At 39.7% G+C, this 139,609-nt stretch overlaps 13 protein-coding genes, 2 long non-coding RNA genes and 1 pseudogene across 27 annotated transcripts in view; 9 read left to right on the top strand and 7 right to left on the bottom strand.

The window, feature by feature from the left end:
* The window catches only part of LOC110056129 (uncharacterized), a 13,313-nt gene extending 8,840 nt beyond the window's left edge, over positions 1-4,473 (bottom strand). Inside the window, exons 1-4 of the mRNA XM_089292434.1 lie at positions 4,369-4,473; positions 1,686-2,378; positions 630-804; positions 1-12 (exon numbers count right to left, since the gene is read on the bottom strand). The exon at positions 1-12 is cut by the window's left edge and continues 105 nt beyond it. Coding sequence (XP_089148560.1) covers positions 1-12; positions 630-804; positions 1,686-2,378; positions 4,369-4,473 — 985 coding nt within the window. The remainder of the gene's footprint in view (positions 13-629; positions 805-1,685; positions 2,379-4,368) is intronic.
* Positions 4,474-7,508: 3,035 nt separating this feature from the next.
* Positions 7,509-9,549, top strand: LOC110056240 (uncharacterized). Its single transcript, XM_020762697.2, has 5 exons — positions 7,509-7,656; positions 8,177-8,251; positions 8,381-8,434; positions 8,617-8,686; positions 9,049-9,549. Exons 1-5 carry the CDS (start codon positions 7,561-7,563, stop codon positions 9,396-9,398), a joined length of 645 nt encoding a protein of 214 aa, XP_020618356.2. The 5' UTR covers positions 7,509-7,560; the 3' UTR covers positions 9,399-9,549.
* A 3,957-nt stretch (positions 9,550-13,506) lies between these two features.
* On the top strand, positions 13,507-15,714 carry LOC110056262 (tumor necrosis factor-like; annotated as a pseudogene). Its single transcript, XR_016208132.1, has 5 exons — positions 13,507-13,716; positions 14,499-14,561; positions 14,685-14,776; positions 14,901-14,973; positions 15,209-15,714. The product of XR_016208132.1 is annotated as a tumor necrosis factor-like (transcript).
* Positions 15,715-19,795: 4,081 nt separating this feature from the next.
* On the top strand, positions 19,796-20,407 carry LOC149111353 (uncharacterized). Its single transcript, XM_089292433.1, has 2 exons — positions 19,796-19,900; positions 20,249-20,407. The coding sequence occupies exons 1-2, from the start codon at positions 19,796-19,798 to the stop codon at positions 20,405-20,407; spliced, it is 264 nt and encodes an 87-aa protein (XP_089148559.1).
* Positions 20,408-21,547: 1,140 nt separating this feature from the next.
* LOC149111352 (uncharacterized) lies at positions 21,548-25,352 on the bottom strand. Its single transcript, XR_016208138.1, has 2 exons — positions 24,575-25,352; positions 21,548-22,002 (listed from the first exon to the last, which is right to left on the bottom strand). It is a non-coding gene; the product is annotated as an uncharacterized LOC149111352 (long non-coding RNA).
* A 1,743-nt stretch (positions 25,353-27,095) lies between these two features.
* Positions 27,096-42,472, top strand: LOC110056040 (tumor necrosis factor-like). 2 transcript variants are annotated; one of them, XM_089292642.1, is made up of 5 exons: positions 27,096-27,297; positions 27,744-27,806; positions 27,929-27,982; positions 28,122-28,191; positions 41,958-42,472. In XM_089292642.1, exons 1-5 carry the CDS (start codon positions 27,211-27,213, stop codon positions 42,278-42,280), a joined length of 597 nt encoding a protein of 198 aa, XP_089148768.1. In that variant the 5' UTR covers positions 27,096-27,210; the 3' UTR covers positions 42,281-42,472. The 2 variants fall into 2 exon arrangements, with proteins under 2 accessions (XP_089148768.1, XP_020618134.2); XM_020762475.2 differs by lacking the exon at positions 41,958-42,472 and adding an exon at positions 28,408-28,962.
* A 1,182-nt stretch (positions 42,473-43,654) lies between these two features.
* LOC110056251 (uncharacterized) lies at positions 43,655-50,308 on the bottom strand. The gene is made up of 7 exons (XM_020762712.2): positions 50,088-50,308; positions 48,273-48,983; positions 47,603-47,777; positions 46,310-46,410; positions 45,729-45,810; positions 44,993-45,138; positions 43,655-44,433 (listed from the first exon to the last, which is right to left on the bottom strand). Exons 1-7 carry the CDS (start codon positions 50,190-50,192, stop codon positions 43,972-43,974), a joined length of 1,782 nt encoding a protein of 593 aa, XP_020618371.2. The 5' UTR covers positions 50,193-50,308; the 3' UTR covers positions 43,655-43,971.
* A 2,338-nt stretch (positions 50,309-52,646) lies between these two features.
* LOC110056064 (ral GTPase-activating protein subunit alpha-2-like) lies at positions 52,647-78,775 on the bottom strand. Its single transcript, XM_020762504.2, has 41 exons — positions 78,530-78,775; positions 78,310-78,420; positions 77,997-78,046; positions 77,715-77,772; positions 76,631-76,674; positions 76,243-76,498; positions 75,729-75,850; positions 75,007-75,145; positions 74,317-74,654; positions 73,756-73,827; positions 72,935-73,198; positions 72,402-72,475; positions 72,039-72,150; positions 71,253-71,375; positions 70,035-70,434; positions 69,176-69,757; positions 68,060-68,346; positions 67,570-67,668; positions 66,883-67,044; positions 66,168-66,293; positions 65,385-65,519; positions 64,599-64,657; positions 64,407-64,515; positions 64,044-64,154; positions 63,462-63,530; positions 63,091-63,207; positions 62,576-62,768; positions 61,768-61,835; positions 61,052-61,201; positions 60,556-60,609; positions 60,250-60,403; positions 59,443-59,579; positions 58,572-58,753; positions 58,044-58,151; positions 57,472-57,543; positions 56,966-57,089; positions 56,703-56,861; positions 56,110-56,268; positions 55,239-55,366; positions 54,502-54,773; positions 52,647-53,908 (listed from the first exon to the last, which is right to left on the bottom strand). Exons 1-41 carry the CDS (start codon positions 78,636-78,638, stop codon positions 53,730-53,732), a joined length of 6,267 nt encoding a protein of 2,088 aa, XP_020618163.2. The 5' UTR covers positions 78,639-78,775; the 3' UTR covers positions 52,647-53,729.
* A 149-nt stretch (positions 78,776-78,924) lies between these two features.
* On the top strand, positions 78,925-83,890 carry LOC110056173 (regulator of chromosome condensation-like). Of its 2 annotated transcripts, XR_016207724.1 has the most exons (5): positions 78,925-79,206; positions 79,793-79,989; positions 80,519-80,707; positions 81,422-83,240; positions 83,286-83,890. XR_016207724.1 is itself a non-coding variant. In XM_020762620.2 (4 exons), exons 1-4 carry the CDS (start codon positions 79,122-79,124, stop codon positions 82,253-82,255), a joined length of 1,305 nt encoding a protein of 434 aa, XP_020618279.2. In that variant the 5' UTR covers positions 78,925-79,121; the 3' UTR covers positions 82,256-83,890. The 2 variants fall into 2 exon arrangements, 1 of the variants encoding a protein (XP_020618279.2); XM_020762620.2 differs by having other exon boundaries at positions 81,422-83,890.
* Positions 82,867-89,360, bottom strand: LOC110056066 (DNA repair protein XRCC3-like). 2 transcript variants are annotated; one of them, XM_020762506.2, is made up of 7 exons: positions 88,634-89,356; positions 87,333-87,689; positions 86,985-87,109; positions 86,333-86,545; positions 85,883-85,914; positions 85,507-85,609; positions 82,867-84,534 (listed from the first exon to the last, which is right to left on the bottom strand). In XM_020762506.2, exons 1-7 carry the CDS (start codon positions 88,689-88,691, stop codon positions 84,403-84,405), a joined length of 1,020 nt encoding a protein of 339 aa, XP_020618165.1. In that variant the 5' UTR covers positions 88,692-89,356; the 3' UTR covers positions 82,867-84,402. The 2 variants fall into 2 exon arrangements, with proteins under 2 accessions (XP_020618165.1, XP_020618164.1); XM_020762505.2 differs by lacking the exon at positions 82,867-84,534 and having other exon boundaries at positions 85,206-85,609; positions 88,634-89,360.
* A 2,267-nt stretch (positions 89,361-91,627) lies between these two features.
* LOC110056174 (MAP/microtubule affinity-regulating kinase 3-like) lies at positions 91,628-122,740 on the top strand. Of its 7 annotated transcripts, none has more exons than XM_089292628.1 (22): positions 91,629-91,769; positions 91,899-91,946; positions 101,011-101,181; positions 101,343-101,396; positions 106,491-106,539; positions 107,141-107,206; positions 107,857-107,927; positions 108,023-108,079; positions 108,975-109,211; positions 109,346-109,403; positions 109,667-109,728; positions 110,234-110,333; positions 110,425-110,543; positions 110,865-111,007; positions 111,762-111,969; positions 112,381-112,502; positions 112,920-113,069; positions 114,027-114,221; positions 115,394-115,444; positions 116,465-116,539; positions 119,510-119,635; positions 120,373-122,740. In XM_089292628.1, the coding sequence occupies exons 1-22, from the start codon at positions 91,722-91,724 to the stop codon at positions 120,701-120,703; spliced, it is 2,541 nt and encodes an 846-aa protein (XP_089148754.1). In that variant the 5' UTR covers positions 91,629-91,721; the 3' UTR covers positions 120,704-122,740. The 7 variants fall into 7 exon arrangements, with proteins under 7 accessions (XP_089148758.1, XP_089148754.1, XP_089148753.1 ...); XM_089292627.1 differs by having other exon boundaries at positions 110,865-111,055; XM_089292632.1 differs by lacking the exon at positions 112,920-113,069 and having other exon boundaries at positions 91,628-91,769; positions 110,865-111,055.
* Positions 122,741-123,580: 840 nt separating this feature from the next.
* LOC149111351 (uncharacterized) lies at positions 123,581-126,261 on the bottom strand. 3 transcript variants are annotated; one of them, XM_089292638.1, is made up of 4 exons: positions 126,196-126,261; positions 125,477-125,540; positions 124,587-124,748; positions 123,581-124,059 (listed from the first exon to the last, which is right to left on the bottom strand). In XM_089292638.1, the coding sequence occupies exons 1-4, from the start codon at positions 126,202-126,204 to the stop codon at positions 123,776-123,778; spliced, it is 519 nt and encodes a 172-aa protein (XP_089148764.1). In that variant the 5' UTR covers positions 126,205-126,261; the 3' UTR covers positions 123,581-123,775. The 3 variants fall into 3 exon arrangements, with proteins under 3 accessions (XP_089148764.1, XP_089148763.1, XP_089148762.1); XM_089292637.1 differs by lacking the exon at positions 126,196-126,261 and adding an exon at positions 125,920-126,114; XM_089292636.1 differs by lacking the exon at positions 126,196-126,261 and having other exon boundaries at positions 125,477-125,801.
* Positions 126,151-128,573, top strand: LOC149111350 (uncharacterized). Its single transcript, XR_016208131.1, has 2 exons — positions 126,151-126,234; positions 126,395-128,573. It is a non-coding gene; the product is annotated as an uncharacterized LOC149111350 (long non-coding RNA).
* Positions 128,574-129,399: 826 nt separating this feature from the next.
* LOC149111349 (uncharacterized) lies at positions 129,400-132,206 on the bottom strand. The gene is made up of 4 exons (XM_089292635.1): positions 131,990-132,206; positions 131,151-131,214; positions 130,403-130,564; positions 129,400-129,877 (listed from the first exon to the last, which is right to left on the bottom strand). Exons 1-4 carry the CDS (start codon positions 132,095-132,097, stop codon positions 129,594-129,596), a joined length of 618 nt encoding a protein of 205 aa, XP_089148761.1. The 5' UTR covers positions 132,098-132,206; the 3' UTR covers positions 129,400-129,593.
* A 1,474-nt stretch (positions 132,207-133,680) lies between these two features.
* On the top strand, positions 133,681-138,825 carry LOC149111347 (uncharacterized). Its single transcript, XM_089292639.1, has 3 exons — positions 133,681-134,081; positions 137,116-137,230; positions 137,515-138,825. Exons 1-3 carry the CDS (start codon positions 133,725-133,727, stop codon positions 137,988-137,990), a joined length of 948 nt encoding a protein of 315 aa, XP_089148765.1. The 5' UTR covers positions 133,681-133,724; the 3' UTR covers positions 137,991-138,825.
* On the top strand, positions 134,410-136,171 carry LOC149111348 (zinc finger MYM-type protein 2-like). Its single transcript, XM_089292634.1, has 2 exons — positions 134,410-135,143; positions 135,229-136,171. Exons 1-2 carry the CDS (start codon positions 134,731-134,733, stop codon positions 136,070-136,072), a joined length of 1,257 nt encoding a protein of 418 aa, XP_089148760.1. The 5' UTR covers positions 134,410-134,730; the 3' UTR covers positions 136,073-136,171.
* Positions 138,826-139,609: the final 784 nt, after the last annotated feature.

Genomic DNA, 139,609 nt, shown 5'->3' with positions numbered 1-139,609 from the left:
GACCAAACTCACCTGATATGCCACCGAAACGTAGCAAAAAGGTACGATTAGGTACAAGAAGCAACGCAGCTAGCCTGGTCATGAATAGGGCTCCAGTTAGCCAAAATAGCGTCGAAGCGATAGTAATTTAGCTCTCAATTAATTGATATTTCTATCTTGAGTTTTTGTGACTCACCAGAACTAGCTAGGTGTAGCTAAGCGCATTGACCAATGTAAACAACAACGTTTGAACATTTTTTTTTTTTTTGAACAGTGCAATCTGAATGTAGTATCACAGTGGCTAGTTTGAGGTTTGAGTCAGACGTTGAAAATGGGTGGAAAAAATGACGGCACGAAAACTGCTTTCAATATGTTTTTTTTCTCCATGGACAAATCCAGCAATTTTAGCGCTGGCATAAAATGGTTAATCAGGCTTGGCAAAATTGATGGCAATACCGAAAGTTGCCAGGTCGCGCGATTTGTAAGGAACTATCACGGGCTCCTTAGATCCCAGTGTTGAGAGATCTGAGTTCATGCCCTCTCTCTCAAGGAATGGTCTAGCACCCCTAGACCGTCTCTTTGTGCTAAAGAAACCGGCGTTTTCCGCGCCAGCTCCGTGGAGCAGTTTGAACGGAATTTTCTTGACCCACCTTGCCTGAACCATTCGATGGATGGAAGACGTTCCTTCAGTAATTTTGACAACTCTTCACCAAGTGGGGCTGCCCCGGATGTAACATCTTTCAGACTTGACAAATCATATTTTTCGACCAGCGGACTCTTGGATAAAAATAGTACCGTCGAAGGCACGAGGGCCGCGTGGGAGACCTGGGAAATAACAAAAGTCTATTTTTAGCTTGGCATGGTTGCTAATGTTGTCACGCTACCGGACTGTTGCAACAGAGCAGCATGCAATATTGAGGCGTCTGGATACCCGAAGCTTTTCAACCAGAGGGGTGCAGTCGTGTTTTTGCTAGCCTGTCAGCAGGCCCTCGTCGTTGGTGGCACGAGCAAAGCCGTCGGTGAACGAAGCGAGCCGGTCAGAATGAGAGCTCTCATTTCTCGTTGACTCATCTCTCGCGACTTTGCCCTGCCGCAACACATCAGATAGCCTCCTCGCAGGCTATGTTTTTGATGGATAATCATATATCGGCTACGTCAGCTAAGAATTGTTCAAATTTGAAATTCATTATTTTTCTCGATATTGCAAAATTAAATCTCCGTATAAAGTGAAAAATGCTCTATTTAACCATTAGATTATCGCGTGATAGTTGACGAGGACGCAGCTCGTGTCAACTGTCACGCGAGGAAATCGAGAGCGAATAATCTAATTGTTTTAGTATAAATCTACCAGCTGCTCAAAACTTTATCATATTATCTTCGCAGACACTAGAAAATGCCGAGAAGCCGCCGTCATTTTTTTAACATTCGCACACTGCTAGGTTAGTCACTACCTACAACAGAATAGATAGTGTGTAGTGTAGCCAATGAGGGAACGGTATTCACGATAGATCGCTATGTTTAACATGTATATGCTACACTGTAAGTCCGAACTTAGATAAAGCTATGTGTATGTAACGCTTGCAGACTTAAAAAGTTTATCAGTGAAAAGAATGAAGCAGACAAGCGAGCAGGCAGGAAGGCTGCAAAAAAGCAAGGAAGCAAGAAAACAAGGAAGGAAGGAAACTAGGAAGGGAAAAGCTACCAACCTTGTGCTCCTGAATGATCTTAAGGAAAGACTCTGGCTCAAACTTTGGCACACAAACAACCTTGGCACCCTTATATAAAGCACACGACATTGATATGACCTGTCCAAAACTATGGAAGAACGGCAGGAGGCCAAGAACAGCAGCATCCTCTTCTTTATTCCACATGAAACTTTCATGAGTAACAATTAAGGCGCATGCGATCAGATTGTAATGAGTCAGCATTACTCCCTTGGGGACCCCTGTGGTGCCACTGGAATATGGCAAGCAGGCGACGTCTTCCTTCGGGTTTATTTCGACGTTTTTCGGAAAATCTTCGCCATCATCTTGGAGTAACGCCGAAAGAGATTCGCAACCTTCGGCTTCGCCGACAACATAAACCGTGTTAATTCCTACATTAGAAGTGCTTTCTTTGACTTTATCAGCAAACAGTGGTATGGTAATAATAGATGTAACGCCTGCATCTTGGAGCTGGTGTGTTATTTCTTCCACTGTGTACAACGGATTCATCGTTGTCACGACTCCACCGATGAAAATAACACCATAGTAGACTATGGGAAATTCTGGAATGTTTGGAAGAAGGATGGCGAAAACGTCGCCCTTTTTGAAGCCTTTCTTCGTCAGAGCTGAGGCGAATTTTTTGGTCAGCACAGCAAGCTGTTCAAAGGTGTAAGATCGACCGGAAGGTCCGTCCACCTAAAGAAAAAGACAGAAAGTTTGAAACTCAAAACAGCAACAACAAGAACGACATATTTATTTCCCAATGTAAGATAAATGTTATAACAGTTAAATTTATTTAATATATGTAGTATGTTAACTTTTAGATGAGGTAACTGTTATCATAACAGATACCTCATCTAAAACAAGATTGAATTAGTTATGTCTAATAGTTATGTCTAATTGTAGGACAGGAGAGATGAAGGAAGAATTTGCAGTTTGCGGTTTGGTTTAAAAGAGAACAAAAAACAAATTGGCTAATTCGGGTATTGGTCTGACACTAAATAATGTTTTATATATTGTGTTTGAAAAAAGCAAATACGCTAATTTCTTTTGAAATGGGTTTTAGGTCCTTTCCAAAGATCTATTGCCTGAAAAGAAACTTGTTCCTCTATTTGTCTTTATGCGTGGTTTGTGTAAATTTTGTACAGCTGCATATCTGCCATTGTATCATGAACAAAACATGAACAAACCATGAACAATTCAACAATGCCAACATACCAACTACAGCTGTAACCCCGGGCCTAATACAGTTATCCGCTTAAAGGTATTGGAGCTTGCATTATGTAGGAATGAGAGGCGAGGCAATGCTTTCATCCAATAACCTGGATTGCGTTCCTTATTTTTTGATGCCATGTTAAGATACACGCCTCTCTCCACTCCAGAGTAGTTGAAAAATTGAAATGTACTTCGTTGTTATCATTTGGCCGAAAAACAGCCAAAAAACATCAACAACAAACAAACAAAACAAAAACAAAATAAAACAGACTTTGAGTTTGAGAAAGTCCACAGATAAAATAAAGCTTTGTTCAAGTCAAATGATTCCGTGAACAACTGCAGTGGTAGACTGGGAGAAATAGGTGGGTTCTATTTGTAAACTGGTTGCCTGCAATGCTGTATTCAGTCTTACAAATGATTGATTCCAAACTGCCCCCGGAAAACGAATGGAACATAACTTCGAAGATCAGTGCAAGAAAGTTCTTTATGTAAATTTTGTCGATCGAGAGAAAATTTATAATTTCATAGGAAAGTGCAATTGTCATGTATTCATTGATATAAAATGGTTCCAATAACGAGCAGAAAAACAAGCAAACAAAACAAAACAAAGCAGAAGGAAAAGACCCTATCAAAACACAGCAGGGAAGGTTTTATCTCCATGGCAACCAAATGTAGCTAAATCGACACAAACAGCAGTGGACTCGTTGCTGTTTAACCGTGGGAAAAAGAACTCTTTGGTCTAACTTAAGAAAATCATGTTACAAAACTCTTTTACGTTTAGTATAGAGATAATATCACCCCAATAACTTACAAACATTTCATTTTTGAGTCGCGAAATTCTTTTACGAGTAAGATTGAATGAAAATGAAAAAAAATGTTTTGATTATTCACTAATCCATCTTGCATGACGTTTTTATTTTCTAAGTTGACGAACGTTGAATCAGGCTTGACATGCAATCATGGAAATGGAGAATGTTTTCCTTGAGTAAACATCATCAAGCAAGGAGAGGCTTCTAAGTATCTTAAAAGTTGTTTATTCCCAAGATCTTTCCTTGCTTCAGAGCAGACTGTGCTATGCAGGTTAACATAAAAAGAACAATTGATGCAACAACATGGTCGACTTCTTTAGTAGCTGCAATTAGAGAGATCAAGTGATTAACGGTTACAAAGCCGCTACCAAATGATATTGCTCCTTAACGCACACCTATACGAAAACACGATTTCCTTACTTTGACCGCGATCATTTGCTCTATTTAATTTAATTTAAGTTGCAAGCAACTTTACGTCGATTAAATCAGCGACCAATAGTTATTGATTTCTGACCTTTGTCAATTTTGCGTGTTCATTTGGCGTACTTCAACCCCCTTATCCAAGAGACCGTTTACAGTGAACGAGAGATCAAGTTTCGTATAGAGATACAATACACGATAGCAAACAAGCTAAGACTCAAGAATTTGAAGACCCCACTCACAATTGCCGTCTTGCTGCCGTTGGCTTCAAAGTTTTGAAACACGAACTGCGGCCATGAAAGGTCTTGCGGAATGTGAACGTCAGAAAACTTGCTTTTCAGTGCCATTGCTCAGATGTTTCAGACGCTGAGATTCATTCCAACAAAATAGCAAAACGAGTGATGTCTTTGGCAAACCACATCAACCATACGAGCGAAGAAATTTATTGAGGTATATTTCTGTTGGAGCGTGACGTGATGTCGCATGACCATTGAATTCTGTCTTATTTGTTCTGTTGCTCTTGACATAATTATGCAAAATGAGAAAGTAATCATTGCGTTCATTATCGATTCATTTTGACTCTTCAAGAACAGGAAAAATGGTCGCTAGGGACAACGCAGACAATAGCCTCATAATAGCGATACACAACAGGAAAAGGGCAATTATTACTTGGTATCACGCATCAACTCCTACCACTCAATATGATAAAGCGCTATTTCCACAAACAAATGATGTCATAATGTTTGCTTTGTTTCAGAGGCTGATTACACGAGCCGGGCTGGCTTGCTCGGTTTAAAGCCCGTGGGGAGGGGGGAGGGGGTACTCCCTTATATGGGCTATATAGGTATGTGCGGTCCCAAAGGGTATGGTTTTTCAGCTGTTTTGGTCATAAATAGGGTACCAATTTTAGCTGATTTTCGCCATTTTGGTCATAAATAGGATATGGGTTTTGCACTCTAGCCTTTACAGGGGTATGTTTTTAAGAAGAAACCACTTTTTCGTCATTGTCGAAAAGAAAATCAACAAAAGCCCTTCACAAATTATGTTTACGGTAATTTAACATTGGTCTGAACTGGGGAACTAATTGTAACGCAGGTCTGAAACAGGGTTTTGATTCAAGGGTCAGGTCATAAATAGGGTTTCGAATTTATGGTCAGGTCATAAATAGGGTGGGGAATATCGCAGATTTTGGTCATAAATAGGGTAAGAGTTTTGGGAAGTGGGCCGCACACCCCCGCCCAATTTTTCTAGGTGTACTCCCCCGGGGGTTTACAGAGATCTCGGCACGTTTATTAAACGCAAGAAAAATCAAGTTGATGTCTTACATGAGCCGGGATCCCGACCAACTGGGTTCGGCCTACCAATGCAAACCACTTCGCTCCAAAATTGAGCTCGTTCCGGTCTCTCGTGGCTCAGCTAATCTCGGCAAACCGTGCTAGCGGTGGCTCCGCGCGGGTTCGTTTCACGTTATACGTGTATTGGGATAAAAGTAGTCTCCAGCGGTAAACAAGGCCAGTCCGTGCAGCTCGACTTATGTAATTGACCCCTCACACATACAGATGACTGGTAGAGGAGGATGATGATGAGCAGCCGAGGGGGAGGGGTCTTTCCTCTCTATGTTTTATACGGTCTGTAATGCTGCAGAAGTTATGGTTTCTTTGCATGAATATGTCCGAAATCAGGCCATTAATTTCGTTATTTTAGTCCGAAATGGATTTGAAGCCAACCGACTAGATTCTCTCACTGTTCGCCAGATAAACATTTATTCTATCACACACGATCACACGAACCAAGCGTTAAAACGTTGCCTTGACAGTCGAAGTGTCCTCGATATTCGAAAATGTCCAAAAAGTTTCGATTCGTAGCGCACACGCCGAGGATTAAATATTTAACTTATTTAGTAAGCGAGCGTAAAAAGGCTAAGTTCTGAACTAATATACGCGAAAAACGTACGATTGCAAATCTAACACAAAAGGATTACGTAAAGCAGAAAAGTCTATGAACGCAATTGTCTCCTGTTCACTCACATGCACTTCGTTATATATAATAATATATGTTATACGAATATCGAAGCTGAAAGTTGCGAAATGTTAAGATTAATTAATTACACCAGAGGCTGAGATTTTGAAAAGAATTTAATTTTGTGCGTTTAAAATTTGTTAATACAATACAATTATATGTTTTTAATTAAACCCTATAAAATGTCTCCTTCTCTAACCGGCAAAACTAGCCAAAAATCAACAAAAACAGCACTAGCCGTATGCTGGATGCCAATAACATTTCCTTCCGCAAGAAATTATGTGGTCTAGACGCCATGCAAACACTTGGTACCCCAACACGTTCTAAATTGGAAATGTCATACGCAATGATCTAAGGATATTCACTAGAATATTTTCATCCTAAAATCGGCAGAAAAATAAGAATATTCAGGCTGACCCGGAAAAACAATATTCGCAAACGTGTTTTGTATAGTGTTTTTCAAGTTTCATCGCCCTATCAAAGAAAACTAAGTCAACCAAAAAATACTATTCGACACACTAAAATGCGATTGCCCTTATGCAGACAGTCAGGTCTGAGAAGGGTATGGAAAATTGCGTATGTTGGTCTAAGAGAGGGTTAACTTTCAGATGCGGGTGACACAATCAAGAACATCGAAAATTGTGTTGATTGTGGGTTAATTTAGAGGTATTGAGACTGGTACCGTGCTTCTTCCACCGAAAAGAAATGCCGGACAACTAAACATTTCCTAGCGTATCAACCGGTTATGAAATAAGGGGGACATCAAGTCTGTCGTTTACAGTTGAAGCAAAACTTGGTTTTTTAATACACGGCTAGAAAACAAACAAACAAAAAAATACTTTCAGCTGAAAGGAAAGTAAGTCTTGCTAATTATATGCACGGCTCATGTTTTGCAAAAAAGAATTGTCAAAATCTATCATACTCACAATAGCTTTCATTGCCTGTTCTCACCTTGTATTTCCGCGTGATTTATTTATTTTCATTCGTTTTTACAAGCTCGTTTCAAATTTAAGTTAATATTTATTTATCAGCACAATGCTTGAAGTGAAGAACTGTCGGCTTAATATGCATGCTAATGAACATGTTTGATTCTGGCTTCGCAACTTTAATGTCATAAATGAAAAAGCTATAGGAATCCGGTGAGCTTATCGACTTTTCCTGGCAGTGTCGTGTCGAACATCTGTCTAAAAATATTGAAAAATGTTAACCTTCTTCTTCAAAACGAAGGATATTCAAGTTTTCGAATACTACCGGTAAAGACGGAGAGCTGATTACGCCCATATAGCTTCATATGGTAGCAAACACTGTTCTTGTTTTTACCTGCGCTATGTAAACAATTAATTGAGCCATAGTCGAGCTGTAGTCGCTGCACTTAGTGTTCTAGTTCCATTATCACTGAAGTCAAAGACTGAGCCATGGCTAAAGTTGACATGAAGTTCATTTTGATTTTTTCTCTCTTGCTTTATACCAACTTTTGCATCTGTCGAGCGCAAAATACAACGGGGAAGAAGGTACGATAATGGTTTTATGTTGTTTCAAAAACTCCTTCCGGCACTTCAACCTTGCTCCGTACCACTGAGCACTGTGGAAACTTGTGACTCCGTTAGGCATTGAACTTACGGTAGATCGTAAAATAATTCAAAAGCCACTGTATTTTATGTCAGTCGAGCATTAAGCAACCCCGAATTACAATGAATTTTCAGAAAATAAGTTAATTTTGGTAAAAAGCGCTATTTTTTAAATATCTCTATTCGGTAACTTATAATAAAAGATGTTCGTTATTAAATGAAATTCTTCCACCTGTGTAATTCGTCATGCAGATTGTGTAGCTGTTTCGAAGAATGAAAACTACCATTAATAGGAGCACACTAAATTTAAAAATTCCTGATGTCGATCTTTGTTCCATGCAAGGAGCGCACTTTCTTTGTGTTCGCCGTAGTAACGTTTAGTTCGTGGTACTGTATTAGGATCAAATGGACCTTTGTCTGCCATCCCAGTGTTTGATTTTGAAAATTTGTCTATGTTTCGTAGAATGTTTGCGGCGGAACTCCGGGTATTCCCATCAACATCAACTTGAACGGTCTGAACGGAGGTACGGGACTGAAGGTAAGCCCAGAAAATGTCACTTTTCTCAGTGTTAGTTCGTTGGATCGGCAAAGAACACTCAGCGCCTCAGTGGTTATTATGACTGAGACTCTTTGATAATGCATTGGCTCTAAAATGGAGTATTTTTAGGGTGAAAAGGGCGAGAAAGGAGATTCAGGAACACCCTGCAAATGCAACATACAGGTAAATAGCTATAAACTTTCTACTTGTGAAATTAACTGTGATTTTCGAGTAATTGCGAGAACGCTGGCAAATTAACATTTCTGTCGACTTGCGGCTGGGACACGATAATCTTCGCCAATTTCGATCCATCGATTTATTGACAATACTAATGTTTTTCTTTTCCTTTTTTGTTCTTAAAATAGGATCCAAACAAACCGTCAGCTCACATCGAGGCGATCAATAAAGGAGATGTGACTTATCAAGCCAACCCAGGTATTTACACTTGATGGAAATTTTAACGGTATTTAGCACAGATCAAAACTCTAGCTAGATATCTTGCTTCTTCAGGTTTCTTCTTGAATTTGATTGCAGTTCCACTGGTGATCTGAATGAAACCTCAGAAAGATCCTTCAGGATCCTTTCTAAAAAATTAAAAAATGACCCTGGTAGCAATTTCTAACAGCATATTTGCGTAGAGGAGCTTAGAGGGTAAATAATTCTTGACTGTAAGCAGAGTACTGAAGATTTCCAATTTTAAGACACTTTACATCAGACTGGTAGAGGGTGGGGAATTTTTCTCATATAGAAGAACAATTCTAGTATTGAGGGAGAGGGTTTGCATAATTCCCTTGCAGTTATAAAGGACTGGTCTGTCAGTGCTCCACACAGTCACCTAGCAGGCGGCATGAAGTACCACGTCGGAAAACTGACTGTGCCCACCCCTGGACGGTACTACATCTACGCACAAATGTACTACAAAAACAATGGAAGAACCGTTATTCGTGTGAACAACAATGTCGTTAGTATGATTCAACCACCAGTGAAAGCTGCAGCAAAAACAGATGAAGGTACTTTGTACACAGGCGTGGTGTTCAACCTCAAGGCTGGTGACGTAATCACGTTGTTTGTATCGTCATGGCCGGTTAATTCCGCCAAAGTCTACATGTATTCTGTTAATAGTTTTTTTGGCGCGTTTTTGATTTGACCATGGCACGTCAGAAGAGTGCGCCATATGCTCCGTGATTACGCTGATATAAAGTGGGACACATTTTGTTATCAAAGTGTAACCTGAGTGGCTAGATGGTTCTAATTTTAAAAAATGTTGAATCAAAATAAAAAAAGAGGATGGTGCGAGATATCTTTGTGTTGTTTTAAAAATGCAGAATAACTTTGTAACTGACAAAGCGCAGCGAAAACTGTGAATAATATTCTCCTTTCTTTACTGTTAACTAGCGATTGAATCGTTTTAAATAGCCTATTCATAATTCAATCTCTTATTTTTGAAAACAATTCGTTTTCTGCCATCTTCGATATTTTTTTGACCTCTATATCCTCTCTCCTATAAGGAGCATAAAACTCTGAATTTTCTGCCTCCTGGCGTCCATTTCACGTCGATTATTTCATTTCCATTTCACGTCGATTTATAACATTTGGGTGTTATAACAAGCTTGATCTGATTGAAATCTTTTGCTGCGAACTTGCATTGCTCCTTTTCACAAATATATTGGAATTCGAATAGAGAGATTCTTTGGGAAATTTTGAGTATTTTCCAGTCATTTGTATGCATGCACTAGCTGGCTCAATCCAAGAAGAATTACTGTTTGAATGATGATTTAAAGCAAAACTCTCACTATCATCATGTTCTTTTCCCTACAATGGAAATAGGGCCTTGAAAGCAAAACCCTAGAAGAAAATCATATTTGAAGAAAAGTCAGTTATTTTACTTGAGTCATAACTCTCCAGAACAAATTCGAGTCATACTGAAGATCGCAATTGTGGTCGAGTTTCTGTCAGCTACTTTATTCACTCACAGAAGACAAAATGCCTGTGTAGCAACGAAGCGATTAAACTTTTTCCCTGTCCCACTTCCCACTTCCCACTTTTCTTTGCCTATTTTCCAGCCCATATCGTCATTTCTTTTCAGTCTAACTTACTGACACTCTCTCTTTTCAATATTCAGTTGCTGCAGTGGAAACTGATCGCTGCCGGAGAATTTTAGTACACTTTTCCAGTAAAATGCTGAAAATGTTTAACTCCAAGTTAAAAATGGCCTTGAAAACTTATTTTCATCTCCAAGTAACTTTGTGTCATTTATCTAATCATCTGAACATCTACAATCTTTCTTAAACAGAATAAACAGAGAGATGAATCAGTCCTCCTACCCACTGCTCTCGAAATCTGATCAATGATAAAACACAACGCGCCATTTTCCTTTGAAATTGCGGGACTGATAATGTAAATTGCTCACTATGACCGAGTGAAATCGAAGTACGTGGCACATGTTGAATAAATAAATGAAATAAATAATAAATAAATAATTACAATATTTAGAGAGGAAGTCACATAAGCTTTAGTCCTCTATCCTGGTCAAATCAAAATTCTTCGTCATAATAGAGAGTTTAAGAAAGCCACGACGGCAACGTCAACGGGAACGTCGCTCAGTAAACAAAAGGTTTAATGAGCAGAACAATGGCTGTGCACGTGCGTTATGATTCTTGGTACATTTCTTTGCCGTCCCCAGCAAAACAAGAACGTGAAATGGCCAAATTCCGCGTTGTCTGAACAACGTGAACCAAAACGGCTAATTTTTTAAATTTCTATTTCAAATTTACCTGTGTCCCAGATTCAGTTTCGTGATAGTTTTGACAGTCATAAACAAAGTAAATGACTGAAGAGTATCGCGAGATTCATGGGTAAAATATAAATTCATTTTTTAATCGACGCTTTCCTCGGCATCGCCGTCGTAGCTTCTTAAACTCCCTAATTTCTTCAGGGATAGCCCATGGTAGCCCTTTTTTTCGCTAACATAAATTAACCTACCAAAATATTTACAAACAGGTGTCCTGCAAAGCAAAGTCACAAAATAGTGACTTATACATTCTGAAACTTCGCTCTGTTCAATCTATGTCACACAATATCCTAGTTTGAGCCCAGAAATGCGCCGTTGAGAGGTTTAGAAGTATAATTATACTTCTGTGGATAAATTTTCAAGATCCTAGCGAGCGGATGAAAATCCCCCAAATCCGTTTCCTCAAAATTCCTTTCTCTGTACACTTTTTCAAGAGACATTTAAAACAGTGACTCATTCAAGATTTAGACCTTTCGAAAGGGGAAATGCCATTTTAAAACCTGGTATAAAAATTGCTTTCGGGCTATTCATGAGCTAGTGGTGAGCTCGAGCACTATATAACTCTCTCAAAGTCCTCAAAAACCATTAACCTGTCAATATTGATACATTCCCACATCGAAATGACCAAAATTTTAGGAATTCATTGTGGAGACTGTGTGTAATCAGCGCGGGTCGCGGGTCGGGAGTCGCGGGTCGCGGGTAAACGTCGCAGGTCTCGGGTAAACAGCGTGGGTCACGCAAAAAATAATTATAAGCCAAAAACCTGAAATAAAGTTTTTCATGAGGCAATCAAATTTTCTTTAAAAAATTGTAGTAAAATAAAAAAATAGAATAAAAGTAAAAACCTTAACATTGGTCGAAATTTCGTATGCAAGGTAAGTAGCCTGTTAATGGCCATAAGCTTAATCTTTTTGCGGCCCAAAGCAGCCTACTATACCGTATTCAGAGCTCAGTTTAAGTCAAGAGGCTTTACTGTTCGCTCAAGTGCATGAAAGCGCCAAGAAATTATATGTGCCAAAGCTATAGTCGTCCATTGATCGCAATGCTTGCGAGGCATTAAACTTGGCAGCTTGATCGTGTTGTTTAATTCAAGTTTGTATTCGCCCTTACACTCTTACCGGACTACCGTTAAGACATTCAAGCCATCCGCCTTGATAAGGTGGCTGAATCGTCGATAATTTTGAAATCGCGTCGACATGCACGATTTGCAAAGTCTCGCAATATTCAGCGGTTGAGAGAACCAAGAAACAAAGAATACAAACAAAGGACATGACTGAAAATACGATTCACAGAAACCCGAATTGAGCATATGCCATAAGCAGGCTTCTTATAATTATCTCGCATACTGTCTATTCCATTCCGCCATTCTATAGAATGGCGCCGCACATATTCCGCCACAATTTTAAAATCTCAATACTTCTAGGTCCACGGCGATAAAAACAAATTTGTTTTTTAACGTTATGTTCTTTAGACCCGAAAAGGAAATTTCGAACAGTATTAGGATTTTGGGAGTTTTATTTTTATCTATTTATTTATTTTTTTGTTTTATTCCTTTTTTGGCAAAAAAATGTAGGTTCCGCAGGTTCCGCAAGTTCCGCGGGTCTGCAATCCGTAGTTTAGTAACACCCACCCTTGTTGTGCAAGAGTAAAGATTTGTTCATGAGTAAGTAGTCTCGAAGTTTGAGTTAGAATTCTTTACTATTGAACGCTAGAAAATGGTTAAGCAGAAAGTCATATATTTAGCTACATTTGATCCCTCTATTCTCAGTTTGTACGGCTTGTGTATCTTTCAAAGCGTTTGTGCAACTTTCATTTCGTGTAATTACGTCAACATCAACGTGCGCATTTTGTTTAACGACGTTCCGTTTGCCGTTGCCGTCGTGGTTTTCTTAAACACGGCTCCTTACAACTAATTAACAACAGCTTCAAACGAGAAATAAGTAAAAACTAACAATTTGTATCATTGACACACATCAGAAACGGCATTTTCACCTTGGGTTCACTGGAAGAGACTGTGCAGCGATTGTCGTGTAAAATGAAAAAGCAAAAATTGTCAAACATCAAGACTGCGTCTCTATTATCTATGAAATGCCTTCAGGCATTGACTTCTTATTTCTTTGTTTCATCTTGCAATGTCTAAGTTTATGAATCCTATTTTATTTTTTACCTGATGATGCGTGACCAATTTCATGACTTATATTATATTGCCTAAAAAGATAGCACTGAATAAATAATAACCGATGAAAAAAAACTCAAGGAATGTTATGATTCATTGTTTCCAAAACGTTATTTTATATGTGGACATAGGTGGACTACAGATGACGGAAAAATAGCTGAACATTATCTATGACGAGAAGGAAATTCGAGTTGCGAAATGTGTATCAATTAAAGACACCGCAAGTTGTACGTCAAGGATGGAAACAAAAGCTATGAATCTTTTGTTTTGTTGTTTTTTTAAGAAAAGTTACTTCATGTTTTTACCAGCTTTTATATATACAATAAACGGTAAACAGCAATTTTATATGCGATTTAGTCCGATGTGTTATCATTTCAACTTCGATCGAAAGGACCGAATGCATGCATGGCCAAAGCTGTCGAGATGAAATTCGTTTTGCTTTTTGCTCTCTTGGCTTATACTAAGTTTTCCTTGGGTAATACAACCGGTGCTGGTCAGGTAAGTTGAGGATTTGATATCAACCAGAATAACATATTATGCAGCCTTAAAACCTCATGGGATAATCGAAGGAAACGATTTCTTACATAGTACGTTCAAAAAAGTGCTTAGGAGTTTATCGTCAGTTTAAAGCTATTTAATCTTTTACAGCCATCTGTTATTACAGTGGAATCCCGAGTTTTCGAACCTCGAAGGAAAACGGATAGCTTGAGAAATTGGTGGTATAAGAATTACAGTGTTCGACTGACCAGAGGGACACGACTTTTGGTTCACTCGAGTTAACGGGAGGTTCGAAAAACTGAGGGTTCGAGAAATTGGAATTCCACTGTAATTTTACAGCAAACTGTATATGTATATGTGAAATTCTTATTCTCACCGTCTGATATCCATCGAAGGTGGATCGTATGTATCGAGTTTTATCTTCGAGAAAAAGGGAATGAAATCTTTTCTACCAAGACACCAGAAATCTAACGGCTGCTTCATTTCTATTCAAGAAATTCAATGGACGCTCCTTGAAAACACTGATTTTTCGATTCCCCGTCAAACACTGTCGTCTGTGCGCGATGCAAAAATAGTGAAATTGTTCGGTCAGAATGCTATCGGGGTCTTGTTTGGCCTTGTTTAGCAAAAGTAAAGATTTGTTCATGAGTCGTCGCGAAGTTTGAGTTGGAATTCTTGAATATTGAACGCTAGATAATGGCACAGCAGTAACGCATATATTTACGTTAGCTACAGTTGGTCCCCCTATTCCAAGTTCATTTGTGAATCTGATCTATTTTCAGTCACAGTGTGCAACACCGTGTAATCCCGTCAACATCAATGTGTACGGTAAAGAAGGCATGAAGGTACAGTAACAGTGTCAGTTTTTCTTCTGTAGTTCCATCTACTTAGACCGCCTAAAACTTAGGCCATACTCAGCAACATTTCTGGCATAAAGAACCCTGATTTCAAAATATGTTACTTTTTAGTGCGAGAAGGGCGAGAAGGGCGAGAAGGGCGAGAAGGGCGAGAAGGGCGAGAAAGGAGAATTAGGAAAAATCAGTGTAAATGCCATTTACAGGTAACTTGTGCGTTCTCTCCGCTTGTGAATTTCAATTTCAAGGCGCTTTAGTTTCTGAATGCCTTTTAGTCTAAAGATTTACACAGCTATTCTGGCATTTCCTTTATCTTTTATGCTGACACAGGATCCAAACAAACCTTCTGCCCACATTGAAGCTGTCAATAAGAGAGGCATCATGACTTACCAAGCCAAAACAGGTATTCATGCTCAGTTAATTCTCCTCTTTGCAGAATGTGATATCAGGGATCTCAAATTCTCAGTTCAGGAGTTACCTCTGGTCTTTTTGAAATTGAATTTGACGTTTTAAATAACTAATTGCAAAAACAGACTTTAGTCAGTTGATAAATCAAAGCACAGCAAGGTAAAAAAGCACTAGTGTCTGCGAACGTATTTTCATTTTGAATAACGAGTTTTATTTTGATTTTCTTCTAGTGATAAAGGACTGGTCTGTCAGTGTCCCTCACAGCCACCTGGCAGGCGGCATGAAGTACCACGACGGAAAGCTGACTATGCCCACCCCTGGACGGTACTACATATACACACAACTTTACTATCACTCCGTCGGGAGAGTCCATGTTCGTGTGAACAACAAAGGCGTTACCATGATGCAACCACTGAATTCAGTAACCGGCGGAGGTGCTCTGTACGCTGGAGGGGTGTTTAACCTTAAGGCTGGTGACGCCATCTCGTTGGCTGTGAGTACTTCCATCAAACTATTCATGGGTACTGATCACAGCTATTTTGGGGCGTTTTTGATATGAGTTTCATTCATAGAGAGATCGGTGTAGTGCCAAACTAAGCTACGCCATTCATCGATAAGTTTTTGTTAGTTCGAGTTACCTTGATTACTTTGCTCTCAAAATAGTCTCAGTTGTTATAGATGGCTGTAATTTTTCATCAAAATAAACACATCAATAAATGAAAAGGATGGTCCTTGATGTTTGTGGATTACTGTTTTAACATGTTGAGAGCCAAGCGGATCAACCAGCGCATGAAAACACTGTAAAAGTAAATATTTGGAATCAGCTTTCTTCTCAAGTTGCTCTTCCATTAAAAGATTCTTAAACCCCAGATTATGTTCAAAAACATCCAGTGGGTTCGCGCATCTCCATATCCTGAAATTTCACTTCATTCTCATTTCACATCCCCCAATTTTTGTGTCCACAACGCAGTCAAAACAATTTAGGAATTAACAAAAAAGAAACTTTTGGTAAAAGTGCTAACGGTACTTCATCTACGCACAAATTTACTATCACTCCCGTGTGAGTCGATGTTCGTGTGAACAACAATGTCTTTATCATCATCATACAACCACTGAGTTCAGACCATGGTGCTCTGTACGCTGGAGGGGTGTTTAACCTCAAGGCTGTAGGTGACGTCATCTCATTGGATACAAATCGAATGTGGTTTAGCGTGGTCTCTACTCTTATCGACAACGATACGCGTCATCGCAGTGGTCAAAATGTTGTGGATTCACGAGGCGCAGCCGAGTGAGTCCAGAACAAATTTTGACCACTGTGATGACGCATATCGTCGATAAAAAGAGTACAGACCACACTAAACCACATTTCGATTTGTTTTTTACCACAACATCAACGTCAAAGGAAATGTGTTTTTTTTCAGAGCGCGAGCTGAAAAAGGCATTGCGCGACACATTGACGCGAGCAGCTTGGTCTGGTCTCATATCGACAATGGCAAATTATAGCCAATCAGATTGCGAGATTAGTAGCAGTTGTGGTAAAACTGTATTTCCATCACTTTCACTTCGGTGCGTTTGTGATTTGAGTTTCATCAGTCGTTGCATTCTTTGGAACTGCGCCATATCCTTAGGAACTGAGGGTAAGGGTTTCAAAGCTTGGTAACTTTTTAGACCACATTTTTGTCTGGTGTCGCTGATAGGCTCTTTGCAGCTGGGGTCACGTGACAGAATGTTTTGCTGAAAAATGTTTATATTATGGGCTATAACTTAAAGAATGCCAGAGATGGAATGAGCATATCAAAAATTATTTACCTATGATTTGTGATATGACGTTCTTTGGCTATGGCAAATAAACTGTATAAATTAATAGCCTCAAACTGTAAACTAATAGTTTTGGTAGGTTTGGTATGTTAAAAAAACAAAACATTCTAGGGACAGCATTTCGCGCCTTAGCTGTCAGGTAGGCGTGAAATTGGTCTCCCCTCAGCAGGGGCGAAAACAAATGAATTGATCGCAAAGCACCTGCATAAGAGAGGGGTTGTTCTCGTTAATACATGTATTGTGGAATTTTAGTTATGGCCGGTCAGTAAAAAACATGGACTGCAGTCGGGAGGCCGCATTTAGTCCGCGGCCCCCATTTTATACCCAAGTCCGCACGCGTTTTATGCCCAGTCCGCGTTTTATACATAAGTCTGTGTTTTACATCCAGTCCGTAGTCTGCAGTCCGCAATCCGCAGTCCGCAGTCCGCAGTCCGCAGTCCACAATGCATATTTTATACTGACCATGTAAATCGACACCAACTATGTTTGTTCCGTTAGTATGCGAGACGACGTGCTTTTAGTACCAAAACTAGGACAATTATTTTGCTTACGAACACGACTTTGAATCGCCTTGGCTTAGTGGTAACAGCTACAGGGCATTTTCACTTCCGAAACAATGAAACGTAGCACAGGTCGGTGTGCCCAAGCAACCCTGTAAGAGTTGAACCCCGGGAGGGGTACTGCCATATATGGGCTATATGTGCAGCTGTGAAAGGTATGGTTTTCAAGCAGTTTACTCTAGGATAGGGTATATAAATCAGAGCGTTCGCGTCTAGAATAGCGTATCATTTTTCACAAAACTGACTGGTTGGTTGGAGATTTTATCTAGACTAAGGAAACCAGGAATTGCCTCTCAAAAATATAAAAGAATCAAATCGGCAAGTTTAAATTTTTGCAAATCAGCCTCAACAGTCACGATAGATGGGGCATTTGGGGAGTTTACTCTAGTATAGGGTAGCAAAATTCAGCTGAACTAGCTCTGGGATAGGCCAAGGGTTCCAGAGTTCCAGCGGCACATCCCCACCCAGAAATTCCCAAAGTACCCCCCCCCGGGAGTTGAACTCATTTCCTATGTAAACACTTTCGTTGGGTTTACGTTTCATAGTTTGCGCACAGAAATCTAGGCCAGCGAAGTGAAACTCATTTCCTCCTTTGATTTATTCAGCAGAAAGCAGCATTGGTTTCGGTCGCAGAGAAGAGGGTACACAACACGCTGCCAAACTACAGCTTTCTGTGGGTTCGAAAAGTCGTACACATTTCGTTAAGACATGTCTGCAGGGTTTTTAAATGCCACACTGACTTCGAACTTTAAATAAACAACTTATCCGCTACAGTCTTCGATAAGCTGCCTCGAAAAGCCGTACACATTTCGTGAAGACATGTCTACAAGGTTTTTCAATGCCATTAACATTGACTTCGAACTTTAACTAAACAACTTCAGTATCCGCTAGAGTCCACAATAAGCTTCCTCGACACTCGAAAGTCCGCAATATTGTGCAACACTCGAAAGAAAGCACATGGACGAACATGGACATGACGTTATTCGCCCCTGAAGAATTTTTTTTTTTGGGGGGGGGGGCAATTTGGTGTCCCCCGATAGATACATACTGCGCTCTGATTGGTTTAGCGAGAGCATGCGCAGACAATTGTCCCTCGACCCTCTCTTCTCTGAGAGCGTAGTATTGCGTGACAGAGAGAGAGGGGTCAGAACTGGACTACTTAATACCCTGAAAGGTACCTCAAAAGTTTCCACTGTGGACCTTTTGAGGCTGAAAAAAAAGTACAATGAGCGTAATAATGAGAGTCCACTGCCATCTCCCACCCCCCCCCCCCCCGACCACTACTCATCGCCCGCAGGCTATTTATCAGCTTGGCCTCATCATAATTATGTACAAATGACCAAAGCCCATGTCGTGAAGACACAGTTACAATGAAGAAATATCAAGGAGTCGACAAAGTTCCATTCAAACTATGTATATTCAGAGAATAAATGTTTCACAAGGCGGCCATGAAAGCATACAGAAAACGACCATGTGTTTCTCGCGTGTGTTACATGAACCATATCAAGTAAACAGAAACCGCTGACCGCAACTCGCTTGATTACAAATAACAATAAAATAGCGTAAGAAAATGTATGTAGAATGTTCACTTATTATAGTCTCTAAGTCTCTATGACAGCCCACCTGAGCTATGAAAAGTTCATATATATATAATACTAGTAACAATAATAACAATTAACAAGTGCATGGTTAGTAGAGAGGACTAACTATAGTCAGTGTGGCAATTTTAATAAACACACCAAAAGATAAAACAACCATTCATGTAGTTATGATTCATTCAAACTATTTTTCCATTTGATTGAGGATAGTCCCTATGCCTGTTTCTTCATTAATGATTTCTGACATTCATCTTAAGCTAAATAATAATAATAATAAAAAAAAAACACTGGAAAAATTATTACAATATTACTGCAGCAGAAATGGTTAAAAGATTTTGACTAAATAGTAGGAATTAAGTTCTGCAAATTAAAATAAAAACATGTACTTTCACATTTAGGATTTAAAGCACTTGTGCAGTGGTCTTTGAAAACTTGTTGAATTCAGAAATTCTTTTTTTTTTTTTTCGTCGGCGATCGTGCATTACAAATTCAAAACAATTGTGGGAGAACTACCACACAGTCTTCAAAGCCTTGGCATCTCCCTTTCCAAGCCACTTTCTGCATCATACTAAAGAAAAATTGGCAGAGCTGCCTTTAAGGCCAAAAAAATACAGAAAGCACTTGTAAATCCAGCATGTATTAAATTGGATAAGGAATGCAGAAAGCTTACAAAACAAAAAATGTGTGTATTCAACATCACTGAAAGACCTAAAGGCCTTCAAGTGGACAAGACTTATTAAGGAGTGGTGAGCACAAGCAACTACTCTTTACAAATTTCTGAAAACTATTGACAGTGGACAATGCATTTAACAGCAAACTGGGCTCCAAACTAAAACCATTCATGGGAACTGCTGGTGCAATCCTCCTAAAAGGAAGGAACCAGAGGATGTCTACAGTCCAGCACCTGGTTGGCTTTTGCCTCTTTCTTGGCCGCACAAGAAAGAAGGTTCATTCTTTTTAAATTGATATATTTTCTGTTATCATTGTGTACACACACTCCAGCACAAGTAGGTTAGTCAAGTATCTGTATGACCACATGCATCACACACAACCCTGCTTAACCCACTAGGTTGTCTGTAATGTTGCAATTCAAGCATTTGCCATTATTGTTTCTTTGCCTCTCTTTCCAGAATTACATCCAGTACATACATGTGTACTTTTGTACATGTACAAGTTTCCTTGCTCTATTCTGTGTCTATAAGTATTATTTCAGTTGGGGATTAACAGATTGTGAACTGACAGATTCTTGTATGATTCATGTGGTACGTGTATTTGCATTTTATCATGACATCAGGACTTTTCCAGACTTCAAACACTTGGTTTGTGTGTTGGAAAGAGAGCAGTGAACATGAAAATTAAGGAGGCTTCATGCGACTATGACAAAAAGGTGAAGACCTGGAAGGCAGCCATAGAGCAAAAAAAGCAAGATATTGTTCAGCTGTACAACTGTTAATATGAAATTTATATAAACAGCAGTTTCCATACAGTAAGCACTTATTTCAATTAGATGGACTATTGAGAGGTAAACCCTTTGACACCTCACAATGGTCAATGTAAACATTTCAGAAAAATCCTTGATGTAACTTTCCTTTTGAAAAAATGTAGACAAAATGAATAGTACCATATATAAAGCACTGCTTGAGAGGTTTCATTTAGATGGTAAAATCTAACATCTCTGGCTCACAAAGTTGAAGTTGACAGCCATGGAAAAGGAGTAAAGCTTCAGAATTCATCCCATCCCTACCCACTCTACCAAATGCCTGTACATATGATTCAATATCATTTGGAGGACCGTAATTGATAACCCGATATAGACATTTAAAGTCAACTCCCATTCCGAGGGCAACTCGTTGCAATGACTATTCGCACACTCATAGACGTTCGGGCACCTTCCGACTTGGGGGGCGTGGTGACCTTATTGCCCGAAAAAAAATTACACAATGCCTGAAAGCGTGAGTGTTGTTCAAACACACTCAAATCGCAGTAACAACAAAAACGTTCACAATTCTCATGAGTAATGAAACTGTTATCATTCCAAAAGGAGTTATTTTGAAACCATGCATGCCCAATTTACCATGATGAACAGCCAGAAAACAAGAAACAGTTAATTCTTCCTCAAACGAAAAGTTCAAGAAAGATTTTTGAACTGCTTTTTGTGCCATTCAAAATGGCTCTTTTCAGAGCCACCACAAAACAAAAGTCTTGGTCTTCTTTTGCTTTGATTCTTTTGTCATTGTTTTGTTGATGGAAATAATTAATAATATCCATATCGTGGATTTTCACGATACACAATTAAACAATATGTGGCTTCTCCAAAACAGAATACCTGGATCCTTATATCATTTCACCTTAACTCCGTTTTGACAAGGCAAATATCAGAGAAAGTAGCCTACAAGCCTGGCGTGTATGCCTAGACTACCTTTAAGAATGTTTTCTCCCGAGTACTTTTGCCTGAATCATCAGCGTTTTGCCCGAAAATTTTCAAAAATTTCTCAAACTCCAGGGGCTGCAGCCCCCCTGCCCCTGCCTCCCCGGACCGTACGCCTATGCACACACTTCCATGGGGATCTGTCAATGATGACAACACATGCTACTGAATTTAATTTTAATGATGTTTCACTGTGGTACATTGCAATCATCTTACTTGTTGATTTCTTTGGTGAATTTGATGGCCAGTAGGCTTTATCTTGTAAGGAATTAATGAAAAAGTTATAAAGTTCCCCACATGTCTGGTAGTCTTTAATGTAGATCAAAGTCCTTGGACATTCAACCCCGTTTCTGCTAACCTCTTCAGCCTACCATAAAAAATTACAAATAATGTCATTTGTCACCTTTTTAATGACCAGTTTCACATTTTTTCTGTTTGGACTGATGATAACTTCGAAGTCTTGTTTAAAACTGAAGAGCTGCATGATTCTCTTTGTTGTGGCTGCAGTGGCAGTTGCTGTGAGGGCCAACAGTGGAACTCCTCATGGGAGAAGGGACCTTATTTCGCCAACACGTCCACACCACTTACGAAAAGGATGTTTCTTATCAGTGCTCTCACCCCTGACAAGTAAGAAAGGCTAAATATTAACCTGTAATTATATAAGAACAAATGGCTAAACCTGCTTATCCTTAAGGTTACACATTTGAAAATACAGGTTTTATATAGTTATGTACATGGGAATATATATGCAGTACCTTTAGCTAAGTACGCTTACATGTACATGTGTCTTTTTTCAACAGTGTTGGAAAAAAATTGACATGTTCTGTGTAGGTGTAATTATACTTATCCCAGTTACACATTTAGATAGTAAAATAGTCCTATGCAAAGGTTCTGCCAGTGCTCAGGTTTCACTGGAATGGATTTTAAGTAGGATTTCAACCACAAGTTTACCAGTCAGAGTGCAAATTTTTCTTGCAATAACTTCGTCGATGAATAAAGGCTTTATGACACATTTTCATGTCAAATCTTAAGTACCCAATTAAAGCTTACTTAATCAGTCTTGTTTTATATGAGCTTTAACTTAAAACAAACATAGGCACGCAAGGCGTGCAAGAGTTATTTTTTTGTGAACTTTAAGTCTCGGAGATAGGAGCATTCATGGAACTGTTTACAGTAATGATTTGGTTGATTTGACAAGTTTTTTTGGTTGCGATGTACAGCAAGAAAGAAACTGGGAGTTTATGATGTACATAAGTTGTTACATCGGTAATGGTAAGATAACTAAATAGTAAGCCATAAAATGTTTGACTGAACAAACTACAGTAATCTGACACGTCTCCAGATTAATGTAGATACCATCTTATTTTCTAACGGGCAATTTTATTCGTTCTTTGATAAAACCCACACTGTGATTGGTCTGACACGCGCACATGCATAACTCCCTCACACACCGATCACGTAACCCTTCCCCAGACGGGGACTCTCTTATATGGGCTATATACGTCTGTTCGGCCCCGAAGGGCATGGTTTTTCAGCCGTTTTGGTCATAAATAGGGTATCGATTTTAGCTGATTTTGGCCATTTTGGTCATAAATAGGGTACGGTTTTTGCACTCTAGCCTTGATATGGGTATGCTTTAAGAAGAAGCCACTTTTTCATGATTATCGAAAAGAAAATCAACAAAAGCCCTTCACAAATTTATATGTTTACGGTAATTTAACATTGGTTTGAACTAGGGAGCTAATTATAACGCAAGTCTGAAACAGGGTTTTGATTTGAGGGTCAGGTCGTAAATAGGGTTTCGAATTTTTGGTCAGGTCATAAATAGGGTAAGGAATAACGCAGATTTCGGTCATAAATAGGGTAAGGGTTTTGGGAAGAGGGCCGCACACCCCCAACCAATTTTTCTGGGAATACCCCCTCGGGAGCCCTTCCAGCCCCTAAGAGGAATTTTTGCTCAAAAATACTCAAGTTAAGAGACATTTCCGCATTTTATACGAGTCGTAAGTTTACCCTTTTTACACAACACAACGCAACAACACTACTTCACCGAAAATTGAGAGAAAGAGAAAAAAACCTCTCTGACACGTTGAAAGTCTGATTTAATTAAATTGCACTTTAAGTTGGTGCCACACAGTCTTCAAAGAACATTTGAACAGTTTTCATACTTTTTACCTTTAAAAATATCGGACTGAAAAGAATGTCATAAAATGCCCATCAAATAAAAATATTAAAATGCTACTGCAGAGACGTAAAAACACTCTAGAAATGAAAGCTTCTTTTTTGTTTAACCTGGGAACAATAGCCGATAACCTGTAAGCTCTAATTGAATTTACTACCATATGAAAAACAAAAGTGTCCAGTTACCATTTGTAACTAAAAATAGTAAACATCTCGTGGGAACAAGTGGTGACGATTCGTCAGCTCTAATTGAATTTACTACCTTGTGAAAAACAAGAGTGTCAAATTACCCATTGTAACTAAAAAATAAAAATATCTCGTTATATTTGCATGCAATAAGAACAAAACAATCGTTACCTGTACTTACTATTGTAAACGTTAGAACTGCTTCAAATCTAAATAGTCTCGTCTCCTCTAAAAACATGTCCTAAGAACTAGAACCGACGATTCGTGACCTCTAATTGAATTAATACCTTGTGAAAAACAAAAGTATCAAGTTACCCTTTGTAATTGAAAATAAAAATATCTCGTGCCATTTGCCTACTACTCATGAACTGCTTCAAAACTCAAGACTCATCTCGTTCATAACTAGCCACCATTACACTGAAAATTATGCACTCTAAAACAACGCAATGTCCGTATGTAACTGTCACACTCCCCTCCAAACCGGACTAAAAATCACAAACCGGCAACATACACGTCACTCTTTATTTTTCAATTACCAAAGTCCTTGTGTTTGTACATACCTTGTTTCTCACGTACCATTTACCTTTACAACAAGAAATTTGATTGGCTGTTCATAGTAGATCCAATCTGATTGGTGTGACATACATACATCTCTCACTCACTCACTCACTCACTCACTCACCCATTGACCCGTCCATAACATAGCCGACGCGCCGACTAAGAGGTATTTTTTTTACAAAAAAATAACTCAAAAAGGAATATAATTAACACTGTTGTAAATAGAATGGCCCCCTTCCTAGTAAACAAATCAAAGAATGTACTTACCAATGAACAGCTGTATGCACCTCATCACAAACAACAGCAAGTGCAACAGTATTTTTTTGGTAAGACTCCATGGAGAACATCTCCCTGAATTTTCCATCTTCAGTCAGTGACTCATGGGCTTCTATACAACAAGGCGTAATCCCCATTTCCATCTAATATTTCTCTATCACTTGTTTGGCTCACCTACATAACCAGCCTTGACTCCCAAGGAACCTGAGGTACATCACCTGATCCTCAACGATTGAAATTAGTGGCGAAATAACGACAACCAACGGGTTGGCAGGGAATTCATAGCCTTTAGCATTCAAGGAACTTGTTAAATACGCCAGGCAACAGTTGAAAGGTGAAACGTTTACCGTAACCTGTCGGCAATTGCCCGAAAACATCTCTTCTCGCTACAATTTTCTCGATGATAAGCCCCCGCTCCGCTTTCAAATCATCCACGGGAAACAAAGACAAGCTTTCTTTAAGGACCTGTTGGAGGTCATTCTCGAATTTACGCCCAACACTGTTGCCAGCCATATTGCTAAGGGACTTTTGGTTTGGCGCGATAGTAAGAAGGTGCGTGCACTGTAATTAGCCCGATCGTTCCCATGTTCGGTCAACATAGTTGCGTGGCCCGTGCAACGGCGATTTGCACATCATGGAAAGTTTCAGAAGTCGTTCAACGATCGAGGAGAAATAATAACTAAAGTAAGCTTGTGTACTCGACTAGCTTTCCCCGCAACAATCTCGTTCACAGAGTCTTCGTTCCCTTTGACCAGCGGTCGGAAAACGAGAGCTCTGAGAGCTGGGAGCAATCATTTCAGGCATGTGCCATAGATGCAGACTGCGCAGTGAAACCGGATAGAATCAGCGTGCATTTGTCCCTCGAGGAACTCTAAAACATTAAAAGAATACTTTCTCTAAGACATGAACTGTTCAGATAGCCAAGTTCCCCGAAATAAGTCACTTTTTTAACCATCACGACAGCTCTCTAGGCCGTCATGTAAATGTCGCGTCACGCAAAAGCTTAGAAATTCAAGCGTAGTGTATCACAAAACCAAGAACCCATTCGGAGCGAAAATCTGTATGAATATCAGTTTTCAGCTGCTCTTATACACCATTAAAGTAAAATCTCAGGAAGATCAATAGTTTTGTAGTTCGAATTTTAGTGACATCATGTGAAAACCAGCTATTGCCTCCTAGGCCCCATGCTACGGCCTGTGATTGTCTTGGCTTCGTTGAATCTTTTTGTTAAAAAACTCTCCAGGAGAATCTTCCCGTTGTATGGGACAAGCAACTGGGTCGATCGATCAAGAAAACAACTTCGTGTAAGAAGGCGACAGAGTTACCCGGCTAGACCTCCTCGCTGATTGGCCAGAAAATTATTTTTGGCCAATCAGTGGGACGGAATTCGACCACTTCCGGAACTGGTTCGGTAAGGATAAGTTCTCAGGGACTTGTCAGTTTTTGAAGGAAACTTTCGCCCAAAAATATCGCATCGTCCCGACTACCAGCCCCTCGGGGTCTCCGAGGATGAGTTTATTCCAGTATGGTCCTCGCACTTGTATACATCGCCCGCGCCTCCGTGAGTGCACAAGTTCTTTGACCGAAAGCTGTTCGTTAAAAGGTCTATTACTACCGCTACAAGGTCACTTCAGGCATTAACTTATTAGTATTTCTTTATTTTATCTTGTCATGTCTAAGTTTTTTTTTCTACCTTCTGATGCGTGACCAATTTCATAACTTATATTGTAGGCTTTTGTACATTATGCTAGCATTTTTTCGAGCATTTTAGGGAGGCAAAAGCATTAAGCATTATTCGAGCATTTTAGTGGCATTTTCCTGGAAAATTACTAATATTTTTTTCCACAGAAAATAGAAATAAAAACTATTTTTTACCAGAAAATGAAGACTTAACTTAGCCTCTTCATTTAAGTATCATTGACTGAAAGGGACAAAGGATTAACAGAACAACAGATCATTTAGAGAATTATATATCTTTTAGTGTATTTAAACTATTTCATACGTTGTTGTTAACTTGTTATACTAAGTATACGTTTTTGTTAAGCACGCTGAACTATTAATTGTGTTGAAACGTTAAAATTATGAAAAATTAAAAACCGTATGAGCATTAACCGGGCATTTTAGTGACTTTTTTTGGGGGAAACCGAACATTTTAGTGGAAAAAATGGAGCATTAAGGTGGAGCATTTTAGTGGGGAAATAAAAGCATAATGTACAAAAGCCTATCATATTGCCTAAAAGATAGCACTGAATTACTAATCGATAAGAAAGCTCGCGGAGTGTTATGATTTATTGCTTCCAAAAAAGCTATTTTGTATGTGGGCAATATGGACTACAGATGAAGGAAAAAATAACTGGACCTTATCTCTAACGAGAAGGAAATTCTAGTTGTTAAATATGAATCAACAAACCTTGGTATCAATATACGCTAAAGGTGCCGCTTGTCGTGAATCTTACGTCAAGGATACAAACAAAAGTTATGAATCTTTTGTTGTTTTTTGTTGTTGTTGTCTCTTAGGAACGGTAGTTCTTGTTTTTACCCGCTCTTATATATACAATAAATCAGTACACAGTAATTTTAATGCGATTTAGTCCGACGTGTCATCATTTCAACTTCGATCTAAAGTCATGGCTGTCGAGATGAAATTCGTTTTGCTTTTTGCTCTCTTGGCTTTTACCAAGTTTTCTTTTGGTAATGCAAGTGGAGCTGGTCAAGTAAGTCGAGGATTTGATATCAGCTAGAGTAATACCTTAATCTGATCACATATGATATTCATCCGGGTAAATCGAACTGACGTATCAATCTTTCGTTTGGAAAAAGACGCCAGCTTTCAATTCAAGAAATTCAATGGATGCTCCTTGAAAACACTGATTTTTCGATTCCCTGACTTAGAGGATTCTCGTAAACTGTCGTCTATGCGCGATGCCAAAATAATAAAAAATTGTTCAGTCAGGATGCTATCGGCTTTAGCGTTGGGGTCTTCTTTGGCCTTGTTTAGCAAAAGTAAAGATTTGTTCATGAGTCGTCTCGAAGTTTGAGTTGTAATTTTTTAATATTGAACGTTACATAATGGTTCAGCAGTAACTCATATATTTACAGTAACTACAGTTGGTCCCCCTATTATATTCTAAGTTCATTTGTGTATCTTACTTATTTTCAGTCACAGTGTGCAACTCCGTGTAATCCCATCAACATCACTGTGTGCTGTAAAGAAGGCATGAAGGTAACAGTGTCAGCTTTTGTTCCGTAGTTCCATCTACTTAGACCGCCTGAAACATGGGTCATGCTCAGCAACATTTCTGGCATAATTAAATGACCCTGAATTCAAAATATGTTACTTTTTAGGGTGAGAAGGGCGAGAAAGGAGAATCAGGAACAAATTGTAAATGCCCTTTACAGGTAAACATGAGTAAAAGTGTGCGTTCTCTCCGCTTGTGAATTTCAAATTCAAGGCACTTAAGTTTTTGGATGTCGTTTGGTCAAAAGATTTTAATTAACAGCTAGTCTGGCATCTCCTTTATCTTTTATACTAACACAGAATCCAAACAAACCTTCTGCTCACATTGAAGCTGCCGATATTAAGACCGTCACTTACCAAGCCAACACAGGTATTTTAATTATCCTCTTTGCGGAATGTGATATCAGGGATCTCAAATTCTGGTGTTACTTCTAGTCTTTTTGAAATTGAATTTGACGTTTTCAATAACTAATTGCAAAAACAGACTCTCGTTGATAAATCAAAGTACAGCAAGGTAAAAAACCACTAGGGTCTGCGAACGCATTTTCATTTTGAGTGACGCGTTTTATTTTTAATTTCCTTCTAGCGATACAGGACTGGTCTGTCAGTGCCCCTTATAGCCACCTAGCAGGCGGCATGACCTATAACAACGGAAAACTGACTGTGCCCACCCCTGGACGGTACTACATCTACGCACAGCTTTCCTATCATTCCAAGGGGAATGGTGGGAGAGTCCGTATTCGAGTGAACAACAAAGTCGTTACCATGATACAACCATTGGATTTAGGTACCGGCCAAGGTACTCTGTACGCTGGAGGAGTGTTTAATCTTAAGGCTGGTGACGTCATCTGGTTGGATGTGAGATACCCTATCACAGTCTTTATGTATTCCTTTCACAGTTATTTCGGTGCGTTTTTGATTTGAGTTTCAATCGTTGCGTGTCGTTAACGAAACTGCACAATATCGTCATTAACTAAGGGTTTTAAAGCTTGATACTTTTGTTGACCACACCGTTGTTCATTGATGTCGCTAATTTGTAAATTAAAGATATTTTGTTTTTGCATAATATCTCAAGTTAAGTTATCAGGGGATTGTGATTTTATCTGTTAAGAATTGAAATAAAAAAGGATGGTGCAAGATATATTTGGGAATTTCTGTATCAGTGTCAGCCGGATAAATGACCAACAACTGAAATCTTTTCCCCATTCATAACCTTCAAATTGTTATTTTTTAGTTTTCTCGGGTGGAAAAACACTATAAATTCAATTTCCCAAGTCCTAATTCATCCCTAGTTCCGCGCTTACCACTCTGAGGTAATGCGTGGAATGGAAATATTAAAACTGAACTTGGATTTTTAGTAAGAAGTTCAACATGCTGGTTCACTCATTACTCTGGCAGAATTTGACTGACTTTCAAACTTAACAGGGCAATGAACTTCTCAATAGCTTTTGACAAAGAATGCATCCCCTTTCTAAATGCTTACTCAGAAAAAAGGATAGGATTGACGTTTCCCCTATGATGAAACAAATAATGCAAAAGAAAATAACATGGTTAAAAATCCCAGCTGGCTGGAGGTAGACAAATTGGCTATTTACAAACGTGGCCAAGGAGTTGAACTAGAGTCTACTGAGAAACAACTCCAGCTGTTTGGTCAGAGCAGGACTTGAACCCACGACCGCCGGATTTCAAGTGCGGCGCCCTAACCACAACCACGCTACCTGCTTTAATATGGCCCAAACTTGCGGTTCTAGCAACCCCGAGCAAGTTCTGCCTTTCTGAACAACTTTGCTGTAAAATATAGGTTTAGTGCACATATCAAGCACGAAAAAGTCAGTATTTTGTGAGTACAATCAGGGGGGGCCCGTTTCTCGAAAGCCCCGGAAACTTTTCAGGCCGGCAAAGCCATTTTTAGTTAATCGGTATTAAAGACAGAGAGGTGTATACGCTTGAAACATCTTGTATGAAGGGAACCTCTGCTCATGTTAAGAATATGTGAATAAAACAGCTCTGTAGTCATAAGGTTTGACATTCGGGGCCTTCGAGAAACGGGCTCCAGGCCTACCTATTAACCTCCGTTTGAGTCAGTTGCAATAGATGGTAATTATTAGCCATTTGTTCTAGAATTGGAGTAAGTATATTACCAGCAAACTTCATAGTATCTTTGGATTGAAATTGGTTGCTTCGGTGAAAACTTTGTCTGTGCCACTGAACAAAAAACAAGAGTTATCGAATCAATCTAGTTTTTTCAAATGGTTGCCAAGGACAACGCGGACAATAGCCTGTAGCGATAAACGACTGGAAAGGGGCGATATATATATCAACCCTTTGAATACCAAACTTTCGCCAAAAAATACCGTTTTTAACCGTTTAGTCAGGGTTTTTAGCTGCCATGACGCTAAATAAGCCTAAGTTTTGCTAGGAAAGCTTTTTTTTTTACTAAAAGGAGAGATTTTTCGAGGATTAGTACAAAATTGAGCAAAATTTCAATTCCGGGCATGCGCATAAGCCAAAATTTGAACTTTTTTTTTTTTGCCATTAACCGTTCTCAATTTTGTTTGCTGCCCCTTTCCTTCCTATTTTTCTCGGCCCTTTTACACTGACTACCTTTTGCGTTGCATGTTTTTTCCGGCTGCCGTGAAAAGTTGGATGTTAATTACGGACGAAGCCTAGAAATGGACCTTGATCAATCATAGGCGTAGTGGACCATTTTACCACCATTTTTCACCAAAACTGATAACGTTGTTTTTTGATTTGTGACGTGGGAATGTCGTCGATATCTAAACCTGACCATTGGGCGGAAAGGCCTGGCCTAGTACTACCATCTGCTTATCAAGAATATCTGCTGACATTTAAATTGATGACGTCACAAGTGGTACAAAGAGCACGACCATAAATTACGCATTCAATTAGATTATGAGCTAACAATTAGATTATGAGCTCGAGATTTCTATGAGGTGATAGTTGATTCGGCCTTCGGCCTCATCAACTATCACCTCTTAGAAATCGAGAGCGAATAATTTAATTGTTTTAGTAGAATTCTTACTAAAATTTACTTCAAATAACGGTTTCCAATTGTTTCTTAAGGTGGCTCCCTATAGTTTTACGATTGCACGCGCGCTGAGGACGAAAGCTCAAGTAATCTGCGCGCGCTCGAACGAAAACGTCAGTGTTTTTCGATATTTCATTACGTCGACATATTAAGCACAACAAGCAAAACTGACAATGGATTTTCTCGCGTTTCCTTCGGCGGATTGGTACTAAATATTTTACTTTAGTCGGAACTCGTTTTTCAAGGAAATCTATAAGACCAGATTTTTCGCAGCGGTGAAAGACGTAAATTTGCAAAAATCGAAAAACCTGCCTTTACAAACTCCACTTTTTTCGTGTTTAAAATTCGTTTCCCACAGGAAGCGATATGCTGTGAAAATTTTGGAAGATTTCATCGAAGGAAATTCAAGCAAATCGCAAGTAAAGCCATAAAAAAGTAAAAAACATATTTGTTTGGGCATTAGCTAATTCAAGCCTAAAACCAATAATTTTAACAGAGACCTTGCGCCAAAAAATGATCGCAAGGATTGAAGTTGAAGTTGTGTGCGTGCACTCATCAGTTTTTTCAATAATTTTCAACTTTTCTAAAAGTCAAGAAACTGAAAATGTCCTTCGTTTAGACTTCTCAGGAATTTAATTAATTTGCATCAAAATTTTCCTTCAAAACCTTGGAAAAACGAAAAAAACGTCATTTCCAGACTACCTCCAGCCACCGCACACTAATGGCTGATAGTGTTCAATGGCTCAGCCAATCAAATTACAGCATTTACATTAGTACACTAGTAGAATTCTACTAGTATTTATCAGATGTTTTGGTGTGTACTATCGCTATATATTTTTACGAGTTGTGCCGTATTTTGACGAGCCCGTAGGACGAGTCAAAATACAAACAACGAGTAAAATCATAAATCTATACTACACACCAACACATCTAATAAGAGATTTATTATCCAACTGCTGTAGTCAATAAATTTATCAATGAAAGAGGAAGAGGCAGTGACAGTTTTGCGTGCGCGCGCCTACCTGTAAGGCAAACAGGTTTTCTACTGCACAAATAACTGTACAATATCGCTGTATATTTGTACTGTTATTTGGACGGTGTTCGCTGCAGTTGGATAATAATTCTTGATATCACGCTAGCCTGTGAACAGGCTCTGACTAGAAGGGTCTGATCAGGACCGCAGCTGGAAGGACCGAGAAGGAACTACCACTCAAACAAACAAATGATGACGCAAACAAATGATGTCATAATGTTTGCTTGGTCTTTGGCTGATTACTCGAGCCAGGCTGGCTGGCTCGGTTAATTTAATGATATCTCGACACGTTTATTGAACACAAGAAAATTAAACTTGGTGACTTTCATGAGCCGGGATCCCGACCAACTGGGCTCGAAATTTCCCATGTAATCATGTCCAACGGGTCAGCACGGCTTAACAATGTAAACCACTTCGCGTCAAAATTGAACTCGTTCCGGTCTCGCGCGGCTCATGTAACACCAGGATAAGAGTCATCTCGGCAAGCCGGGCCAGCCTGTTAAACTGGGGCAGCGCGGCTCATCGTCTCCTTACGCGCACAGATGACTGGAAGAGGAGGAGGGAGAAGTCTTCCTTCTCTTTACTTTACAGGTACTTGTATATCTGTAGTCCCAAAGGTTACTGATCAATACTTAGCTGATTTGGTCTGAAATTGAGCCATAGTAAAATATTATTTTTCTTACATTCTTTACTTTCCTTTGGAAACGAATCAGATGGGGGTGTGAAAAAACTCGGCTCTCATTGAGAATTGTGCGCTTGAAGTTTACTATGTCTTTTCCCGTCATGTAATAAATTTCTTATTAAACACCCTTGATCGGGATTGCGAGACAGTACTAGCCTGGTAGACTAATATCGGCCCTTTGTCTCATTTTGTAGGGACTGCTCGATGCGTTCGGTCCGTACTGTCAAGACCACGGGCATAGTTTATCCCAGTATGGCCCTCACACTTGTATATATCACCCGCGCCTCTGTGATTGCACAAGTTCTTTGACAGAAAACTCCTTGTACGTTAAAAGATCTATTACCACAGCTACAAGGTTAGTTCAGGCATTAACTTATTAGTACTTCTTTGTTTCATCTTATCATGTCTGTGTTTTTGTTTTACCTTATTATGCGTGACCAATTTCATGACTTCTATTGCCTAAAAAGATAGCACTGAATCACTAACCTATAAGAAAAACCACGAAATGATACGATTTATTGCTTCCAAAAAATAGTTTGTATGTGATGTGGACTACATGGTTTGCATTATTTTTTATGGAACCCCTCGGCCTGCTATCCATTGGTTAAACCTATCTGGCCTTTACATGACTGTGACCTATTTCTCTTCTGCTGGATAGCTGAGAATTGGGAGAATTGTACCACAAACAATTGTCTGTGGGGGGAGGTGGGAGGTGCTGATGAAATTATGAAAGACTGCATACTTACTTTCTCTGCTCTAAACTTCTCTATAACACCTTGCTCAACATTTCTCCTTCTCAGCAAACTCAGGACCTAAAAAAACGGGGGCTTTGTCAATCATGTGAACATTTTAATGTGCATTATTCAACGGACTCAAACAATGTTAAAGCCGGGTGAGTGAAGACTGAGCAAAAGGAAATACAGAATGATGTATTATCTCTCCCTGTCTGAACAGGGCCACCAGCCGTTATGTGTTGTGTACATATGTGTGAGTTCTATATGTATGAGACAACTTTATTGCTAGACAAAAAAGGCACTGAAATGTTGATTCTTTGTTCAGTCAACTGGGTAGCATTCAGTAGCGGATCCAGACCTTGAGCTAAGAGGGGGGTGGGGGCGGTTTTGTTACGCTTATCCTGGCGGCTTCCAGTCCAGGTCTATAGTCATGTTCCCAACGATAGTCGGAAAATAAATAAGCTCAAAAAAACAACAAACAGACAACGCTTTCCTCCTCCACATCGTCGTCCGCCATTTTCACGAACATTCACGCATGCGCAAAAGGCGCTCACCGCACATGGACCGCAGTTAGCAAGTAAGTTGCGATCGCAGGTTACTAAGTTACGATCGCAAGTCACTAAGCTGCTATCGCAAGTTAGTAAGGGGCGATCGCAAGTTATTAAAGTGCGATCCCAAGTTTTTAAGTTGCGATCGCAAGTTAGTAAGGTGCGATCGCAAGTTACTTAGCTGCTATCGCAAGTTATTAAGTTGCGATCGCAAGTTATTAAAGTGCGATCGCAAGTTAGAAAGGTGCGATCGCAAGTTATTCAGGTGCGATCGCAAGTTACTAAAAAGTTGCGATCGCAAGTTATTAAGTTGCGATTGCAAGTTAGCAAGGTGCGATCGCAAGTTAGTAAGGTACAAAGAATGGCATGAAGCGGGTGTAGAAAAAATTAGAGATATCTTCAACGGTGACACATTTACATCTTACCGAGATTTCTGCTCTCACTTTGCCCTTAAAACTAACTTTCTAACCTATTACGGTTTATGCCAAGCAATTCCATCTAACTGGATTAAAACTTTGAAAGGCAAATTACAGCCGCATTCGAAGGAACCTACAAACATGGATAGAATTCCCCTTGAGAAGCTCTCTTGCAAACTTGCTACTAACTACCTTGTTGAAAAGAAGTTCGTTTCTGCCACCGCCGAAAAAAGACTGAAAAGAGCTAATTTGAACGACCAGCAAATTTATCAAACGTACATGATGCCTTTCAAGGCCACTAAAGATATTCAACTCTCGATGTTTCAGTTCAAGATTGTACACCATATTTTACCCACCAATGCTGCATTACATAAATTCGGTATTAAAGAGCACGACCGCTGTCATTTATGTGCTGAAAAGCAAACAATTACACATCTCTTCGTAACTTGCCCCAACGTCCAGCTGTTTTGGACAGAGTTTACTGATTGGTGGTACAGAAAAAACAATACTGTAATCACGCTCTCTGAAGCACAAATACTTTACGGCATCACAGACACCGTGCCTCTGTGTCTCGGTTTAAACCTCTGTACAATAATTGCAAAATATTATATTTACACCGCTTCAAAAAATGAGGAAGATTATTTCTTAGACGCTTTCTTGGCTATCCTTAAAAACAAAATAGAAATAGAAACTAGCAGAGCAAAGGTGCAAGTTAAACTGTAAATATAGCTAAATATACTGTAAATTGTCGCTTTTTTGTCATTTTTTTTGTTTTGTTTTGTTTTGTTTTTTTTGTTTTTGTTTTTGTTTTGTTTTTTTTTGCAGTTTTCACTAGTTCTAGTAACCGTAGTAAAAGTTTGTAGTAATTGTCCGCGATTAAAAAGTAGTGTAACGTCAGCGGTTTAAATAATACTGTTGTTTAGTCAAGCATTGTAATTAGAGCAAGTTGTAATTAGCGTAAGTAGCTGTATTGTTGTAGTTTTATACGTAGTTTTTTGTAATTAATAATGTAAGTATGCGTGCTGTAAAAAATAGATAATTAATAATAATTAAAAAAAAAAAAAAAAAAAAGTAAACCATATTGTCAGTAACGTAAGTCTTGTTCTGTAAGTAGAGTATTGTAATGGACCTGCATTGTAGTAATGTATGTAGTAATTTTTCTTTTGTAAATTATAATTATAAGGAAAATAAAAAAAAAAAAAAAGTTAGTAAGGTGCGATCGCAAGTTATTAAGCTGCGATCGTAAGTTATCAAGTTGCGATCGTAACTTAGTAAGTTGCCAACGCAAGTTAGTAAGTTGCGATCGCAAGTTGTTAGTTGCGATCGTAAGTTAGTAAAATGCGATCGCAAAATATTAAGTTGTGATCGCAAGTTCTTAACGTGCGATCGCAAAATAGAAAGTTGCGACGGAAAAAATCGATGTGTCCCTTATGTACGGTGGCCTGTAAGCGACACCTCGATATTTTTTTTTATTCCCACATAAAAAATTTTGCTTTGGCTTCTTAATAAATGAGCATAGCCTTCTTTTTTCTCTCTTTGAGAGTTATAAGTCGCGATCGCGAGTTATAAGTTGCGCTCAAGAGTTATAAGTCGCGATGGCGAGCTATAAGTCGCGATCGGGAGTTATAAGTTGTGATCGAGAGTGATAAGTCGCGATCGAGAGTTCTTAGTTGTCATCGCGAGTTATAAGTTGCGATCGCGAGTTACAAGTTGCGATCGAGAGTTATAAGTCGCTATCCAGAGGTATTAGTTGTGATCACCACTTATAAGTTGCGATCGCGAGTTATAAGTCGCGAGCGCGAGCTATAAGTCGCGATCGGGAGTTATAAGTTGCGATCGAGTGTTAATAGTTGTGATCGAGAGTGATAAGTCACGATCGAGAGTTATTAGTTGTCATCGCGAGTTATAAGTTGCGATCGCGAGTTACAAGTCGCGATCCCGAGTTATAAGTCGCGATTGCGAGTTATAAGTTGCGATCGAGAGTTATAAGTTGCAATCAGGAGTTATAAGTTGCAATCTAGAGTTATAAGTCGCGATCGAGAGTAATCAGTCGCGATCGCGAGTTATAAGTTGCGATCGAGAGTTATAAGTTGCGATCGTGAGTTATAAGTCGCGATCGAGAGTTATGAGTTGCCTCGAGGGTTATAAGTCGCGATCGAGAGTTATAAGTCGCGATCGAGAGTGATAAGTCAAGATCGTGAGTTATAAGTTGCTATCACGAGTTATAAATTGCGATTGAGAGTTATAAGTCGTGATCGCGAGTTATAAGTTGCGATCGAGAGATATAAGTTGCGATCTGGAGTTATAAGTTGAGAAGGAGAGTTATAAGTCGCGATCGTGAGTTATAAGTTGCGATCGAGAGTTTTAGGTCGCGAACGCGAACCGTACAAGCTGCGATCAAGAGTTATAAGTCGCTATCGAGAGCGATAAGCCGCGATCGCGAGTTATAAGTTGCAATCGAGAGTTATACGTCGCGATCGAGAGTTATAAGTCGCGATCGAGAGTTATACGTCGCGATCGAGAGTTATAAGTCGCGATCGCGAGTTATAAGTTGTGATCGCGAGTTATAAGTAGCTATCGAGAGTTATTAGTTGTGATCGCGAGTTATAAGTAGCTATCGAGAGTTATTAGTTGTTATCGCGAGTTATAAGTCGCGATCGAGAGTTATAAGTCGCGATCGTGAGTTACAAATTGCGATCAAGAGTTATAAGTCGCGATAGAGAGTTATAAGTCGCGATCGCGAGTTATAAGTCGCGATCGCGAGTTATAAGTCGCGATCGCGAGTTATAAGTTGCGATCGCGAGTTATAAGTTGCGATCGCGAGTTATAAGTTGCGATCGAGAGTTATAAGTCGCAATCGCGAGTTATAAGTTGCGATCGCGAGTTATAAGTCGCTATCGAGAGTTATTAGTTGTGATCGCGAGTTATAAGTCGCCATCGAGAGTTATTAGTTGTTATCGCGAGTTATAAGTTGCGATCGAGAGTTATAAGTTGCGATCAAGAGTTATAACTTACGATCGAGAAATATAAGTTGCGATTCAGAGTTATAAGTCGCGATCGAGAGTTATAAGTCGCGATCGAGAGTTATAAGTCGCGATCGCGAGTTATAAGTTGCGATCGCGAGTTATAAGTTGCGATCGCGAGTTATAAGTCGCGATCGAGAGATATAAGTTGCGATCGAGAGTTATAAGTTGCGATCGAGAGTTATAAGTCGCGATCGAGAGATATAAGTTGCGATCGAGAGTTAAGTCGCGATCGAGAGTTATAAGTTGCGATCGCGAGTTATAAGTTGCGATCGCGAGTTATAAGTTGCGATCGGGAGTTATAAGTTGCGATCGAGAGTTATAAGTTGCGATGGGGAGTTATAAGTTGCGATCGAGAGTTATAAGTCGCGATCGCGAGTTGTAAGTCGCCATCGCGAGTTATAAGTTGCGATCGAGAGTTTTAGGTCGCGAACGCGAGTTATAAGTTGCGATCGAGAGTGATAAGTCGCAATCGCGAGTTATAAGTCGCGATTGCGAGTTATAAGTTGCCATCGAGACTTATAAGTTACGATTGCAACGATTTCGATTATATTAAAAAGCATTCAGTGGGTTTGCACATCTTTATATCCTGAAATTTTACTTCATTGACACTTTATATTCCCCCAATTTTTGTGTTCGCAACGCCGTCAAAACAATTTAGGAATTAACAAAAAAGAAAGTTTTGCCAACGGTACTACATCTACGCACAAATTTACTGTCACTCCCGTATGAGTCTATGTTCGTGTGAACAACAATGTCGAAATCATCATGATACAGCTTCTGAGTTCAGATCATGGTGCTCTGTAGGCTGGAGGGTGTTTAACCTCAAGGCTGCGGGTGACGTCATCTCATTGGATACACCAAATCAGTTCTATCACGGTCTATATGTCTTTCGATCACTGTTACTTCGGCGCGTTTTTGCTTTTATTATCATTCGTTACATTCTTAATCTCGTGAACGCAACTGTGCCGTATCCTTATGAACTGAGGGCAGTGTTTCAAACGCTTGGTAATTTTTTTGGACCACATTGTTGCTCTGGTGTCGCTGATTTGTAAAAGAAACTGTGATGTCAAATAATGTCCAAAGGTTGTTTGCATTTCTAGGCCGGAAAAGCGATCAATAACAGAAATACTTACCCTTTTCCAAACCTTGTTTAGTCTGGTCTGGTCTTCCCAATTACTGATTCATCTCCAGTTCCTCGCTTGCTACTCTGAGACAATGCATGTGAGGCAAAGTTGATTCATCAGTTTCTTTGATGTACCATGATTCGAGTGATCTTGGATCACTGATCCTGATCCAGATCGTCCCATAGGAACACAACCATAGTTTTTGGTTTGATTCATACTGTAGTTAAATTTATAGCTAATAGACAATATCACAGCAGTGTCCCAAGCTTCTTGCGGGCCGTGAACATATTTATAAAATCAGGTTGAGTTTATGACCTCATCAATCCCCAAATTTGCATATTTTACAAATTTTCAAAGTTACTTATCTCCGGAACTAATACAGGTATTTGAAAACGGGGCGGCGAAATAAATGTTTTTACTTTTGCACTTTGCTATTGTTATGAAAGTTAATGGAAAGGAAATGCAGACACGAGGATTTACAATTTCTTTAATTTCGAATTAACATTGAATGGACAATTAACTCTCGGACATAAAGGGGGTTATTATCATCTTCACGCAATAGTTTCTAAGAAAAGACTATTCTTGGTATTACTACTTCTAATAATGATGATGATGATGATGATAATGGCACTTTTATAGCGCATACCAACATGTGGATATGGTCACATGCGCTTTACAAAAATTACCTGCCTATCGTACAATTATCAAATGCCTATTGTAAAAAAATTAATTGGACCATTGCCTCTTTACTGTTTCAATTCTTACTGAATTTCACAGACTGACTCATGGCTGCTTTGGAAATGAAATTCGTCTTGACGCTTGCCCTCTTGACTTGCAATTTTGTCGAAAGCACTGGACAAAAGGTTAGATTATGAAATTCATTTGAACTGCAGCATGTTTAAAGTTTATATTCAGGAGTCAGGAGCTCTATCAGTTACCTAAATAACTCGTATAACTATGCAATGCGTGAATTTAACTCTGTGGCTGGAATCACAACAAGAATTAGGACCAAAGTTTGGAGCAATAATTGCAATGTACTTTGCATTGTTGTTAATTAGAATTTTTAAGTGTTCGTTTCAGTTATCAAAGGGTTTGTTGTTGTTATACTGGCTGAAATTGTTTTAGAGGCTCTTTAAAGAGGCTCCAAAATTATGGACGAATCCGAAAGAAACTATGCCGAGTTTTTCCTTAGTTTCTTCGAATATACGCCTGAAACTCCAAATTATGATTGAGTTTAACCTTTTTCCGAGGGGCCCTTTCTTAGTCTTTGATCGTTAGCTCAGACCCAACGCCGAAATTCGCGAATCTGTGCACGAAGTAACAATTAGCTGTTTATTAGTGTCGAAGGTAATCAGACGATTACTTTGATTTGGTTTTGTTTTTAGTTTATCAAAGGTTTGAGATTGGGCGAGTAGTCTAATTAGTTAGTAATTGGTTTGGTTTTGGTTTTGGTTTTGCGACACTCGGTTGAAAACTGCTCCTAATTATGATATGGCTTGCGTTTGTAGCGGATTGGCTCTTTATAGGACTTTATTCTCCTATTTATAGGGCTTATTCTCACATAATGCCCACGGGCCGATTATAGGGCCCTGCAAAAACAAAGAAAAAAGCCATAGTAAACAACTTATTAACCTCGAACGTTCGGTCTTTACGGATCGCTCGGTCTATAGGGAAAAGTCGAGGTTTGAGGTTTTCCCATAACGACCTGACCTTCGGTTAATAATAAGGAGTTATTAATACTGAGGAAATGCGCGGTTCATCTAGAGCGGTTTTCCTTTGAGTATCGAAAAGCAAATGGTTTTGCATTACGGGACGCATTACCGCGGTACAGGACTGATTGGCGTAAAAATCTCGCGCCACTTTTTCATCCAATCAGAAGTAAAACCAAAACCAATCGTGACTCTCTCCCGCACGTTTTCCCGCTTTGCGTCAGTTACTTGCATTTGTGATCACTTCCAGTTTTGATTGGTTAACTTGAATGGCTGTGTCCTTTGTGATTGGCTATAATGTTTAATTTGGTAATGTGTAATTTTGTCCGCAGAATAATTTTTTTAATCTTTTCATGTCTGACAGGATGTTTGAGCATCTCCAGGTAATCCTATCACGCTTACTGTGCACGGTAAAGAAGGCATGAAGGTACAAGACCACTGGGCAGTTTCTGTAGTTCCTACGGCGTTTGATTACACTACAGTCACTTGCTAGTTTAATGGCGCTGATTTGAAATATTCTTAGGGCGAGAAGGGCGAGAAAGGAGATTCTGGAACAAAAGGAGATAAAGGAGATCCAGGAACAAATTGTCAATGCAACTTACAAGTAAACAGCTAATGCATCGCTTAAAACCTTTGTTATACCTCCAAACTCAAATACGTTTTCTGATTGGAGGAGAACATGTCACGTGTCGTAGGTCAAAACTCACTAACTCTCTAGGGAAACAACAACTGGAACTTTCGACTCGCTCGTGATCAGGTCGTGCACCTTGAAACCGAGGCAAATTTGTTGTGCCAGCTGCCGTCAGCCGAATAATTTTTTCTCAGTTTTTTCTATTTTTGAGTTGGGAGGTGTAACAAAGCACTTAATGACTGACCCCACAGGAAACAGTGAGTTTTGTTTTCCCTTGACCTTAGTGAGAGCCTCAGAGAAACAAAACTCACTGTTTCCCGCGAGGCCAGTCATTAATTGCTTAGTGTTTTCCGCCTGTGAAAATCATCATCAATTCTGTGTTCTGTATTTTTTTTTTTACTTAGTTTGATCTAAATAATTTAATCGATAGCTAACATTTAATTTCTTGTCTCTGATTTTATGCTAACACAGGATCCAAACAAACCTTCTGCTCACATTGAAGCTGTCAATAACGGAAACACAAATTATGCCCCCAACAAAGATACTTTAATTATTCTTGTTAATTTATTTTTGACGGAATGTGGTATGGATCTAAAAGTCTGTCGTTAGCTTTAATAGATAATAACAAATAAACTAGATCGTTTTTCATTTAAGTGTCGAAAAGTAATTGGTTTTGCTTTACTACGCTACACCATTGGCTTTAAAAAATCGCGCCACTTTTTCATCCAATCAAAGGTAAAACCAAAACCAATCGTGAATCGTGCGCACACGTTTTCCCGCGCTTTGCGTCAGCTGTATGTAATTGCTTCGAGTCTGTGTCTTTTGTGATCTTCTAGAGTGATTACTTTGGCTTTGGTTTTACGACACTCAACTGAAAACCGCTCTATAACAGAATCAAAGTACAGCAAGGTGAACTACCACTGTTGTCTGTGAACGTGTTCATTTAACAACAGGAACAGGGGCACCAAACCGATCGAATCGGTAAATTATCTGTTCGAAAATACCTTTAGATTAAAGCGCAAGTTCCTCTAGAATGAATCAAGAGACAAAAATGTCATAGCACGGCCGAAAATTAACCTACAGACTTTTAAACGCACTCTAGATAGCCTAAAACAGCGTTTTAAAGCAACTGTCGTTGGGTGCCTCCCGTTGAAATGACGCCTTGCTATTAAATTTTCTTCTAGTGATAAAGGACTGGTCTGTCAGTATCACAAACAGCCACTTAGCAGGTGGAATGACATACCACGACGGAAAACTGACTGTGTCCACCCCTGGACGGTACTACATCTACACACAACTTTTCTATCAGTCCAGTGGGAGAGTCGATGTTCGTGTAAACAACAATGTCGTTGCTATGATACAACCAATGAGTTCAGGCTATGGTACTCTGTACGCTGGAGGGGTGTTCAACCTCAAGGCTGGTGACATCATCTCGTTGGAAGTGATATACTTCATCAAAATATACATGGCTACTGTTCACAGCTATTTTGGGGCGTTTTTGATATGAGTTTCATTCATTGAAAGTTCAGTGTCGTGAAACTTAATACACCATATCATCGATAAGTAACAGATACAAAGCCCCGTTTTTTCGCTAGTTCTAGTTACATTACTCTAAAAATAGTCTCAGTTGTTATAAATAGCTAAAATTTATCATTTAATTTAATGATTTAACAGATCAATAAATGAAAGGATGGTCCTTGATGTTTGTGGATTACTGATTTAATGTGGACAACGAGCTGATCAACTAGCGCATGAAAACACTGTAAGAGTAAATGTCTGTAATCAGTTTTCATCTGAAGATGCTCTTCTATTGAAAGAAGTTCTTAAACCCCACATTATGTTCAAAAACTTCCAGTCAGGTTCGCGCAACTTCATATCTGAAATTTCACTTCTTTCCGTATATTCCTACAATTTTTCTGTCTGCTACGCAGTTACAACAATTTTTAAGAATTAACAAAAACGTATTTTTTGGTACAAGTGCTAACAGTTTGGCAGTGGCATTGTCATTGGTCCAATACTATTTTCTGAGTTCGAGTTTTAAAAGAAACGCTAACACAGTCAGAGGATAATCCGATAGACAGGATTGGGCACACATTGCACGTCAACTGAACTTGGTGATCTTAAGGTAAAGTATATATTTCTTTACATCTTTGTTTTAAGTCTTCAGACTCGGAGTATGCTATTGACAAAACAAAAACATACATTATGACTGAAAGTAGAATTGCGAAAATCGAAGAGGGAGTTCAAACATTTGACTTTGTTTCAAGGTGGTGGCCATCAGCTACATTTGCACTCTGTGTGGGAGGGGTGAAGAGAGGGTCCACGGCAAGTCTGCCATGCACTTCATAAAGCTTCTATGCCTGTACAAGGTGAATTGATCTATAGTTTAATAGTGATAATAATAATAATAATAATAATAATAATAATAATAATAATAACAATAATAATAATCATGTGTCGATTATACTTTTCATATATTTCTCTGGCGTTATGACGGAATATAGGATGACTTTTCCAATATGGAGATTTTATTGCCGTCATATAACGTTGTAATCAAGAGAGAACAAACGTAGCTTGCAGGAACAAGCTCCAGAGTATTTTGCTAAAGACATACTGATAGAGCGCTTTTCAATTGAGCGTCGTAAAACCAAAACCAAACCAATTACTTACCAATTAGACTACTCAGCCAATCTCAAACCGCAGCAAAACCAAAACCAAAACCAAAGCAATTGTCCAATTACTTTCGAAACTCAATTGAAAACAGCTCTATCACCGATCAGGGTGTGTAACAACAACAAAATTCCAGGAAGGGGGTGGGGAACATTTAACGGTACGGTCGGGGGTGTATAAACTTGCGTACATCCCAGGGAAAAAGGAAACATTTGGCTTTCATTTTTATTTGAAAATCCTAACTAAAAGCGAAACAGGAATGTGTAGCTTAGATTGCGCTCAGCAGCTCCCAAAAACACATGGCATATTTGTTCGATAGTAAGTGAAATCACAGTTTAATAGCCGCCATCTTTTTCATTTCAAGTCTGAACATCACGTTGAGTTCAAGTCTGAATTTTACGGTAAATCTTCGAATCTTAAGTTGGAAACTTAAAGGTCACATAAGTCATCATCATGGTTCACTTTATGATTTCGAGAAAGTATGTTTCTTTTACTGTAGAAGAGTGAACCCCAGCGAGGCATCATTTTTTACAGGATAAGACAGCTTTTAGACCGTGTCATCTCTCTAGGTTTTTCTTCAAGGTCTTCCAGGATTGTGTCATTGTTTCGAGCGAAAATTCTCGGTCCTAATGAATGTCTCTTTAAAGAAAACCTCTTGTCCTCGGTCGGAAATACAAACGCTCTTCGCATCTGCACAGGTTTGTACTTTCCTTGAATCAACTTTTCCTTTAATTCAGTTCGAAGAACTTCACCATCTGCAGTTTTCGGAAGCGTGGGTATAAACACCACACCCCCGCGCAGTTTTTTGTGAGGAGCAGCATTTTCGTCCACGTATTGCATGACCTCGATCTCAGTTAAATCTTCTTCGTTTTCTCCGACAATGTACGCCATTGGCAGTTCACCGACCTCGGGGTCTGGGATCCCGATAACTGCGGCATCCTTGATGGCCGGGTGGGCCCTGAGGAGAGATTCGAGTTCTGACGGGGAGACCTGATGATAAAAAGAGAGCTCATTTATGCAAACAATTTAAAAGTGATTGTAAACTTAGTGCAAAGCTGTGCAAATCTTGAAGAATCGGCCGAAATTCTACGACCTTCTTAGCCCCTGGAAAAAATTTATTTCACCGAGCGTAAGTTTAAGCAACAGGGCACCTTCTCCGTGTTTTCCTAGCCTCATCTAAACACGAGGGGGGTTCGGAGAAATCGAGTCAGTTATGCAAACCCGAGACGCAGTCGAGGGTTGTGTTTAGATGAGGCTATGTAAACACGGAAAAAGTACTCTATTGCTTTTATGAATATTTCTCAAAATACGCGCGAATCTAATATAACTCTGATATAAACGACCAATGAGCGCGTGCGCGGTAACTCAGTTGTTTTATAATACTGATCACATAGTTTAATACATACAAGAAATAACCGATGGGTAAATCAACCGTAAAGCGAGATAAGACAGTGTTTTTCCCTTCAGGACATTAATTATGGACATTATGGACTTGGTTACCCTACATAGCCGAGTCATTTGGGACTATTTAGTGACGTCATCCACTAACCTGATGACCTTTGAACTTAATCACATTTTTTAAAATGTCTACAATAAAAAAGTGTTCGTCGTCATCGTAGTAGCCAATATCACCGGTGTGAAGCCAGCCTGAATGGTCGATCATCTGATCTGATGCGTCCTGGTTGTTCAAGTAACCTGAGAGAAAAAACGGAGCTGCTGGTAAAGATAGCATTCTTGAACTTAAAGATAAACCCATATAAAACCCATTTAAAAGCAATGTTCATGCATGGAACGGGTAATAGAGGTTTTGCATGGCAGCGACAATAGATTCTTTTTCCTATGGGGAAAAAATGTTCTTTGTAATGCAAAACATTTTCATTGCTCCTGCCATGCAACATGGCTGCCGTGCAAAACCTCTGTTGGCTGTTCTCGTGATCAGTACAAGCGTAGTCTGTGTCAAGTGATCCAAACCATTGGAGCTTAAGCTTTTGCCGGTTTCTGAAGCATTAAGCGACTAGAGTACTTCAATTTCCCTCTGAATGGGATGCTTGTCCATTGCTGGATTACCCCCAGCAATAAATTAATTCATCGGTTTGAGGTGGAGAGGCACTGTGCGAGCAAAGCGTCTTGCCCAAGAACACAACGCATTGACCCTGGGCCACTCACCCCACTCCACTCAATCACGTTTTCTAAATCCTTTTATGATAGCCTAATATAGGGTATGAATTGGAATGATTTATGGCAGTTGTGAATTACGCGTTGTACGGCCTACTGCAGGAACACACCTTTCATCACTGTTGGTCCTCTGACCCAGATCTCCCCGCGTGCACCAGCCCCAAGCACCTCTCCAGTAGATACTTCACACACCTTGATATGGAAATAACAGATCATGCCAAATATGCAACCTAAATTTTATATATTTTTTAATATTATCACGCTCCTGTTTATCCCAAAATTGACCGTGTTAAATAGTTGTCCCTGGTTCCTATAAGGGCGGGGTCTTTTTTAGTTAGGGCACTGCAAACGTTCTGGGCCACGCAATGGTTTTGCCAAAAACCCGACAAGTACAGAATTTATTTTATTAAAAAAGCGTCTGGCCGCCTGTAAAAGACCATTTAAAAAGTATAGGAAACGCGGGAAGCTTAAAAACGGGTAATTGCGAGGGACCCTCACGTAATGCGTCGAACAAGCATGAATAAACAAAAAGAGGTCAAAACGTGATAAGATTCAGTGCATCGCAGAGTTTTGGGGGATTCGCTACGATATCTCTTTGGTGACCTTCATAAAAGGTTTTTTCAAGCCATCATTTCCTTAACTAGACCAGCTTGTGTCCTTTCCCTACCACCCTACGAGTCCACCACTGTACCTTGCATTCCAGGTTGGGTAAAAGCACACCAACCGATCCATGTTTGGTGTCTACCGGAGGCGTCACGTGACTCATTCCAGTAATTTCTGTCATGCCATAACCTGTTGAATTATTCAATCTTTTAAACTCCAATCTCAAAATACATATTCTCCTTACTGAATACAAAACATTTTCGTTACTGTTAGTTCTGCGTTTTTGGTGGCTGATCGAAATAACACTCCCCAGTCAATATCACCTTCGACATCGATCTCTCTTATGTGTCGTGCGATCTTGGGAAGGTGGAGCCAATTTAAGGCTCTGGTAGCTTCGTTCATTCTGCATCGTTTTTACGCACTACACTCTACTACTGGCCGAGAGAAAAGAGATGGACTTGACATGGGGCGGGGCACAACATACCACGAAGCACTGGTTCCGCTGAAAGCAGGTCGTTGACGCCTTATGTCCCACCCGGATTGAAGAGGACTAAGTAATAAAGTAACACTCCACCAATGATCATATACAGAATCGTTCCTATACTTTCTTATTCAGTTTCGTTCATATTCTGCTGTCTTTCAGCAACATTTCATCCGTCTTCCTCCTAAAGAAGCAACTTTAAACGTAATTTTACTTCCTGGGGAATAACAGTGGGAAATAACAGACAGACATGGCCACACATCTCACTGTCTTGCGTAAATATTTTCAACAAGTTTTATCCCAGCCTCAATTTTTAACGACAAAAATATCCAGAATAAACCTCTACTTTCCGCGACTGAGTAATCTTATAGTCACACCGATAATAAGAAATCTGTAAGATGGTTACGCTGGTTAAATGGAGTTGATGTTTCCACATCCGACAAACACGATCGTATTTATCTTTAGATTGAAAACCCTTCTCGTTTGAAAGCTGTCTGTCTACACTTTGCCTCACTTGACATATCAGTGTGTCCTCACCCTTAGCAAAAACTCCGAGCTCGTCACCCAACGTAATTTTTGTAGTGGTGCAAACTAAGCGCCATCCCCAGCAGGGGCGCATCCAGGATTTTTCTTAGGAGGGGTGCCCCATTAAGGAATGGCGTAGCTGACTGGTGAGGTCGACAAATTTTATAAGCGGATACGAAGAAGAAGGCTTCATCTCAGGGGGGAGGGAGGTGCCCAGGACTAAAGAAATATGAAGTAAACTTTATCTCTCACTTCTTGAGCCTTCAAAATCTTATAAGCCTCGCGCGCCCGGCACTTGACTAACATTACAAGAAATACGCTTAATTTGGATAACAAAGTCCACTGTTAACTTCATTAATTGGATGATTCACTTACACTGACTGATTCTTCTCAGTTGAGGCAGTCGTTTTTTGACATTTCTTGACGTCTCCGGGCCTAACACTGATGCACACGACATCACTTCGACCAGTGACGTCAGATTGAAATTATCGACCGCTGGATTGTTGGACAGCAGATGCACTACTGAGGCCTCTGAGATGAGATGTGTTATCTACAACAGAGATTAAAGGAATATTCAACTTCTCATGATTTCAGGGGATAGGCCAGATGTGCCGGCTTTTTCGTGCAGTACTTCTCATGTCACTGATCAAAAGAAGATCAAGGTAAGCACCTTGACCTTTTCTTGCACGGATACAATAAGGGGCCATTACTTCATTTAGTTCAGTTCCTTTCATTTGTTTGTTTGTTTGCTTAACTACTTATTTTCCTCTTTTACTCCACGACTATACGTGGTGTCGAGAAGACTCGCACACTCGAAGACTCGAAGTCACTGGGTCTTAAGCCAGGTTCATGTTGTTCTTGCATATAACAACATAAAAACATGTAAAAGGCTTTTTGTCACTCATTTTGTCCCTCTTTTTGTCACTCTTTTTGTCACTCGCTTCTTCATTGGGTGATAAGCTTACCCCTAGGCGGCAGTATCTGTGATGGATCATATGACCCTGACCTCCAAACTTTCCAAAACGTAATAAAAGGTCCTGCTTACCTTGTAATCTTGTAATAAAGGAAACAATTTGTTTTGATCAAATCTTGGCATCGAAATCAAGGTACTTCCGTGACGTAAAGCAAGAGACAGGACAGCGATCATGCCAAAAGTTCGGTGAAATGGTATGACGGAGAAGATCGTAGATTTTTGTTCAGAAGCTTTTTCCTTCAAGTCCAAAAACCCGTTAGCGCTCACAATGCAACCCAGGGCGACCAAGTTATAGTGTGTTAGCATAACACCCCGGGGCAGGCCACCAGCTCCACTTGAAAACGGTAAAATCGCCAAGTCATCTCTTGGGTGGAATGTTATGAGGGGAAATCCAGACCCGTCGTCCTTGAAAAGGACTGAGACCGAGTCACAATCATCATCGTCCTGGTCGTCCCCAATGACAAACACGTGCTCCATTACCAGTTTCCTCGCGGCTTCTTCTGCCCGATGTGCCAACTGGTGAACAGTAAAAACGCACTTTGCGTTGGCTTCTTTCAGCTGATTGGTGAGTTCGTCGCTCGTGAAGAGTGGATTGACACCGGTCACGACACCGCCCATCTGAAGAGCTCCGAGGAAAACAATAGCATACTCAGGAACATTTGGAGCAAATATGGCGATTACATCTCCTTTCTTGATTCCTCTTTTGCTCAGCGCCGAAGCGAGCTTTATGCTTAAATCCTTCACTTGAGAAAATGTATATTTGCGTTTAGTGGAGCTGCAGACCTAAGAAACATCAGAACCTTAGAAGACCTTCCTTATGATCAAGGGAAAGGCGCGGTGGCATAGCTAGTGTCCGAGGCGAGGTCTGGGATTTAGTCACTGTGTCTACTCGTACTCCACAGTTCATTCCAACTTCGTTCCCAGGGACTCTCATTTTCCCTCCCTAGTTCGAGAGATTCATTCAACTAATCTGCCAACCTGGCAAGCCTGCTAAGGGAGATAAGGGCGTTTACAAACGTTTAGGATTGTTCATAGTTGACTTTGTAACTCTTTTTCAAAGCCCTAGACTGTATGCATAAACTGCATGCATAATTGGCAAGGATTATTGTTCCCCTGTGTGAAGGTGATATTGGCACGCGTATTAACTTTTTGGTTTTGTTAAAAACTGTTAGCATGACAGAAATAAAACTCCTTTGATTATAGACAGACCGAGAGACTACAATAACGATCTGTTTGAAGGTGATCCAGCGAGAGGCTAAATCGTGATTTAAATAAAGTTGATCTGGGTGAAAAACCATTGAAAATTTTATTAAAACTGTCGCGTGAACAGACTTGTGGGCGACTTCGTGACAACTTTTCGTCACACTCTGGCGCGCCAAGACCCATCCTGTTTACAGCAAATTTCCGGCCTTATGCAAATCAAGGGAAAAAAAAAAATATTAGTTTAGCATTTTGCTTGCGTTGGAAACTTCCGCTTACTTGCCAAGAATGCTCAAACAATCTCTTTGATGTTGTTGTTTCTTCTGGCCATGGTTAAATGTTCACCCCTGACTATAGGTTGTAACTGGAAGCCTTGAAACTCAGTTCTAAATTTAGTACAGAGAACTTTGAAACAAACGGAGCGGATATAATTTAACTGATTAACTTTCTACATTTCTATGGTGATAATTCTTTTCTCTCCAGAACAGAATTCACGTACACGATTTCCCTGTTTGCTCGGTAGGTACCGATTTTCTACACAGACAAGTGCATGATACCAAAGTTTACTATAACTCCTCGCTAATGGTGTTCAGGTGCGCCAGCTTAACCTCATTGAAACCTTAGCTCGAAGAAATTACTTCGTGAGTGTCAATAATTATTGATATTTCATGCTTGTAAATTACTCACGATTGCTGTGCGATGTTCATATTCCTTGAAGTCTTGGAATACGAATTCCGGCCAGGAGAGATTTTCTGGGATTAACACCTCCGGCTGTTTGCTTTTTACTGCCATGATTCAGGAACAGAATTCGAGGAGACGGTATATCGCGCCATAAACAAGCGCCTTGCGAAATCATCTGACTGTTTACGGATTTAATTACTGCATCAATAAGCTTACAGCTTGAGGCAAATTACAACAGATATTTACATTCCTTCATTATTTGCATGATAAGTATTAATTATCATTATTAATTATATTGGATAAGGGTTGAGCCAAATATTTTATCAAAATCTATTAAAATTGCTGTATAAACTGAGAGTTTGATAACTTCACTAATTATATCACTAGGAAAACTAGGCTACATTGTAGCTACAAAATAAAACACTCGGTGAAATCGCTTAGATATCTCTCCAGAAATTCGGACAAAAAAACATTCCAAACACCCCGTCTTTTTCTCTAATATCCCGCTGTTTTTATTTAAAACAAATACCATTATTTCGACCCTTTGTTTCTTAAGATACCTCTAAGGAAACACTTTATTGAATCGAGAAAAGCAGTTTTGAAACCAAACTGGTAATATCCCGAACAAATCAGTCGCATTCTTGTTAAATATGTAAAATTTTTTCGACAATCCAGGAGGCTTCTAAATTAAATATCTCAACAAATATCCCAAACTATTTTTACCGAATGCAACAATATACACTTTGTCATGTGACTCTGTCAATCAGGAAATAAATAGCGTTGTTTGAAATTCAAAGCATATCAATGGTTTTAAAAAAAAGATAAGAAAATAAAATTAGAAACATTGCAGATTTTTTTCATGTGCAAGGACAAATCCCAAGGAAACCACGGCATTTTGAGTCATAACCATTTAGCTCCATTTACTTAGTATAAACTATCCAGGCTATCTGTATTCTAAGCCAACTCAACTCAAGCGGTATTAATTTTAGCAGAGAAACCAGAAACTGCAAGGGACCGCATACGAAAAACGCTGCTAACGTAGAATCTACAAGAGATCTCGGCCAAAAAATATAATGACAAACGGTAGACTGCAACGTTGATGCTACATGAAAGACGTTTCGAGACACCAACATGACAAGAACCGATAAAGCAGGATCGCAACAGTGGACAGCTGTTTCGTCCTCCGTGGGACTCGTCAGCACTGTGTAGCGAAGATATGTAATGCCAGCCCAAGAGCCAACGCACATAAATTGCAAAATGACCCGTTCACTGTATCAAGTTCCGTACTTTGAACTCACTTGCGCCCCGAAACACGCGCTGCCACATAATTTTAGCAGGCTGTGCAGTAGAAAACGGCCCTTATATTTGACCAATCACAGCGCGGAAGGAACTGGAAGATATGGTAATAACACAAACTTAAATCTTTCCACCAAAGAGAATATATATCTAATATTTAGTGTGTAAATATCACCTTTTGGGTTTGGAATGTCATTGTACTTTGGCAGGTCCACAGGGCGAGTCAGTGCTGCACACTAAAATGTGTTAATAAGAGATTTATTATCCAGCGCCTCTCTTTCCCAAAAACCAAACTTTTCACTGAGTTGCTGTGGTTAAGTGCGCTCAGGAGAGCTAACACTAATACCATCAACCTGTTAAACCGGTTTCTTGGAGAGCAAATACCATGAAATATTACATTTTCTACTCCCCCCTGGATGGGATGCTAGTCCATCGCAGGGTTACCCCCAGCATTAAATTCGCCGGTACCCATTGATACACCTGGGTAGAGAGAGGCACTGTGAGAGTAAAGTGCCTTGCCCAAGAACACAACGCAATGTCCCAGGCCAGCGCTCGAACCCGGACTGCTCGATTTGGGGGCGAGCGCACTAACCATGAGGTCACCGAGCGGGTCGGGCCTCCGCAAATGTGATTGAACAACTGAATAATGAATGTTCAATGGTGCATTATTCCCCATTTTCAGCCTCTATTCATCCTGTTTTTTTACAAAATCAGTTGCGTTTGGAATGGAAGCAAGCGCTGAGTCCAAGGACGGACGATGGAGAGAGGCACTGTGAGAGTAAACTGTATGTCTTAACCAAGAACACAATGGTCATGGCAAGGGCTAAAACCCAGGCCGTCCATAGTCCAGCGCACCATTCATTAGCGCCCATCACGAAGCCTTACCCTTTTTCGCGCACATGGTTTCACGGGTCCCGGACCGGACCAACACTCGGGGTCTTAAAAGTGCTGCCTTTGTTATTACATCTGCAAAAGGACTACAAATCGTAGGCCCCGTTTCCCGCATCTTCAGTGTTACATGGTTAGCAGGGGGCGTTAAAGAACCCACACACTTATCGCAAAGAGTAGGGCACAGAGTTCCCGGTGTTGTGGTCTGGCCTTGTCTTACGAGTTGGTGCTTCACATAGGGTTAACTTCATTGCACCCTTTCCCCTTGGACAGAATTGTCCAAGAAAAAATTGCTATGCTATGTTCATCTCGAAGCAGTCCCACAAAGGTTGGGGTCGCAGATGCATTCATAACCCGAAAGGTATCAGTGAAGTTCGCAAATACTTACATCTGTAATTTTATTTTTTTTTAAGCACTTCCAGTTACATCAGGAATAATAATTTACGGAGAAACTTGAGAATGTTTCCAATGAATCATTCGGTTTGATAGTCGTATATACAATTCTCTCTTATAAAATATAAACACTCTATTGAAACTTAATTATTACAAAGCAGACCCTGGAAAGTTTCTCAATACACGGGTTGTTAAAAATAATCTTGCAATGCTTCTCGCTCTATAAAAAAGAAAGATCATTTAAACCAAAGTTGCTCGTGTAAAGAATAATCCGAGCATAGTAACATTACACTTGAATTTAGAGGAAAAAAAAGTAATCTTCTAATTACGATTTTCGCACAAGGCTGCAAGAAATGTTGCAAAAAAAAACTTATTTCACTTCTGACAAGCAGAGAAAATTAGTGCATTTCTCTAAATTCTACTCCTAGATGAGGGCTGTGACAGAATAAGTTCTGCAAACGTCACAGCATCTCTGACGGTATATTTTGGGCTATGTAACCTTAAATTACCTTCTACAATCGTAGGCGTTGCACAATTATAATACGTCGATACGCGAACTAAGTCCCAAAGCGTTGACAATACTAAACGCCATAAATTTCGGTTAATTTTTCTGGCGCCAAGGATAGATTGTTTAATGTGCCCTGTCTTCAAAAAACAACTGCCACAATTAAGAACACAAAAGTACCTTAAGAAAAACACATGAAAAATTACTTAACACCGCAACAAGAGGCGACCTAAAGTTTTTAGTTTTGCAAATCGTTATCGCTTCTTTTTCCGCCAACGACACGTCAAGTGTCTTGGTTGGAAAAAGCTAACAACTGCACAAAACACGGCGCGAAGATTAAGCATGAATATGATATTTATCCTTTTGTCCACTTCATAACATTATTTTCTTATAAGTCAGTAATAACAAATCATAATTTCTCCCAAGAGTAGTGGCATTGCTTTAGAATGAGTTCCAACATCACGATATTATCTAGAGATATATATATACCTTAAATTTTTCCTTAAAATTTTCCAGATTTCAATGACAAAATTAGAGCGCAATAAAATAGATTCCGGCAAGTCATTTTAGTCGCTGTCTGCGGCGGCAGCGGCATTTTGGCCAGCCAGTTTGTTTCGCCATCTTATTGAGAGCCTCTTCTTGTCCTGTCGAGGGTTTGTCCCGTCAGTGGCCGAGTGTGAACCCGCCATGTTGTCAAGACCGTCCGGAAGAGAAGACGTCAGTGGCGACATGTCCTCCTCCAAGACTGCAGCGAAAAAAAAAAAAAAGAAAAAAGAAAAAAGAAAAAAAAAAAAAAAAACAGAACAGTAGAATGTCAGTATAGAAATACTCCTTACTGGTTTAAGCTAAATTCTGAGATTTGTTCAACAAGATATTCATTTCTTCGTTTTCTATTTCCAAGAGATTGAACGAATTTAACGACTAACGGCTTAACGACTGAGCGGATTGTAAAGTATAATATATAACCCTCAATTTAAAAGAATAATCAACTTCTCCTTACAAGATAATTTTTAAGCTAAGTGATGAGAATAAAGAACTTTAGTTTACTTTTATATAATTTTAATTTTATTATGCACGACCCCACAAGCTTCCCAGCTTTAAATTATAATCGTGCTTAAATAAAGGCTATCTGTCTGTCTGTCTGACTGCTTGTCGTTCTGTCTGGGAGTAATTGTCGCGTAGTGTTCAACTAGGACCAACCATTTCAGCTTAGTTTTATTGAATTTGTGTGCGTGCGTCAACAGTTTCAGTTCACACGTTTGAGAACGAAAACCGTTTCCGCATGATCTAAAATTTTTGAATTTTGAGGAAATACCTCGTTCTGGGAAAAATACTCACCTAATTTATTGCTTAAGATTCTTGGAGATGTCACGGCACTTTTGGATCGATGACGAGCGGATGTCTTCTCACTGTCAGATAAACTAGCTGTAGCGGCCGTCTGCGCGCGCAAGATTTCATGGCGTTCGCCGCCTGACAACACCGGCGTGGGCGGCTCACTTCCCGGGGGTTTCGGTACGGGACAGAAGACCAGCGAGGCGAAGTCCTCGTAAGTTGTGGGTTCTTTATGATTCTTGACGATTCGTTCAATGCAAGCCGCTCTTTCTTCATAGCTAGCAGATTATGAAGGAATCATACAACATAACGGTGCGATGGAAAGTTACTGAAAGCGAGAGAGGTCTTGCTCGCTAGCTGTTTGTAAAAATTTTAAACCAATCTGACTAAAAAGTACTGTCATTCTAGCAAAAAGAAGAAATCGGAGGACTAAACTAATGAACACAAGTTTCAATACTTTACAAATAAAAATAACATATTTCTGTCACAGGACAGCCATCAATAATGTTCTATATGTTAGAACAGAACGTGAGAAATTGCAGGAAAACATTGGGATAATATAAATGGATTGCAATTTAAAACACTTTGTATAAAAATCTGAGGATCATGCCATTACAAAGTCCCAGAGGTTGAATTTAAGCTACAAAACAGCGGCAAGGAGTCGAAGTTATGACAAGTTAAACATTTCTTTTAAAACCCTTTACGAAGACAAAACAGTTTCATTTCACGCTCACTAAGGATACTATCTCTCATACACAGGAAGAAGTTCTCGACTTGCTCGGCTAGCGTTGATAGCTGTCGCCCTAACCAGGGCTGGTAAGACTTTTCTGTCAACTAGAGCTCCATCAAACAACGGTCCAAACATTGGCACCTGACAAGAACAGTACAGAACAAACGTTGCTTTGCAGTCGTGTTTTATTTGAACGAAAGCTTATTATAAACTCCTGGCTCCTCCGTTGCTCGCAGCGAAGAAACGCTGCACGTTAAAGACGATAAATAAACATTTTTCCGTCGCCTGGAGGCTTCAGATACCAGCTACTTAAGGATGGGCATCAAAGCTTGCCTTAAAGTACCTTTTTCGGACTTCCGCAAAAACTACTGTTACTTATTTACACTACTTGTGTAATCATAGATCGCAACAGTTACCGCACACTATTAGGGATGTATCAAATCTACATCACTGTTACATCAGAACCTATATCAACTCTTATATTCTATTTTATTGAATCTGACGGCTTTCAAGTAATATTTCAAACACGAAAGACCGTGTTGGACCACATTTCCAAACACCGAGAAGAGAGACGGACTTCGAGGTGTATAGAAATGCGGTCAAGCACTGTCTTGAGTGTTTGATATATCTTCTCAATCGAAACTAAAACTAAGGAGAAAACGGAGAAATAAAATCTTAAAAATCTATACAAATTAAGATCGGATATCCAAACACCGTCACGGTCATGATTTTCTTTGTTTAATCTTGATGAATTATTAATGAGTTTGAGAAGTCTCCATTGCAATTACATCAAAACTTATGACAACGTTTTACTGAATCTGGTGGCTTTGAAAGATCTTGCAACCTTGTTTAATTACAGCTCCAAATATCATTTGCTTCCTTACCTTGGGCTTCTTGATGATTTGTATTCTAAACAATTGATTCTTCAAAGGATAAATGATGATCATGACATGAGCAAAGTCAGTGTTGACGATACCATGTCTGTAATCCCGATAGTGTTCGGACCACACAATGTGAACCTCATCATTACCAATATGACGAACCTACAACAAGACAGAATGCACCCATGTCTTAGTTTATTTTTCTGGCACGTTCAAGCATTGCCTGTTTGCGCATCTTGAAAAGTTAAGCCTCAGTGTTCAAGTTCGTCGTTTGTAATCCGTGTTAATCTTCTCCATCCTTAACCATCTTTGTTCCTTTATGGTTTATTATTATCTCTTTGGCGTTTTTCTATCCTAGTGCACTACCATTTTCAGGTTTTCCTTTAATTTAAAGGTAATTTTGAACGTGGCTAAAATACCGTGACTGAGCTCTTCTAACATGAAACAGTGGTCCATAACAAGGAGGGAAAACCTTCTACACTTGATGCAACGAGACATGCTCGTGTTGAGCTGTAGTCAGAATAGATTTGATGGAAGTTTTTCATGCCTTCTGCTTTAAGCAGCCAATAAAAACTATAAGTAGAGAGGTAGCTGACCTTTCTGTTGAATTCCGTGTTATCAGAAGGCAAAGGCATCCTGGTAGATACATGAAACATCACTTCAGTAGTAGATGTACAGTAGTACGGCGCCGTGGTACCAGTTGATAGATTCCTCTCCAGTCCACCCAGAAATCCAGTGTGTTTGGACAAGTCCACCTGGTAGGTGTAAAAAACACGCGTTTTGATTGGCTATAGTGAAAACTACTTGTTCTAACGTGCACAGTGATTGGCCAAACAAACCCTTTACAGCATTTTCTTACCTCCCACGCCAGACCTGCGACAAAGCGTTCATATTGCTCACTGCCCACACAGTTGGACATGATTGAAGTCTTGTCTTCTTGACCCTGGGCAACGTACACCAAAGCTATTTTGTGCGTCTCGCGACTGGAGGAAATGAGAAACCATAATTACTACAGTGACACTGCTTTCCCGCGCTTTCGACCAACTACCCATTTCTCGCAATTAAAACCAGCTTCATTTTTCCCGCGCTTTTCATTAGTTACAAGTATTCCCTGCGCTTCCCACCGCTTTCATGTTTTCTCGCGCCTTCCACCGGTTACAAGTTTTCCCGCGTTTTCGACCGGTTGCAAATTTCCCCGCGTTTACGGACGGTCACATGTTTTCCCGCGCTTTCTATTTAACACGCTTTTGCTTTGAACTGTGATTGGCTAATATCGCTGCTTGCAAGACCAGTCTGAATATTAAGCTTAGTGATTTTTTCAGGTGTAACTCTAATTCTGATAACAGTGTAATAGTGTCGACATACCACCGTCTGTTGTCCAGGTTCTTCAACTCTCGCAAGAAACGGTCAGTCTTCTTCAACAGATCAATTTTGGTTCTGTGAACAAAAGAAAATCGTGAGTACATCTTTTAAGCAGTGCTCAAATCCCCAGTCCAAAAGCAGTCACAGCCGCTATAACAAAACAATTTAGCATCCATAAAATGAAAACAATTTTAGTCGGCATACACGCCAAGTGGCCCATCAGGCCGGCGCTTATACCGACTTCTGTAGCAAGAAGCGACTAGGATTATTTCTACTCCCACCTGGATGGGATGCTAGTCCATTACAGGGTTACCCCCTCATTAAAATTTGCCGGTACTCATTTATACACCTGGGTGGAGAGAGACACTGTGAGAGTAAAGTGTCTTGCCCAAGAACACAACACAATGTCCCCGGACAGGACTCGAATCCGGATCGATCGATCCGGAGACGAGCGCACTAACCATGAGGCCACCGAGCCTTCACAGAAACAGATCATGGTGGACGAAAATTATCGGAAGTGGCTGGGAAATTATCACCATCAACTACTGGTTAAACGTCGCCAAAGTTTCTCTCACCTTTTCTCCCAGGTCATCATTCCGGTTTGACTAACTACAAACCGGCACAACTGGAATGGCGACTGAGGCACTTCATAAGGGGGAGGACTGGATGCCAGCGACGACAGGCTGGAGAAGAAGTCGAGTGACAATACAGTTGCGTGACATAATAAAAACTCAAATACTCTCTCACTGTGTCCACTTTACTGAAAAAGTGTCACGTAAGTGCGACCCCCTGATTATCAGGTTACTTAAATTACCCGCCCCTTTATTTCCTAGTTACATTGGATGTTTCCCGCGCTTTACACTTACTGCAGCTTTCGCAGTTAACACAAGCAACAGGCTTTCCCGCGCTTGGTGCAAGTCACATGTTTTCCCGCGCTTTCCTCCGAACGCCTACATACTTTCCCGCGGTTTTTGTACACTAGCTTCCACGGTTTCACTTCAAGGGTTAATTGTTTAGTGATGTCACTGGTAGACTACTTTGCCTTTAAACGACAGAAACAGAAAACCAAACTTGAGTAGTTTCAATGAAACTTTGAATCAAACCTGGGATCCGTTATGTCGTTTTCCACTCGTTTCCTCTCGCTGGTGTTCTGCTCAAGGACAGAGTCTATGACGTCAAACTCCATGTCACTTAACAAACTCTCAGGGGAGGGGCCAGGCTCATTCAGAGAGTGGTCTGGGTACAATAGACATTCTTGGCTGGACGCTCCAATGCTACAAAGGAGCTGCGAGAACAAAAAACATTCAAATGAGTGCAGCAAACACATAGGGCGGCAAAAGAGAGAATCACTGCTGATTATTTGGAAAGACATGATTGTTTATGTGAAGCTTGATGAAAATATAATACTCGGAAAAATGTTTCTGGGTTCACTCAGTAAAAGTAGAATCTCCGTGACCTTGTGTACAGCGACCCTTTCCTGCAAACCATATTATGATATAACTAGCTTAAACGTGAACCTAGGTTCGACTTCCGGTGCAAGAACTCGGAATTAAAGGGTTTTTTTTTTTATTTTTTCGCGCAGCTTGTACCACTGACCGTTTAATATGAACTATTTTTGTGTTTCCCCAGCCCCACCCCCTTGCCTTTTGGCTCGTTCATATCCCACGCGCCGGGTTAATATTTTGCTAAGCTTGCGACCACAACGAACTCGAGACAAAATAGAGAGTCCGTGAACAAACTATGAAAGGGCTTTCTCACCATACAATAAGGGACTTTTTGCAGCATATAAAATAAGCTCCAAAAACAAGAAAGAAACCTAAAACCCTCAAATGAAAGGAAACTTATAACAAAAGTAGAAAAACACGAGAAATCTCAATTACATTTTTTTTGAAATTTACCCCCAAACAGGAGCATAATTTACAAACAAAAAGTAGCGTAGTCCATATTTTACAAGCACCATAATGTGAAACTCACATCATCAAGTCTATCTTCAGCGACTGGTGTTGAAGTCTTCTTGAATTTAACGAGCGGGTGTGATGATGCATTTTGAAATCCTGTATGGCTTCGATGTTCTTGATTAAGAATGCCATCAATTAAGTCGGCCGTCGTTCCTTTGGATAAAATTATCAGGTAAGTCAGTTCTACATAAGAAGCAGTCATACTCTGTTATATACACACGGCAAAGTTTTCGTTATCAAATATTTTGTTCTCGAAAATAGTAGCTTGTCAAGCTACTCTGAAATTTATGTATGTATGTATGTATGGAAGAATAAACAAACGAACGAGTCACGAGGGGAAGGTGGGAGCGAACGAGTGGACGAAAAAACGAGTAAACGAATGAACAAGCGAACAAACGAGCGAGCGAACAAAAGGAACGAAATAACGAACAAACAAACGAACGAACGAACGAACGAACAAACAAACAAACAAACAAACGGACGAACGAACAAACGAACGAACGAATGAACGAACGAACGAACAAACAAAGGGACGAACGAACGAAGAAACGAAGAAACGAAGTAGCGAAGAAGCGAAGAAACGAAGAAACGAAGAAACGAAGAAACGAAGAAACGAAGAAACGAAGAAACGAAGAAACGAAGAAACGAAGAAACGAAGAAACGAAGAAACGAAGAAACGAAGAAACGAAGAAACGAAGAAACGAAGAAACGAAGAAACGAAGAAACGAAGAAACGAAGAAACGAAGAAACGAAGAAACAAACGAACGAACGAACGAACGATCGATAGATCATGGATAAAGTATTGAACAACGCAGTGACCTACCACTATGCTGGTAATTTTCCGTTTCCGTTGAGCAAGACCCATGTAATAAAGTGTAGTCCCAGACGTTTTTTCCCGTCATGTCACGCGTGATCACGCGACATTGAGTGGCTGCGGTACTCGCAGGAACTTGGTTCACCACTGAGTCAGGCGAGTCCTAGAAAACACCACACACATTACAACACATCCCGCAGTTTTCCAGAGTCAGAGAAATGTGTTGGGATTCTAACTGGTTTTCACATGTACGTGAAAATTCCTTACTGAGCCACAACCAGTTATTTTCAAAACCCGTGTGAAACGGAACCTTACCTCCAGTGACAATTCAACCAATGATATCAATACGCTGTCGTTTAACACGAAAAACTGAAACAAACGATACAAAAAAAACGTTATATTAACACTAGACGAGATGTAAATTTAATGTATCACCGTCAAAATACCCACCTATATTTAAGAAGGTCAAAGAAGACGTGGTCTTTTTGAGACAAAAGAAGACATATTTACGTGTAAACGTTATTGAATAATGACCGGAAAATGCAGAACTCATAATATAAGTAAAATAAATGATATAGGAAAAAAAGTCAAGATTAAGGACAAAGCTTCTCTCGTTATTAGCTGTCATTGAGATTCGTCGAAAATTATTTCAAAGCTTTGGGAGTAAAGATTGACCCCTAGGATGACTGCCTCAATGTTCAGCCTTACAGAAACAACAACAGTGAAGCCACGGTAAACACGAAAAAACGTAGGACTCAAACATATTTAACTGTATGGAAAGAAAATCTACTGCGACACCTTACAAACGAACCTGTACATTAGGAGCACTGAAGATACAAGACGACAGCTCGTCAGCTTCTACATCCGGGTTATCTTCATGTTCACTAATTAAACTGTCTACTCTGGACGGACCAGCTCCCAGTGGATAGTGGCCCATGTGGTTCACCATATGCATCAAAACCTAAACAAACAAGAACAGGAACAAATATGCCCCTAAGCGACGAACAACTATGGTCACTGGAACCCTGCCTTACGGTCACCCAGTTTATACGGTCACCTCGTTATTACGGCCACTTTATTCTGGCCCAAACAAAAACTCAGTCAGTCATTTTCCAGTCTTCTAACACGGCTAAATTTTCGTGACCCGTTGATGACCGGATTAACGGGGTACCACTGCAGTAATAACGCAGATAGAGAGCAATAACGTTAAAATGTAGTCTTGTCGTAGTTTCCTTATGGTGTTCCTCTACAGCACGTTAGAGCCTTCTTTGGTCATGCGCACAGAATCCAGTGATTGCATCTTAATGCCTTAGGGTTTTGTCGTCCTAGTAATTGAGCTTCTTACTGGAGGCAGACGCGAAATAAATTTCCACAGGCGTTCAAATAAACTAATCCTCGTTTGATCAACGTAAATTAACCGCCGTGGCCAATTTGGAAAGCTGATGTTTCGATAACGAGCCCGGAGCACAAATAGACACGGCTTCTGATTAGCGAATTGCTGATTTGGTTACGGTAAACACCACTTACTGCTCGTGCTGTTAACTCCACAGAATCCGACCTGGGTGGAAAGTCAAATGTGTCTTGTCCGCCTGGATCTAAGAATGAGAATAACAACAGAGTTACTTAATTTGAAGTTCTGTTCATTTTAAATGCATTGCCTCTAAAAATACCACCCGATGACCTCTTCACATTTCTTACAGTTAATGTACCACTCCCGGTAATGTATTCCCCTCCGATGTAAAATTAGTTCATTTGAAGACAATTTGAAGTCAGGGCCAATTTGTAAAATGGGGCACAATGCAAGAAAGATTTAAGGTTCAAACTGAAAGATTCAACTTGCAGAATATGTAGCTTGCAGAATATGTCTCGTGACAAACAGAGGCGACAAAACGCATGACAAACGATTCAAAAGAAACGTTAAGCAAGGTAAGGGAGTAGGGTTGGGGGAAATTCTGTTGTAAAGAAACAACCACCTTGACGTCATTATCGTGGTGTAATGGCCGTGGTGTAAATTCAACACACCACTGTCATTACACCATGGATTCGGCTGACTCAAATATAGTGGTTTCAGTGCAGTGTTTCTTTGCGCAGTGTATTCAATTTGAATAATAAAAATGTTAACGCACTTATTGCTCGTGAATTACTGGGATTTATCTTTACTCGTTCAGTAACAATAATCTCGAAATTTTCAATACCGCACTCGGCAAAGCCTCGTGCGGTATTGAAATTTCTCGTTCAGTGAACTCGTGCAGGTAAATCCCGATAATTCACCCGCTGAGTGCGTTAACCTGTAAATATCCAACGCGCGCTCGTGGAATAATCGCTTATTACCTACCAGCTATACTACCATCTTCTCCACTGTCTGGCTGAGTCTCAACAGGGCTGCCGGGTACAGTGCTTGACATTCTGTCGCCTTCCTGCAGCCGTCCTAATCTGATGGGCCGACCGTCACCACTGATAATGGTAGATATGTTCAGCTGTTTGGTTCTTTTCTTGGGTCCCTTGTTTGATGCAGCCATCTTCAACACCTGACCAGGCAAAACAGATTACAAAAACAACAGTGAATTAGTGACTGGATAATCTAAGGCACACTCATCTCTCTTTGCTCGTTTAGTTCTTTCCTCGCTCCAGCGTTTTCTGACTCTTCTCGACTAAACTGATGACGAAGTTGTAAAGAGATCCCTGTACAGCCTCTGATTGGCTGCAGATCGGTTTTGAATTTTCGCGCGTAATTAGTAACCAGTCAGAGACGGTACATGGATCTACGTCATGGTGAGAATTTTTCGGGCCCAGTCCTGAGCGGGTAAGAATAGCGCACTTCTCTCAGTCTCTCAATGGATGGATCTTTACCTGGAACACTCTTGCGAGTATGCTGACATTCTCGTCTTCGTTTGTCTTTGACAATAACTTCGAAACAGGTATTACCATCAGCCAATCTAGCAGGCACATGAGGACAGAGGCTAAAACCTGAAAAAAAGAAAAACCAAAGCATAGAGAAATGAGGTTTAACAATTCAAAGTACAAATACTCTTACTGGAAAGAACAAAAATGTTACATCAGTTCCAAAAACTGGATGATATTAGGGAAAACGACTTTTACAATCGACAGCTTGGCTTAGCAGAATGTGATGGAGTGTTTCTTGCAATTAACACACTGGGAAAGAAGCTCGCATTGTACAATAAAGACGGATTACTATTTGACTACAACACATCTGTTCTTACTTTATTTTGTTCTTGGATGTGAGCTGATTCTCCTCCTGGTAACAGATTTACAACGGCGTGACAAAGAACCTGTCAAGTACAGAAACACCAAGCAAACTTCATTCAATATAACAGCTACATGCTTAAACTACATCAGTATTTACTCAGCCAACGATATGGACGACATTAACAAAGCTGATCACAGCGAGATACCTATTCTAGGGAACTTAAAGTCTGTGACTGATTCAAAAGTAACTGAAAAGACTGACTATGTTAAAAGAGCTACGTCACGGTTTGCATATATTGAAAAGTTTAGATTAAATGTATCAGGTTCGTCGTTTGCAATCCGTGTTAATCTTCTCCATCCTTAACCATCCTTGTTCCTTTATGGTTTATTATTACCTCTTTGGTGTTTTTCTATCTCAGTAAAATACCATTTTCATGTTTCCCGTTGTTTAAAGATAACTCATTTCGTACGTGGCCAAAATAACTCAAAATGCCGTGACTGAGCACTTTAGCTGAAAAACCGGTAAAAAGCAACACTTTTTAAAATAACAGCAAGAACAAAGGAAACTAACAGAGAACAGAACAAAGCGAACAAACCTCGACAATCTTGAGAGGAAGGTCTTTGTCAAACACGCAGAGTTCCTTGTAATACTCAGATAGAAGATGAATGACGTCACAGGCCACGTGACAAACGGATCTGTTATGAAACTACAAAGCCAAGAAACTTTCAGTTAATTTAGCTTTCTCAACTAGAATCAAGTTGCTACAGTTTTCTGCTCGAAAACCACATATTAGTACAGCCAAAATACGGTTAGGAGAATCAACTACAGTTCATTTGGAGAAACTTGCCAGTGATAATTGTTACAAGCTCATGCACAAAACAACATAAAATCGTCACTTCCCACACCATGTAAGTCACACGGGCTGTCACATTACTGTCGCATGCACATCGATACTTACAGTGATGGAGGCCAAAAGAACACAAATGCAGTCATGTACTTTGGGATGTCCTTGACAGTGAATGAGCTCTTCAACTATGAACACACCCAGAGCGTTCAGGGCTGTACACCTGCAAAAAAAAAACATTTAAAAAGTCACTGTGAGTCCAGTGGTTGAGAACAAGGTTATCCTAGAGCTGAAGTTGTTACAAACCTTGCAGAACACGACGGGTCTAATTTTGAGGCACGTAACAAGGAACCAACAAGTTTATCCTAACGGGAGCAAAGAGAATTCGTATCAGTTTTTTTTTTTTTTAATAAACAACTAATGCTCTACACAGATGATAAACCACAATTACATTAAACAATGGCGAAAGAACTACACAGGAAAAGCTACATTCAGATTTCACTTCAAATCCATTTGTAAATGCGCTACGCTGTCAGTTGCATTCTGCATTGTCAATAACCAATAAATGGAGTCAGGACCGTACGATTTCACAGAATCTACAGTATGTACACAACTATGAAAGAAGCTGACGAGGAAAACGAGGACGCAAAAGAACTACGTGTACTGTCAGTCTTATGGAATTCGGGAATTTTAACGTATTCAAAGACAGGGTTTTCAACCAATTTGGACTTGGGTAACAAAGTTCACTGTACAAATAGATCTCTTTTTGATTAGCAGACGACATAAATTACGGCATATTTTCTTACTTGACTTGAACTTTTGTGAAGAATCACGCTGTGTATGAACTTGCATAGAGTAATACACTCTATCTCGCAACATTTGTGTTACAGTAAGCATTGCACAGAGTCTCTGGTGTTCTTCTCTTCGCAGTGATTTCGACAATGCTAGAACAGCTTTTTGGCATTGCATGGTAACACTAAGCGACGTTTACGAAACTTGAATTACAACGTTTACTGCCTTTAAATTGCGAGGCAAGTCACACAGGCCGTTGCCTTATGCCACAAATGTACCTAAGAGCTGCTACGTACAAACCTTGATGTCTTTACCCGTGCTCTTGTGTTGATACTCATTGGTTTGATGTCCAGGCTGGTGAAGAGGCATGTTAGGAACATTGTTTGGAAAACACAACAGTGATCCAATCAAGGTGACTGCCTCTTCTCTTGGAAGCTGTGAAGGTAAAAGCCAGAGCTTTATATCATATTGTCAGTATTACTATATCCATTCTTCTTGGATGAAAAGGTGCACCACTAGGGTAGCGTCCACAGTAAGCCGGAGAAGTTTGAAAATGCAGCTTTATTTCTACGATTTGGCCTTCCGTCCACACTAATCCGTCAGGAAAACGGAGCTTTTCGAAAACGCTCAACTTCAAAGCGGAGGAATTTGAAAACGCCGACTTATCGTTTCCGTGTGGACGGAAGACATTTTGAAAACGGAACTTTTCGAAAACGATGGCATCACAATAATCGTGTTATTTCACTGACCGAGTTTTCCTCAAACACAAATCCAAAATGACCGGTGATTGTTGCGTATTTAAATTTCTGCGGTGTAGTGTGAACGGAAAACATTTGATGCGTTTTCAGAGTGAAACCTCCGTTTTCAAATTCCTCCGGCGTAGTGTGGACGTAAAAAATTTGATGCGTTTTCAGAGTGAAACCTCCGTTTTTAAATTCCTACGGCGTAGTGTGGACGTAAAACATTTGATGCGTTTTCCGAGTGAAACCTCCGTTTTCAAATTCCTCCTGTGTAGTGTGGACGGAGTCTAAATAATGTTACAAAATCTCATGTGTATTACCAAAGCGTAAGAGAAATTCTCACCTCCATGTTCTGACTGATAATAACCCCATTAGTTGCCTGAATGAAGTCAAGGATCAAAAGACTGGAACTTGGCAGCATCACAGAGAAGAAATGTGCGCAGCGACTAACAATGGCACTTATAATATCCTTAAAAACACAAGGGAAACACGTGTGACAATTCGTTAAACTCAGCTCAATGTGCACAGCTAGTAGCTTACTAGTGATGACACTAATATCATCCTTAAAAACACAAGGGAAACGTGTGTGACAGTTCGTTAAACTCGGCTCAATATGTGCAGGCAGTAGCTTACTAGCAATGGCACTTATAATATCCTTAAAAACACAAGATGAAGGTTTTTATGTGAGTTTATAAAATAACTGAGATACTACACGCGCGCTCATTGGTCGATGGGGGTGTTTAGATGAGAGTATGAAAACACGGTTGTGGCATTTTAGATTCGCACGTATTTTTGAGAAATATTTATAAAAGCAATAGTGCACTTTTTCCGTGTTTACATAGCCTGATCTAAACACTTTGTGGGTTGGGAAAATTTACAAAAGTTACGCGTCTCGAATTCTCCGAACCTCCCTCGTGTTTAGATGAGGCTATGTAAACACGGAGAAAGTGCCCTATTGCTCAAAATAAAAAAGCTGTTACTGTGCATTCACTTCCTTAATGTAATTACAAGACGTTTTCCAAATGACCTTTTGTCCAAATTATCCAGAGTGAACTTACCTGATCAGTTCCTGTGAGTCCAATGTGCATCAGACGGTAGAAGTGTGTCAAGTACTCCTGTGTGAGTGGTAGATCTTGACGGCAAACTGTCATGGCACACATCAGTTTGTAAGCAAGAAGACGACCACTTTTAAATTCATTATTAATGGACAAGGAAGCAGCCTAAATAAAGGAAAAAAGATCTCCATATTAGCCACATGCATATAAGGGTTAAATTACAGCTCAAGGCACACACATGTAGACATTGGCAAATATTGCAAAAAATTGCGTTCAGTTGTAACTACCGAAATCATTCTATTTAGCGCCCTCCTTCCAATAAGCGCACCCTCTCGAATAAGCGCCCCCCTTCGAAAGTGTTTTTATTAATAAGGGGCCCCTATTCCAATAAGCGCTCCTATTCTATTGAGCGCACATATTCTAATATTCTTATATATTTTTTTCTTACTCCTTCACCGTACATTTGTTACTGTTACAGTTTCTGTTATTGTTTCTTTTTTTGAATAAATACCGTATTAAAGTTTTGTTTTGACATTCGGTTGTTTCTCAAAAAAGCAGCAAGCGCCCTATCTCGAATAAGCACCCTCCCTTGAGGTGCCTAAAAGTACCTCAAGAAAAAAAAATTACAGCTGTGTTACAGGGCTGGGTCAGGTCTGCAGTTACAACATAGTGGCTTTTTACGATACACACCTCAAACACCCACGTGGCCATGTGCTGCAGAGGAGGAAGCAAAACAGGAATGGGTGGAGTTGACTTGTTATCCACTGAGATGCCTTGATTTAATCGGATCTAGAGTGCAATACAATGTATAAATATAAGTCAAAAGAATTATTAGTACCCAGTGACGGTTTCTCTTTTTCAACCGACAAAATACGTACACACTAATTCTAATTGTTATAAAAAAAATGTTGAAACAAGTTGAGCGCCACCTTAAATTTAATGAGAGAAATGTGGCTGTTGATATGTACAGGGAGTTATTTTGACCATTACTTTCTCCTGTTTTCCCTTCATTTTCTTGAACAATAATCAATAATAACATTGAAAAATTTTACAGCGCGACTTTCCATGAAATTATCAAGTGTGCGTTACATTTATATTATAAACATGAAAATTACCGCCTAATAACTTGAATGAAAATTTTAAATGAGATTGATCAAATGAAGTTCAATGTAAACATTACCTTTGCCAGCATGTTCCAGATTGACGTAAGACACTCCAGCACTTTAGCATGGATGGCAGGGTCTTTGATCTTATTCACATTGCCCAGAATTCCCAGCACTCTGCGCCACAAGACAACTGCCGCCACAGGGCCCCACCCTTCCCTATAACCTCCGGCTACTACACTAGTGTCTTCTTCATGAGGGTCCTCCTCCACGAAGTCATCATCAAGAAGCTCCCCATGGGGCTCCTCTAGGTGCGCCTCAGGGGATGGACTTCTTGACCCTGCTTCCAGGTCGTCAGGAGTTTCTGAAATGGCAACAAACAAGGCTTTTCACGTAAATAGGATACTGTGAAGATTTGATCTTAGGCCCTGTCCACAATACACCAAAGAAATTTGAAAACGGCGTTTTTACTCTGTTTTCCGTTCACACTACGCTGGAGAAAATTGAAAACACAACAATCACTAGTCATTTTGGATTTGCGTTTGAGGATGACTCGGGCAGGAAAATCACGTGATTATCGTAACATCATCGTTTCGATCAAAAAGCTCTGTTTTCAAAATGTCTTCTGTCCACACTGAGCGCAAAGCCGGCGTTTTCAAATTCCTCAAGTTTGAAGAGCGTTTTCAAAAGTCTCCATTTTCGTGATGGATTAGTGTGGACAGTAGGCCTAAACGTACAAACAAAGGTGCATTTTCAAATTACTCTGGCATAGTGTGAACGGGGCTTTAATAACACCCTTGTTCAATATACGTATGTAAGTGGCCTTCCTCTAATTATATGTTCCTAAACAATTCTACATTAAGCAAGCCCCCTTATTTCAACAAAGGTTCCTTTTCTACTTAATGCCCTCCAATAAGCAGCCTACATGTACAGGCGTAGTGTACTGAATTAACTTTACACATGACTTGAAAACGGTTTGTTTTGTTTGTTTAATCCTTTAGGGCAAATTTAAGCAAGTTCATGGTTTGAAGTTTCAACACTTCAGAGATGTCAAGGCAGGAAAACAAAAACAAGTGTCCCAAACATCCATCGCCCTTCAGCTACCAAAATTAATGTTTTAATAAGCACCCCATGTCCTGAATTGAGTTTAATAATAAGGACAGAATTAAATCACAAGCTCCAAACATACAAACCTCTTCCAGATGATTCCGGAGAGGACCGGCCTCCCATATCATGATTAAACTCCTCTTTCACTGGCGACAGGGGTTCCACATTGCCTACCTCCCCTTGCTCCAACCTGACCTCATGAGATGGAGTTGAAGTTCTTTTCATAGATCGGTGATTAACTTGACCTAGGTGCAATTCCTCCAGTTTAGACTCAAGACTTGATTCATTAATCTTGTCAAGTAACTTGGGTGATTCAGAACCGGGGTACTTGGAACACGAGCTGACATCAAAGTCAAGACTGCTACCATACCACGATTTCACATTGTCTTGGCTTGACAAATAACTGTCACTGCTACTTAAGCGGTTCATCCGTTGTGAAAACAGTCCTACATCAGTTGCATCAACTGGTTTATCAGATTCCTCATTACCATGCACCTTAGTGTCCTGATCAGCCTTTGATTGCATGTCAAGGCTGTCCAAACTATCTGTGTCACTCGCCAATGAGAAAGTCACCCTCTGTTCTTCATGGCTACTTTCCTTGCTGTCTTTACGCACTGCATCTTTTGAGAGCTGACCAGCAGTCTCAGATTCTTTGGCTGTTACTGAACCTGCAGAAAGTAACATCATATCTTAACAAATTTACAAAGATGTTTTGCAAGCAATATGTTAATACTTTTGTCACACATTTTCTAACCCAATTACCTTCTGCAAGCTCAGAGTGTATTGCATAAGAAGACAATTGACTAATGATGCAAAAATCATGTGCAGCAACAATGCACAATGCAATTCAGTGGACATCCACACTACGAGTGCAAGTACAAAGTAGATCACAAAATCAACTTCCATCAATTGCAACAGACAACAACAATACTCAAGGCAACAAACCTGCAGCGACAGTGGGAGATGATGCAACGTTTCTCAAGGGAGCCTCGTGATCACCTGATGTACTTGTGGAAAAGGAAACACTGCTTGCATTTGATGGCACCTTTGGCTGGTTTTTAGGAGAACTACTAGACAGCAATTGAACATCCTCCTGTCTTGTCAATGCAGACGGCCTTTGTGCTTGTTGCAACACTGGTGTATCAGTTGATACTTGTTTCGGAACAATTGGTTTTTCCATCCGACTCCACCGGGAGAAGGATGCCTTGTTAAACTGCGCTCGCTCCTGTTGCACATGAGGTCGTCTTTTACGTTTCTGTTCTGTAAGTCTTTCTAGAGGAAGATCTGCCATGTCTAGTCCATACACAGTTCTTGCCATGACTCTAGTTAATGTTTCCATAGTTACCTGTACAAATGGGAATGCAGAAGGGGTGTTCTTTAGCGACCTTTGTGGGACATGCTGTAGCCCAATGGATTTGGATTGATGGGTCTGGATTCAAGCTTTGCCAGGGCCAAAGAGTTGTGTTCTTTGGTATGACACTGCCCTCTCAAAATTATAATCTAATAGTTTATAATCCTGAGTGAAGAGAGGCTTAAGCATATTTTGAACTTTATTCTGGGTTGAATTCTGACAACTTGTGACAGATCTTAAGCAAGTAATGCATTATTGATTTCTACTAAACATGGAAAACCATCAGTTATAAATTATGTCAACTGCATGTTATTATTGAGAAAAAGACCCAGTTCAAACGTCGTGCTTCTGCCCTGCCAAATTTAATTGCAATTAGGTCTGACTGTAGCATAGCAGAAACACAACTCTGATTCACACATCGTGCCAAGCTGTACCAAATTCGGGATTTACTGAAGTCTCGTAACAATTCTCCTCCTAGCTCCCCGTGGGAAGGCAACCCACCAAAATACATTAATGTAGTTTGTGAATTTTGTTTGGTGCGGCACAACCATAACTTTTGAATCGCTGCCATGCCAGAGTCGTGTAGCACAACAGGACTTGTCAAACTTAATTGTTTCCTGTCGGAACTTAATTCAAAAGTTTGATCTAGATGCTGAGCTTCTGTTGCACTACTGTTGAACTTAATTCCTGATTTTAGTTCAGCACGGCAGAAGCACGGCATCTCAACTGGGCCTAAAAATAATGTTTTTTTTTATTATCATTGTCATAACCATAAAACTTAATAGTTTAGCAAACACAATGTAACTACATACACTCCACTCAGAGATGACTTCCCGCCAGTGAGTTGATGATGACATAACTTCTAAACACTTGTCCCACAATGAGATTGGGACATTCACTTTAAGGTTTGCCCGAATCCATGTTACAAAGAGAGTCTAGTGGGTGGAAAAGAATAAACAATCAATTTAAGTCAGTCTACATGTATTTTATAAACAGAGGAGCTACAAAAACGCAATGCAAACAATTACATGACTGTACAGTTTGCACTGAATTAGTTAATAAGCTGATTAATAATTCATCAAAGGAAATCTTAGCTGTGACCGGGGTTTAGATATTAGACTTTTAACTTAGTATAGAATTTTATGATTTTATTTCTTACTTTTCTCGTTAATTTAGTTTTGATCTATAACATAATAAATATTATCAAAACTTGAAATTATAGCATTTCACCAAATTCCCAAACATCTCAAAGTTCACCAAAAATACTCCACTGAGCATAGCATTTTCAACTGCCTTCTCCGTGTTTGGAAATATGTTCAAATTCATACAATATATCAAACACGAAAGGCCGTGTTTGACCACATTTCCAAACGCCGAGAAGAGAGTTAAAAAATATGACACGCAGCGAAGTATTTTTAACGAACTTCAAGGTGTTTGGAAGTGTTTGATATATCTTAAAAAATCATAAAAATCTACGCTAATTAAGATCAAATATCGAAACACCGCAACGGTCATGATTTCCTTTGTTCTTAACTTGATGAATTACTAATGAGTTTGAGAAGTTTGATATAATTATTACAAGACACATCTGGGCCAACCTGGAGTAAGCTTCCTGCTACTTGTCTAGCTAGCAAACCAGCTTTGTTCTGTGACATTTCAGGTACTAACAGATGTCTTGATGCTTCAAGGATGGCTTCTAACATCTGCTCCCTGTTAACAAACAAGAAAAATAACCAGTCAATGGCAAGAATCAAGAATTCATAACAATATTATTGTAAATCTACAATGCAAGTAATTAGTAAGATCTGGAAAATGAGGATCAAAATAGTTCAAGAATGCAGAAGCTTGAATCTGGAAAGTAATTCGTTAGTAAGAATCTCAAATCTATGGTCAAGCATTGGTTGAACTGTGCTTATCATACATGTACATGTACGTGCTTGAAAGGTGTAAGAATGCTCTACCAAGTGCTTGGTTCCATTGGAACTTCTAACACGACACTGCGGAACAGATGGATGACTCGTTTGCAGACATCAACCTGGGTAGTGTAGAACACAGAAAGCAAAAGACCAGTTAAAAATATTAATCTAACAAAAGTCAAACATTGTATGATTGCAAAATGAACTACACTGACACTGTAGGGTGAAAGTCCCTACACTATACATGTAGTCACATAACATTCCTTAACAACTTAAATTACAAAAACTGCATGCTTAATCAATTACTGGAGATGGAATAACACTGTCAATGTTATGGATATGAAAGTGCATGTAAATATCAAAAACATACAGAAGAAAAATGTGCCCACATGTTTGTATCTGCTCTTTAAAATGCACAAATGTGAAAAACCATGTCTGTGTTTTGCCTACTCTACAATGTTGTATTTGGCCAACTGAAGCCAAGAACATAGGCTTCTGTGACACTTTGTTTGAACTGCACCAGACAATATTATTATTATTATTGTCTTAATGAAAATCATTCATGTATCTAGACAAACCTGTTTGTCCAAACATGACGTATCGTCTTCCACAAGGAACACAGCAGCTGAATGTAAAATAAAAAACCTCAGATTTGCCTGGAGACCAGCTCTCACATCCTCATGTGGTAGACGGAAAACTTTCTCTCTTTCTTTATCTACAGCGTAAGAATATGACAAAGTTCTGATGGGACTTTGAGGACTGTAATTGTTTGTGTCTACGACATCCAAGGAGGAAAATGCATCTTGATCAGGTTCTTGCATGAACACAGGTCTCTCAGGATTCTAGCAAACCAATAGCAAAAGCAAACTTATGTCATTAATTAACAGTAGTCAGAATGTAGTTTCGACAGAGACATCATTTCTGAGTTGTAAGTGTAGTGCTCAGGGCTGTCAATAAGGACCGTAACTCCTAACACCTGCTATGGCTGAGTAAAGTATGTTTGATGGACCCTTGATGTAATGATTGAACTTGCCTATAATTGATAAAATTCACTCAAAAGGTAACAAGCTTGTTACAAGAGTGAAGATCAAGGTTACAGGTGATTCAAAACTTAATGACAGCCCTGGTGCTAAGGTAGAAAAGAACTTATGAAATTCAAGTGTCATAAAGTGTACAGGCATGGTTACATACACCTATGCATAGAAACCACCAACACTGAGCTGGAATTGTAGTTTTGAGGTGGATCAGAGTAGTTTTTTAAGGTCAAAGTGTTGAACTTCTGCATTCTGCAAGTGTAAATTATATTTGTGACAGCATAATCTAACGGGCTGCCCTAGTGTTTGAAAAAAGAAACATAGTTTATCATTGTAGAACGATCACGGACTGCAATATTACTCACCCTCAGCCACTCATGATAGACCAGCAGCACCTGTCTGATAGTGCTTAAATGTTTGGGTGGAAGAAGAAATCCCTGTAGAAAAGTACATCAAAAAAAAAAAAAAAATTAAATAAAATTTCAAATAATCATACAATGTCACCTTAAGGTATCATGGTAGGTGAATTTTTATGAAAAATGTGAAAAATCTTTTTTTTGCTGTTCAAAGTGGGAAGACTGAGATAAAGATTTTGCAAAAAGAATGGAAAAAAAGCTTTTTTACTTTTTACGATCGAGAGAAAAACTATTTTTGCATCTCATTAACCCCTTACGGCACGTTGACAACCTCTAATTAAAATTCACCGCCAGTTGTCACGTATAATGTAAATTGTGGTGTGATGTTTCATTTGTGCAAGCAAACTGATCTCAACCTGGTTGTTTCATCGCAAGTTATAGTTTAGCTTTGGCTCTTGTCAAATTTTCTTTATGTCAGGACAAAAACAAAAGAAAACTTAAAGTAATGACTAAGTTACCAAATTTTTGCCTTACACATCCACACATTTGTGTGCAGTTTTTCTTTCATACCTGACGCAAAACCTCATGAAGAAGCCGTATGTTTGACCTGGTGGAGTACAAAACCTTTCTGATCACTTCACTAGCATCTTGTAAGTACTCTTTGTTGCGAGCTGGACTAAACCTGTTGTGGTCACTTGCTGGTCCTGGGGAAGGTGGCTCGCTACCTTCTGTTGAAGATATTGACACAACAGATTGATTGACATTGGATGATTCTGAGGTGCTGTCACTTCTCCTGAACCTGACAGTGAAGGCAACAAACCATCTCAGGACAGATTCCCTGGCACTGTTCATCTGTGTGTCCAATTTAGTGTCTCCTGCTTTGGATTTACTGCGCGGAACCTGGGCAACTGCAAATTAATAATTTGACCACAGTGACGAAATCCCAAAATAGACATTAAAAAATGTTTCTACAGGATATACCTCAAAAAGGCCCAAAACCAATGCTTGATCTTTTCAGAGGTAGAGTCAAACTTCCAAAGCGCTCATCCTACAAATTATTCAAGATCACCTTTCTACAAAAGCCAATCAATTCTGCCTTAAATTTAGTTAAAAATAAATTTAAATAGTTAACTACAAGGAGCAAGAGACATTTTGCTGGTGTTTGTTATTATTTTACTTTTCCACTAAAATTCTCAGAATTGTAGTTTCAGTGTGCGCCTGGAATAGATTCTAAAGTAAACCATCTAAGCATGCACTCACCGGGGGTGGACTGATATAGTAATTTTGATGGATTCCAGTCTTGGAAGATGTACGGCAGATAGAACTTTTTGAAGCTTTCAAATAAGAAGTAGAAAGCATATTCTCTCTTTCTCTTATCTGTCCACTCAACAAGGACAAGCTATAGAAAAAAGACACAAAATGAATATCGATCATAAATAGATTTGAAGCTGCATTGTGTAGTTCCAGAAAATATCCATACCTCTCCCACTGCACATTATTAAAATTATTAAAAATTGTTTAAAAAATTAAAATCGCCCATTGAAAAGTAAAGAAACATTTTTGATTAAGGATGACACTTTTTCTGACTCACTGAATTAATATGTTACATTCAAACACAGGGAGTGTGTAGAGAAAGCTCAAAATGAGAAGAAATTGACATAAAAAGGCAATCATGCCGACATAAAATTCCTTATTTTGTGGAAAATCACAAAAGATTGAAGATACCAGTCAGCAAGATCAGGGCTGTGCACTAGAAGTGCCCATGTGCTACAGGTAACTAACTTTTGACTTTGGGTGACTGAAAAACTCACTTTTTTGTATTAAGCTAGTGCAGCCAGTGCTAGGCAGCCAGGATTTCATGGTTAGGAACCTTTGGGTTCTGCTAAATTTTTCTTAGACCACAGCCTTAAGATATTGTGCAATGTATTCAGCAAGCTATTCAAGTCACGAAAGCACAATACATTGTCGCTGTACATTCGTACCTGAGTACTCATACAATCCAGGACTCTGTCCAGGAAGAACTTTGTCAATGATTCTGGAACTGGAATTCTTTCATTTGGATTTGCTGGGAAGATTGGTCCAACATCATCTTGTAAGCACCAGTCTAGAAAATAAAATAATCATTACTGGTTACTTGTAGGTTTGCACACAGTTCCTCATAATTGGTTCCTTCACTTTCACTTCCAGAATTACACATTGTGATCCGAGTCTAAATTTATTATACTAACATGTATTTAAGAACTAAGAGGTGATGGCATTTAGTGGTCTGAATAAAAAGGTACAGTATCAATAAATAAAAACATGTAAATAATTAATACATAATCTAATTAATTAATTAATTACAGTAACTGGTCTATGTATGGTGGTGATAGACTCTCAGACCCTATACAGCAAACCGATTGTTTCAGGTACTAATAAACATTGTAGTACCTCAAAGCCTCAAGCACAGAAAACTAATTATTTGTTTTCCCATTTTAAAAAAAAATAAAAACCAACCTTCACTTTCCCTATCAGAAGACAAGTGCATGTTGCTGGAAGACAAAAATTGATCTCTTGATCCAGTGCCACTGATAGATAAACATATTTCCTCAGCACTAGCTTTAGACAGCTTACTCTTACTCCAGTCAATTTTTTCAACAGGATTTGGAAAACCAGGAATCAAACATGCATAGACAAGTTGGCAGAACTCATCCGCGTTGTCCTGTAACACTTGGAACCATAGCATGAACAGCCGAGCACCCTCACGTCGCAGCTACAGCGGAGAAAACAGACTAAGTATTAATGGTAATTTAATCAAACAAGAACAAAAAGAATTGTAGTTAAATATGTAACTGTTAACTTAAAAACTAGATTTATAAAGATTTAAAGGATTACCACTCCTCACCTTAATTGCATTTCCGTGATGTAGAAGCTTTCGCATTATCCTCCCTGTACAAGAATTCAATGGGGCAAAAATAATTCTTCAGCAACATGACAGATACCGGTCATTCCTCTTCGACAACAATAACAGTATAACAATAATTTTATTACAAGTGTGGAGAGTTATTGTCTGAAGCCTCGGTCCATTTTTAATTTTACTTTTGCTAAAAATGCAGGCTACTCCAAGTTAATGTAGGTGTCTAAATTTAATGCTTGAGTGAGTCTTCAGTCATTCAAGCTTAGACAACAAGACACCGAGATAGTTACTGATAAGGCTAGATAACAGTCTGTCAAGGGGTACAAACAATGAAACATTTCTGTGTAGACTCTCCTCATTTAAAAATTTAGAAGATTTTCAAACCAAAGTGAAGCCTGTCTTAGCTATCAACAAAATGGTGTTGTCAATTCCAAGTTTGTAATTTTGTTGCAGCTGATGACAAAGGCTCCAATATAATTAAAACAGCTTTCAGGGCTGTCATTAAGTTTTAAGTCACCTGTACCCTTGCTCTCCACACCTGTAGCAAACTTGTTACTTTGTGGGTGAATTATTTCAACTACAGACAATTTAATTTCACCCATACATACTCAGCCATAACAGGCATTAAATTGGGTTACAGCCCTTAATTAATGACAGCCTATAGATGCAATTTTTTCTCAAGAATAAATTAAGCCTAAAAAATATAAAATCTCTGACAAATTTATCATAAAAAATGTCATAATTAAATATACACTGTACCTCTGTCATATAACATTTATACATTTATGATCATTTAAAAATCCTAATGTGAGATATAAATTTTTCACAACAGGAAGCTGTTGCAATCATGAGTTCTGCAATAATTAGAGGAATTTGAACAAAATATAATGTAAAAGAACATTTAATAATTTTAAAAAACAATTTTATCCAGAAGGTAGCCATGAAAATTTCACAGTTAATTCTATCTTAATATCCATGTGCAGAGAGACCCGTTACAATTAAAATATCTAATGAATTTTAAAATTGATATTACAAGTAGATGTAGATGTAAAACAACCGAGGGATTACGTACCTAAGCTGTGGAACTGCCATCTCTTGTGGACTAGCTCGGGCAGATATAGCAATATTTTCTGTTCAGTGAAAGATACAACGTAAACAATTTCATTATTTTTCAGACAAAGCAAAACTACTGTCAATTGATCGCTCATCAAGTTCGCATTTAGAATCATCGTTTACATGTAACATAACCTTGGTGGCCGCTCTTAGAGACTGTTAATTAACATTGCGGTCCAAACCGCGTTGGAAAATATCAACAAAGGATTTTTAACACGGTTAAAAAGGGTTTATTTCTTACCTCTAAGATGAAGAGAACCGAATCGAGGTCTTCTCTTTGGGACTTGTGGCCTGGGAAAAATAAACATAGTGGTAAACGGGAAAATATAAGGTTACATAGATGGCATTAAAACATTCGCTGCGATCAGCATTAGGGGTGTAAAACTACATCACTCAGTGTCCTAAAATATATCATCAGTTATATCTTGAAAAAGGCGATCCCAACAACAACAGAACTGAAATTAGCACTCCTGTGCCACACCACAGTATCACTGTGTCCAATATCCGTGCAAATGGCCACTGTCAGGCTGGTGAAGTTTATTTCAAACACTGACCTTTCGTCTTGAGATTTGCTTCAACCATGGAGAACACATCGTGAAATACGTAGAAAATCTCCGAATAATGGCTTTGGAAAAATATCCTGGAGTCGGACGAGTCAAAGTAATCTGAGGGAGAAATGCAAAGGCTAATCAGCAAAATAGCTCGCTGCATGCAGATCGCAAGCTGTCTTCATTTTCAAAACAGGTTTGCACTGCAGTGCAAGGTTGCACGTACCTAACAGAGTTCGCAGTGCCCGCAGCCTACTATGGCTTTCCTTTTTGGGATCTATGAATCTGTGCGTAGTTTTCTTGATGTCCGGATGGGCTCTCCTGTTATGGAACATATTTGTGTCCCACACATCGAGATGAAATTGGAGAAACTATCGCCAATAATCTCTCGAAGTTCATTCATGACGCGGCAGCCATGTTCATTCCACTTCCAGATGGTTGCAAGTCTGCGCATGTGTGAAATTGTCAAAATATTTACCAACGGGGAAAGGGCGGGGTACAGGTTGGGGAATAAAAAATAAATGCGAAGGAAAATACAAATTAATGATCGATAACTTACCCACAGAATATTAAGTAATTCTGAGATGAAATTAAACTAAATGTTAACGATTTTGATAAATTTCAAATGATATGATTCGGCGAAAAACTTCAAAAACTTACTCCCATGGGACTGATTCAAATCTCCCGCCATCTGTGCGCGCGCACATTCTCAGCCATTTCCACGAGGTTGGTTGTGTTGCAATTCTTTCGCGGAAATTTGAGCTTTTTTCGCTTGTTTATAGCACTGTTTAGCAAGAAAATCATTTCAGGACTTTAGGATGCCTGCAAGAAAACGTCAGCCAACCAAAAGGAAAGCAGAAGCGCCGGCGAAAGAAGTAGATGACAAGAAAAAGGAAAAGCGAGGTAAAGTTACTGAACCGGCGAATCTTGTCTCGTCCATGTATAGCGGTATTTCAACACTCTTCAGTCCTCTGTATTTAATTCCTCATCGTTAGCTATCCTCAGAATATCCTGATGCTCTCCTGGAGCATTTTTTAAAATTGCATTGTATAAAGGTCTACAAACTCCATCAGAAGCTTCATGAGCTTAAATGTGAGCTCAGTTTTTGAGCTTACACCGGTCCATGAGACTTGCGAAATGTGATGCTCAATATAAGAAAAACTTTCCTCTAGATGGTCCAACCGGATAAGCAAATCATCCTCACAGCTTCTCAATTTAACTGGTGCCTAGCTCTTAATGAAAGCCCTGAGCTAGCTAGAGTGCAACAAAAATTGCAGCAGAAATCACTAAGAGGCCATTTTGGGAAAAAACAGGGATTGTGAGCAAGAGTTGATGGAGTGTGGAGGGGGGGGGGGGGGGGGGGGGCATCTGCTGTCAGACGAGTGAAGGTTAGGGCTGCAAAATCAGACTTTCCTTGAGTTGTTCAGCCTGCTGTTTATATTCCTCAATCTGGCTTTTAACGCAGTGAACATTTTTTTCTTTTTTACAGAGGCACTTGCTACTTCTGACCTCAGAGAAACTGGTCATGTTCTTACACTTGGCCAGGGAGATGTTGGTCAGTTGGGTCTAGGGGAAGATATTTTAGAACGAAAGAAACCAGCGATTGTGAAAGGGCTTGATGACCTGGAGATTGTTCAAGTGGAATGTGGAGGAATGCACACTGTGGCCCTCACTAACAAAGGAAAGGTAATCACAGCAAAATTAGTTATTCAAACACATGAGTTTCATTACTTTTGCTTTACAGGTAAAATTCACGGTGACAGACCCTTGACAACTAGTATTATCTGAAAGTAAAAAATCATTTTAGTAACACATCAAAGAAATGTCCTATTGCTAATGTCACAATAGAAGTTGTACAATATCCACAAGTCTTGATTGGACTATATGCAGATGCTAACAAATCTCAGCTCTGTAGGGAGAAGGAACTTAACCAGAATTTTCTTTCTGTTAATCTTAGGTCGTGTCATTAATGAATGAAAGTGTTAGGCATATTTTGAGCCGTGCAGTTCTGTAGCTTAAAAAACAAGCAATAAGTCATATAATGGCAAAGCAGCTTTTAATAACCTACATTTGCCAGTTGCGGTACAGCTTACAAGACCTATCTGAAGACAGGGAAGTAATTTTTCCAGAGATGAGAAAAGAGTGAACAAAAAAAACAAGACTAGATACAGGTATTATTTGTAGTTTAGATAACAGTCATTGCTTCCTTACACAGGTTTACACTTGGGGGTGTAATGACGAAGGTGCTCTCGGTCGAGTGACCTCAAGCAGTGGTGGGGAGGAGTTTACAGCTGGACCAGTACAAGAGATGGAAACTGTTAATGTGATCATGGTATCAGCAGGAGACAGTCACACAATGGCGTTATCCGACAATGGAACTGTGTATGGCTGGGGAACATACAGGGTAATTTATAGTCCAAAATAGATCTGCAGTGCATACTCAGTGTGCTCCCTTCCTGCATGAAAGATTAGTAGCTGCTATGGCTGTACCGCTGACTCAATTCAGTATTGAGTCTTAACAGCTTGGTGTTAAGTGTAATTCAGCTAACTCCAGAAGAATGCCAACCTACACGTACCTGTATGCATTGTAGGTCTGGTCTGCGCAAACCTTTTTTGAGAAAAACTAAGCCAGGCTGATACATATGTATTGCTTCGTTATAAGCCTGATGAGGAACATGCAAGTTGCAAAACTAATTGAACTGTTTAGTGTAAAGCTTGTACAGTTTATACTGGACATGTTTTGTTGCTATGATCATTGCAAAATGCAGACTAATACCAGGGCTTGAGGAAAAAAAAATGAAACTTCAGCTTGCCCTTTGAACAGGTAGCTCTCAAAGTTGGCCAGCAACAAACCTGAGCCCATGCACATTGGGCAAATGCCCAGCAAGGAATTCTACCCGTGCCAGACGACCAGGCAGCACTTTTTTCAATACTTTTCATAAGAATTGCAGTAAAGTGCTGAAGTCAACAAGATTTCACTTTGAGTCTGGATTTGATACTTGATGAACTGACCTCTATTTCCTCAAAGCTTCCTTTATTTAATGGCTGAATTCTCTGCAGGGGCCTCAATGAAGACAGGTTTTTGCATTGTAATGGATCTTCTTTTACACTCTTACAGGATGCTAGTGGACAGGTGGGCCTTCAAGCAGATGGCATCAAGCACAAGCCTACTGTTATTCTAACCCTTCAAAATGACCCCATAATCAAAATAGCTTCAGGAAATGATCATACAGCTGCACTAACAAAGAACGGCAACATATTCACTTGGGGGTGTGCAGAGCAAGGTCAGTTAGGAAGAATAATGGGATGTTTTACCAGTCGAGGAGGCCGCAGGGGTCTACAGTACATCTTAAACCCAAAACAGGTGCGAGACAAGAAGAAAGGACTTAAATTTAAAGACATTTTCTGTGGCAGCTATTCGACATTTGCTGTTGCTCAAGATGGACCAGTTTATGCTTGGGGCTTAAACAACTATGGTCAACTAGGAACTGGAGATTTGGAAACTTTATACGCTCCTGTGAAAGTTGAATCCCTGACATCTTTAAACGTGGACAGTGATAAGTGTGTCAGCATAGCTAGTGGCCAACACCACACAATCATACTAGATTCATCTGGCAAAGTGTACGCAATGGGAAGAGCAGAGTATGGAAGGCTTGGTTTAGGTGATGATGCAAAAGAGACGTCGACCCCAGTTCAGGTTATGGCATTGGACGGTAACCCCATTCGCAAGGTTGCTTGTGGTGAAGCTGTCAGCTTGGCAGTCACAAATAAGGGTGACTTGTACTCATGGGGTTTTGGAAGTTGTCTGCAGCTGGGTACAGGGGAAGACGAGGATGAATTCTTACCCACTAAAGTTGAAGGGAAGAACTTGCAGTCTGACCTCCATGAAGTGTTAGGGGTGTCTTCTGGAGGACAACATACAGCTATGCTAGTGAAAGACAAGAAACAATGAGAAATAAATAATGCATAGTATGCATACAGTTATCTGTTACCAGGGGCAGACCCAGATGAGATACTGTAAGCTAAGTGAGCAAGGGGGGAGGTTGGTAGTTAACTTAAAGATAGTGGGTCGAGAGGGAGGGGGAGTAGCAAAGGGAGGACAGTCAGGGGGGAGTAGCTCCTGACCATTCTGCTGCTGGATACAGAAATGTCACACAGTATCATTTTTTTTGTTGTTTAACATCTTTTAATATTGCTTTCTCTTTTTCCTTTTTAATGACATTAAGTTATTCAGCTACACGTATTAAAGAAATTGTCTTATTTCTGTTCAAGACAGAGTAACAAAAATTTCAATCTGTAGTTTACAAAACATTCTGTTATAATTTTGTCACTCGATTAATGTTTGGCAATATTTTTTTAAATTATGCTACCCAAATGTTTAATTATTAATTCCAAGCATGCATAAATTAATCTTCAAGTACATGTAATTAACCATTAAACCTTACATGAATAAGTGGAAATTCAAATAGGCTTGCTGTATCTGAAATATGTTTGTATAATGTGCCAACAAAGGATCAATTGTTGGCAAATATGTATAGCAAAACTTGCTTTCTAAATTTGGAGTTCTTTTTTTTTTTTTTTTTTTTTCGAAATAAGGAGCAGGGCCAAACTGTGTTAAATACAAACTGGCCATTTGAATTAAATCAACTTCAATGTTCTTTTAAAACTAGAACAAACAAGAACATTGTACAGTTAGACAGATACCATATAGATCTAAAGAATGATTTTACCCAACCCGTGAAATACAGTAGTATACAATTAGATTCTATCAGACATAACTCTCAATGTTTTCTTTCATTAGTTTTGGTTATTTTTGACTTATTTTTAGATGTTTCATGAGTAAAGTAAAGTCATTCTAGATACTTAAAAGAGACTGCTAATTTGTGTGAAAGATAGTCTGAAATCCTCTTTGTTACAATGTACATGTAGACTTGTAGGTGAATGAATTATTTCATATAAACTTCACATCCTTAGACTTGTAGGTGTTGCTGAGATTTCAAAAATTTACAAGGTTTTGTTTCTACAGTAAGTAGCTTGTCTGTGAAATAGCTTCACCTTACACCCATATTACTGTGACACTTGGAAAACCGTGAACACCAGAAATTTTTATGGAATGTTATCGTGTATCGAGGAAAAGGCTAACTAGGTGGGAGAAAACTAATCCACAAACAGCAACAGTAATTAAATTTGGTTTGTGGTTTTGAGGTTTGCTTGCATGTCCTGAACTTTGTTGTGATTGGTCATTGCACAAATTATTGACCTGTCAGAATCAAATTTAAAGTGTTCATGGTACTTTTGACTTGCACCAATACCAACTTTTTCTACACCGTGATTTTTGTTGTCTCCACTAAAACTCTCTCTCTTAACTTCAGTTCTATAATGTAAGTAATAAGGTACTAAACATTTCTGCTCATAGCAGCAATTTTAATTTATTTTATTTTTTGATACATGAACTTGACTATCAATGTCAGATTGTTGTGATGTATTTTTGCTTTGATGATAAAATTAATCATGAATGAGTTACTCCTTGGAGTTCAAATGTGGCTGCCAGTGATATCAATAAACTTGTTTTTACAAAATAGAAAAAGACCTGTTCCATGACTGTTGACAAATGGCACCCAGGAAATCAGTTAATCAGCCGGTGAAAATATTATAACAAATTATATGTTGTCAAAACTGTTTCTTAGTGGCAAAGGGGCATCTACATGTATGAAACAATGAAGTTCAAAAGGATGGGTTTGGCAGTTTTTAGGAATGGAGGAGTAAAATAAATCAAAATTCTAAATTAATGCTGAAGCATAGGGGTAAAAAAACAAAAGAAATAATTAATTCCAGTTCCTCTTATTCCTCAATAATGCAAAGCAGTTCATATTTGAATCTTCAGGCAGGGAGCTTTCATGCCCCATTTGGTCCTAATTTCAGGCCACTTCCTCATAGAAGTTCTATGTGGCACCATGAGAGGCTCCTGGGATGACCCCTTTTGAAAAGCCCATTCCATAAGACCCTCTTTTTGAGGCCTTTGTTGCGACATCAACTATAAATACTCAGGACTTTCTTCATGTTGACCAAGCTGAGAATCATGTAGATCCACAGTGTAATTCAACCAAAGCCGTCAGTGTTATCTTGATAGCCATGAACACCAGCAGCATCTACGTAGAATACACAAGAGGAACTTGGAAGATGAGGTGCAAACACGACTCTTAGATGTCTCTTGATTATGAGGCCATTGTCCTGAAGAATTAAATGGTCAGCAACAAATTAGAAAGGGGTAAATGTGTTGGATAAATCTAACAAGTGACATGATGTGAAAACTGCAATGGTGCTTTTAAAAAATACTTCAAAACAGGGCTTGAAGCATAGCCATTATTAGCTTCCAAATGAAACTGCAAACCAGCTGGAAGGAATTGAGTTTGTCAGAAATATTCAGACTAATGACAGCTGTCCCTGCACTACACTCCTCTCTCCACTGATCTCTCATGCACACCAAGATCTTTTCCTCATAAATTTCATGATATATTGACTCAAAGTGCAATGCTGACGACAAGAAGCTGTTTTACCAAATGATGTCATTATCGTCACATTAAGGGAGCACTTATTTTAGACAAAAAAACCAAAACCAAACACAAATCTCAATGACATGCATGAACAGCCCTGTCAAAATAAGCTGGTATGGTGGAACCCTGTCACCATGTTAATACGGTCACCTCATTATCACGTCCACTTTCCCAGAGACCAACGGCCAGATTCTGAAATCCCAACCTGTATAATCCTTTATTACACTTTACACAATTTATACAGCCACTCAAACCAGTTATGTTACTCTTTCCATTGTTAATATTGTATGTACTTCAATTGAAGTTTCAACGTTTTTAAAATTATATCTGCATACTGGCTGCTTATTAAAGAACAGTTGTTAGTGATAAATCTGTTAAGACCACTCAATTTAGACCAGTCAAGAGGTTTGTTTGACTCTACCTCATTAATAACACAGCCACCCTGTTAATACGGCCAAATTTTCATGGCCCATTAGTGACCGCATTAGTGGGGTTCCACTGAAGCCACCTTTTTTTGCCTGCTTACAATCAATAATTTGCTGCCTACTTTACACTGGAGTTCTTTAATCCTGACTAACAGCGAATTAATCTCTAGCCTTGACTGAATTACTTCTGACATCCTGCCTGCTCCTACAAAACACACACATACCTGCAGCAGTTGTTCTGTGCGGGATAACATCAGACGCACGGTCACCATACTGGACCAAGCCATTCCAAGAGCAGGAATTACTGCCTTATTTCCACTCATCCATCTGACAGGAAGAAAAAAGAAAAGGTTCATGATTAGTGGGTAATTGTACAACTTTTTCAAATTGTTTTCTTGACAGAGCGGACCAATGATAAATGATTGTATTTTTATGCATTAATTATCTGAAATAGGATAATCATTTTAAAAAAAAATAAGTGCATAGACTTCAAAGATTCCAGATGACATTTTCAATGCCTTCATTACACCGTTTGCTTTCAGAATTCAATCAAATATTTATTTGGCTTATATTGTCAACTTAGAATAGATGAAAACAAACCTGTTCTTCTCAGTTTGAATAACATCAGAGACCTTGAAAGTAGAAAATCAAAATTATTAATGTATGAATGATAGATATATAGAAAAAAGACAAGGATGCAATAGATAACTTGCAGAGTTGTGCATATAAATTGTGTGTGTAATCAAGTGCTTTTAAAAAACAAAGTAACATAAAAAAATGTCATTAATTGCGAGTTTAATGTCAAATTCTGACAGTCAAATACAGTTACTGTAAAACAATTCCCAGGTTTTCTCTGAAGATCACTTCTGGTCAAGTTCATTTTAAACGACATTCAGATCACTGAAGATGGTCCATTTCTGGCTACCGTACTATTAAAACAATTTGGCTAATTAGATTAAATTGTCAACTGGTAATAACATGTTAAAATCATTTGCCAAAAACCCAGGAATCAACATTTGTAGCTGAATAAACAAAGGGTCAGACACAAACCTGATTCACACATACAACTGGGATAGAATACAGATTGCTAAGTTTGTGAAGTTGTGCCCCAAATGACCTGAGAATCTTTGCTCGCTTGGATGTTTCTCCAAGTGAATACTCCACACGAAAGAGGGCGGCAATGGAGTCGATGATCACAAGCTTAATGGCTCCTCTATTCAGCAGCACAGGCAAGCGATGCATTATGATGTTCCGTAAGTCATCCTGCAATGTTATTGAGAAATATATTGATTATTTTATCTTAGCCTGATTTTCAGTTGTGAGTCCTCTGATTGCTAATTTGTTTTACAGACTTAAGTGACTAGAAGAGAAGGCCCAAAACATTGCTGCCTGATCATAGTCTATGAACAGCCTCTTCCCACGAAAGAAAGTAGAGGAGCCCAGTGGCATTCATTGCGAGTCTACTATTTGAAGCACTGACACAGTTTCAATCAGACTGAGATTTCTTTCTGCCAAATTGAGAGTTACACTGTACAAAGGAACTGATTATCAAGAAAAGTCTTCTACATTTTATGCCCTTGGGTATAAAGAATCAAATGCAGGTAGCACTGTAAGAAATGCAGAGATTGCCCCTTGGTAACCACAGGAGATTTGCTAGGTTAGGTAACAGTGTAGCTCATTTTTCCTTACTACTTTCTCTTACCACATCAGCGGCATGTTCAATGAAAATATTGTCAGTGAGACTGGCTTCCCCTTTGGCAAAACTCTGTGTAAGTTGATGAAGTCTTTTGCTGGGAAAAACATCCTCAGTTGAAATGTAAACTGCACCTGTTTAAAAAGAATATTAAGTAGTCAGTGATGTTAGCATCAACATCTGATTCTCTTAAAAATACATGTATTCTGTACACTGGATTGTCAAATAGAAAGTCAGAGATTATGACATAAGCAAGGGAAATGTAACCTGGAGAAAATATATAGCTGGTAGCATAAAGTTTTAAGTTCATGATTTTGAAATAGGAGAACGGACAAACAGAATGATTAGATCACATACCCCCTCCAAGGCCACCATGCTCAAGTGGTAACTGAACTGAAAGACACAGCTGTAAACAAGTTTGTGTTTTGCCAGAGGAACTCTCTCCTGTAATCTCTGTGATGCCTTCTCTCAGGATGCCCCCACGTAGGAAGCCATCCAATATTTGGCACCCTAAAGACAATCTATGTCCCTTGTTTGAACTGTGATTGTGAGTGTCATTGTTACATAATGACAGTGCTGTTCTCATGGTTGGACACGGAAGAGAATATGCCACAGCTTTTATAAGAATGGAGACATCAAACGATGAAAGCTTTGTGGTCCTCTCCAGATCTGATGCTGACATGCAAAGAATTGCGGTTTGGCTTGCCAACTTTGCTATAATTAGATTAAAACCAATAATTGTAAATTGTATAAATACTAAGCAGTACATGTAATACCGTGACTATTCTCTAAACAGACAACTATACAAGCCAGGCAACTATACAAGATGCACATATCTTAAATGGACACCAAGATTAGAATTAGTTCCTGCCATTTTTCTTTTACAGGGAGCAGGGATGGCACCGTGGCGAGGGCGCTTGCCCCCCACCTGTGTGGCCTGGGTTTGATTCCAGCCTGGTGTCATAGGTGGGTTGAGTTTGTAGTTGGTTCTTGCCTTGTTCCAAGGTTTTTCTCCAGGCTCTACGGTTTCCCTTCCTCTACAGAAACCAACATCTCCAAATTCCAATTCAACCAGGACAGAGGATCCACATAAAAACCAGCTAAGGCTGATGTGGTTCCTCTCTAAATATTGTAATTTACTGAACTGCAACCCAATAATCTTTGAGATGGACACCTTGCATTAAAAATTTATGGATGCTAGATCACTAGTCAGCTATAGTGGACATTAAGACTTTGAAACTCCCGTACTGTCAACTGACACTAGCTAGAGATGTCTTTTTATGGTTCCAAGCATCTAGATATGTCTCACTTTGTCATGTAATGAAGGACCAGAACTGCACTACCCTACTGACTGTCCGTTAGAGTAAGACCAACCCTTCCCTCACGAGTGACAGTACGTAGTCAGTTGCAGGCCAGGTTTGAGTCGAGGCAGTGTCTTTGAGAAAGTCGCCTGTACTGTCAAGAGTTTGGTAGCTGCGATGATCATATAAATATGTTCACCTCAGAACAAGGATGGTAAAGATTAGGCCAGGTATACGCATAGAGCGTATGAGTTCAAGCGAATTCGAAGCTAAGGGGAGCTAGTTAGCTGAGCTTGACAATTCATCTCAGTTGGCGCCTCGATCTTGGCGGGATCCCGGGGAACTTTCAGATCTTACCTTTCTTTAGCGCTGTTATTATTCGAGGATGAACATCCAACCTTTCCACACTGTTCATTGTATAGCTTTTTTCTTTACGTTGAATTAAAACCTCTTTTGTTTATCTACCAGAACATTGACAATGTCAAAAGAGTTTTGTCATTCGAAATAAGCGCCATGCCGCCATTGCGAACCGCGCTGCAAGGGCTTGTGGGCTTGCTCTAGAATCCAGTTCCCTCTATCGCTTCGCGCACGGCAAATCGCGCAGAAATGTTCAGCAGAGTCAGGATAATGACCGTGTAGAGTACAGACTGCATCAGAGTCGCCTCTTTGAGTGTTTTGTTGCTCTTTTTTGTCATTGTTAATTTTGACGTTGTTGCTGTTGTTCAATATCTTGCAAGGAGGAAGAGTGGAAATTCCGCTAACGTAGGCACCCATGTTTGGCCGAATCGGTGACCGCAGATGAGGGCTCCAACAGTTTATACCACCGCGTGTCATGCAATTGGGACTAGAAGCTACCAAACAAATCCCTTACAACAGACAGATTTCAAGCATTTTAAGATAGCCGGTATTTACCTCCGACCTTTTTCCTGCCTTGATGATAGGTGTCCCTTCCGGGGTTTGGTTTTATACAGCGGTATTGAGGGGAAAAAAAAACTATGACAGAAGGTAATGCGATGTTTTAGAATTGGTACCTCTTAGGAGTGAAAAAAATTCAAGCCATGGCCACAAAACAGGATCTTGGTACCTCTTAGGGATTCTTTTCAAAATTTACGACGAGCATCGCTGTCCTTTTTATATATATAGCTGTAATCTTACTAGTTTTGTTTGCTTGTTTGTTTGTTTATTTTTTTGTGGGGGGGGGGGGGGGGTTTGCTCTCTGTATTAATATTGGCCTGGAATCAAAATATGTAAATTTTACAATAAACCTCGGTTATAATTAAGGGATAAACATCGCCTGAAGTTGGGCAGCCATGCAAAACATCTAGAGAGTTTTGTGGCCTGTCCATTGTATTTTGGTCGTTCGTTTGTTGTCGGCACTTAAAATAATTAACCACCTGGAGTGAAGGACTTTTATTTCTCCTTGAGCACGGTTGTTTGTTTTAAAATACTCTCTTATTTTAAGTCTGTTAATATTTTTTTTGATTAACTCATGTCCTTCTGATGTGGTAAAAGAAGAAACGACAGTAACGCAAGATTGTCTTTTGGTACACGACAGCGATCCGCCTCTCATCGTAAAGGTGCGCTTGTTCAACTGGTGCTTCAGCACATGCACATAGATTCACGCACTAATTAATAAGCAATTATTGGCCCTCGCAGAACTATTAATTAGCGCCTCAGTAACTTTCTGCGATTTCACAGAATCTCTCTCTAATTTGGCCAGCTTGTTTCAAGGCACAATCCGATGGCTTGCAATATCCAGTTTGGAGATAGTCTGTCCACTATTTTGTCTCGAGCTCGTCGAGATCGCAAGCTTAGCAAATACACTAGGCGCGTGCCGGGATATCAACGAGCCAAAACGCAAGGGGAGTGGGGGGGGGGGGGGCATGATACCTCATTTTCTCTTGATGAAAATCGACAGTGGTGTATGAGTATAACTTAAGTCTTCTACAATCGTTTTTGTTTGTGCTTAACTTACTGCTTTATTTTTTTTTCTCTCCAGCCCCACGGGGGCAAGGTAGCTTCGTGGGGTGTTCGTTCGTCACTTGGCCACCTATGCTCGTTCTTGCACCGAAAACCGCCAAATGACCTCAGGCAAACATATTGGCTTAGCAAGCGGTACGAGTCATATATTGCTAAAAGCTACCTTGAACCCATCTCTTGACCCACAGTAAGAGGGGAAAGTTGGCGTGGCGTGATTTGAGACGGACGCTCTCGGGCCGATTCGACGAGATTATTAGAAGCATTAAAAGAATCTGCCAGAAAGCCGACAAAATGCGAAGGGCGATTTGTCACGAAACCACCGACACAATTCCTGAAAATAGCTTCATTGATTTTGTAATCAATGGGGTCTTATTTCGACAGACCGTTTGTAAGGAATCTCTAGTAGGCCTTAGACTTTCTTCGCTAGGAGTGTAAATATTTGAACCGCTGATTATAGAACTTGGGATCTCATTTTGCCATGTCTGGCGTCCAAACGAGCTTATCGAGGAAAATCGCTGGGCGTGATGACCACGACGGCTATAAATTAAGCAGGTCTAGAACACAGTCAGACAGGCATACTTTACTTCCAATTTCTGAGGATTCGATTTCAACAAAATCGGCATAAAAAGGGATTTTAAAATAATGAAACCAGTAGAGCATCAAGATCTGATCAGAAATGTAGAGTGTTTTTTTTCCGCTATAAAGCAGCGAAGCCGGTTGAAAAATCGCTTGACTGGGACAGAAATGCGAGTTTTAGACTAATCTCGGGATCTCTACAATTGAGGAGAGATGAATTCTAATCTTGCATCTTTATAAAGTGGGAACGAAAGAAATATGACAAGTGGCAGACGAAACGATATGGCGATGGGATACCGAAAGCTGAAAAACGTGAAAATGTTGCGTGGCTAGTAATGATATAGCCAGCGGCTGTGGTTTTTAAATTGCAATTAATCTTAATCATATCTATTTCGCTGCAAAAACAATATTTCAAAATTCCTTGCATCACTGAAACAGAAATAGACGCTGACGGATTTCCTTAACGCTGTGAAGTGCTTTTTAATTATCGGGGTTCTTCCCGGCACGAACAAAAAATTCTTGGTATAAACGTTACTGAATAATGATCGACGGAAACGATTAAGGATTAACAAAGGCAACGGAAGCTGTAAAAAGATTAGCTTATATTATCGTTTTGAACGATTTGCATACGTTCCATTTTTTCGGCTGAGTGCTTACCATGGTAACCGATCTTATATCAAGCAGGAGTTCTGTTTTACCTTGACCCTCGTCCCATATTAGTCAGGTTAGCAGCAGGTTTGTCACGCTTCAGTTCAATGTCACGCAAGCTTTAACAGCGTGTGTCCGGTTTACATATTAGCGCGCCCCAGCGGATCTAAATGTGTTCCTTCACCGGTCAAGCAGAAGACTGAGAGATCGTAGCTTTCTTCATACAAACAACGATCAAAACATGATAGGTACCCTATATACCACCTACGGAGAGGAGCCCCGAGTTAGAGTAAGTAAATTATTTATCACATCATCGTATAAAGTACAGTTGTGTTATTCACACCAAAATTCGTTTCGCACATAAACCTCAGCTGAAACCTGTTTTGTCACCTATGTTTATCGTTCGACTTTTTTGAAGGACCCTACTACGAAGACGTCGGCCGACGCTGAGAGTCGAAGGAAAATGGTACGTTTTAAGGTTTTGACTCAATTTCTCAGTCATTTGTACACTCTGTGCTCATTCTCAAATCATGTGCCTTGTCGAAACCGGTGTATTGCTCGAAGAAATGTCTATCCTGTGCCCTTTTGCGCTATTATGAATCCCCGCTGACTGAGGGGTGATGGAAGTCTTATATACCGGATAATTTTAACAGTATCATGTCGACAAAACTGTTAGATCGCAAGAGTACTGCAGTCTAAATGTAGGATTTCGTGAACAAGAAAAGCTGAGATGAGTAATTTTGGGGCAAGAATCGAAGTTTCAAGCGGTGTCGGGCCTGAACGAGTAACAACTGGATACCCCTTTTGAAAAGATGCGGGTACAGTATAGGAACTGGTATTTGCATTTAAAAATTGTTTGTATTCACATTACCAAGGTGCTCTTCTTGCTTCAAGTCAGAGAGCATGCACGTTAAGTCTCAATTTTAATTACAGATATTTCTTGCCATAATAAACAGTACTCCTTGTAATGTTACATGGTATTTCACGGATGATAATTATGTAGCGATTATGTCGTCATATCACCTGATTTCCTCTCAAGTGTCTGCGTAAAGACCCTCTGACCCCGCTGTATTGTTCGCTTTCCTTGTGAATCGATTGTGAACGAGTACAAGTGAATCACGTCTTTTGCCGGATAATGTAAAAGGAAAAATTGCTTCTAAACTTGCGACCGCTAGCAAGTGGGCTGAGAAACACCGTCGGTAATTGCTGTGAGTTTTTCGGGCGTTAGCTTTTTTTTTTTCTGCCTTGATGATCACAGAAGGTTGTTTTTAGGAATACTGGAACTAATGCGGCATAGCTTTGTAGCTATTTTCAAGTTATGCGACGCCTGATTGCCTGTAATTATGTCAGGCGTTGCTCCGTGCAGCTTGCTGCGCAGATGTTAAATATATCGGGGAGCTAAACAGTGTTTTGAACTGTCTAAGGAGGGGTAACGAAGTGTAAAAGCTAACCCTTGGAGTTATGACCAGCTGGAACCCGAGAAATCGAAGCCGTGGATTCACAAATATGGTAAAGAATGGTGAAGAAGATCGAGAGCTTGCTGAGAATAAAAGTCTGTGAGATGCTGATTTAACACGCCTATCCTAAAAGTACTTCGCATCTCGCCGATGAGAAAATTCACTTGCGCGCGCTGTGTTGCGGGTACGGGGATGACGTAATTGGGAGTCGCGAACTCCCAACGGGCGAGGAACGTGGGCGAGGAACGTGGGCGAGACGTGGCCGGGAGGATAGCTTAAGGTTATCATACCCCAAAATGGTGCTGTTTCAGCTGAGAGCGCTCCACCCACTCATAGAACCAGACATAATCTTCACTCTGATCGAATCAGTCATGTACTGAACACAATTTGGAACGGACTAGCTAATAAAAGTTTTCTAGAAGAAACGAATGTCTCAGGAATACAGTTTTTCCCACCTGTGTTTTGATAGTGCATCAAAAATCCCACTCAATACTCTAATACGAAAGCTTATGAGAGAAGTTTAAAAAAGCTACAGGCCTTTCGGACCTTCCGGTTTCCAGACCACAGCCTTCAGAAGGTAATCATGGACGAAACTAACACAGATGCCGCCTTTTTGTTTCGATTCCATTCGATCAGCTCTCCGCCCTTTTGGTTAATCCTTGCTAAGACACCCCAATGTTTTTAACTACAAGTGTTTGTTCGCATGGACAGAACGAAACCGGATTTAAATATTTCCGATACCGACAGGATCAACAAAGTTAACTGCAAATACTGTTAAAATGATTCGTAATCAGAACAAAAGAGAAAAAAAATAAATCCGTTAGAGATAACATTAACACAATTGTCCCCTTGTTAGTCGTATAATAACCATTGAATAACTGTTCAAGCTAAGAGAGAAACGTTAGTTCTAAAAATAACGATGACCCATGCACTTAACAAAAGTGTTCTGCGATAATCTGTTAAAAAAATTCCCTCCCACTGCGTTTTTTAATTATTTGGAAAAACTGGTTAAAATTTTATAGACCACCGTTTTGGGAAAAGATGTTAAACACCGATTTTGTTAATTATATTTATTTTTATTTGAGATATGACAACATTTTGCGCCAGGACACCTTAAATATAACGGTTCCAACACTGAGGAGAGAGTTTGGCTGTAGAGACATCGAGTTATTTTTTAGGATATAAAGAAATTTCATGTCGATATTCGTAAACAGGACGAACAACGGGGTACCCTAGTGCAATCAAACCCTAGACCTCAACGAAGTAATTATTTATAAGAAAAATTAAAAACCGGCAACTGAATTATATATATACCTCACTTGTACAGTTGTTTGACATCTTCGAAATTACACACAGAAAAAATTGAAATCAGGATAAGTTACAAAAAAATAAAATAAAATAAAACAAACAAAAAACGGAGCGCGCCGCGTCCCCAAAGAAGTTTCATATCAGTCACCCCAGATCAGGGGGGCGCGCGCTTTTTGCCGTAATTTTTAAGTCATTTTCAATATATAATTTGGGACTTCCGCATGCATTAATCAAAATGCTGTGGAAACATTCAGGAGCCCTGAAACAATATAGCAAAAATTTATGGTTTTATAATTCCAATGAAAGAAAAAGTCGGTAGCTAACAGCGATTTTCGCGGCCTGCAACTGGAATCGGTTTCAATTCATCGTGTGTAGTTTTTATTCGTTGTTTTTTCCACCTTTTTGCCATCCCCCGATAATAGTGGGAGCGATTTTGCTTTCTACATTATTCAGTTTGGTTTCCTGAGAAAGCTAAATTACCGTCGTTGACGTCTTTAAGGTAAAACTGAACTGCTAGTCTTAATTATAACAAACCGGCAAAAGACCCAAAGAAACCGTCCATGTACCAAGCTCGCGCGAATAGCCCTTGACGCGTAAACCAGTTTGGCTGGCTGACAAGCTGTGTGCAATTTCGTTTGTTGTAATGGTGGTTACTGGTGCCTGCTGGTCACGCCTGTTTGCTTGTTTGACAACTAGTTATAGTACGTTTGTGGTTGCTTTGTAAATTCTAGGGAAACCACAGCGCACAAATTAACGTTCTTCAGTGTAGAAATGGCGCCTTGAACAATGACACGTTTACACTCAAGTTCAACGACCTGTGTCATAAAGTTTGGAAATACTTGGAAAAGTTCTGGAATTGGAAACAAATGCCTGTAGCTTGTTTTCTGGCAGCACTTCTTTTCTTTGCAAGCACGTCCATTCGTGTTTTCGTTTAACTAGATAGAAACACTGACAATGTTTTTTTTTATCATTTCTTAAGTGACTTAAGTAAATTAATGAAGAGCTTTACAGAACACCTCAGGGATTTTCTTGGAACATTCTTTGTGAATAAGTCGTGTCTCGGAACCAAGTCTTGTAAAGTCGGTTGGTCTTCTGAGTAAACACAAAAACTGTGCAAAACCAGAAAGAAGAAATAGAAAACGTAGTAAGCTGTCGATATGAACAAAACTACTTGATCTCTCAAGCATGCACTCTAGTGGTTTTGGCCAATTCTTAGATGAGAAGAATTAAGAAGAATTTTGTCATTTCCTACCATGCCAGCAGTTTCCTGACCGTATACAAAAGCTGAGATGACTTAAGCCTCAAGGGAAGCTTTTTCCTAGTACAAACGAGCACGTCTGCTATACTTTGTCAAGGATATTCAAGACTGAGGAAGGTGTTTGTATTACATTTACTGAATTGACGTCAGTTTCATTTCTACTCATTAGTGCTTTTTATTGGTCACGGTGTCACTTGAACAGGTTGCTAAGCAGCAAAATATGAAAAGAGAAACTTGAATAGCTAGCTTCCATTTACATTGATTTATATCAGTTGTTTGCTTGATAAAAGTACAATATCTCATAGACATCCGGCGTTAAAGCAGGTCAAGACCAGATTTACATAAGAAAAAGTCAGGATTTTGAAATGCCGTCTTTTATCTTCTCAAAGTGACTATCAAATAAATTCTGATTTATATTTATTACTAAGTTAGCTTCAACGAATAATTACTGAATTTGAACCGGAGATAAATAAAACGAAAAGAAAAAACAATACAAGGCAATTGAAACCGGCGCTTAATATCGTAAATAAACAGTCGGAAAGAGAAGTCACGAAAAAGTTAAACTTAGCACAACCCCATGGACAACGTCAAACTGCGAATCGATGAAAATGTAGCGAATAATACCATTTAATCTTTCTGTCTGCTAGAGGAAATGTTTTGGGTGCTTGTATTGTGAATCACCTGCTCTCGCCAAGAACAATACTAAAACAAACCTTGTAATTACACTGAAAAACTATATAAGTAGAATATTTAAATTCACTACAAAATTAGCATCGTGTTACACCAAGTTTTCTTAACCAGTTTTTGTCAAAATTCAGAGCTTTAGTCTGAAAGTTTTAATGAAAGACAAAAAAGCAAGCAAGGAAAACTTTTTCTAAACATATTTACAGGTCTTCGATATCAGGTTAAATTAGGTCGAGTAAAGGTTTAAAATTCAGATTGTTTTTTGTTTTTCATCTCAGTCTTAATGCCCCAAGGAGGCTGGAAACGAGTACAGCCTTAGCATGCGACATTTCATTGCTGGGTAAATGAATCATATCCACATTGATTAATTGCGATGTCGCTTACTTTATGCGGACCTGGCTCTTCACATGTTATTGGCACTTCATTGTACCATATGGTGGCTCCATACCTGATTCCAGTTTTGACGATAATCTGTTGTAAGCTTGGTATCTCTCTTGGATTTTATGGCATCAAATCCAGGCAAGATGCGCGCCGAATCCGCGAAGAGTGAACTCAGCGCAATTATTTTAGTATGTTTGGACACATCGGTCAGCCATACTTTCACTGAGCCCTAATACAGTCCCAATATTAGTATTCAAGAGTTGTAAACTGCAAAACTGCATGCCCTCACTGTGGATCTTCCACACATATTTTGTTTGAACGGGAGAATGTTTGATCGAGTAATTTCCTGCTCGTAATTTCAGATCAGATAATTTCAGATTTATTTATCCTGTGAAAGACTGATGACGCCAGCGGCTTTAGTTTTTGTTTTTTAGTACTTTGGAACATTGTTTTTCCCAGCTTTGTATTGAACTAGACAAAATAAACAGTTCTTAATTAAGAGGAAAATTGAATTATCATATACATGGCGCGTTGGAATCCACATTTGGCTTCTAAATTGTCTGCTAGTTGTTTTGCTCCAAGATCATTTTTGAAATAACAAAGGTATTATCACGTTAAAAGCAGCTTATCTTTGACGCTATGCTATCAAAATGATCGTGTCTACTTTTTTGCAGCCTGTTCGCTGAGCTCTCGGATGTCTAAAATCGGTTTAAACCAGTCCCAAACGGTTTTTTGCTAAACAGGGCGAATTGAAAATCGGTGGTGTGTGAAACCGGCCAAACTGGCAGAACCAGTCAAACAGTTGCACGGTTTTCAAGTTTTTTCCCGCGCTTTATACTGGTTCATAATCTCTTGACCGGGCTCATCATAACCTTGAATTCTGATTGGCTCCTTTCCCCTCCCCACCCCCTCCCCCACCCAACCCCACTTATGACCGTTGGTGATTATTCCGTATTTATTGTACTGGATTTCAGACTCACTTCACTCTTTTGAAAAATCTCTTCCCTGACTGACGATGTGGGTTTGAGATTATAATTCTACGCAGAGTTCATTAATAAAACAATTCGGATAGGATTTGTCATGATATCATGCTAAAGATTAGACAATGATTTTCCTGATTAAAGTTGAAGAACTTTAGAGCACAAGCCTTAAATTTTCTGATCTCCTGGTTGGGGTAAGGAGAAGGAGCCGCGTTTAAGGGTTTGTTTCTTTACATTCTCTACGATCGCTGCGAAAAAGTTCAAGGATCGTAACTCACACGGAAACCGGAAGTCGTGAGGATGGATCGTTCAACTTTTTCCGTAACGATCGTGACGATCATACAGAAAGATATTGCTGATTCTTTCTGCGTTGAAAAAAAAAAAAAAAGTCCTCTGTATCTGGGCAAGTGTTCTACGGATGCAAAGCGCGCTCTGTGTAACAGGCAACGTAACACATGTTTCCATAGAATCGTGTATCGAACATTTACTGAGCGCACTTTCCCTCATATATTATTTAACAACATGAGTTTTCCAACGGATCGGAAAAACTGACACAGCAAATTTAACTTGGAAGAGCTCGTACTAGCTAGTTCTGATTAGCGCTTGATTCGGCTGAAGATTTGCAAACTCTCAGGATACGCCAACAGACTTTTAGTATTCAGCCAACAGAGAGTTCTCTTCTCGCTTAAGTTCAGAGAATGCATGCAAAGTGTCAAAATTAGTTCATTGTTAGAATGTTAACAGAAAATTTTAAGAAAAATTTACCAAAAATGAAATGTAATTTTTGCTCTCCCAACCGGACCCTGGATGACATGCTATCTACAGGTTTCTCGATCCAGGCTCCTCCCGCCGCCTATATGCGATTCTTGTCAGGTAGTCCTGAGAGAGGCAGCTTCTGTGAGAGCAAAGTGTCTTGCCCAGAAACTAAACTAAACGACCCTGGTAGACAGTGTCAAACCCGACGCACCAATCATTGACCCACCACTTTTGCAGCAAGGACTGACAAAGAGTACTGATAGAATAAGCAAAAGTATTACACTTGTATTGTACTTGAAAAGATGTGTAGTCTTTTTACTGAACAATTCAGGTAGAAGATCGCGGAATCCTCACAGTCTGCTGATAATGGCGGATGGTTCTTAGAGACAGGATGTTCTACTGCGAAGCTGTCACTGGATCGACCTCTGTGCTGTACATGTTATCTCATGATTTTCCCTTTTAATGATTCATCCAACGCGATAAAATTGAGGGCCCCTCAAATCTGTTTACACGCATATTTTATGGTGTCTCAAGTTTATTTTAGTAATTTGCAGTTTTACGTAATGAAAATAAAAACGCAATAACCACGGCCTTCAATCACGCAAGCTTACAATTGGTGAAAAAGTTAGATCGATTGTGTAACCAAGACAGAGTATATTCCTTTCGGAAGAGTTATCAAGGCCATTTTTCGCATGGCAAAAAGGTGAATATGTTCTTGTCAAATTTAAAAGAAATTTGACTTTTTTCCAAAACCCTAGTCGCGGTTTTTTGATATTGGAAATCCATACAAAACTAAAGTGCCCTTGAGCTTGATTCTGATCATGTCAGAAAAGTGATAAATGATTGTGATAAACGCAAATGAAGGTGATAAACGATTACTGTTGGGAAACGACTCTAGTGACTAAAATAATAATTGACATTAATCCAAGCGTACCGAGTTTTTACGCAATGGATTAAGGTAACTATTTAGAACACTTAGCGCTGTAGATCTGTCAAGAAAGCTTTTAAGCTCAAGAAGTACCGCCTCGCTAAACAATATTATGGTGAAAAAGGATTTTTAAGAAGCCAATTAACCCTGGTACATTCTTATTGCAAGGACAGTCATTTTGATAAGTCCTCGCAGAGGTTACTTATTTCTTCCGACAAAAAAGAATTTTTTTCTTTCCAAAATTCCTCAATTTATAACTAGGGAAATTATCTTCTTACCGCCATAAATCAAACAGACTAATATTACGGACACCGGAAATAGCTGGCCATTTAAAATAAACCACAAGGCTATATAAAAACCACATGAAACTTCTTATCTTCTTTGATAGGAAATGCATGTTTGCGAGGTACAAAAAAGTATACATTTTGTGCTAGCGAATGGAGACATGAGAATTGGCGGGAAGGGGTGGGTGTTACAATTCTATTTGGCGATTCCACACAAACCAATAACCCTATGAGGACGAACTGAAACTATGAACATATTTATTAGACTTTTATTAGACTTTGTTACTCTGTTATACATATAGATACCTTTAGTATGATAGCCAGGGCTTCTGTTGGTACCAGCTTAGTGCTGAAAGGGCTACCCTGTTTAAATAAACTTGACCTTATTTTATTTTATCTCTGAGAATTTAATAATTTGGTGACAGTATCTATTTTTAGTCGAAAAATAAAGGCTTCCTGTGAAATACTTTTGTACTGGTTTGTGTCTTTGATCTGGGATTCTGAGTAGGGGAAGGGGATAACGGGAAGGTAAATTTGACGTACAGTACGGTACATCAGGGTACCATGTCCGGGCACAAATCGAGATCCGCGTCTTACATTTTTTTTTCTTTTTTAATACACCCTAAAGCATTCTCAGAATGAAAGCACGTATAGTTAGAAATTCAATATTTCTGCAGAGGAAGAGGGAGGGTACCATTCGGACGTGGAACATGGTAGTTTTCTAGAATCTCCTTTGTATTTCCCGCTTGTATCCGTTGCCATTATTTTGCTCTTCCGACGGATGTTTTGGGCCAGGCGCGACCAACAACCTTGCATTCATCATGCGCAGCTAAGTTTGGCCGAGGGGCGTGTAGGAGAGACTGGACCGGCTTCGTGCAGTGCGCAGAGGCCGTGGCACTTCAGAATTTCCCGGCCTCCATGTTTGAACCCGAGACACTAACATTTGATTTCTGTGGTGTTTGGAGGAAAATTTTGCTGGAAAGACGGATTTGAAATTCGGCAAGACGGCAGCACCGCAGCGGACGGGCTGAGAGCATTCTTTGCCCATGGAACATAGTGGCCAAGATCGACCGAGGGTCCGCACAACGAAGGTGAATTTCGAAAAATTTGGCTTTGTTTCGCCAAGACGCCGTATTTAAACAAGACGAGCAATTTTCGACTCTACCTCGCGTCGAGTCTGCCGCGGTTTGCGGCTTTCTTACGCAACGGAGAGTTGTAGTTTGCCTGGAATTTGTTAGAAGAGGCATTTTTGGAACTGACCAGCATTTTAGTAGAGTTGAAACAAGCGGTTCTGCGCGAAGAGAAAAGAAAGTTTATAGCCATGTCTTATCTGCCTGAACGACCATGTCATGGGCCAACTCCCGACAAGGTCTGCGACTGAGTTGCAATTTTTCGTTAAATTGCCAATTCATCGCACACTCTAGCCTATGCCCTTGATCCTTGGATAGTTGGCAAACGCATAATCCTTTATTTGCTGTCATTTTGATCTCCTAGGTCCCCGATGGCCACAGTTCTACATCATCTGGCTCTAGAACGAGTCGGAACCGCTCTTCAACCTCGAATGCGGAGGAAGTCCACATAGGCAAATATCGTCTGATAAAAACTATTGGGAAAGGGAATTTCGCTAAAGTTAAACTCGCCAAGCATGTACCGACGGGAAAGGAGGTAAATATTATATCGTTCTCTATTTACAGTGGCAAATGCGCTTGTGGATTCATCGCGTTCGATCGTCTTGCTTATTTGCTCGCTGCGAGGGAGAGAGTGTAATAATTAAACACAGACCGGCCCTACGCCTTCACTAAGTTTTATATTTTCCCGTTCAAAAGGTGGCCATCAAGATTATTGACAAGACGCAGCTTAACCCGAGCAGCTTGCAAAAGGTATGTTTTATATTATACGAAACGACGAAATCGGTAGAGAGTAGTAACGTGTTTTCGCGTCGATCAAGCTAGCTATTTCGCTAGCTTGTCGCATGTAATTACGTATTCGAAAGCAACGTTGGAACCTTCGGTTTGTTTTGAAGAGCGCATCAAACCACGTAATTTACCGTTTTCGTCGTGTATAACTAGCAAAAGTAGAGATTTCGTTGCCTACCTTACAGACCCAAGATCTCGATGGCACAGCGCCCGTTGAGCTACAGCTGTACACCTTGACTTTGTTGATTTTCCTCCGAGCGTACGTTGATGTGTGGGAAAAAATTCTGTATTCTAAACTGAAATTGTTCGTTTACATATTACTGTCAGTTTAATAGAAGACTCTGCTAACATTCGCATTAGAGCACCACCAAGACTTGGTAATTTCTTTCGGATACAAGCTTAATAATGTTTTGAATGAAGCGATCGTAGAAGGAGAAATAGTGTTTTTAAAATCGAAAGGTTAACCGAAGGTTTTTTTCACGGGCTTATTTTATTTGTTCAATTTTTGCTGTGAAGTTGTATTACATCGAAGTATAATTAGTTGCATGGCGAAAGATTGCCCGTTGTTAAATCTGTTAGTTGGGGTAAAAAATTCTGTAACGTTGTAGGGACGGACTTCTGACGGTACAAAGATTTTGTGACGCGAAGTGAAAATTTTAGACAGCATCTCAGGTTGTGTTTTATTAATAAAGTGTTGGTCCATTTTGTATTGCACGTGTTTTCTTAAGATTTCCTCGGTCGGTTGGCTAATGCAACTTTTAAATCGGACGAATGAAAACTGTTGCCGAAATCCCCGCAGATTTACTCGGAATTTCTTGGGTCAGTAGCCTTGCAAATCGCGTGCACATTTTTCAAATAAATGGACAAAGTTCTTTCCATCCTGTGTAGTAATGTGGATTGATAAAAATCGAATCGGTCGGTTACCCTTGTATATTTACAAAACTGTGCGGTAGACGCAGTGGTTCGGCAGGGATTTTTCCACTCATCGATAAAATAATATTTTCAGTTGGTAATTTGTCCTCGCTGCGTGTACTAGAGTGAGGGTTTTACGTCACAGTTGAAATGTCTTAAAAGGTGTTATGTTATTTATCCATGGGTTTTTGTACACCACACGTCGGCTTATCCTTCAAGCAGCTGTGAAGAGAGCAAGATGTAGACCTGATATTCTAGTAGCTCTTTGTAAAATATTGTTCCTAAGTCGGTACACTGTTAGATTAAGAATATATCTTGTTGTTCCATTATTAGCATCTGCAGGAAAGTGAACACAATATGCCACCATTATTTTTGTCCTATAGTCTTTGTACCTTGATGTGCTAAAAGGATTCTTTGCAGACACTGTAGTTGTAATGGCACATCCTGGGTGAAATCCAATGTTGTTGGCCCTTTTGTGTCTCAAAGTTTTGTCAGTGAATTTAGGAACCAATTTTGTTCCTGGATTGGGGACAACCCCAAATTGTTTCCAGATAGCAGTGGAATTATTTGGTGACTTTATCATCAACTGTTTGTTCTTTAAAAGTTATGTTAAGTCTGTCAAGTTATTTTTTATCACATTGGTATATCTATGCATAGCCCTTCAAAAGACAGTAATTTTAATTAGTTCTTCTGAATAACAGCATGTTCAATAATAATTTTTCACTTTTTATTTCCTGCCCTGTTGTTACACTTGAGCCAGGTTTTCACATGGTGGTTGTTGATACCCTTCCAACTCAAGTTGTGTTTGTCTTTCATTAACACAGATGATGAATAGCTTCATCTTCCTTAAATAGTTTTACTGCTGGTTAATCATCCAGATGTGAACTAGTAGTTAGCTAAAACTTTGGTTTTGTTTGTCAAATTCATCTTGTGGTTGGTCAAGATTCAGTGTATCAGCCCCAATTACAGCTGTAGTGCTTGTGTAGAGCTCTGCCTCAATTATTGTAGATCTTGTAGGCAGAAGCAGTTAGCTTTGTGAGCTTTCCCCATTAATTTTTTTCACAAGTAAACTCATATATCAAGGCTGCAAATAACAGTCGGTCATCGGACAATTGTCCGGTAAATCTGAGATTTTGACAGGTAAAAGCTTAGCCTGGTCGGACACTCTGACGGGGCATTTCTGATAAACGAAAAATATCTTAACTGGAAATTTGTGGCCAAATATGGCACAATTTTTTTTATTATACTGCCACACAATACTATGCAAAAAAAGCTTTGTTATTATAGTTTCACCTTTATTCCATTTCTGAGCAATAATTTTAACACGCGCAATGCGTCGTCTCAAATGTCACATCGAATTGTGCTAGTATCGATTTTATACTCAGTTTATTTCGCTTTTTAGTCATTCCAATTTGCAACCAACATTTGGGCAGAGGTTCTACTCTGAAATACCAAAATGTCTCAATCCAGTCTGGTCCGACCAGACTGGCTTTTTGTCAGGCCAAAACTTATCTTTGGCCTGACAAATGACTTGCTTGTAGACAAAAATTATTTGCATGCTTGTATACTGTTTGAGGCATATAATGGTGTGTTGCACCATAAAGCAGACTTTTGTATGATACTGTGATTGCAAAATCTATATGGTACATATGCACATTTCATTGACGTCATCATTTGCATGAAAATATTTCATTGATTTGTACATGTACATTTAGCATTTTTTTGCTTGTGTGTTTCTTATCATAAATTGAATATTCACAACCGGTTGCATTTTGAAGATGTTACAACTCAAGTGAATTGTGAAGCTGTAAATTCAAGCATACATCTATAAGATTTTCACATGTAGTAAAGTAGCACGTTTTGTTTTAAGGTTGTGTAAAAATTACTTCTTGTAATGATACAATATTATCAACAATTGTCTAGATCAGATATGATGCACACTACCCACAGTATAAAAAATTAACCACAAACATTGGAAGCAGACAAAAAGATGTTACATTGAAATGTTTGTATGTCTCGTTAATAACCCAGTTAGTATTTGATGTGATCACGTAGCTAAATGGAAGAAGCAAGTCATCAGTCAGCTACTTGTCTATTGATGTTACATGGGCCCTGAGTACAACAATATTCTAATGTAAAGTTTCTTAAGCTTTTACTCTCAACACTTAAGATACCAAATCGTCTGTTGTGTATACCTGGGGTGGTAAAACAGAGTTTTCTTGTTGCATTTATGAAAATGTACTGGTTCTTTATATTTAAGTGCAGTAATTGTATTAGATATTACTTGTAATTTACCATGATGTGAACAGTATTAATATAGCCTGTCGGTGCATGTGTACAGCAACAAGTTAGATATTGAAGAAGAAGCACATTTGATATTTTTAAGTGCTTGCATATTGATCTATTTGCAGTTTTTAAAACAAGGAAGAAGTACAGCTTAAATTGAAACTTCAGTGAGCTTTTCTTCCATGTAGCTTCTGGTTTTCATACACTTGTAAATGGGTACAAAACCTTTTTTCTTGTCAACAATTAGTTGTGCTGGGTTTCTTTCTTCCTTATTAGGTGCATAAGGTCTGGTCAACTGGTTTTGTCATTTATAACAAATATATTTAATAATCACTGTGTGTAATTAAAGGTTTTAAAAAAGAAAAGATTGAGACAGCTATCTAGTCTTTTGTCTTAATCCCGATTATTAGCCTTTTAATTCCCGAAAGTAATCAGCATCAAGTTTTTCATTGAAATACCAATTCATTTTCAATACCAATTCATTTTCAAGCATGAAATTGAAAGCATGAAATTACAAAAAATTATTCTCAAGGATGTGTTCCAAACTATGCGAGCTAATGCGAGCTAACACATTTCCCATTGCATACATTATACTTTTATCATTATCCTAATTCAGCCTCAAAATTGAAACTAAGAAATGAATTGGTTTGTCTAGCAATGCACGCAGAAATTTCAATTAATTGTTTTTTGTATTTTCAAAATATAAAGTTTTTCTGTTATTATTATTTTTATTTAGTTGTTTTTGCTTTTAATAGCAGGCTGGCACATTATATGAGATACTTAAGTGCCTTTTATTTGTGACTTAGTTTCAATCATTTTCCTTGATGTTGCTTAGTACTAATGTGTGGAATGTCGTAGATAATGCAGCAACGAACTTATAGATGTTGACTTTGTATGTGTTTAATAGAAACTTTGGTGGGAGGATTAATTTATATTTTGGTACAAATGCAGGTGTAGTGCTTTTGGTAATTGTGTCTTCTGAGAAAGATCAGATTACAATGTACGTGTACATGAATTTTAAAACATTCCTGAATTGCAGATGTTAGTTTTTTTACATTTTCCAAGTTGCGTATCATGTGCTCTATTAATATTGCACAATGCAAACTCATTGTCAAATAGTCCTATCTGTCATTACAATTTCTTTTTGCAGTAATTCTACAGTGTTGTTCTGGTAATTTCTTGTTATCTATATCTTTTGTGAGATTCAACATTGTGATTCACATCCACTGACATATTTGTTTTCAGTGATTTGTGTGTAGTTGGCAGTCACTCTTAGAAGTTGCTTGATGGCTTGAAATTTCTCGATACTTTTTCCATTGGCAAAGATTCGTTTACCCACATCAGTTCAGAATATTCTGCATTATTAAAAGAGGATAAATTGTAGACGTTTTTAACAATTTTCTAACTAGACAAACGTCTGCTATAGAGTTTGGTTGCTAGTTGTGCTTAGACATAGTTATGTGGTGTTTTTATAAACTATTTAGTATGCATGTAACTATATGGAAAGCTAAGTTTCTTTTAATGGGACTCCTAGCTTCAGTTCTGTGGTCAATACATGAACACACACTTCCGCTTTCATGCTTTGTCAATAGTGGGTATGATTAAACAAACAAATAATCTGTGTTTCATGTTTAAATCTACATAAAATGGTAGTGGACCAGATTTATGCATCTCAATCCTTTATACTTTGCGAAAATTAAGCATCATCATTTGTGACATCTGTGTAAGCTTGTCACATAAGTACCGAAATAATTTTATTATTGAGAGGTCAATTTTGCTTTCTTTGTACATGTATAATTCAGGGTATTTTCCACTTGAACATTTGTTTATTTTTTTTTTTATTATTTCTATTTTTTGCAGTTGTTTCGAGAGGTCAGGATCATGAAGTTTCTTGACCATCCCAACATTGGTAAATATATATTTTTTGGGTTTTACTAAATGAAATGTCCTGTACATTGGTGTGAGATCTAGTCGATGTCTTTAGAAATTCATGTAGTTTGCACTACAAACAAAGCCCACTTCGCAGGCTTATCATTTACCTTTTGTTCCCTGCAGAAAGCTGAAAACTCATACATATTCTCCTTTATTAATCCTCTAAACATGGACGCTCTCTTAATTCAATTTTACGTACACGTATGCTGTTGTTTAGATTGGTGTTTGATAATTTGGAAGTTTGATACCAGTTCAATATGTTTGTTAGTACATGTAGTTTTTTATGGCAGAATCCCTGCGGCACATGTACTCCAAAGAAACATGAGGGGACACTGTACAGAATACACTAGTACACTTGACATTTTTTGTTATTCGCTGGTGCTTCACTGTAGGATGACGCAACGTGAATTGCAAATCTGACTGTGATTGCTATATGGGGTCAAACAAAGTTAATACTTTTTTATCCCTTGAGAAAGCCTAAAATGTCTGCGATAGCACTGTCGTAATTTAAGATTTAAGGGCTTTTTGTGTTGTTGCAAAGTAAGGTGTGCTGACGAGATTGTCTTATTGTTTTACAGTGAAGCTCTATGAGGTCATAGAAACTGACAAGACTCTGTACCTTGTCATGGAGTACGCAAGTGGAGGTATGGAAATGTAAAAGTCATATAATCATATATTCTATTTCTTTCTTTTTTCTTTTTTTTTTATCAATAAAAAGGTAGCGCGAGTGCCTCTTAGAAATGCACCACAAAATGTAGGACATGCAGGGCAGGAAAAAAAATGAAATCCAGTTGCATAGTGGGCCAGTACATTTCAGTTTTCAGTTGCTCAACTAAAATATTACTTGCTCAGTAGGCACGTAATGTTCATGCACCTTATCAGCTACATCATTTACCAGGTACTGTCTGTAATCAGTGATAGACTATAGGGTTATGCTCAAGGATTTTAAATTGATTTGTGCTTTCAACTCATTGTTTTGCTCATCTTGCAGTCTTGAGTTTTGAAATTGATTTGATTGGAAATTATCACTAACAAGACTACTGAGGCTAATTTCACTTGCCCTCCTGACCACCAAACTTCCATTTGTACTTGCCCAAGAGCAAAATTTACTTGTCCTGGGCAATCGGACCTGGGGTTTTTTCTGCCCTGACATGTAAAGGATTGAGACTTGCTAGTATGAATTCCCTTTACTCATCAATGACGTGTTTATTTGGCCAGTGTGCTCTTTCCTAATCATTTCTTACATAACTAGTGTAGTGTAATGAATTGAGCCCCCTTATTATTTGTTTTGTAGGTGAAGTTTTCGACTACCTTGTAGCACATGGTAGAATGAAGGAGAAGGAGGCAAGAGCAAAGTTTAGACAGGTATTGATGATTGTTTAGTTTCTTTACCCCTGCATTTCTAATAATAATCTTGGTAATTCTCTAATACTTGATGTTTTCTTTTCTCTCTGTCTTAGATCGTATCTGCTGTGCAGTACTGCCATCAGAAGCATGTTATTCATAGGGATCTCAAGGTATAAGGGAGTTAAGTCTAGATTATTTGAGGTTTAGGGGAATTCATGAACAAGAATAGCAGTTCTTATCAAAATATCACAGAAGAAAAGGGATGCCTTACATTTGCCTATTTCATTAATGGGTTCTCAGTGCCAGATCTCCAAGCACAATGAGCTACCTACAATGCAATTTACGATTGCCTAGTTCATGATCATGACTTATTTTGGTTACCTCTGATTCTTTGCTCAAACGATATCAAATGCCTAGATTTCTAATTGTTGGACCAGAAATGATGATTAATCAGCTGTGTATACTGATATTGGTCCAGTGCCCAGTAAAACTACAGCTTTTCCTCACTACATGTAGTTCTTTTGTACTTTTTGAAGGCTTTTTAAACCAGTAATTCCCAACTTACATCATACACACTGCCAAACAGACATGAAATGAGGATAACAGTAATCATCAACCAGGGAATATTGTGATATCCAAACAGCTTCTCCAAACTATAACTGAAGGACTGGTATGACAACACGCATGGAGAATTCATACCTTGTGAACCTTGCAGGGCAGGAAAAAAATTGAAAATCCATTTGAGGTGGCCAATATGACATTGGGAGGACAAATGTGAACAAAGTATGCTTGGATTTTAAACCAATCCATGCTCTCAACTCGGTGTTTCACTCATCTGGCAGCCTTAAGTCTGAATTAGTTTCTTACTCGAAAACTGACATTTTCACTCAGATCCTTAAGGCTACTGAGGAGTATTTCACATCATTGCTTACTAAACTTATATTATCACTTGCCCAAGAACAAAATTTACTCTCCTCAGGGAATCGGATTTGGGGTTTTTTCCTGCAATAACTTGAGAGTGGTGATGAGTGTATAAATACTTCTCTTTGTTTCTTCTCTTTCTAGGCTGAAAATTTACTTTTAGACGGAGACATGAACATTAAGATAGCAGACTTTGGTTTTAGTAATGAATTCACTCCAGGCAACAAACTAGATACCTTTTGTGGCAGCCCACCTTATGCAGCACCAGAGCTGTTTCAAGGGAAGAAGTATGACGGCCCAGAGGTTGATGTCTGGAGTTTAGGTGTAATTTTATACACTCTAGTCAGCGGGTCACTTCCATTTGATGGACAAAATTTAAAAGTAAGAATATTTTTGTTTACCGCTGTCATTCTCATCGATTGTGAATTTCGATCTTTTGTTTTGCCAATCCACACGTCTCTGACTTCTGTCCATCAACATTTTAATGGAAAGCGACTTTAAATGTTTCTTTGTAGGAATTAAGAGAAAGAGTACTCCGAGGAAAATATAGGATACCTTTTTATATGTCGACAGGTGAGTCAGTAAACATAAATTTGTTTGAATGGTACTATAGATCAGAACTATACACCCTTACAGTCTATTGGATCTGTTTTATGTTCCCCTTGGTGAATCCCTCTTATAGAGAAAGTCATCTTAAATTTTGAAGATACATAACAACTTTAGAACTGAAGTTTTTTTTGTAGGTTTGAATACTTTTATGCTGTGATAAAATGGTTTTCAACTGCTTTGCATAATGTAATTTGTTTTAATTTGATTTTTTTTCTCTTTTTTCCAAGACTGTGAGAATCTATTAAAGAGATTTTTAGTGCTTAATCCAACAAAACGATCTAGACTAGAGGTGGGTATCTTTGTGTTGTTATTTCCCTTCAGCTGAAGTAGACACTCCTAACAATATCAGTATGTGTATTGGTACTGAGGTGGCAAACTAGAATGAAGAGAATCATCTAACTTATCGTGATGAGCTATCAAATTCTCCAAAGTGACTTAAGCGGTGTAGGCTTACCTTAGAAGAATTGAGATGTCGTGTTTGATGCATGTTTGATGCTTGCAAAAGGAACTTAAGGGTTCTGTTTTGTTATCTTGTGTGGATTTGTGTTTCTGATTATTGCTCATACATTACAGTAGGCCATCTTCACTCCTGGTAGGGGGAGCATAGGGCATCACCCATGGATCTCCATCTGACCCTATTTTTGGTAGTTCTCTCAACCTCTATCCAAGTGATGTTCTTTGTAGTGAGCTAGTAATTATTGCTCATGGTTAGATTTAATTGTAGAGCTTCATTCATTAATGTTAATAATTACTGTATTGGTGGTACTAAAGTTGTAATATTTATTACTCTGTAGCAAATTATGTCAGACAAGTGGATGAATTTAGGATATGATAATCAAGATCTTAAACCGTATAGTGAACCTACACCTGATTTTAAAGATGAAAGAAGAATAGGTAAGGAGTTTATAAAAGCAAGTACATATAGGTGTATACTGTTGTTTGACTATGTTGTTCAAAATGTAATTCCAACTTTTTTTATGTTCAGAAATTATGCTTCAAATGGGATTTTCAAGAGATGAGATCCAGGAAGCTTTGTCAAACAATAGATATGATGAGGTCATGGCCACGTACCTCCTCTTGGATGAGAGAAGGCAAAAATTAACAGTGAGTAATCTTAGCTTTGTGACTCTGAATTTAGTTCCATGATAGACCATTTCCAAGTTGCCTTTTGCCTCTGTGTCAAAATGAGTCCTGATGTAGAACCATTTACGTGAAAATTAGTTTGATTTACATGAAAATGAACGGGTAGAGGGAACATATTTTCATATGAATGGTTTTGCTCGAAGTCTCATTTTGACACAGAGGCAAAATGCAACTCGGAAATGACCTATTCTGTAACCGGTCCCAAAACATCTAATTTCTTTTGACAGTATCATAGAAATGTCAGTATGTTAAGAGACAATTCAGTCATTTATTTGCTTACAGTTGAATGGCTCCAGTGACCCACTAATGGAAAACACTAGTGCACCAAGACCAAGTACATCTATGCCGTCTGGTGTGCCTGCTCCTATTCGGCCAAGCCGAGCCAGTGCGAGGCGGGAGAGAGGAGATCGTGAATTACCTAGAAGGTATACTGAAGGTCGCACTCCTCATAAAACAGGCCCTGGTATAAGCAGGCAAGCATGATTAGGTTGCACCCTATCTAATTTTGTACTAACCTTTTATTTTGATGTTATTTTTATTTCTCTCTGTATTCTTCCTAAAATAACATTGAGTTCATTTTCAACTTCTGTTTTATATTGGAAATGTTCTCCCTTCGCTTACTAGTTAAATTTGAGAATTGTGCATACTAACCACTAACCTTACACGCTTTAAGTTTAACCAGTTTTCGTTAGATGCTCCGTGTTATTTTGCTCATTTATGACAGCTGGCTGAAGTTTAGAGTCATTAGTTCCGGGTTCAGTTATCATGAAAGCTTTTGTTGCTTTCAAGAGGTGTTTGGCGTTATTACATTGTTTCTTGTCAAAATTTCATTGAGACCCCAGAATCAGTTTTAGCTCTGAAAACCATTACCTCTGATTACACATTTATTTTCTTGAGGGATTGTGGGGCTGGGAGGTGGGGGGGGGGGGGGGGGGGGGAGGAGGTGGTGGGGAAGTGAAATCATTTTGTCACTTGTATAAGTCCTAGACACTATTTTAATTGTAATCTGTTCAGTCATACCAAGGTGTAGTTAAAGTTTAGGCTTGTTTGTGATGCGTTGACTGTTACTGAAGATAGGCTTGTGTAATTTTGATGTTGAATTATCACAAGCAGTGTTACTCCTTAATTGCCCTTGCATTGATAGAATGTAGGATAACCAATGCTAAACATTTTCAACAGAGCTGCTACTGAAGCAGGTGGAACAGTATCAAGTCAAGCAAAACCTATGGGCAGAGGAGAGCGGGATCGGGACAGAGGTGGTGTGATAAAGAACGCCGTTCCCAACGACGAGCGAGTGCCGTCATCTATTGGACGAGCTTCCAATCCTAACAAGGCTGAAATACCTGAACGTGCAGCAGATAGAAATCGAAGAGGAAAGACGCAAAGGGTTAGTTCTACAAGAATGGTTAAAATCTTTGTTGTCCTTACAGTAAATCTGTAATGTTACAATTTCTTACCGACTTCAAAATGACAATTAAGAGGTAGAAGCATTGCCAGTGTCTGATATTGGCAAACTGGTGATTTGATTGACCGCTCAGGACCCTAGATCACCATTTGGATGAAATCCCTGCTATTTCTGAAAAGTGGTTTTATCAATATGGTAAACTAATTTTACTGCTCAATCTTGGTTTCTTCTGACTTTGACAAATGGCTCAGAGCTTTACTCCTCGCCAAGTACCAGTCTACAGTATAGGAGCCTTCAGCTTGTGCAGAGCTTGCACAGTTCACTTGTTAATAAGCATTGATACCTGAAGCTGTGGTGGTCAATATGCTGATTTGAACTTATCATGTTATTTAGCAACACAGTATGCCACCAGGAATTATCAGAAGAAACACATATGTTTATGGGGAGAAACGGGCGGAAGAGAGGAACAGCACATCACAAACACCATCAAGTCAGGCAAATGGGAAAGGAGAAAGGTTTGTGACCAACATTTAAAACGGCATAAATACCCCACCATATATGCTGCGGTAGTTTTGTCTTGATGTTGTAGTTACACATATATGTCAGTCTGCCAAGTCAGTGCTGCAGTTCCACATTTGGGTTTTAAGAATGGTAAAAGGCCAGAATGAAAAGTATGAAAGTTATAGTAAGTGCAGTAGGGAAGAAAAGTAATCAACAAGACATTCAAACACTACAGCATGTGCATTATTACATTTGTACATGTGCCATTGCAAATGCAAACCTCTAGCATCTTTGTTATAACTTCTTCCTTTAGAATGTCTTCTTGCTTCTTATAATACTGGTGTCCTCTCTCTTGTAAACTTGGGTAAATCTGCAAAGCTCTTCCAAAGAAGTCAATCTCTTATCTTTTCGTTTCTCTGCCTTTCTATTAGTGCAACAGAACCCGGCCCTAGTGGCAGTAGCGTGGGTGCTGGCAGACCCACTTCTAAGCAACCTCCACCAGATCTTGGTAACAGGTTATCACCCACACGTAGATCTCTTCCACCAGTTGCTATTCACCAGGAAAATAGGCATAGAGCCGGGTGAGTGTGCTCTGTCCGTAATTACTTTAGTTTCAAAGAGTGATCCATGACAAGCACAGTATTGTTGCCCTGTTTCAAGTCAGCGTTATTTGGTCACCATGCAATATTCCTCCTGACTGATAGCCACTTTGTGCAGTCTGCTATTTCCTTGTGAAAGATTCATCTGTGATTCAACCCAAAGAAAACAACACTGACAGTATTGCAGCTCAACAGAGATTTGTTGTGGGTCTGGATTGATTGTTGTGCACAGAGACTCAAGAGCAATCAACAGCCTGTTAGAGACAATGTACAGATCTTTGTAGACATTTGTCGTCCAAATTGAAGTTTTGGATTGAATCATGGAAATCTTTTATGAGGAATGAGTGGGTGAAAACAGGTGGCTATTCAGTACCTCTCTAAAATTCATTTTTTGTAAAAAAAAAAAAAAGATAAGAATACCACATCTTGGAGGTGTGATTCAGATTGATTTATTTCCACATCCTATCCACCAGCCATAGTCATTACTATCCATTGTTGCTCAAGGTATAAATTTACTTTTTTAAAATATTGCTTTTTCAACTTTGGTACATGTTCCTCATTGCCAGTTTTTACTATGGAATTTAATGGCAATGACTTGCTAATGTCAGCTGAAAATTGAACTGCATGTTTTTCTTTACTGCTGCTGTTAAAAATTCTTTCCGACATGCATTCATTTGTGCAACTTTAAGTTTGGGTAAAAGTGCTGAAACTTAATCTTTTTCTTGCATCCAATATCATCTCACATTGTACGTGTATTTTATATGGGTCACCGGTGTAGTTTTGAATGAACATTACTACTCCACTGTTGATTTTCGTATTGTTTTCCAGAAGTACATTTCTGTACTTCTTATGACAAGGCAACTTTGAAATTAACTTGATATTTTTCCTTGTACTTATTTCTGTCCTTTAATTTTTATTATCACCATTTGTTTCTTCCAGGAGGACAAATCCCAACTCTGAAGTTCAACCTCCACCGTCGCGGCTTGGAACTAGAAACATGACAGCACGGAGTACTTTCCATAGCGGTCAGACACGACCTCGCACCCAAAATGGGCCCGAGAGAGCTAACGATCCTTTGGGCCCTGGTGGGAGACCCTCACTTCTTAGTAAGCTTACGTCCAGATTTAGTAAGAGGTATGTATTACTACCAAAAATTATACTCTCTTTGTGGATTGTTTGGTAAAATACAAATTTCTCACTTATCAACTTTCAAAAAATACATGTATGATGTTGGAAACGGTGACAGTGTTTAGTAAACATGAAGCAAATAGAACACTGTTGTTATCCCCATAGGTCACAATCCTTTTCGGTTACTGTCAAGAGTCATGATCTTTGGCTGTGTCTAGTCCACAGTTCACTAGCCGACAAGCGACAGCATGAAATACGTCTGCGTTCACAGGTCAACAATTCACAGACTTCTGCTCAGACTTAGGGTTTTTTCCACTCAAGTCGGATTGGCCAACAATTGAAAATAAGCAATCTGTCTGCTCAAAAAATTAAACCAAGCTAGATGTTGTGATTCTTGTTGGTGATCAGAAGGATCATGAGTTTTCGGGAATGATAAAACACAGGCAAAAGTGATAAAACCTACTACTTTATGGAAATGTTTTGTTCAAATGTGGATGCAATGAGACAATCCAAAGAACTTCAAACCCCACTAGTAGTTTCTAATCAAGTCCAGCAGTTGCAGTTTGTCTCTCATCTGATTGTATTTCATTGTAACTTGTTTTATTCATTGTTCATGGTTGTAGATGGCTTTTGTGTGGGTTCCATATTTTGGAGACTGACGAAAGCCTTGTTTTTTTTTTCCAGTGATTGTGAATTCTAAGTTATTGTAAATTGTTTGTCTGAATACTTTGTCAAAATACAATCAAAATTTCTTCATACGTGTTTGTAACAGCTCTTCTTTGGCTCTAAACAATGACATTAACTGGTTAAATTTTTTGGTTGTGTTCAAGTCAGTGGGAGCTACGTGTAAGTTATTGTAAACAATTAATTTTAACAAGTTGTATCCAAATAGACACTGCAGATCGAATTAAATCAACATAATGTGCCATTGATAGTGTGTTTACAACAAACAACTGCCTTTTCAGTGTTAATTCTATAAAATGAAACGGTTTGTTTATGAAACAGTGCTGCTCATCAGTAACCCTGTTTACTGCACAAGCAGACCTGTTTCCTACTTCAAAACCCCAAAATCTGAACGCTCTGGTTTGGAATTGAAAGACAAGTAAAGTGTATTAGTAAATTGTATCAACGCATTGCTGTTGATGGGGTGAGATAGTTAACCCCATGTAACTTCTTAGTCGGCAGTTGGACCCCACAGTGGCACCAAGGCCAGGTCCCCAAGGACAACGGTCAGTTGACAGTAACTTGTTAAACTCGTTTTTATCCTGTTTATAGACATTAAATTATGCTAATTTTCTGCTGGATATCTTAAATGTAAAAGTAAACCTCTCTCTTGTATGCCTCATTAAAATAATGTCAATGAAAATTAATTTAAAAGATGTTAAAAGTAATCAATGAAGGTTAGAATTTATCTAAATTTGTGTTAACATAAATAAACTGCTGGCTTTACTACACAAACTGCAATATTTAAGCATTATGCTGCAAGCCTTCTGTGGTGTGAAACAGTGCCCTGGGTAATTAGAGTTAAAACCCACCAATAAGAATCTGGTGTTTACAAACCTGTAGGCTAAAAGATCGCCCTTACAACTACCATTTTATGGGAGGCGCAGTGGCACATGGTTAGTGCGCTTGTCTCCAGATCGAGAGGTCAATGCTGGGGGTAACTTTGCGATGGACTAGCATCCCATCCATGGGGTAAGGGGGCGGGGGGGAAGAGTAGAAAAACTCCTAGTCGCTTCATGCTGCAGAAACTGGGATAAGCTCTGGCCTGATGGGTCACTTGGTTCATAAGGAGACTTCATAAGAATCTGAGCTTTAGCTGTGATATAGGTTCTTATTTGGAAATTAAGTTGCACTGCATTGAACGCAAAAAAAAAAAAAAAACCTGAAATAAATCTTACCTTTCTGACATAATTACCTGAACATGTTTTTCAAACAAGAGAACACTAAACCCATTTGGAGCAGCAACAATCCCATTAGGCACTACATACAAAATTACCTGTTTAGGCTAATTTTGAAAAATCCAGGTTCTTGTAGGTGGGTTTGTACTGTATTGTTGAGAGCATAGTTTGGTATTTGTGTCACAAATCTTTTCTCTACACTCACTGCACATTTATTCATTGTTGTTTTTCTACTGTTTGTTTTCCTTCCCTTGTACAATAATGTACAGTAAAATGTCACTGTGCAAGGGAGGAAAGAGACTGCTAACTTTGTCACAGCTCTCTGCTGACATGATAGTTTCTCCGTAGACCTATGGAACAAGCTTTGTCGCCAAGAGAACCAAGAGAGGTATCCCGAGGGAGCATAGGAGGCAGTGGACAAGGGTTAGTCGAGTCTTACTGTACACTACCTTGCATTAGTCGGGGCTACGTCTTAATGAGTGAAGTCAGTATGCTAGTCATTTCTATTTAGAAGAGAGCTTAACTCTTATGTTATTGCTTTTGACTGTCTTCTGTGTATCTGGTGTGAGGTGATGCAGTGTATAGGTGAACAGCTCCCGTCTGTCCTTACTGAAATGGTTAATTAATATCTTGAAGCTTTGTCTACACTATAGAGTCTCGAAAAACAGTCTGGCTTGAAATTTGACGAAAGTGGCGTTTATCATCCAAGCAGTTGTTTTCAGTTTGTTTTTAGTGATTTTCGGAACTAAAAACAGGCTTGAGTTATTGAAGTGAATAATTGAATTCTGTGTGTACAGAAGGTATTTAGCGTTTTCAAAGAAAATCAGATGAGCGTCATTGTCAGAAAATCTGGGGGAGGGGTGGTTAAGGCGAGGGAAAATGACTTTATGGAATGTTCTTTCTGTTAATTGTTGTACATGCAAGGGGACGATCGAGAGGGGAGGGGTGGGGACGCGTGAATTTGGGGTAGAGCAGTTAGGGGTGCGTGGGTTTGTAACTGAAAAATATCCAAAAACAATAAATCATTGAACTTATTTCTGTCCACATCGTCCGTACATGCAGACGTAAACGTTCTCTCTGGACCACTTAATGGCGCTTTTAATTTTTGCAATTCATACGCAAAGCCTTTCTTGACGACATCAGACAACATGTAATGTTCAGACCACGGTACAAATGCGCCTTGTATTCAGCGCCAAATATATTTCAAAAGCTGAATCAGGGAAGAGAATTGTGCTGCAACGGCGGGAAAAACGCAGTGAGTCGTCAACTTGGAGTTGATATGGTAGATGAACCCTGGCCTTAGATTTGTGTAGTTGATGTTTTGAGTGAGGCTGTCGCTCAAAACATCTGCTGCGAAGGAAGACGATACCTTGTCAACTCCAACGTTGATGTTGAACTCGTTACTTTATCATAGTTTGCTTCTTTGGCTGAATTTAAAATCAGGAAGTTGTACTGTTCCGTGCCAGGATAACTAATCAAAACTTTGTTTTCGTTTCATAATAATTCAATAAAGCAAATAAAGTTAATATCTTGCTGAATGAATGTCTTAAAAATGGTCGTGTATTGTGTAACTCAATCAGTTTGTTTTGAAACAGCAAGTGCTATAAGTGGTATATTTCAAGTACTTGCCCTCGAATGATAAAATGTCAGATTGTATAACTCGTTTTCTTGTGTCATTTAATTCAATTTATGTGATTTTAACTTTTGTGCCTTTCGTTAAATATGTCGTTATGTATCTTGGCCAGGTTTTTGGTCTAAACACGGACATTTCTTTTTGAAAGTTTGCTTTTAACTTAAACAAGGGTGCCAAGTAAAAAGATTTAAACAGAAATTAGTTTTTAGATAAAGAGCTTGTAAGCTGTATTTAAACGTGAACGGATGTAATATGTCTTAGGTACAGTAAAAATAAAATACGTGATAAATCTTTCAATAAAAACTGCTTAAACTGACCGCCTTTGTTAAGCTTGGAACTCGGAGAAGGCTTTTTACTGCATGACGTTACAAAAAGAGCATGTTTCAAACTCCACTAGCCGGCGCCAATAGCACGTTGTGACAAAACCCTCCCAGGGAGAGGGGCACGGTAAGTTGTTTTACTTCCCAGCATTCCTCAGTGCTACGCACGAAGTGACGTCATGTGGTACCTTCTCTGGGTTGGCTCCTGGATGGAACAGTGCAGCTTGGAAACGCGTCAGCTCCAGACCCCTCGCTGAGAAAACTCGTTTAATTTGATTGCGCATGGTTACGATCCTTGAAAGTTTCAAGGACGTTTTTGTTTTTTTTGGCCGTGACTTCTTTGCATTGTGGTTTTTCAACGTGAAATAACATTCGTTTTTTCTTGTGTGGTCTTCTGATTGTAATAACGCCTAATCAACGATTTTGTTGTCCCACGTAATTTGTGAATTTCTGGCGCCGTGTTTAACGTACTAAGGTTAATGTGTTTACATACAGAGCGTAAGACCTGCCGATTGAGTACTATAACACTGGATTAATAGCTGATCTAATGAAAACTGATGTGGACTAATTCTTTCATTTCTTGATGTAATAACTTGGCAGGTTAACTGAGGACTGGGACTCACCGTATAACATTGTTTAACATGAACTGTTGGGTTCACACTTCGTGCTCATTTAATACATGTCGTCTTTGTGTCTCACATCTTCATATTTTTTAGTCGTTTCAATTTTGAGTCGCGTGGTATCCGTGCGTTGGCTTCTCACTTTTATTGCACTCACCCACGTGATCACTCACCACTCCGCCATATTGTGTTCTGTTGGCTTGCTGATTTCTCTTTTTGGGACCATTTCAGATTAGTCCACATGTGATTTCATCAGCTATTAATGAACAGAAATTTGCACTTATTGTTTTTGTTATTTCAGTTTGTTTCCATTTGTCACGATTGTATTTTGCAAGTGCATGCATCACCTGATTATGCGAGTCCACTGCGTCGGCGTTAGCAGTGAAACGAGTCATTATACTTCGTGAATGGCCGAAAGCTAACCGATTCTCTTCCACTGCTTTCGACCTTTTTTTAAGAGAGTAGTAGCTACGTAAAAACACTTTTTCGAAAGCCGAAAGCTTGATGGACCTAGTAGAGGATCAAAATAGTCAGTCGTTGAATGATTCACCTGTTAGAATTGAAGTTTTTTTGCCAAGAGTTAGTGTCATTGCTCGCTGCTCGGGTAATGCATGCAATCTGTTTCCACTTCTGATTATTTTAGTTTATTTGTTGTTGTTTGCACCCCGTAGCCACCAGCACTACTCGAATTCTGTTTGTTTTGTCATTGAAAGCACAGTGTAAGGAAGTCACGGCTTATTGCCGCTATTACTAAGTCAGTGTACAATTCATTGTGGCTTACATGGCGAGGGGTCTGACGAGCTGTGTTGTTGCGTTCAAGGGCCCGAGGAGCTAGTTCATCCGGGGCAAAGTCCGTGTATCCGGACCCAAAGGCCCGTTCGAGCCCCAGGCGCAAATCTCTGCGAGGAACATTTGCTAGGCTCTCGCTCAGAAAGCACAAAAGAAGGCAGGTGTTGGCAAATCTGCGCCTGCGCAGTTGGACCAATCTCTGGCTAGTGCCAGTCTGTTATTTTTTCTCTTTTCGCGCATGCGCCCTGGACCGTGGTGAACTGAACTTAGCACTTGATTGGTTCAACGGTGTTGGCGCCTTGTTGTTTGAATTCAGTCTTCTTTCCACCAAACAGCCGCTAGAGTTGATTTCAGATGCTATTCAATACCTAAACCTAGGATGTGATTGGTTTAATGGCGGATGTGTTTGCTTGTTCGACTCCAGAGTTCCAGGGCTGCACAAACTTCATTCATACAAGCCAACTGAATCTAGCTTTTGATTGGTTCAATGGCGTATGCGTCCTTGTTGTAAATGTACTTGGATGGGACAAGTGTGCTTGATAGGTTCAGTGGATATTTTTGACACCATATTCAGTGTTACTCAGTATTGTTTTTCAACGTGGTAAACGTTTGCGTAATTAGTCTTACCGTCTGCATGTTTCAACGATGCCAGTTAATTTTTAAATTGTAAGCGCTTATCGGTTAATTAGTCTTACCGTCTGCATGTTTCAATGATGCCAGATAATTTTTAAATTGTAGGCGCTTATCGGTTGAGTCATCAGTATGATCTGTCTATCATTTGGACATTGAACACCACTCTTCAACGTCACGATCTGTGTGTTGTTTGTTTGTTCGTTTGTGTTGTTTTGTTTCAGGATATGGCTAATGCTTTATGTGCTGTTATTTGCACGGCAGGTCCATGAACGACACGTCAATGGGTGAAAAACCTCGCTCCCTTCGTTTCACGTGGAGCATGAAGACAACGAGTTCCATGGACCCGCAAGAGATGATGGAAGAAATAAGGAAAGTGTTGGATACGAATCACTGTGATTATGAACAGCGCGAAAATTTCCTGTTGTTCTGTTGCTATGGCAATCCCGCCGACGCAAATCACGTGCAGTGGGAGATGGAAGTGTGCAAACTCCCTCGCTTGTCGTTAAACGGGGTTCGTTTCAAGCGCATCGCCGGCACATCGATTAATTTCAAGAACATCGCGTCGAAGGTTGCGAACGAACTGAAGTTGTGACAAGACAATTTGATTTGAATGCGGCGATTTGCGAAATCGGTGGAGGACGGACAAATCACTGGAAACGATTTTGGATACGAAATGCTTTCCCCAGCAATGCATCTGCGCAGAAAACCACTAAGTAAAGACGTTTTGGATTTTTTAGAACTTCATGGGTGGCACGACCCCCTCAGGAATGTGGACATCTTCTGTCTGTCTTTTGACGGAGGGCGGAGAATTTTGTTTCTTTTGCACCATAACGTTTGCGCTAGTTAAGCAAGCCGAGTGTTGCTCGATGGTTTTTATTTGCTACAGAACCCCACGGTACATACAAATGACATATGTCTACGAGTTTGAGAAATTCAAGATGACCGAAACGTGTACAAGTTCATGTAAATACCCATAGGAATTATTTAATTTTAATGGAGGGCAGATGAAAGATAGCCGCCGATATGGCCCCGATCCCAGTGGGGTGAAAATGTTTTCTTTGTTATTTGTGTTATCACTAGGCAGATCTGTGTCGTTCACATAATACACTGCGTGCAAACACTAGTAATCTTAAGCTAGTCCCGGGCTCTTTCCTGTCCTCTGTCCGTGAAAGTCACGGGTAAGCGGGAGAGAGGCTTGATAAGCAAGCCGAGTGAAGCTTAAAGGAGTTTTCAGTTGTCCATTACCTGCCGCAGTTTGCGTCATAAGCGCGGACAATGGGATAAATGCTCCTCTGTGGGAAAGTACGTGGGAGCTGTACAGATAGCAGAATTCCTGAGTAAATGAGACGCATACATTTCACAACTGAAAAGCCTGATCTAGACTCACTCTGCGTGTTTTGGTGCGCTTCGTAAACAGAGATTGCCTCGTTCACCTGCGGATGGTTGTTTTTAATTGTTTTAAACAGCGCTTCTCTACCGTCCTGCTCTGAAATGTGTAGAAATATATCTGAATCCGGGAGTTTTCGGATGGTAACGAGCGCAAGTCGAAAAAAATCGTTTATAGCTCGAGAAACAGTGAAGAAGAAAAAGCGCTCTTATTTTTTGGATCGAAATGTTTGCGGCTTTGTGAATTCAAACGTCTTTCACAAGTTTGGGATAAAACTTGGTCGCCTTATTGAATTATACGTGCACGATGTAGAAAGAAAAAAAACGACATGGACATCGGTGAGAAACAATTATTTTTTCTTGCTCTTGCAAACCATCAACAGAAAACGATGTGATTTTTTGCAAAAGCCAGGGAAACAACTATATTACATTTAAACCCCTGATACAGACGGTTGCGTGACTTAAAAGCATCAAGTCACGTAAGCGTTTGTCTCGGCAGCTGCATTTTACTGTGAAGGGTCAGTGCACTTTAAAAGTAGCCGTAAGTAAGTAGATGCAATAAATTAAACCCTTTGTTCTATTTCAATTGATGTACATTTTTTTGCCTGTAAGAATCGAATCTTCGTTTTTGTATGATTGCCGCAAATTCGCACTAGTCAAAAACCTCATTCCATCTCAATTGCGTGTGAAAATGACATGAAGTAAGTAATTACAAGAGTAACCTTGTACGCAGACATCTTTGGGCTCGTCACGCAATCTTCTTCCCCCAACGAGGGGAGACGAGGAAGATTGCGTGACGAGACCGAACAGCGTCAGCGCAGGAGGCTGTTTCAACAGTGGACGCTGCTTGAAACGCAATTTAATTTATGTTAGGTGGATTTGGAAACTCAAAACATACACAGATAATTTCATATTTCGTTTGCGTTTTAATCGGTGTCACGCTTGTTAGCATTCAGACTTCTGAGCGTTGCCAGTCACGCAACTTTCGTCAATGGCCTTAAGACACCTGGAGAAGGTTTGCGTGACTGGTCTCATATCTTGTCTTAGTTGTATGAATGTATTGTTGAAAATCAAATGGAGCTCTTGCCTCGGTCTCTACCTTTGTAAATATTCTTCCTTTAGAATTTCAATCTATTGTGGTTAAATATAACGCGAGGCAATTTCTTGATGTGTATTACGCTTCTTTGTCGCTTTTTAGTCAATGTAGGGTTATCTATAACAAATATATTCTTGAACATGAAAATGCTGTTTTGTTCTACTCATTGCCCTGACCATTCTTCGAGTAGAGTCTTAAAACGTCCAGCAAAGGAGGTTCCGTATAAATCCATGTCGTTGAGGTCTCATCAGCCCTCGGGCTAGTTACACCGGTTCACTGTTGTCAAACCGGGTTTTGGAGCATAGGCGGTGGAGACACCGATACTCAGTACAACCAACATAGACAGTTCAATGAATACTTGACAAGGCAGCTATCTCCGACGTCATACAACATCCTGAAGAAGACGACACTGCCGTACTTGGGTAGTCACGCAAGAAGCATTGCGCGACGACCCAAATAAGGACTTTGTGGGTGTGTGTGTTGGCGGGGGGGGGGGGGGGGGGGATGGGGGGAGGGCGTGGTACAGCTCACCAAGTGTCTGCTATCTGTTCGTTCGGTTTTCAGAATAAGTTAAGTCAAAAACCACGATTTTGCTGGTTATAGTACGCGTTATTTCTCTTTTATCTTCAAATTGCGGAGCAAAAAACAAATGCTCTGCACAAGAGCCTACTTTAAATGTGTCAAAATTACGGGCAAATCCACCTCTCTTGTAGGTAACTGAGCGGTGCCGATTTTGTGGTCCAGATTGCTGGAAAACCCATCATTGCAAGGGTAGAATTTCAAGATTTTCCGGGTTTGCACACCCCAGAATCCACCACCTCCCCCCCCCCCCCCCCCCCACCACCACCACCACCACCACCGTTCCCAGCTTAATAAGGTGCGGATTTTCTGCCCGTGTGTTTCGTGTCCTGTTAAAAACTTATTGAAACCCGCGATAGATAGATAAACTCTGTTAACTGCTGCCCTCGCAACCAAACACAAGTCAACTCCTTCTCAGGCCTTTTATTGTCCTTGAAATTCATTTCACATCTGTTCATTTCTTGTCTTTTTCTATCTAAATTAACAGGTCATGAACCAAAACATTTTTTACAACTATCATAACGAAATGTCTAACAGTTTGCAGGTAAAACGGAACGTTCAAAATCTCGGGCATCAAAATCTAATCTTCTCCAGTTTTTCAAGTCAATATTCCTGTTTTAGGAACTCTTTAATTGTCTGATATGGAGAAGCTCTTTTCATCAAATAGAGGCATTCATCGTCCTGTACTGTAGCAACAGGCTTGTTCCAGGGATAAGTGAAACCATTTTCTGCCAGCCAGCTTTTCACTTCCGCGTCATATTGGCTTCTAAACGTGTCGACATCCCTGGCCAGCACAAACAAGGTGGCCTGGAAATTATCGGTGACCACGGAGTACTGGTACAAACCTTGCTCGCCGAACGAGGGAGGACCAAGTTTCACGACCCAGTCTGTTGAGAGAAGTGGACACTGTTTCAAACAAATGCGTTTATTTTTTGCTACGAATTACGGGTGTAGCCAGGGGGGAGGTCCTGGGGTGCCCGTAACCCCCCTTTTGTAAGCCTTAAAAAAGGGGGGGTCACAACCTACAACAGGTGACGAAGACGACAAGACAATCTGGTGAGTACCCTCACTTTGACACAGTGTGACCCCCCCGTTTGAAAAATCCCGGCTACGCCCTTGCTACGAGTTATTTTCGGCTTCCAGTGCGCGAGCAATGCAAGCGCGGAGCGCGAGAGGGGCCGCCCCTGGCGGTTTAGCGCGTGTATCCCACGCGTCGGATTAATATTTAGCTAAGCTTGCGATCTCGACGAACCCAAGACAAAATAGAGAGTAGAAGACAAACTAAGTTAGAAACACCCATACCAAAGGGCCTGTCGAGCATCACACTCAACCTATTCTTTCAAGTTGGATCGACTAAAAGTGTGGATGTACTTGTTAGTTTTAGAGATCAGAGCTCGATTGACTTGTCACTTACATGGCGCGTCAACTGGTACGCCGTCAAGATGAACTTTTAGCTTTCCTGGCTGCCCGTGGTCTGGTATGTAGGCGTAGCCTGTGATGTTGTTCTGAGTGCCAGTCTCTGAATAGAGCCTTTCACTGTTCAGCACGCCGACTTCTCCATCTTTCCGCAAGGTGTCTGTGTAAAAGAAACAATATTAAGCAGGGAAACCTTAGAGGATGACTTGTCGAGTGTTTTGGAAGGACCGCCTCCACTGTTTTTTTTTTTTTTTTTTTTGGTTTGTTTTCTTTGTTTGTTTGTTTTTCTCGGGCGCACAACTAGTCTAAACCTTGCACAGGCGTTCGGTCAGTTAAAGGCCTGTGCGAAGATTGGTCAGGGGAAAACTGCGGAGTGCTTACGGACAGGGAGTACATCTCGTTGCTCCCTATATAACTCAACGCCCCTAAAACTGGCTAAGCCATTGCATATCGATGTCGCAACTAGCCTGCGTGGCAGGCGTCGAAGGGGAGGGAAAGGGGGAAAAAACAAGCGCGCGAAGCCAAAACTCCCAAAACTCCCGCGCTCCTTTTGAACCTTTCCCTCCCCTTCAGCGGCCTGCTTCGCAGGCTACGTCACAACCCCTCCCTGTCCCCCTAATTTTTAGCGCAGCTCTCGCCCGAGCTTTCGTCAGCCCGAAATGTGGGAACACTTGGCACCCACGCTACCAGGGAGGTGTCGCTAGTTTTGGAATTTTTGTTATTTTTTAGTGTCATTTTATCCTTAATATTACTTTTTGATTCACAAATTCAATAGGCCAACGGTCACGGCCTGTTTTGCTAGACAAAGGCAACGCGAGTTCCGGTACAAGAGATTGGGGTGTTCATTAAAAACCCAGGTTAAAAACCAACAAGTGATACTGTACTTACAGTCTGCGGTCACGCAAAACGCGTTACGTTCAAAAGTACACAGGACTGTGGCATCGGCGTACATCTGTTTAGAACAGAGACAAAACAAGACAAATAATAAAATAAAAACGTAAGGACCCTGAAATGACATTACAGTATGGAACCAAAGTAGGTGGAAAAACATTTGAAGGGGAGCAGTCCGGGTTCTCCGGTTTTTCTTCCGGCTTCTTCAAACCTAAAGGCGCTTCAAATGCGCTTGAAGACCCACCACTCTAAATTCTAATTCGATCGGGAATGTGTCCCTGATTAGAAAATCCTTGAAGTGTGACACGGCATATTAGTAAAGTTATTTGTTTACTTTATTTCTGTATTTACACGCATGACAACGTGGATAGAAAATTTGCATCACGCCCCACACGTGAATGTGAGTGTTACAGACCGCGCGGAAGGGTTGCATGACTTACCAGAGAAGGCCCCTGACGATATAATTTGTACGAGCAAAGCAAGAGTAAGAACTTCTCTTCTTGGGCCCTGGAGCTATGAAAGGCTACGTATTTTATCATTGCGATTCTAAGACATATCGAGCGTCAATCGCGGAGATTTTCACAACAATAACTCCCATTTCTTATGCATAACTGTGTAACTGTTGTGCAATCAGGCTGTTACATAAGATGGAGGCGTAGCTTATATAATTACAAAAGTACCACTAACGTGGTAAATGTTTGCGTAATTAGTCTTACCGTCTGCATGTTTCGATGATGCCAGATAATTTTTAAATTGTAAGCGCTTATCGGTTAAGTCATCAGTATGATCTGTCTATCATTTGGACATTGAATACCACTCTTCAACGTCACGATCTGTGTGTTGTCTGTTTGTTCGTTTGTTTTGTTTTGTTTCAGGATATGGCTAATGCTTTATGTACTGTTATTTGCACGGCAGGTCCATGAACGGCACGTCAATGGGTGAAAAACCTCGCTCCCTTCGTTTCACGTGGAGCATGAAGACAACGAGTTCCATGGACCCGCAAGAGATGATGGAAGAAATAAGGAAAGTGTTGGATACGAATCACTGTGATTATGAACAGCGCGAAAATTTCCTGTTGTTCTGTTGCTATGGCAATCCCGCCGACGCAAATCACGTGCAGTGGGAGATGGAAGTGTGCAAACTCCCTCGCTTGTCGTTAAACGGGGTTCGTTTCAAGCGCATCGCCGGCACATCGATTAATTTCAAGAACATCGCGTCGAAGGTTGCGAACGAACTGAAGTTGTGACAAGACAATTTGATTTGAATGCGGCGATTTGCGAAATCGGTGGAGGACGGACAAATCACTGGAAACGATTTTGGATACGAAATGCTTTCCCCAGCAATGCATCTGCGCAGAAAACCACTAAGTAAAGACGTTTTGGATTTTTAGAACTTCATGGGTGGCACGACCCCCTCAGGAATGTGGACATCTTCTGTCTGTCTTTTGACGGAGGGCGGAGAATTTTGTTTCTTTTGCACCATAACGTTTGCGCTAGTTAAGCAAGCCGAGTGTTGCTCGATGGTTTTTATTTGCTACAGAACCCCACGGTACATACAAATGACATATGTCTACGAGTTTGAGAAATTCAAGATGACCGAAACGTGTACAAGTTCATGTAAATACCCATAGGAATTATTTAATTTTAATGGAGGGCAGATGAAAGATAGCTGCCGATATGGCCCCGATCCTAGTGGGGTGAAAATGTTTTCTTTGTTATTTGTGTTATCGCTAGACAGATCTGTGTCGTTCACATGATACACTGCGTGCAAACACTAGTAATCTTAAGCTAGTCCCGGGCTCTTTCCTGTCCTCTGTCCGTGAAAGTCACGGGTTAGCGGGAGAGAGGCTTGACAAGCAAGCCGAGTGAAGCTTTAAGGAGTTTTCAGTTGTTCCATTACCTGCCGCAGTTTGCGTCATAAGCGCGGACAATGGGATAAATACTCCTCTGTGGGAAAGTACGTGGGATATATATCTCAATCCGGGAGTGTTCGGATAGTAAGGAGCGCAAGTCGAAAAAAATCGTTTATAGCTCGAGAAACAGTGAAGAAGAAAAACCGCTCTTATTTTTTGGATCGAAATGTTTGCGGCTTTGTGAATTCAAACGTCTTTGACAAGTTTGGGATGAAATTTGGTCGCCTTATTGAATTATACGTGCACGATGTAGATAGAAAAAAAACGACATGGACATCGGTGAGAAACAATTATTTTTTCTTGCTCTCGCAAACCATCAACAGAAAACGATGTTTTTTTTCAAAAGCCAGGGAAACAACTATTTTACATTTAAACCCCTGATACAGACGGTTGCGTGACTTAAAAGTATCAAGTCACGCAAGTGTTTGTCTCGGCAGCTGCATTTTACTGTGAAGGGTCAGTGCACTTTAAAAGTAGCCGTAAGTAAGTAGATGCAATAAATTAAGCCCTTTGTTCTATTTGAATTGATGTACATTTTTATTGCCTGTAAGAATCGAATCTTCGTTTTTCTATGATTGCCGCGAATTCGCACTAGTCAAAAACCTCGTTCCATCTCAATTGCGTGTGAAAATGACAAGAAGTAAGTAATTACAAAAGTAACCTCGTACGCAGACATCTTTGGGCTCGTCACGCAATCTTCTTCCCCCAACGAGGGGAGAGTAGGAAGATTGCGTGACGAGCCCGAACAGCGTCAGCGCAGCAGGCTGTTTCAACAGTGGACGCTGCTTGAAACGCAATTTAATTTATTTTAAGTGGATTTGGGAACTCAAAGCGTACACAGATAATTTCATATTTCGTTTGCGTTTTAATCGGTGTCACGCTTGTTAGTATTCAGGCTTCTGAGCGTTACCAGTCACGCAACTTTCGTCAATGGCCTCAAGACACCTGGAGAAGGTTTGCGTGACTGGTCTCATATCTTGTCTTAGTTGTATGTCTGTATTGTTGAAAATCAAATGGAGCTCTTGCCTCGGTCTCTACCTTTGTAAATATTCTTCCTTTAGAATTTCAATCTATTGTGGTTAAATATAACGCGAGGCAATTTCCTGATGTGTATTACGCTCCTTTGTCGCTTTTTAGTCAATGTAGGGTTATCTATAAGAAATATATGCTTAAACATGAAAATGCTGTTTTGTTCTTTACACTCATTGCCCTGACCATTCTTCGAGTAGAGTCTTAAAACGTCCAGCAAAGGAGGTTCCGTATAAATCTATGTCGTTGAGGTCTCATCAGCCTTCAGGCTAGTTACACCGGTTCACTGTTGTCAAACCGGGTTTTGGAGCATAGGCGGTGGAGACACCGATACTCAGTACAGCCAACATGGACAGTTCAATGAATACTTGACAAGGCAGCTATCTCCGACGTCATACAACATCCTGAAGAAGACGACACTGCCGTACTTGGGTAGTCACGCAAGAAGTATTGCGCGACGACCCAGATAAGGACTTTGTGGGTGTGTGTGTTGGCCGGGGAGGGGGGATGGGGGGAGGGCGTGGTACAGCTCACCAAGTGTCTGTTATCTGTTCGTTCGGTTTTCAGAATAAGTTAAGTCAAAAACCACGATTTTGCTGGTTATAGTACGCGTTATTTCTCTTTTATCTTCAAATTGCGGAGCAAAAAACAAATGCTCTGCACAAGAGCCTACTTTAAATGTGTCAAAATTACGGGCAAATCCACCTCTCTTGCAGGTAGCTGAGCGGTGCCGATTTTGTGGTCCAGATTACGGGAAAACCCATCATTGCAAGGGTAGGATTTCAAGATTTTCCAGGTTTGCACACCCCAGAATCCACCCCCCCCCCCCCCACCACCACCACCACCACCACCCTTCCCAGCTTAAAAAGGTGCAGATTTTCTGCCCGTGGGTCTCGTGTCCTGTTAAAAACTTATTGAAACCCGCGATAGATAGATAAACTCTGTTAACTGCTGTCCTCGCAACCAAACACAAGTCAACTCCTTCTCAGGCCTTTTATTGTCCTTGAAAGTCATTTCACATGTGTTCATTTCTTTTCTTTTTCTATCTAAATTAACAGGTCATGAACCAAAACATTTTTACAACTATCATAACGAAATGTCTAACAGTTTGCAGGTAGAACGGAACGTTCAAAATCTCGGGCATCAAAATCTAATCTGCTCCAGTTTTTCAAGTCAATATTCCTGTTCTACCAACTCTTTAATTGTCTGATATGGAGAAGCTCTTTTCATCAAATAGAGGCATTCATCGTCCTGTACTGTAGCAATAGGCTTGTTCCAGGGATAAGTGAAACCATTTTCTGCCAGCCAGCTTTTCACTTCCGCGTCATATTGGCTTCTAAACGTGTCGACATCCCTGGCCAGCACAAACAAGGTGGCCTGGAAATTATCGGTGACCACGGAGTACTGGTACAAACCTTGCTCGCCGAACGAGGGAGGACCAAGTTTGACAACCCAGTCTGTTGAGAGAAGTAGACACTGTTTCAAACAAATGCGTTTACTTTTTGCTACGAGTTAGGGGTGTAGCCAGGGGGGAGGTCCTGGGGTGTCCGTGACCCCCCCTTTTGTAAACCTTAAAAAGGGGGGGTCACAACCTACAACAGGTGACGAAAACGACATGACAATCTGGTGAGTACCCTCACTTTGACACAGTGTGACCCCCCCTTTGAAAATCCCGGCTACGCCCTTGCTACGTGTTATTTTCGGATTCCAGTACGCGAGCAATGCAAGCGCGGAGCGCGAGAGGGGCCGCCCCTGGCGGTTTAGCACGTGTATCCCACGCGTCGGATTAATATTTAGCTAAGCTTGCGATCTCGACGAACGCAAAACAAAATAGAGGTTAGAGGACAAACTAAGTTAGAAACACCCATAGCTAATGGCCTGGCGAGCATCACACTCAACCTATTCTTTCAAGTTGGATCGACTAAAAGTGTGGATGTACTTGTTAGTTTTAGAGATCAGAGCTCGATTGAATTGTCACTTACATGGCGCGTCAACTGGTACGCCGTCAAGATGCACTTTTAGCTTTCCTGGCTGCGCAGGGTCTGGAATGTAAGCGTAGCCTGTGATGTTGTTTTGGGTGCCAGTCTCTGAATAGAGCCTTTCACTGTTCAGCACGCCGACTTTTCCATCTTTCCGCAGAGTGTCTGTATAAAAGCAACAATATTAGGCAAGGAAACTTGAGGGGATGGCCTTGTCGATTGTTTTGAAAGGACTGCTTCCCACTGCTTTTTTTCTCTTCGTTTGCTTGTTTTCTTTATTTGTTTGTTTTTCTCGAGCGCGCAACTAGTCTAAACCTTGCACAGGCGTTCGGTTAGTTAGAGTCCTGTGCGAAGATTGGCCAGGGGAAAACTGCGAGGTGCTTACGGACAGGGAGTGCAACTCGTTGCTCCCCAAATAACTAAGCGGCTAAGCCAGTCTTTGCATGTCAATGTCACAAAGCCTCCCTCTCTCCCTAATTTTTGGCGCAGCTCTCGCCCGAGTTAACGTCAGCCCGAAATGTGGGAACACCTGGCACCCACGCTACCAGAGAGGTGTCCCTAATTTTGGAATTTTTGTTCTTTTTTATTGCTATTTTATCGTTATTATTATTTTTTTTCACAGATTCAATAGCCCAACGATCGTGGCTTGTTTCGCTCGACAACGGCAACTCGAGATCCGTTACAAGAGTCTGGAGTGTTGATTAAAAACCCGGGTTAAAAACCAAACAAGTCATACTGTACTTAAACTTACAATCTGCGGTCACGCAAAACGCGTTACGCTCAAAAGTACCCACGACTGTGGCATCGGCATACATCTGTTTAGAACAGAGACAAAACAAGACAAATAATAAAATAAAAACGTAAGGACCCTGAAATGGCCTTATAATATGGAACCAAAGTAGGTGGAAAAACATTTGAAGGGGAGCAGTCCGGGCTCTCCGGTTTTCCTTCCGGCTTCTTCAAACCTAAAGGCGCTTCAAATGCGCTTGAAGACCCACCACTCTAAATTCTAATTCGATCGGAAATGTGTCCCTGATTAGAAAAGCCTTGAAGTGTGACAAGACATATTAATAAAGTTATTCGTTTACTTTATTTCTGTATTTACACGCATGACAACGTGGATAGAAAATTTGCATCACGCCCCACACGTGAATGTGAGTGTTACAGACCGCGCGGAAGGGTTGCATGGCTTACCAGAGAAGGCCCCTGACGATATAATTTGTACGAGCAAAGCAAGAGTAAGAACCTCTTCTCTTGGGCCCTGGAGCTATGAAAGGCTACGTATTTTATCATTGCGATTCTAAGACATATCGAGCGTCAATCGCGGAGATTTTCACAACAATAACTCCCATTTCTTATGCATAACTGTGTAACTGTTGTGCAATCAGGCTGTTACATAAGATGGAGGCGTAGCTCATATAATTATCGCTCTGGTAAATTTTTACGCACGCTTTCTTAAGTAATTAAAAGGTACTTCGATAACAGGGCTTCTACAAGTGAAAGCACTGTATCCCAAAACACTAGCAATGTCTATTGCATAACCAGAGGCACAAGAGATTACACTACTTCGAGTCAGCCCTTGATTCTTACCTGATACCAGCGGCCAAGATATTGTGTCACATTTAAGGTTGACACGGTGTTAATTCCGAAAGCGTCGCTGCAAAATGCGATAACTAGTAAAAATACAGCGTATTTCATGTTGACTTCTGAGAGCAATCTCACAGCTACTCACTCAAGAGTTTGTTCGAGTGGATGTGAGCTGGAACAAGTGAGCTCTGGGCTTTATATACTTCGTTTCTAAATATGGAAGCATACAGCATATTGTGTTGTCATCACGCGATTGACCTTTGCACCAGCCATGCATGGTAACGCAAATCCTATTGGACAAAGACTCAGGAGATGGAATCTCTGATACCAATACGAAATCGGAAACGCTGGGCGAAAATTATTTAGCCTCTTCCAGGCGTTCAGTTAGTTGAGGCGCAGAGCGAAGAAAGGCGCGCGAAAAAAATGCCACGCCTTTCTTATTTTTTCGCGGGCCGTTTTTCGCGCTGCGCCTCAACTAACTGAACGCCTGGAAGAAGCTACCTCCAGGCGTTTAGTTTAGTTGGGGCGAAACACGAAATACAGCGCGCGAAAAAATAAAAAAAAGCGCGGCGAGAGGAAACTTCCTCTCGACGCGCTTTTTTTTAATTTTTAGTACTTGCGTTACCATACATGGCTATTGCAAAGGTCAATCGCGTGATAACAACACAATTAATATGCTGTATGCTTCCATATTTAGAAACGAAGTATATAAGCCCAGAGCTTGCTTGTTCCAAAACGTGTTACTGTAAGTTCAAAGCTCGTTTTCAAAAAAAAAGTTATTTTTTTGAGAAGGATTTGTCCAATTGACCTGAAATTTTCAGGATTTGTTGTTCTATGTAAGTTTTGTGTTTTAAGCATATAACTTTTCCATCCAGTGCATTTTGTCGAAGTTATGCATTGAAACGTATGCTGGTCTATGCTGAATTTTCTGTATCAGATTTGACTGGTCACCATTTCATGTGTTTTTAACTTTTCCAAAACCTCTATGCTTAAAACAGTAAACTATTCGTCTTCTTTTAAAAAATGTAAAAAGTATTCATTTTGATCAGTTTCCCAAGTAAGCCCTGGCATTCTCCCGCAGGTGGCAGATTTAATCAGCCGGTGTGAGGTTGCAATACAGTTCTAATTAATCAAAGTACCAAAAAAAATCATAATTTCTGATCTTTAAACTTTCTAAAAATGTTTACTTTGCCATGGTTTCGAATTAAATCTTAACAGGAGCCATAATCGGGGAATGTCCCCGATTATGGCTCCTGATCTTAACCATGAAAAAAAGCTTGAAAAAAAGGTATGTTTTTAGGTGTACCCCCACCTTATGCGGTCAGAACTGCGGTGCGGAAAAGAGAAAACCTCGTTTCCAGGGTCTCTCTTCTTCCCGAGAGACCCTGGGAACGAGGTTAGAAAGGAGAAGGAAAGAAACGTTTTATTTTTTCGTTCCTCGCCTCATTCCCTTCTCACTCCTTCCTCTAATTTGCGTAATTTTAACTTTTTCAATCCTATATCCCTCTTTTCAACAATTAGACGAGAAATTATGCTGACAATGTATTATTTATCAAAAAGGAGAAAGAAACTTTTCGTAAGTTCATCCAATTCAAATAATATTTCAACGAGTCAACATGTTTAATATTTAATCACAGCTTAAAAAGCTCCAAGCTCACCCACGGTCTGGTTTAATAATACGGAATAGTTAATAGCTGCTTTATAACTGCATCTCTGAATCATTTTTGTCCCTTTCTTCATGAAAACGATGGCTTTACAGTTTAAAATTTGCCTCTATGTATCTTTAATGCCGTCTTTATATCTTTGTTCCGTAATGCGTGCTCAAAATTTCAAACGCGAAAAACAAGGCGTGAGTTTCGCAAAGTTCATAAAAGCTTCTTCTGTCAAACTCGACACCGCCAGCCTAGCAGATCTGAAGGTCTCGAAACTCGGAGAATGCACACTAGAATGTCTTAACCATGAGGAGTGTGTCTCGACGAACGTTGGCCGAACATCCAGTGATGGAAAATATTCGTGTGAGTTGTTGAGTATGGACAAGTTTAGACGATCGAATGAGCTTGTTGCCAGCAACGACTTTGACCATTATTATATCAAGGTGAGCAAAACGTGAACGTAACCGGTTTTAACTTTACAAACATAGCCAAAACGCACAAAAAATAACTGCCTAGACCATCAGTAGACGTAACTTTACATTTGTGGTCAATTTTCCACACACTTTTGTGTGTTTTTGTAAAATTTAACATGGAAAACAACTTCCCCTACAAATGTTTACAGGTTTGAACATCTGTTCATTTAAAAAAGCTCCCACGGATCTTACGGTCTTAAAAATTAACCTTGAATTAGAAACACGTGAAGAAAAAGTACACGCTTTTCTTCAAAAATGTTTTAAAGAATATCGAGGCTGGAATTTGCGATTTTTTATGTAATAGATCAAAAACGAGTGCGAGTTTTTCATCAGGGGTTCCAAACACCGAGAAACAGATGAAAGCACGACGCCGAAGGCGGAGTGCTTTTATTGTTTCGAGGTGTTTGGAACCCCTGATGAAAAACGAAGCACGAGTTTTTGAGCTGGCTTCTCAAAGTAGCATGAGAATTTTTTTCGAAGAATAGGTAATTAGTAGGCGTGCTCAATAGGCTATTGTCTGTTTTTTATTCATATGGTAAATGAAATGAATCTTTTATATGCGGCCATGTGGGCAAGTTTTAAAGGTTGAATTTTTAATAAATTAACATTATGCCGCGTGATGGAGATCGAGTGGAGATCAGAACGTTTTCGAGTTCCAAAAACCTCTTCTCAAGAAAATGTTTTGGTGAATGATGCTGTTCCAGTTTCAACTAAGTATAAAAACAAGTGGGCTGTGAACATTTTTGCCGAATGGCAGAGGTTGAGAGAGGTTAAAGTTCCGGTATTAGATTGTGGCGGTCTCTTCAAGGACTACGATTTACACAATGTTACCGCTGTGAGTGTAGATATTGCTGGAATGGACGCTCTGTCGCTGAACTATTGGTTGTCAAAATTTGTGATGGAGGTAGCTAAAAAGTCCGGTGAAAGATACCCTCCGAAGTCTGTTTATGGTATCATTTGTGCCCTCAAGCGTTATTTGGAGGAGAAAAATGGATCAGAAGCTTTGAATCCTCTGGACGCTAGTGACAAAAGGTACTTGACAACTTTTAGACCGAATTGGTTAGTAATTTAAAATGCACTGTTTCAGGACTTTAATTTTGTGTGTTATTTTTTGAAGGTTTGTCCTTTTCCGACGTTGCTTAGATGCCGAGATGAAGAATGGCGTTCGAGAAGGGCTTCACATTAAGTGTAAGAGAGAGGAAAAGGAGTTTGTGAGCGAGCAAGAAGAAGCAGTATTCTGGCAAAAGAAATTGCTGGGAACTACATCAGCTAAGTCGTTATTGAACACGATCTATTTCTACAACGGAAAAGTTTTTGGGTTGCGGGGGGGAGATCACAGAAATATTGTTGTAAACAACTTTGAAATTGGTCCAAATTTTATTAAGTTTGAAGAAAATGCCTCTAAAACTTATCATGGAGGTCTTTGTGATCTAAAGTATGTGCCGCGAGTGGTCAAGCACGTTTGTCATTCTATTGAGGAAAAGCACGAGCCGTGCCTTGTTGAGATATTCAGATTGTATGTAGGGTTAGTTGAGACTCATGCAAAGGAAGTTACTGCATTTTACTTTAAGCCATCAAAAACTAGGTTCGCATTCGATAAAGTGCCCGTAGGCATCAACAGCTTGAACAAGATTTTGCCTGACATCTGCGACGCGGCAGGCTTTAAACGCAAAACCGCTCACAGTTTGCGCGTTACTTGTGTTTCCTCCCTGTTCAATTCTGGGGTTGAAGAAAAATTGATTCGCGAAAGGTCGGGGCATCGTTCTAATGCATTGTTGCAGTACGAAAAGCCTACAGAAGAAAATGTGTCTAAAGTTTCAAAGATCCTAGGTCCAAGTGTTGTTAGTACAACTACATGTTTTACCACAGAGAAACAGGATCAATCTTTAACGGATGTTGTTTTCCAGAAAGGAAAATTCAAAAACTGTACAATTAATGTAACGATGTCTAAGAAGGAATAATATGTTGCTGTATTGTTGTTGTAAGCAATGATTTAAGCGGGAAAAATGCTGTATTTAGAATTATAATTAAGACTGATTAAAATTCAAGTTTCTTGATCAGTGTCTTGATCAGTTTTTGAACTAATCTACCGTGTCTTGATCGGTATGTTCATTGGGTATCAACATACATGCACCTGACCCAATTGATGCGAGCTGATTGGGTCATCAGCTCATGAATAATTAATGAGTTTGAGAAGAATATTTTAAGAATAGATCCGAGGCTGAGATTTTGAAAAGCATATGATTTTAAAAAAGCATATAATTTTGAAAAGCATATAATTTTGTGTATTGAAAACTTGCAAATACAATCATGGCTCCTGATACAATACAATTATATGATTACAAATAATCCGTATAAGAATATTCACATGAATATTTTCAGCCTGAAATCGGCAGGAAAATAAGAATATTCAGCCTCAGCGGGAAAAATGAATATTCTTATTAAAAAAAAAAGAGTGTATGGCCATTGAAAGAAGCTAAACGGAGTTTTTTGGTTAGGGCTGAAAAGATGATCTGGGTACTTTTCGTGACTAAAACCTTTTCAGGAACTTTCCATGAACTCTGGCTCGCACTGTTTAAATCTATCTGAAAGTACTTTACATCTACCACACTAACAGATTCCAAAGAGAATAAGGTATTTAAAAGAAAACAAAAGGGTAAACATATTTCAAGCTTTGTTTTTATTGACGTACACTAAAGTTTAAAAGCTATTTTTAGGCGAGACAGTTACATTTGGACTTTTCAAAAGATACAATACAAATGAATACAATGATGATTGCAAAAACTGAACACTGGCGAGTAACCGCGACACAGCGGGAGATAAATCCTTACAGTCGAACTTGTCCTATTGAAAACCTGTGAAATACAGACAGCTCTATATAACGGACAGTTCACTGTGTCCCAGAGACACAGGAATTTACATATAATAACTATCCGCATACGATTGGCATGTGGGATAAATTAAGAATGATATTTTTGTAATGTTTTCACTTTCTCTTTTACAGTCACCCTGCATGAGCTCTCCGTGCCAAAATGGTGCCAAGTGTATCCCGTCTTATTCCAATGATGATTATTTCTGTAAATGCGAAGAGGGATTCACCGGAGAACACTGCGAAAAAGGTAAACCATTCAGATAAATAGACATCAGATCTTACATCTGTCGGTAGAAAAGGGTCCTTTTTATTAAAAAGCGAAGGCGAAGGCCAGTTGCAAGTTCTCTAACACCCTATATGAGGCATAGTTCGTCTACCACAACTGTAGTCGTATCCGTAAATCAGAAATTGGACTGTTTCGCCTCAGCACACGCTGCACCTGACCAACAGAGCTCTAATCCTACTATCACTATGCGTCATTATTGTCCATCAATCAAAACTTATATAATCTATGTTAATTTTTGTTTTCAGTCAACTGGATTAAGATGAAGCCACACCCAGAAAATTCACCAATTTGCTTTGGATCCCTTGGGAACAAGCCTGGAATGTTCACAACCCCGTCACCCGGTAACGTCATCACGTTTAAACTGGTTCATCTGAATGGCACGGTGAGCTGCCACGTCGGCGCCAGTAGCAACTGGGGATGCAAAAGCCGAGGCGGGCCTGACAAAATGGGAACCTTCATAGCAGATTCCAACAAAGCCCGCCTTCTTCCCAACAACACTGAGCTCTTTGGAGGATTATCCTGCAACATACAATTATACTACAGCCTTCCAGGGCATTCTCCGGACTCGCCTGAACTGTTATTTGATAATTTCACCACTCCTTTGCCTGTGACAGCCGGGCAGCAGTTTGCAGTTTGGTTTGGAGAGGATTTCCATGACTGCGATGACGCGGACAACGCTCCGGAAGAAACGTGTGTTCACGTGTATGGGTTGTTCCTGTAAATCCATCAATTTACAGAACTGTCAATCAAACTCACCACTGTAGTCTCTCTAGCCTGCAGTGCAGGCGTATTACTGGCGTGTGAGTGCACATTTTCATATTAGGCCGCCATCTTGGATTTGGTCACTGTGGAGGGTTGGGGCGAGGGAGTAGGCGTACCGAGAGAGTAAAGTAGGCGTGAGGTGCACTGCCCCCTGCCCCTCACCATGCACTGTGCCCCAACCCTTTACCGGTCAAAACGGCAGCATCGAAAGCCTGGTCCATCGAGCGTTCTGTGCCAAAATAACGCCTGCACTGTACTGCAGGCTGTAGTCTCTCTTGCCTTTTTTTGCATCCATACTTTTGCCTCTACGATAAAACAAGCAGATAGATGAAAAGAAATCCACACACGCGGCAAATAGACGTAATAATTTTAACCAAGAAGGGCGAAATTCCCACAAATTTCACAACTCCCCCCAAAAAATTCAAGATGGTGGATGCATTTGACTCTCAATGGGAACGGAGCCAATTAAATCTCGCACATGCGCGGGTCGTGACATAGCACCTTTAACTGAAGTCTATAGCGTGCAGTTTCTCGGCAATGGCTCACTGTGTCAGTTATGATTTTCCAAAAGTAGCCTGCGAGTTCCTAACTTTCTTCGATGTTATAAACTCTTGTTGTTAGGCTTTCATTGCAGAACTAAGTAGATTCTGTTCATTCAAGAGCTATAGCCTTCAATAAATGCCAACGTCAGTAGTGAGAAGTTGTACATGTTGCTTTATTAGATGTTACTCCTCATGATGTCTAGACAGGTTAACGTACTGCTGCAGATCATTTTTTCTCAGTCTAGGTTCCAGACGTCTAATGTTCACGATATAAATAGTTTTTTCAAACGTTTTTATTGGTCATTTTTTAAAATATATGCGGGGAGTGACTGACATACGAAACGTAAAGTTCTTATGTGCCTGGACATAAGGTTTGAAAGTTAGTTAGGTGAGTTCGTAAAATGCCTATTTTATTTTCCGTGAACTGTGAAAAGCCAATTTCATTTTCCGATCTACTTGATTTAGACCCCCTCCCCACCACTTTAAATAGGGCATTCTCGTTCCCAGGATCGCAATGTGGAGAGGGCGGGAAAAAAAAAAACAATTCAGCAGGTCACGTGATCCCCATAAATATTTCGTGAGAAGTGATTTATTCAAATGCTTTTAAATCCCCTATTGGAATCCTCCGCAAAAATGCAAAAATTCAGTAATTTGAATCGACTATAATAAGTTTTAAAATGTTAAGTTTTAAAATCTATGTTTAAAAATCTCCTGTATGGAAACGCGAACTCCTTGAAGGTTTTCTCTTCCCACCTCCTTCAAATCTCAAGGGAAAAGCTCTGGTGGAGAGGTTGAAAATAGATTTGTCATTATTTGGATAATTTGCAACCGCAGGAGTAGTGTTTGTTTGCCTTCAATATATACAGGTGATTTTGACGTCGCTTAATTCAAGCAGCTTCAGTAGGAACATATTTAATTAAAAAATTTGAATGACAATTAAATGACTTACGTTTAGCCTGCAGGTTGGTTTCATAAATTGAAGAAATGCTACAAGCTATGAAATCAGAGCACAAGTAATAATCTGGAGTGGTTTTCA

The sequence above is a fragment of the Orbicella faveolata genome, unplaced genomic scaffold (assembly GCF_042242905.1).
Source record: "Orbicella faveolata isolate gen_17 unplaced genomic scaffold, um_ofav_v1 contig_24, whole genome shotgun sequence".
NCBI classification, from domain to species: domain Eukaryota; kingdom Metazoa; phylum Cnidaria; class Anthozoa; order Scleractinia; family Merulinidae; genus Orbicella; species Orbicella faveolata.
Note: the sequence above shows the minus strand (reverse complement) of the source record. Positions and strands in the feature narration are given on the sequence as shown.

Coding starts and splice junctions, on each gene's coding strand:
- LOC110056240 (XM_020762697.2), top strand. CDS start 7,561: ATGGCTAAAGTTGACATGAAGTTCATTTTGATTTTTTCTCTCTTGCTT. Junction 8,252..8,380: donor ACGGAGGTACGGGACTGAAG/GTAAGCCCAGAA, acceptor GAGTATTTTTAG/GGTGAAAAGGGCGAGAAAGG. Junction 8,687..9,048: donor GACTTATCAAGCCAACCCAG/GTATTTACACTT, acceptor ATTCCCTTGCAG/TTATAAAGGACTGGTCTGTC.
- LOC149111348 (XM_089292634.1), top strand. CDS start 134,731: ATGGAGATCGAGTGGAGATCAGAACGTTTTCGAGTTCCAAAAACCTCT. Junction 135,144..135,228: donor CTGGACGCTAGTGACAAAAG/GTACTTGACAAC, acceptor TATTTTTTGAAG/GTTTGTCCTTTTCCGACGTT.
- LOC110056040 (XM_020762475.2), top strand. CDS start 27,211: ATGGCTGTCGAGATGAAATTCGTTTTGCTTTTTGCTCTCTTGGCTTTT. Junction 27,983..28,121: donor ATTGTAAATGCCCTTTACAG/GTAAACATGAGT, acceptor ATACTAACACAG/AATCCAAACAAACCTTCTGC. Junction 28,192..28,407: donor CACTTACCAAGCCAACACAG/GTATTTTAATTA, acceptor ATTTCCTTCTAG/CGATACAGGACTGGTCTGTC.
- LOC149111353 (XM_089292433.1), top strand. CDS start 19,796: ATGGGAACTGCTGGTGCAATCCTCCTAAAAGGAAGGAACCAGAGGATG. Junction 19,901..20,248: donor TTGGCCGCACAAGAAAGAAG/GTTCATTCTTTT, acceptor TCATGACATCAG/GACTTTTCCAGACTTCAAAC.
- LOC149111349 (XM_089292635.1), bottom strand. CDS start 132,097: ATGAAATACGCTGTATTTTTACTAGTTATCGCATTTTGCAGCGACGCT. Junction 131,215..131,989: donor ATCTTGGCCGCTGGTATCAG/GTAAGAATCAAG, acceptor TGTTCTAAACAG/ATGTATGCCGATGCCACAGT. Junction 130,565..131,150: donor GTTTTGCGTGACCGCAGATT/GTAAGTTTAAGT, acceptor GCTTTTATACAG/ACACTCTGCGGAAAGATGGA.
- LOC110056251 (XM_020762712.2), bottom strand. CDS start 50,192: ATGGCAGTAAAAAGCAAACAGCCGGAGGTGTTAATCCCAGAAAATCTC. Junction 47,778..48,272: donor CTTTATTACAAGATTACAAG/GTAAGCAGGACC, acceptor TCTCTGTTGTAG/ATAACACATCTCATCTCAGA. Junction 44,434..44,992: donor TTAAGTTCAAAGGTCATCAG/GTTAGTGGATGA, acceptor TTTTATCATCAG/GTCTCCCCGTCAGAACTCGA.
- LOC110056174 (XM_089292627.1), top strand. CDS start 91,722: ATGATAGGTACCCTATATACCACCTACGGAGAGGAGCCCCGAGTTAGA. Junction 109,729..110,233: donor CAAAACGATCTAGACTAGAG/GTGGGTATCTTT, acceptor ATTACTCTGTAG/CAAATTATGTCAGACAAGTG. Junction 111,970..112,380: donor GAAGAGGAAAGACGCAAAGG/GTTAGTTCTACA, acceptor CATGTTATTTAG/CAACACAGTATGCCACCAGG.
- LOC149111347 (XM_089292639.1), top strand. CDS start 133,725: ATGAAAACGATGGCTTTACAGTTTAAAATTTGCCTCTATGTATCTTTA. Junction 134,082..137,115: donor TTGACCATTATTATATCAAG/GTGAGCAAAACG, acceptor TCTCTTTTACAG/TCACCCTGCATGAGCTCTCC. Junction 137,231..137,514: donor CGGAGAACACTGCGAAAAAG/GTAAACCATTCA, acceptor TTTTGTTTTCAG/TCAACTGGATTAAGATGAAG.
- LOC149111351 (XM_089292637.1), bottom strand. CDS start 126,018: ATGATAAAATACGTAGCCTTTCATAGCTCCAGGGCCCAAGAAGAGAAG. Junction 125,541..125,919: donor ATCGTCAGGGGCCTTCTCTG/GTAAGTCATGCA, acceptor TGTTCTAAACAG/ATGTACGCCGATGCCACAGT. Junction 124,749..125,476: donor GTTTTGCGTGACCGCAGACT/GTAAGTACAGTA, acceptor TCTTTTACACAG/ACACCTTGCGGAAAGATGGA.
- LOC110056064 (XM_020762504.2), bottom strand. CDS start 78,638: ATGTTCCATAACAGGAGAGCCCATCCGGACATCAAGAAAACTACGCAC. Junction 70,435..71,252: donor AAGTCATCTCTGAGTGGAGT/GTATGTAGTTAC, acceptor CCATTTGTACAG/GTAACTATGGAAACATTAAC. Junction 68,347..69,175: donor TCCGGAATCATCTGGAAGAG/GTTTGTATGTTT, acceptor TTGCCATTTCAG/AAACTCCTGACGACCTGGAA.
- LOC110056066 (XM_020762505.2), bottom strand. CDS start 88,691: ATGAACAGTGTGGAAAGGTTGGATGTTCATCCTCGAATAATAACAGCG. Junction 86,546..86,984: donor TTGAACATGCCGCTGATGTG/GTAAGAGAAAGT, acceptor ATAACATTGCAG/GATGACTTACGGAACATCAT. Junction 85,915..86,332: donor CAGTTGTATGTGTGAATCAG/GTTTGTGTCTGA, acceptor TCTACTTTCAAG/GTCTCTGATGTTATTCAAAC.
- LOC110056173 (XM_020762620.2), top strand. CDS start 79,122: ATGCCTGCAAGAAAACGTCAGCCAACCAAAAGGAAAGCAGAAGCGCCG. Junction 79,207..79,792: donor CAAGAAAAAGGAAAAGCGAG/GTAAAGTTACTG, acceptor TCTTTTTTACAG/AGGCACTTGCTACTTCTGAC. Junction 79,990..80,518: donor CCCTCACTAACAAAGGAAAG/GTAATCACAGCA, acceptor TTCCTTACACAG/GTTTACACTTGGGGGTGTAA.